Raw genomic sequence first — 140,651 nt, forward strand, 5'->3', positions numbered from 1 at the left:
TTGATTTCTTTTTATTTTTCTTATGATTTGGGGGTATGATTTTTCCTATATTATGGATATAAATTCCTTTGTCACTTAGGTGTGTGTTGCAATTATATTCTCTAAACTTGCGGCTTTTCTTCTCTTTCTCATTAGCACCATAAACAGTATCAAAGTCAACTATCTACAGTATATTAATGTATTCAAGCATATCCACCTTTCCTTTGGCTTGTGATTTATATCTTGTTACAAAATAAAATCCTTCTTTTCCTTGAAGTCATGATAGTTTTCTGCTATAGTCTTCTAAGTGTTTCATTAATTTGATGTTTTTGCATTTAAATTTTTAATCCATCTGGAATTTATTTTCGTATATGGTATAGTGGGTGAAACCAGGACTCCGAGATCATGACCCGAGTGGAAGGCAGATGCTCAACCGAATGAGCCACCCCAGTGCCCCTAAATTAATTAACTTTTTGTATATTGTATATTATTTATATTTTAATTTTAAATTAATATACAATTAATTCTTATTTGTTTATTAATTTTTGTATATTGATTTTAAACTTGGCAAGTTTGTTGGCCTGCCAATAATTCTGTTTTTAAAAAATATTTTATTTATTATGTATTTGACAGAGATCACAAGTAGGCAGAGAAGCAGGCGGAGAGAAGAGGAAGCAGGTTCCCTGCCGAGCAGAGAGCCTGATGCGGGGCTTTATCCCAGGACCCTGGGATCATGACCCAAGCCGAAGGCAGAGGCTTTTAACCCACTGAGCCACCCAGGCACCCCAACCTGCCCAAAATTCTAATAATAAATCTGTAGATTATTTAGAGTTTCCCATGGGAGTATTCATATCACTGGCAAATAATGAGAATCTTATTTCATCCTTCGTTACTTTCACTCTTTTTTTCTTGCCTTGTTGAGCCGGCTAAAATCTTTACTGCAATCTTAATTTTGTTTCTAAATTTAAAAGCACTACTTTTAATGTTTCACTAATGATTTATGATATTAATAATGTAGTTGATTCTTTTAAAATAGATTTCTTTGATCAGGTAAAGAAAATTACTGTTTCTAGTTTACTAAGAAGTTGGTTTTAATTTTTTTTTTTAATGAATAGATGTTGAATGTCATTTATATTTTTTTCTAGACCTATTGGGATGAATATCTCTTTAAATCTCTAATTGGATGAGTTGTATTAAGACATTTTCCAATATAACTTCTTGGAATATAATTATATGATTTGGGAAAAAGACATAGCTAGATATGTTTGGAATATTTAACTTAAGTTTTTAAAAAACTTGTATTCATAAATATGACTGATCTCTTTTTCTTACTTTTTCTGTACAGCTTGGGGATCCAGTTTCCATTAATCTCATAAAATAAATTTGGGGGTGATTTCCTCTCTCATTACCTTCTATAAGAGTTTCATTATCTTCTTTTAAGAGTAAATTTGGATTTTCTACCTCTATTTCTTGAATATATGACAGAACTCACCTTTGTAATTGTTTGGGCCAAGGGTTTCCTCTGAGATTCAATTTCTTCAGCATTTATAAATCTGTTAGAGGAGGCGGTTGGTACCAGTTATGCAGAGGTTACCAGTTATGTTTTTCTAGGAGTTTGTCCATTTTACCCACGAATACATGTTTATTGGCTTAAAGTGATCTATAACATTCCTCTATTATCTTTAATCTTGTTAGTTATTCTTTTCATTCCTGGCATTGATTGTGAGTGTCTTTGCTTGCCTTATTTGAATCATCTTTCCAGAACTTGGTTAATCACTTCAATCTTATTTTCTTTCTGTGTTTTACATTTCTATTTCAAGTGTTGCTCTTGTCTTACAGGTTCCCTCTTCACTTTTACTTAGTTTTCTTTTCTTTCTTTCTTTCTTTTTTTTTTAATTATTTGCCCCAGGGGTACAGGTCTGTGAATCATCAGTCTTACACAATTCACAGCACACACCATAGCACATGCCCTCCCCAGTGTCCATAACCCAACCACCCTCTCCATACTCCCCTCCCCCCAACCACCCTCAGTTTGTTTCGTGACATTAAGTGTGTCTTAACATTGGTCTCCCTCCCAATCCCATCTTGTTTCATTTTTTCCTTCCCTACCCCCCACAACTCCCCGCCCTGCCTCTCAAATTCCTCATATCAGAGAGATCGTATGATAATTGTCTTTCTCTGACTGACTTATTTCACTAGGCATAATACCCTCTAGTTTTTTCCACATCATTACAAATGGCAAGATTCTGTTTCTTTTGATGGCTGCATAGTATTCCATTATGTGTGTGCTCTATGTGTGTATTATATATAATATACTATATATATTATTTATATATTTGGTTTTCTTTATATATATAAATATTTTAAATATATATATATATATATATATATATATATATATATATATATATTTGGTTTTCTTTTGTGATTCTTTTCCTGACATCTCTAGTTGGATATTTAACCCAGTTTAATTATTTAGTGTTCATTTATTCTTCTCTCCTAATACAAATGAAGCTTATAAATTTCCCTCAAATGTTTATTTTAGGTTTGAAATTTAGTGTTTTTTATCATTTATATTGAAATATTTTTCTAATTCATATTATTTCTATTTTAAAACTTGCAATATTTAGAGGTCTGTTTTAAAATTTCCAAATACAGGGCTCTAAAAATATGGTATGTTATTGTTACTGAGTTTTAACATAATTCTTTTGTCATCAGATCTGTTTGATACTAACTCATTGAAATTTGTTTAAAACAGATTTATGAATTACCTTGGTGGTCAATTTTTGAAAATTATATAGATAAGTCTATATAAAATATAAGTCTATATAAAATATAGAAAAGTCTATATTTTATTTTTTTTATTTTTTTTAAGATTTTATTTATTTCTCAGAGAGAGAGAGGGGGAGAGAGCAAGCACAGGCAGACAGAATGGCAGGCAGAAGCAGAGGGAGAAGCAGGCTCCCCGCTGAGCAAGGAGCCCGATGTGGGACTCGATCCCAGGACACTGGGACCATGACCTGAGCTGAAGGTAGCTGCTTAACCAACTGAGCCACCCAGGCGTCCAGAAAAGTCTATATTTTAAAAGAGTATGTTTTCTTTCATTAGCACATTTAATATGTGTGCATTAGATCAACATCTTATTCATAATGTCTTATTATGTTGTCTTATTCATAATGATATTTTTAGAACTGCCAAGGCTGGAGAAATTTACCTGTTGAACTTCCTTTGTTAATAAATGATTAGCAACATGCTTCAGCAAATAAAGGAGTCAGCTAAGACCAAGGAAAACAAGGGATTCAAGAAACAGTGGCTCTCAGAAATGCAGAGACACCCTAGGATGCCAGCTATGCAGCAGTCTCTAAGCACTCTAGGAGGAAGGTGCTCTGCAAACAGAAACTTGTATCCCCTTCCTCCATTCCAAGGAAAGAATTGAGAGATTGTAAATATTTTGGGTGGCAGTTTTTCAATATGCCATCAATATCTTTAAAAGTTTCATTTGATAAAATCATTGGAAGGTGTACAAAGATGAATGAAAAAGGATATTCACTGAATCGTTATTTATGCTAAAAAAGTGATTATTAACCAATAAAGGATTGGTTGATGAACTTATAGTTTCTGTATATCAGGTAATGCTCTGGAACCATCCAAAATGATGTTATAGATGATGAAATGACATCAGTAAATAAGTCTAAGTATACTGGCAAATAAAAACATGACTTGGAAAAAAAAGCATTTACAGATAGTTTAGAAGTTGTTTTTTTTTTTTTTTTTTTTAAGATTTTATTTATTTATTTGAGAGAGCAAGTGAGAGAGTGAGAGAGAGAGAAAGCACGAGAGGAGAGAGGTCAGTGATCCCAGCAATCCAGGATCATGACCTGAGCCTAAAGCAGTCGCTTAACCAACTGAGCCACCCAGGTGTACCTACAGAAGAGTTTAATTTTGTGGGAAATTTAATTTTGTGGGAAACAACACATGAGAGATAAGCATTCAGATGTTAAAATTGAGTATCTTTATATGGTGGAGTTACGGGTAAATTTTAATTTTATTCTTTAGCTTCGTATAATTTTTCATATAAAACTATAAAACTGTATTATAACTTTTGTAATAAAATCCATTTTTTTAATAGATTTTATTTATTCATTTGACAGAAAGGGAGAACACAAGCAGGGGGAGTGGCAGGCAGAGGGAGACGGAGAAGTAGGCTCCAGGCCAAAGGCAGGCACTGAACCAACCGAGCCACCCAGGCACCTGTAAAATCCATTTTGAAAACAATAGATAGGGGGTGCCTGGGTGGCTCAGTGAGTTAAGCCTCTGCCTTTGGTTCAGGTCATGATGTCAGGGTCCTGCGATCGAGCTCCGCATGGGGCTCTCTGCTCAGTGGGGAGCCTGCTTCCTTCTCTCTCTCTGCCTGCCTCTTTGCCAAGTTGTGATCTCTCTCTCTATTAAATAAATAAATAAAAATACTAAACAACAACAACAACAACAAAAACAGTAAATAGTTTGTTCCTGTCTCCTCAGTACAACAGTCTTTGGGAATTGGTTTTGATGTAAGTTAAGCCTGTTGGGAGTGGTCCTGGGGAGCTTTCTTACTGTTAAAGGGGAGCAGAAACATGGAAAACCGACCAGCCAGGACAGGGTGACAGACTTCGCACATCAGGACCAGTAAGGGCGGGGAGAGCAGTGGGACCGGACAAGTTTCTACAGCCGGTGTCCTGTTAACCCCTGGTTCACCGGCCCCTCAGGGGGCCCCAGTCAGCAAACACTGGTTCTATGCCTTGAAGGAGAAAGAAATCTCTTTGAGCCTCAAAGGGCTGGTCAAAGCAGGAGGGCGAGGGGGAGTGAAACAACTACCAAGCTATGCAGTAGTCAGCTCAAAATAATCTAGTATTATTTTGATATATGGCTGGATTATCTAAGTGATAGTGGTATAGAGTAAATAATCAGAGTTCTGAGAATTTGTGGAGGAAAGGTAAGTGAAATGCATGGGATCTGGACGGGTTCTAGTCAAAAACTTCTTTTTTTAAAGAGTGTGTCTTTTTACTATGCCTACTATGCCTGTTTCTCATTGTTTGTGGAAGGAAAGAAGGTAGAAGGGAAGGAAGAAATAGAAGGCAAGGGAAGGAGGGAGGGATGAAAAAACAAGAGATATTTCAGGAGGTGGGTGTGGCTAAGACAATGTTTTTCAAAGTGTGGTTCCTGGGCACCTGGGTGGTTCAGTCAGTTAAACGTCAGCCTTCAGCTCAGGTCATGATCTCAGAGTCGTGGGGTCGAGTCCTAATCCTGGTTCCCTGATTCTCCCTCTCTCTCTGCCTGCTCCTCTCCCTACTTGTGTTCTCTCTCTCTCTCTCTCTGTGTCAAATAAATATATAAAATCTTTTTTTTTTTTTTTTTTTAAGTGTCTGACTCTTGGTTTCTGCTCAGGTCATGATCTCAGGGTCACGAGATCAAGCCCCCCATTGGGCTCCACACTGAGCATGGAGCCTACTTAAGATTCTCTCTCTCGGGGTACCTGGGTGGCTCAGTGGGTTAAAGCCTCTGCTTTCTGCTCAGGTCGTGATCCCAGGGTCCTGGGATCTAGCCCCACATCAGGCTTTCTGCTCAGCAGGGAGCCTGCTTCTCTTCCTCTCTCTCTGCTTGCCTCTCTGCCTACTTATGATCTCTGTCTTTCAAATAAATAAATAAATCTTAAAAAAAAAAAAAAAAGATTCTCTCCCTCACCCTCTGCCCCCCTCTCTGCTTGCAAGCCCTCTCTCTAAAATTAAAAAAAAAAAAATTAAAAAAATAAATAATAAAGTAAGTGGTCCCTAGACCACTGCCATCAACACCAACTGGGAACTTGTTAAAAATTCAAATTCTCAGGCTCTAGCCTAGCCCTGTTATGCTGAATCAGAAACCCTAGGGTGGGGCCTGGCAATGTGGGTTTTAACACACCTTCCAGGTGATTCTGATGTAGCTTAAGTTTGAGAACCACTGGGCTAAGCAAAGTCTTTGAAGCTGGCACCAGCAGGTTGCAGGTAAGGAGGTTCTCTTCGTTGGAGCAAAGAAGCCATATCAGGGGTTAATGGGAGACCTGCTGGGAAATATATAGGAAGTCCGTATTACTGGAGATAAAATAAATTGATTTTTTTCACAAACGACATAGCTGATATTTATATCCAACTAATATGAAGGACATGTGTCAAAGAAAAATAATCACTCCTACTCTCTCCTCACCAGCGTATCAATTAGCTTCATATTTTTGCTGTTCCTTTATAGTGTTTGCACATATTCATAGATGTTTCCACAATTATAATGAAGTCCTATGTGAAATTTGGGGATGTGTTTGCTTGTTTTAGTATTTTGTAGTGGACCGGCGTTTTGATGCATTAATCAAGGAGTTTAAACTTTGCTCTGGTGTATACTGTTGTATTTTCTAGGCTGTTTCTGGAGGGTTATTAGAATAAAAACAAATAATAAAATAACCAATTACTGAGTTTAAAATTTCAAAAGCTAAGTTCAAGGCCAAAGACAAGAGCTTTTGGAAGTACATAAACAGCCAGAATCAGTTTTTCTCACCTCAGAGACTTGATAATGTCCACTGGGCTAAGGCAGGGCTGTGGAGAATCTGGGGAAACATGTGTGTCTTGGGCCCATTCCCCACACTCTCTGCTCCCCCAGGACTTTGTGGATGAGACTGGAACATTGTAACAATAGTCATGAAATTGACTATGTCCTTATAGAGTAAATGTACTAGATTTTATTTAATCACTCCCCTATTATTGAAAAGTAAGATTGTTTCCATTTCTCATATGATACGAAAATAACAAAATAGTTATTCTGCACTATTTATTTGCCACCTACAAGGTGCTAGGCTCTGGTGTTCAGAGGGGTCTGGTGGGAGAGCCAGGTGTATAAAATGATGATCCCGGTACAACAAGAACAGGATTATAAAAAACGTGTGTAACTTGAGTTTTCTTTTCCTAAGGATGGATTCCGAGTAGTGAGATTCTTGGGTTATACAGTGCTGACAAGTTGCTTTCTAAAAGGCATCAGTTTTCACTACAATGAAATAGTCATGGTTCCTGTTATACTCCCCAGTGCTTTGATTCTTAAATATTTATTTATCTATCTATCTATCTATCTATTTATTTATTTATTTGACAGACAGAGATCACAAGCAGGCAGAGAGGCAGGCAGAGAGAGAGAGGAGGAAGCAGGCTCCCCGCTGAGCAGAGAGCCCGATGCGGGACTTGATCCCAGGACCCCGAGATCATGACCCGAGCTGAAGGCAGAGGCTTTAACCCACTGAGCCACCCAGGTGCCCCCAGTGCTTTGATTCTTATATGTTCTTGAAATGTTTTCCAAATTTTGTTTTCCTTTTGATTTATTTAAATTACTGTGGGGAGCAGGGCAGATTTTTTTTTTTAAGTATTTTAATTTCTCTTTTCTTATTTTATCTCTTCCACAACTTTAAAGCTTGTTTAGAAAATTACTCCTTAAGAGGTAAGTTAAATACTTGTTTCTATTTTCTGTTAGTTTTAAAACATGATTTGATTTTTCTTCTGTTGTTCAATTAATTAATCCATCTAGAATTAATTTCAGCAATTAATTGGAGCAATTTAAATTGCTAGCTAAGCCTCTTCTTCCTGTACTTATTATCTGAAGGTGCTTATCAAATGCAAAATCCTCACTGTTCCAGGATAATATAATATTATGCCTGGTACTGCCTAGAGTCTGATTAGCCCATGGCTCCCATATGTTGAATTAATGGCATCCACAACTTCCTGGGGAGGAGGGAAGAGCCGCCAAGAATGGGAGAGCTATTGTTTGGTGTTCCAGGCTATGTTGAGACAGTTTAAAAAAGAAAAGAAAAGAAAGCTGGAAGAGTTTCAGATAGCCTGAGTTTAGTGAGCTGATCACAGGACAGATCATTGATCAGAGAGGAACTCAGAAAAAGACAGTAGTGAAGTTCCCACCAGAGAGGAGTTCCCTGGTGCTGAGAGCGGGAGCTGGGTGTGAGGCGGGGACAGAGGGCGAAGGATCACCTGACATGTCTGACTCCCTTCCTCACCCCAGGATGGAGCTTTGACAAAAGGAGGGGCTGGCAGGAGGTGGGGAGAGAAAATGACCACAAGATAGATTTGGAGAATCTGAGAATTTCAGGAGGCTGGTGTTCTGTACAAGCTGGAAGGAGTTTGGGGAAACCACAGGCTGGGCAGAGAAAGGCTTCACCGGCGGGAAACCCACTGACGTGATCCAAGATGGGGGACATGGCAGTGACTGAGCCAACCCCCCTCCGTGCCAACAACCCCCCACCCCCTGTCTCCAGCCGGTCAAAGAGAAGATAATCTACAGATTTCTGGCCCTCATGAAGAGTGATAGCTGACAGACTGGAAGAAACCTAGGTTCTAAATAAGGAGACTCAGAGTGGGGTCCTTTTGTCACCAGAGGCATTTATAAGGGCCAGGGTGTGGCTGGCAGACGCCACTATGTGGCCCATGGACCAGATCAGACCAGTTGCACCTTCGTCATTAAACAGGATGGGGCTCAGTGGAAGCCACTGGGAACCAGGAGATAGCTGAGCAACATCACTGCACCCAATTTCATTTCCCAGCAGTCTGGGAAGGGGTGACCCTTCCAAGCTATTAGGACTTGACTGCTTTACCCACAGACGGTCTGAAGATGAGAGAGGTTAAATCACCATTAGTCATCAGTTGAAGTATCTTGCCAGGGTCACCTGGTCTCTGCCCCAGGGCAGAGAAAGGGGAGCCCTCCTACACTGTTGGTGGGAACGCAAACTGTGCAGCCCCTCTGGAAAACAGCATGGAGTTTCCTCAAAAAGTTAGAAATAGAGCTACCCTATGACCCAGCAATTGCACTGCTAGGTATTTATCCAAAGGATACAAACATAGTGATTCGAAGGGGCACCCGCACCCCCAATGTTTATAGCAGCAATGTCCACAACAGCCAAAATACGGAAAGAGCACAGATGCTCATCAACAGATGAATGGATAAAGATGTGGTGTATGTGTACAATGGAATTGTATTACTCGGGCATCAAAAGTCTGAAATCTTGCCATTTGCAATGATGGAACAAGAGGATATTATGTTAAGTGAAATAAGTCAGTCAGAGAAAGACAAATACCATAGGACTTCACTCATATGTGGAATTTAAGAAACAAAACAGATGAATATAGGGAAAGGGATGGAAAAATAAAATAGGATGAAAACAGAGAGGGAGACAAACCATAAGAGACTCTTAACAACAGGAAACAAACAGGATTGCGGGAGGGGAGGTGGGTAGAGGGATGAGGTAACTGGGTGCTGGGCCGTAAGAGGGCAGGATCCCCAGGTGTTACATGCAACTGGCGAATCGCTAAATTCTCCTCCTGAAACTAATAATACACTATATGTTAACTAAATTGAATTTAAATAAAAGTATTTTTTTAAAAGATTTTATTTATTTATTTGACAGAGAGAGTTCACAGTAGACAGAGAGGCAGGCAGAGAGAGAGAGAGGGAAGCAGGCTCCCTGCTGAGCAGAGATCCCGATGCGGGACTCGATGCCAGGATCCTGAGGTCATGACCTGAGCTGAAGGCAGCGGCTTAACCCACTGAGCCACTCAGGCGCCCTAAATAAAAGTATTTTTTTAAAAAAGAAGTTAGCATCCAGAATAGAACAGAATAGAATTATAAAACAAAATTTTTACTCTTATATTTTTGAACAATATATACATTTTGAAATTACCACCACCCCCCTACACATACATACACATGCACTCATAAATACACACAGGAGGCCCTTTCTGGGCTTTTTGTTCCTTTATTGACTTAAAACATCTGTAAAGTCAGAACAAAACTTTAAGTGTGTTTAGGGCATGTTGTGTCCATAGGCAATGGAGAAGGAGATCTCTTTTCTTTTTTTATTTCCCTTTTAATAGGTACAGTTGGGAATTCTTTATACCTTGTATCAGAGGAACTCAAAACTCTTTCTTTTTTTAAATTTTTTAAAAGATTTTGTTTATTTATTTATTTATTTGACAGAGAGAAATCACAAGTAGGCAGAGCGGGGGGGCGGGGAGCAGGCTCCCTGCTGAGCGGAGAGCCTGATGCAGGGCTCAATCCCAGGACCCTGAGATCATGACCTCAGCCGAAGGCAGAGGCTTAATCCACTGAGCCACCCAGGCGCCCTTCAAAGATCTTTCATGTATTGTCAGCCTTGTGTGCGGTGAGTGGCGGCCAGGTGGGAAGTAGGGGAAGCCTGGTGCTGGGAGTCAGTGTTGGAATGTGGGGCCGTTTGGGAAACACTGCGCCAGATTTGCCTTTAGAGAACCCCACATGGCCTCTCGTTCCCTCGCATTCCATGTGCCCCAGTTGCCTGGGACAGTCCCCAGTTACAGTGCTGTCCCAATCCAGTAACTAAAAATGCCCCCTTCCGGAACCCTCCTACACTATTGGTGGAAATGCGGGCTGGTGCAGCCACTCTGGAAAACAGCATGGAGGTTCCTAAAAAAGTTGAAAATAGAGCTACCCTATGACCTAGCAATCACACTACTGGGTATTTACCCTAAAGATACAAATGTAGTGATCCAAAGGGGCACATGCACCCAAATGTTTATAGCAGCAATGCCCACAATAGTCAAACTATGGAAAGAACCTAGATGCCCATCAACAGACGAATGGCTAAAGAAGATGTGGTATATATATACAATGGAATACTATGCAACCATCAAAACAAATGAAATCTTGCCATTTGCGATGATGTGGATGGAACTAGAGGGTATTACGATTAGCAAAATAAGTCAATTGGAGAAAGACAACAATCATATGATCTCCCTGATATGAGGAAAGGGAGATGCAACATGGGGGGGTTTGGGGGTAGGAAAAGAATAAATGAAACAAGATGGAATCGGGAGAGAGACAAATCATAAGAAGCTCCTTTTTTTTTTTTTTTAAGATTTTATTTATTTATTTGACAGAGGGAGATCACAAGTAGGCAGAGAAGCAGGCAGAGAGAGAGGAGGAAGCAGGCTCCCTGTTGAGCAGAGAACCTGATGCGGGGCTCGATCCCAGGACCGTGGGATCATGACCTGAGCCAAAGGCAGAGGCTTTAACCCACTGAGCCACCCAGGTGCCCCATAAGAGGCTCTTAATCTCTCAAAACAAACTGAGGGTTGCTGCAGGGAGGGGGTAGGGAGAGGGTGGCTGGGTTACAGACATTGAGGAGGGTATGTGCTATGGTGAGTGCTGTGAAGTGTGTAAACCTGGAGATTCACAGACCTATACCCCTGGGGCTAATAATATATTATATTTTAATAAAAAATTAAAAAAATAAAAATAAAAATGCCCCCTTTCACTTTCTTTTTTTTTTTTTTTTTTTGAGAGAGATCACAAGTAGGCAGAGAGGCAGGCAGAGAGAGAGAGAGGAGGAAGCAGACTCCCTGCTGAGCAGAGAGCCCGATGCAGGACTCGATCCAAGGATCCAAGGACCCTGAGATCATGACCCGAGCTGAAGGCAGTGGCTTAACCCACTGAGCCACCCAGGTGCCCCCCCTTTTACTTTCTTAAGTGTCCTTTTGGGTAATGAATTACACGGCCACCCTGGCCATGGAGCCTTTCTGCCACAAGGGGGCAGCAAGTTCCCAGACTTAGGGAAGTACTGCGGGTGGGCAGTTCCAGTGGCTGAGGCAAAGAAGGCCGCCCCTTCCTTCATCCAAGACAGGGCTGGAGATACAGCACCAGACCCTGACATGAGGGCACTGTAGGATGCAAGGACTTGTAAGTCCCTGTCCATCCCCTGCCATGGGGCAGGCGGCAGAGCCGTGGTGGGCAGCTGCAAGAGAAGCTGTCCTGGGGCCCCAGGTGCTCCGAGCATGTGGAATGCAACCTCGCTCCAAGCATGTCCCGTGTGATGCCCAGGGGAGGGTCCTCCCCACCAGCACTCTCTGAGACCCTCACCTACAGAGACACCAGTCTTTGCGTGGAAGGTGTAGATGCTTTGGTATGTCCAACAGGCTCAAGAAGATGTTGACATATTCATTCATTGTCAACCCTTTTTTTTTTTTCTTCCTGTGATTGGGAGGAATTTTGTCAGCAGAAAAAAGATAGGTTGAAGTCCTAACTCCTGGTCCCTCAGAATGGCCATACGTGAATATAGGATCATTAAAGAGGCAATTGGTTGAGATGAAACCATACGAGCAGAGGGAGCCCTCAGTCCAGCATGGCCGACCAAGAAGAGAAGAGGTATAGACTGGAGGCGTCCTGCCACAAGCCAGGGGATGCCTGGGGATAGCAGAAGCTGAGGAAGGCCAGGCTGAATTCTCTCTTAGAGGCTTCAGAGGCATCATGGCCCAGCCCACACCTGGATCTGGGATTTCCAGCCTCCAGGTTGTGAGACAATATATTTCTGCTGTTTTCAGCCACCCTGTCTGTGATCCTTTGCAACAGTAGCCCCAGCAAACTCGTGCTCTCCCTCTCACGCTTTTACTGATCCCAAAGCTGTATGAGCACTGCTGCTGCCTAGCGATCTTGTCATACACTTAGCAGCCTAAAACAACACCTGTTTATTATCTCATGGTTTCCTTGGGTCAAGAGTCCCAGCAGAACTCAGCGGAGTTCTTGCCAAGGCTGCAATGGTAGTGTTGGCCGTGGCTGAGTTCTCACTGAGAGCTCGCCTGGGGAAGCAGCCACTTTCAAGTTTACAGATTATGGGTAGGATTTGGGTCCTTGTGGGTTGCTGGACTGAGAGCCTCAGTTTTTTGCTGGCTGTAGGCCAAATGTCGCCTTCATGTCCTTGCCATACAGCTTTCTCCACAGAGCAGCTCCCAACATGGCATCAGGCCTCAGCAGAGCCAGCAAGGGCAAGAATCTGCTTGCAAGGAAGGGGTTACAACCTATGCATCATCATCATGGAAGGGACCCCTCATCACCTTTGCTGTGTTCTATGGGTTAAAAGTAGGTCACAGCTCACCTCACCCTTGAGGGAAAGACATGAACTTCCGGAGGTAGGGGCCTGGGTGCCACGTTCTATAAGGAGAGTGAACAACATGTTCCTGGGTTGGGTTTCCAGAGTGAAATTCCAGGGGCTCAAGTCTCTGCGGTTCTCGCTGGTCACTGTCGCCCCATATAGCCAAAAAATTAAAGAATATTTCTTTCCTCCCCATTCCCAAATGGGGAGGAATTTCCCACTAGGCTGTGGGGCGACCCCCTTCCCAATTTTCCCCATTTCTCTCTGTTGCTGGTTGGACCATGGCATAGAAGGAAGCTCTTCACCCCTGGGGCAGGAGCAGAGTGTGAAAGCTGAACACAGGCCGGTCCAAGGAAAGGACAAGCTGTGTTTGTCCAGAATTTGATGGATATTATCTTCCTGTGGGGATGAAATGAGCCATGGCTTATGCTCACCCACTTTTCCCTTGCTTCTGCTTCTGGGCTCAGGATCAGTACCACATTATGGCAGGAACAAGGGAAGTGTTGTCCTGATTTTCCATGTCTTCATATTTTCCCCATCCTCCTCTGTATTTAGGCCCGGGACACAGAGTAATTTAGGCCAAGTACATTTGGTGTGGTGTTTCTCGGACGACAACATGGAAAAACCGGTGTGTCTTACCCATTCCTTTCTCCCCTGAGTCAGTAATCATGGAGGTCAAGTGCTGAGCGGGCAGTGCTGTCAGATGGAGAGAGCGTGGTTCCTGAGAGGGGACTGTCCTGGAGAGAGAGCCCCCTGCCAACCCACAAGGATGTCACTTGCATGAGGAGTAAAGTTTGGGTTGCTTTATCAGCCCTCAGACGGATCATTGCAAAGAGCAGCTCAGCCTAGCACATGTGAAACATCCAGAACCTGCCCTGGGATCAAGAGCCCTGCTGGGGCTCCCCAGATAATGACATGAACTGTGGATTCTGCTCTATGTGATTCATTAGGCAAGTTATTTCACCTCTGTGTCTCAGCTGCCACTCCTGTAAAATTGGGTCCTCCCAGGACCTTCTCATATGGCTTTTGTGAAGCATAAATGAGTAAAACATGCAGAGCAGAGGAGCCTTTCCCTGCTCACTATCTGTGTTATCGGCTGGCACGTACATATGTACTCTGGACACCAAGGGGGTGCTCCCTTTAACCTTTTCCCCACCCCATCAGGACGGGTCCCTGGGGCCTTCTCCTTGGCCACCCACTTCCAAAACAAGTCCCCACTTACATTCTTCCTTCTTTAGGCAGGCATTCTGTTCTTAACACTAGAGGACACTTCATGCTTGGCACTTTCCAGCACTCCCGCTCAGGTTCTCACTCCCTCCAGATGGCAGCTGCAGGAGCCCAACAGGTGACTGAACTTGAACCTGGAGCATGTCTGAAGGAGATGGGTTTCTCACCCATCAGAACAGCCCACCAACCAGTTCATACACTATCTAGTCCTGGCCTTCACCAGTTTCATAGAACCCTGTTCTCTTCCTGCTGAATAGTTATGAACACTTGTAATTATGTACTTGTTTCTATGATGATCAGGTTCATGTCCTTCTCCTCAACCAGGCTGGACACTCCACGAAGGGGGGCACATACCCGTTTTGTTCCCTATCCATTCCTGACACCTAGCATTCTACCTGGTGTTTCTTCTCCCTCTTTCCCCTCCTCCTCCTCTTCCTTCTTTTTCTTCAGACTTAGTCATTGATTTGAGAGAGAGAGCAGAGGGAGGTGCTGAGGGAGAAGGAAAGAGAGAATCCTTGAGCAGACTCCCCACTGAGCAAGGAGCTTGATGGGGATTGATCCCAGGCCCCCAAAATCATGACCTGAGTTGACATCAAGAGTCAGTCACTCAACCAACTGAGCCACTCAACCAACTGAGCCAGCTGGGCACCCCTGGTGTATTTATTTTCGATGAACACTTGAGGACTCATGAAAGTCATCTCTCTTTGTCTTTGGCCCCTCCACTCACCTAGCCCATTCCCCCCAGATATCAGCCTGACTTTAGTGGACTAGTTTAGAGTCCAGTGAAAGAAGGAATAGATTTAATTTTATATTTTCCTTTCTAGAAGGCATAAGTATTACCAGTAGGTAGGTACTAAAAGAAGTTCAATTTTTCTCAGCTAGGATTTTCTAAAAATTGGAGATATTTGAAAATGGAATTGGCTTTGTGCGAGCTCCTCAGCCCTTGAGGTAATCAAACTATGGTGATATGCCTCTTTTTTAAAGATGTCTTTGGGGGCACCTGGGTGGCTCAGTGGGTTGGGCCTCTGTCTTTGGCTTGGGTCGTGGTCCCGGGGTCCAGGGATCAAGCCCCGTATCGGGCTCTCTGCTCAGCAGTGTGCCTGCTCACCCACCAATCCCGCCTGCCTCTCTGCCTACTTGTCAAATAAATAAGTAAAATCTTTAAAAAATAAAAAAATAAAAATGTCTTTGAAGATATCATGCATCAAGTAGAGACTTGACTTAGGTCACTTCTACGTTACCCTTACACTTTATAATCCTATGATGATCTATGATTCTATGAGAATCATTTCCTAACTTTTTTGGTCCACTGAATTCTCTCACTTTTTTGAGGTCTTTTTTTTTTTTTTTGAAATATATATTTGTATTGATATTTGAGTTTTCAAATTCCTTCTCATTGAGGTAGTAAATTTCACAAGTACAAGTAAATTGCACAAGTACAAGGATGTTCCTTGTACTTGTGCCTTACTGCTTTCTCCCTAATGCACCCAGCATTGTGTTGGATAGTCATTGGTTGCTCAATAAAGAAAAGTAAGAGGGGAAGGGGGCATCCAGACAGGTCTTGCCTTTAGAGAGAAGAGCTCCCATGCTGAAGTGGTTGGAGCTGCAGGATTCCATCCCCTTCTCTCCTTCAACATAAACCTCAGCTGCACAAACTGACACTTAGGAAGGAGAGAACCACAGGAACACTGGAGATCCTATGCATCACTGTTTGAAATATAAAGTGAAGCTCCATCATTTCTTAAGGTATCTTCCAGAGAAGTCATTAAAAACAAAACAAAACAAAACAAAAAACTCATGTGAATGAAAGATCAAGGTTAATGATCTCTGAAGAAAACTTACCTTCTCATATTAAGTAATTTTTTCACTGTAGAGCTTAAAAGGTGATAGTGTGGACAGACTGGTTTTATTTAGAATTTAAATAGGAATGAAATCCCCCATCATTGTGGAGCTTGTCCCACAGTTGTAAATCTGGAGGCTAAATACATCCGTTTGTTTGGATATAAATCACCCTTGAGAACCCCCTTGTTATCAATCCCTGTGGGTTTCAGGCAGGTTGGGCAAGTCCCATAACAGTCTCTATAAAGGAAAGCTGGAACTGCCCTTTCTATTTCATGCAAATGAACAGGCTTGAATCCAAGGGGAATGAAAACATTTGTGGAGGAGGTAGAGCCCCAGAACTTGGCATGGAACAGCTAGGTGGATGCCCCCCCACCAAATGTTTAACTCTCAGATTCTTCTAAACTCTCTAAGCTCGCAGAATTAGCCTCCCTCTCCCTATCAAGAGCTATCACTACTGTTTCTATTCCCACTCCCACCTTGCTTGAAGACAGTTCAAAGACCTCTCCCGTCCATCTCCCTTCCTAGTATCTAGGCTTAAAACTAGGGTTAAGTCATAGCATAACCCAGCTGGGATGTTCTGGTATTGGAAGAAGCGTGTTAAAAAGCAAAAATCAACTGAATAAGTGGAAAGATCTAATTGACTTTATATAATGATCTATGAACCATGCAGCATCTCATCCTAGCAGGTAGAAAGGAACCCTGAGGAGTTGTACAAAATGGAAAAATTTATAGGCAGGAGGCAGGGCAATGAAGTTATTCCAGTGAAGTTATTCCAATGAAGAGTGAACTGTTTCAGGCAAGGTCACCTTCCTTTGGGGGAAGGCAGGGGTCTATCGGGCAGGCTACCTCACTGATGCTGACCAATAATTCTAGACTGACTGATTGAAGGTCACATTCCTGGGAGAGACTGAAACTACAATTGTTAGGTAGTAAGTCTTAGTTTGTTGGTATGGGACTTAGCATAAGTAACTCCATGTTAAACCTTTGTTGTTGTTGTTAAATAAAAGAACTATACCTTAGATGAGCTGTTAAGTCCTACTCAGCAGGTACCAGCAAGAGTCAGAGGAGTTCATATGGTACTAGATTCTGAAAATGCTGGATCAAGGGAGGCTGAAGCACAAGACAAGATAAGGAAGAGTGTGTTGATTTGGGCACAAATCCAGGGATACAAGTTTTAGTGCCTGGCAGGGACTTCAGGAAGAGTATGACCAAGCTGTTCAAATGGCTCCTAGAAGTATGGAAAAAGTGATGACCCAAGCTATATGAAGTTGAAATGCCAGAACTGCCCTAGAAGGCAGTGGAGGAAGAAATGAAGAGGCTCAGGAAATGAGAGTGCTAGAGTGGATGTACAGGAAGACTGGAAGACCTACCAGATGATTCTGATCTATAGGAAGACCCGGGCAATACATCATTCACAAAGCTAAAAGAAATGGACTGGTGAGAAGGACACCAGCATCATCAAAAACTCAACCAAGACTCTCTTCTACAAGCCAGGGCTGAAAGTAGGAGAGGTAGGCAGAGAGTTTGGCTTAGTGATATCAATGGTGATGATAGGTCCAGATGGATGCAGTTATTATGATGAACAAGAGGGTCAGAGTGGCAGCCAAAGAGGCCTGACTCACAGACAGTAATGAGGATGATTAAAAGAACAGGGTATTCCTAGGGGCAAAATGGACACTTGGCCAGCAAAGCTGTTTCTTAGCTTGTACCTTTAGAAGAAGTTAATGACGGATGACAAGGAGTCTAAAGGCAGTGGCCCAATAACATGGCGTGATCTCTTGCCTATTTCCTGGACCTGAGCCAGTTTTCAGACTCAGCCTCAGCCAGATTCCCAGGAGACAAAATCCTGCAACACTACAGCAAGCAGACACAGTAATGATTCCATAAGTCCTTTCCAAAGGAACCCACAGTCATTTATTTGGGGAAATGTGTACTGGGGAAGAGGGACTGCCAAGTGTTTGATATTAGAACACAGAGTCCAAGCTGACATGATACCCAGAGAACCAAAGCATCATCATGGCCCCTTATTCTAACTAGCGGGATATGGGGGGGGGGGGCAGGTAATAAATAAAACCCTGGCCAAGGTCTGGCTTACAGTGTGCCCACTAGGTCTGCAGGTATTTCTAATGGCCTAATGGTAATTTCTCCAGTCCTTGAATGAATAACCGGGGTGGCCATGCTTGTTAGTTGGATTGCTGGGTCTTAGGCTTGGGAAATAAGAACTGTTGTACTGAGGAAGGTCAAGTGGCCCCACCCCTCAGCCAAGATAATAAATACGAAACAATACCACATGGCGGGGAGGATGACTGATTCTAGTATCCCACTTAAGGATCTAAAGGATACAGAGTAGTAGTTCCCATGATGTCTCATTCAGTTCAATAGTTGGTCTCTGCAGAAACCTAGCGGACCCTGGAGAATGACTATAAATTAATGCAAACCCAAACAAATACTGGCCCTAATTCCAGCCACTGTGTTCATTTATCTACTACAGCAGAATCAACATGGCCTTGGGCCCATAGTATGTAGCCTTGACTTGGTGAATGCATCTTTTGTTACTCCCTTCAGAGAAGAGGATGAGAGACCATTTGCATTTATATAGGAAAATCACACATAATTTACAATTTTCCAAGGCTATGTTAACCCCCTTGTTCTCTGACATAATATAGTCCAGAGGGATCTGGACCATCTGGGCATTCTGTAGGATGTCATTTCAATCCATTAATTACTGATGATCTTATGCTAATCAGGCCATGTGAACAAGAAGACACATGTTGGTGGCCTTAGGTGTGGATGTCTCAGGGGCTGGGAGGTGTAAAACCTAGGAAGATCAGGGGACTGAGCACATCACATCAGTAATATTTTTCGGGGTCGAGTGATCAGGGTCCTGCCAGGAAACCTCATCCCAAGTAAAAGACAAGATGCCATCTTGCACCTCCCACCACAAGGAAGGAAGCACATACCTGGTGGGCATCTTGGGTTCTGCCACACCCACAGACACTGCCCATACACTCAGTGGCGTGAACTGCTTGGTCAACCTTGAAAATAAAATGGCAGGTTATTTTACCAGCAAAATAAGCTTATTTGGAAATAAGAGAGAAATTGCAATTCAAGCAAACTCTGTTGAACCATAAGCAAGTTCAAACGGACAAAGGGAAGGAGGAAACTGGGGAGGGTTGTTTTCAACAAAAGTTCACTGGAGAAGAAGTGTTGGACCTCGTGGCAGGCTCTCATTGCCATATGGGGTGGCTGGTGCATTATTGCTAGGGCGGGGAGGGATCTTCCTTCTTTTTCTTAAAAGGAGGAGAGAAATTTCTATGTGAAACATGCCCTCCCTTGTCCAGATATTTCTTACCACCCCACCCCCAGGTAAAGCCCCCAGCAAGACAGCTTGTGCAGCAGAGCGCCCCCTTCAGGGCTTCCTGGCTCCACTTTAAATGAGTGTTTCACAGCTCCTTCCTTTGTTTTTGTTTTTGTTTTTATTAATACGTGTATTTTATTTTATTTTATTTTTTAACATTCTAATTTAATTTTATTTTTTTCAGTGTTCCAAGATTCATTGTTTATGCACCACACCCAGTGCTCCATGCAATACATGCCCTCCACAATACCTATCACCAGGCTCACCCAACCCACCACCCCCCTCCCTTCCAAAACCCTCAGTTTGTTTGAACAGGGCCCAGAGTAGGGAAAGGCTCTGTGGCAGGTCCAGCTACGTGTCATCAGCCCTGCATTTTCATTATCAGAGGTGTAGGTGTTGGGGAGAGATATGGTATGGAGCTTATGGCAAGTCCCTCAGAGAGAATCACTACGTAGTCACATAGTCCCCTGGGGTCCTTTGGCAAAGCCATGCTGTGTGCAAGGGAAATTAGTGTGTCTTTTGAAAAATGACTCCTGGTGTGATATTGGGTCCCGGCGTGTGATATTGGGTCCCGGCGGAGACCTAATCCCTGAACACAGAACCCCAGGGGAGTGTGCGTCTTTCAACTGCCCATTATGGGCTGAAAGCTATTATTACCTGCACGGAGTCATAAGGTCCGACCAACCAGCAGCGGTTGATGGTGAATTGGAAAGGGTACAGCTGGGTCTGAGATCGCAAAGGACATGAGGGCACAAGCAAACTGCGTGAGCGAGTAGCCCGGCCCCCTCACTTCAGCTACACCATTGCACGAGTGTCCCCCCCTCCCTCCGTTCATGAAGGGCCACATAGGAGCCTCCCTAATAAGCCACATGGCAGCGGAAGACACAACCCAAGCTTCACTTGTGGATCAGTTGGTCCGGTATGTGAACAGTAAGTGGATTACAAGGGCTGGTCTTGAAAAACAGTGGCAAGAGAAAGTCCTTCCAATAAGCAGACTTTGGGTTGATGTTCTGCTTTGTGTGGAAGGAAAAATGGCTTGACGTTAGGACAGATACAGAGGCCGGATGGAGAGAGTTGGAAAGAATGGGTGGGGACACATGGGTGGACGTGGGAGTGGCGTGAAGTGCAAAGCTCTTTAAGTCACAGGCTGATGCCCCACAGAGAGTACCCAGCGTGGAAGACGCAGCCAACCGCAGGCACTGGCAACCGAAGTGCTGGCCCAAGGGACACATGAGGGACGGGGCTGTCCCCGGGCTCCCACAGACAGCACAGGCTCCTATGAACCCCGCTGAGCTCAGCCTTGTTGCTGGTGACATCCGACTTGCCAGCAATAGAACAGAGCACCCGGCCCCCCATCTAACACCATTCCTCAGTGGCAAGTTAATTACTGGGGGTCCCTTCCATCCAGCAAGGACTCAGGACTCATTATCGCAGAACAATGTCTATTCCAAATAGCATCATCATGAAATAACTCCAACCGGTCAGAAATATGTGTGTTTCAGTCTCCAGACTTCATCACTCCAGAAAGATTATGCTAAAAGCTGTTGGTCATGATTGCCTGAGGCCATCTGTGCCAAGGTCTCAGGCGGTACTCCTATGAACTAGGAAATGATCTCCTGGGATTCTTTCGCCTGTGCTTTTACCAGCGGTCTCTCCATGAACTTAAACCATCACAGCACTTACCCGACTGCCTTTGAGAGGTCTTCTGGATTTGGAGGGCTGTGAATGTCGCTGGATTGCAATCTTTACTATCAGCTAAATGATGTGGAGGTTGTAAATGCCTACTAAATGTCATTATAAAATGATTATTCATGCTATCCAAATATTTTCTCCTCTTATCCTTTGGAGGAGTGACAAGTCTCATAGTTCACCGTCCTCTTATGAATTTCTAAGTGATCAAGGCCTTGTAGTGGCGATCCAGGTGTTTTTAAACAACGCTTTCATTGGCATCTGGTATTCTCACCAGGACTTGAGTTAGGGAAGGGGAGAAGGGCTGTGTCTCTCTGGCTAATAATGAGGATGGAATAAAGCTTCCAGGAGCACTTGGGGGGCTCAGTCAGTTAAGCGTCTGCCTCTTGGTTTCAGCTCAGATATGATCTCAGGGTTGTGAGATTGAGCCCCAGGTTGGGCTCTGTGCTCAGCATGGAGTCTGCTTAAGATTCTCTCTCTCCCTTTGCACCTCCTCCCACTTTCTCTCTCTCTCTCTATAAAATAAACTTTAAAAATATTTAAAAAAAAGAAAAAAGCTTGCACATGTAGGTATAGCAAGCAGAAAACTTTGCAGTGATGTGCAGTGCTCTTAATTTATTCATTAGAAAACATGTTTTGGAGAGGGAAGAGATCAATACACATTGTGTTATAGCACAAGTGGCTTTCCTTGCCTTGCTTAGCTGGTTTCTGATTTTTACTTCGGTGTGTCTGTTTAGTCAATAAAAGCCTTTGCTAAAATTGGGATTAGGGGATTGGAGGTAGGGGGCAGGGAGTGGGCAAAACTCTTCCCAGATCTCATATTTCGTCTCAGTACTATTATTATTTTTTTTTTCTGGAGTCTGGGACCTGGAATCAGAAGGTCAGCGTGTCGTAAACCTAGGTAAGGAGGCTTCCCATGGCTTTGTGCTAGGCAAAAGAATTCAGTTATACTCAAGAGGAGTAGCTAGTACAGAGTTTTCTCTCCCATAAAGCTTCAGAAAGGGAGCTACTCTGTGGCTCCCGGTCAGTCGTCTGAAAACTGGCCCAGTGCTTTACAGCTAATTGGACCTAACTATGGTTTATGTCTTTAGTATTCAGAAGTCTCCAAAATGTTCAAAAGGAGATAAACTAGAAAAAATATATGCTTAAGGATGAAAAATGATGGGGTGCCTGGGTGGCTCAGTGGGTTAGGGCCTCTGCCTTCGGCTCAGGTTATGATCTCAGGGTCCTGGGATCGAGCCCTGCATCGGGCTCTCTGCTCGGCAGGGAACCTGCTTCCCTTCCTCTCTCTCTGCATGCCTCTCTGCCTACTTGTGATCTTTGTCTGTCAAATAAATAAATAAAATTGAAAAAAAAAATGACTGCATGGTTTATAAAACAATGCAAATTGACAAATATTTGTTTTTAAATGTAAAACCAATCCAGACATGTTTTCAGACAAATTGATTTATTTCTAATCTTTCAAATGCCAAAATGATCAAATGCCCCCCCCCAAAGAAAGAAAGAAAGAAAGGAAAAGAGAAAGAAAGTAGCAAACCACTGAATAGATGACCTTCAAAAAGGACCTTTTCTGAAGCTTTGATCATTAAAAGATATCTGTTCTCTATTGCTGTGAGCTAAGCTATTAATATTAGGGGCTGAAACTTACTGAGAATTTGATACATGCAGGGAACTTTAAGTTACATGGACTGTCACACTTAATCCACAAAATAACTTTATGAGGTAGGTGCTATTATCTCCTGTTTTCAGATGAAGGAAACAAGGAGTAAAGCTATTAAGTAATCTGACCCATATCATTTTTCCAGTAAAAAGTAGGGCTGGGATATTAACTTGGAAGGAGTCTTAACTCCAAAGTCTATGTGATCAAAGCACTATGCTGTACTGCTCCCAAAGGAGCTAAGAATGGAGAATTTAGCCAGACCTTAATTGTTTCTACCACCATTCAGTTCTGGGGATAAGTAGGCCCACCATATACAGTTCTTCAGGTTGTGCTCTGCTTAAGCATGCCACAGCTAAGGGGATGCCATTTTCATCGTAGATGTCTTATAACTTATATGAGAGGCTGTTAGCGTTTGTGAAGATCTGGACCTTCTAACCAAGTCCTGGGATAGTGTCACATACCACTGTGCACTCAGAAACTGGCACACACACTTAAGATGACCTTGTCCCAGCCACACTCCAGACAGCTCATGGGATTGTTTCTTTTCCTCTCTTATTGCTTTCATTGACACAGTTCCTACCCATAATCTGTCTTCAAACCTGGAAGGAGGAATGCACGGACAATACACATTGCTATCCATGGTTATTGTGCAACAATCAGCCTTGATTTTTCTGAAGAAGAAGTACCCTTTCTAACTGGCCCAAGGGTGCTGCAGTGTCCAACAGGGGCCCTGGTGAGAGTCCTTCAATCGAGTCCGCAATACCTCCATCCCTTGGAGCTCCTTAGTTGTCATTCTGATGTCCATTTAAAACCAGCAGAGGTAGGAGTTACATCTTTTATGAGGAAGAGAACCCACCCATGGCTTATTTTCCAAAGCAAAATGTTGGAGTATTTCTAAGCATGTGGTTGTCCTCCAGGATGAGCCACGCTGGTCAGGGATCTTTTTCCATGGAAATTATCTCATTTCCTGTATTGTGCTTCATGCAGAGCATGAATTAGGGACTACCAGGCATGCAGTTGACCTGGAGTCTGTGCCCTACACTGGCTCTCCTGGGAGCTGGGAGAAGGCACTGGCTGCCCAGCCAGACTACAGGGGAATTCCTCCCCTGAATTTTCTCCCCTCTCCAGATTGTTGCACCACTTATCTGGACGGGGTCAGCTAAACTGGGGCATCCTGAGAAATCTGGGGCCCAGGACAGGAGGGGAAAAAAAAGATGGAAGAATGTGGATCCTTGACGTCACTGTCACCACCCCTGGAAAAGTTCTGTAAGAGTGTCAGTGAGGACCACAAGGAACCGGGACTGGCTCCTTCCTAGGACTAGCAGCCAGGGCCAGGGGTGCACTGACTTGCTGCAGGGCTGGAGAGGCGAGGGGCAGAGCTCCATCTTGCACTTGGAGCTTCTTGGGGGCTCCAGCTGCTTTTCAGCCCTCCAGGGCTGCCTTCTCAGTCTCAAGGTTAAAGAAAAGAAGGTAGAAGGTATTCAAACACCAGCATCGCAAAACGGGAGAGAATAAAAAGAAAAGTCCAGGTGGATATTATCTCTGGACTGAGATGGCTGGAGAAGCCTCGGCTAAGCCAGGAGAAAGACAGGTGAGACTCGGCTTTCTCCCCAGAAGCTGGGGTCTTGTCTCCCTCGGGATGGGGGGCAGGGGGTGGGGACTTGCAGCAGCAGCTCTCCAGTGTGCATTCAGGGGCCCTTCCCAGAGCAGGCTGGGCTCATGCCCAGGAGGCCAGGGAAGGACCATGGGGTTCAGGCCACAGCATTTCCCTCCTGCCTCCCCACGCTCCTGCTCCCCTGGACTCTCCCTCCCACCGGAGTGCATGATTCCTTTGAGGCCCTGAGTCATGTGAAACCAACAAATGTCAGAAAGAGAAGGAGACATGGAGATCACACAGCCAAAGCTCTTCTGCTGTAGTAGAGACAAGGCTGCCTTTGCTCAAGGTCATTCCATCAGCCACTGGTGAAGCGAAGTCCCCTGAGTCCTGGTTCTGAGCACTTCCTTCTACATCACGAAGGTTCCCTTGCTTTCGTGTCTGCTGTCGCTTGGTAGGAATAGGAGGGAAGTGGGCCTCAGGGGGGCTGTAGGGATTTGGGGAGTCATACACCAGCCTGTGCTGGAGATGAATAGATGCCCTTCCCAGCAGGATGGGGGGATGAGAGCAGCCCCCAAGTGGCCTCATCCCCTAAAATGGTGTGGATTATTACAGAGGCCTGTAGCCCCAGGCTGCTGAGCTGGGGCTCTCTGTATTCTGGAGGAAGGTTTTCTGAAGGTCACTTCAGATATTGTCCTTTCAGCCTCCAATCAAGGCTGATCACTCCCAGGAGACCTTTTATCTCATACCCTGTGCTTCCTCATTGCCTCTCTGGGGTGAGGCGGCTTTTGCTCCCGAGCCTAGAGATTGCTGCACCGGTAGACTTCCGAGGAACTGGGTGGTGTGGTGCTAAGACTTTGACCTCAGCGTGGGCCGTGTCAGCACCTAGTGCCCTAGAAAAACAAGCCCCGAGGAAGCTGGGCTTGGTGGACATTAAACAAACAGCAGATTAGGCGCAGGCACACCTGGGAGAGCCTCTGGGTAAAGGCAGACAGCCAGAACCCTGGACGGCAGGGGGGAGGCGGGCGGCGTAGGTGGCCATGGTGGCACCCAAGGCAGGGGCATCGCTAAGAGGGCACGAAGGAGGCATGAGGAGCCTAAGGACTCTTCCAACGTTCCCCACCCTCAGGGCTCCACCTGGTAGAGCAGGCCAAAGCTTTAGGGGCGACGGCTGGTGGAGCCAAGTTGAGGGGCCAGCTCGCAGCTATGGGGCCAAACCATGGCTTCAGTCATTCTCGGGTCCTCTACTCTCTCTTCCTTTGCCCTTCCTTTCCTCTCCCCCGTCTCCCTCTTGCCTCCCCCATTCCCTTTTCTCCTCCTTAAGCTTATGTCCCAGCCTGGCCAGCGGCCTTGCGTGGTTTAGTCTAGCTGGGCAAGGGTGGGGGGAGGAGGGGTTCTCCAGCCACTGGGTCAGACCATTGATGGTCTACACCTGTGCTCAGCACTAGTGAGGTCGGGATTGGAAGGAGAAGGAGACGCTGATAGCGAACTAATTTGCCCTTTCTCTCTCTCTCTCTCTCTTTCTTTCTTTCTTTGTTTCTCTTTCTTTTTTAAGTGTATAGGTCCTAAGAACCGCAGGCAGTAGACAGATTTAAAGCACAGATTTTTAATCAACCCAAAAGCATCCATGAAAACACGAAGGGGGACTACAACTGAAGTATAATGTACAGTCTCAGTCTTTATCATCAGCAAGCAGTAAAAGGCTAGTGAGTGGGGATCAGTATGGTGTCTCTTCCGAGAGTGGTCGGTCCTCGCTCCAGCACCGTGCTGCATCCTGTCCCAGAGCCTGGGGTTAGAGCAATGACACACAAAGTCCCACCAGGCCCACAGGAGAGACCAGAGTAGGGGGAGATCAGCATGCGCTGGAGGACAGGGAGCGCCTTCTACAAGCTATGGAGAAGAAAGAGAATAGAACTCTTGTGCCGGCAACTGCTTGTCCAGAGAGTCTGTGTCTAAGTCCTTGTTACTGCCGAGAGAAACCCCACCAGCTTCCCCTTGAAGGAATCAATTCTCTTTCTGCCAAAAAGAAGGGGTGAGGAGGGAAGGGGGAGGGAGCAGCTCTGTACCCAGCACACTGCCAGCACTTCTAACACAATCCAGTTTCAGTTGTGCAACAAGCCCCTGACGCATGTGCTCATTTCCCTGGGGAGGAAGCTGACCCCCCAAGGCCCCATAGCAACCGCCTACGTTTCAACTTCAAGCACATGGTCTTTCCATGACCCAAGGCTCCCCCAAATTCAGAGCTCCGGGGCTGGCAAGTGGCAGGGTGGGGGGGGGGGTGCTGGGATCCTACAGAGGGGGTTCCAACTCTTCTGAACACAGAAACCCCAAGGGTAGAAACCTTTTCGCCTTGGTGGTCGTGACCCGGGACAAACATGCGGGCTTGGGGGTGGGAGATGGAGTCATGTTTCTCTCAAGGAGGGCAGTTGCAGTCCTGCTCTGGGTGAGACACGGCCCATCAGCCACAACACTGAGCACACTGAGGTCCTCGAGTGAGAAAGGGCTCACCTCAGCCCAGGTCTCCCTGGGTTCCCCTCAGCTTCTCAGCTGCCCCCTCGGGTTTCCTCAAATACAGTGTTTTTTGCAGGTCGCCATCCAGAGGGCAGGATGGAAAATGCCCATTCTCCTCACATTGTTGCTCTTGCAAGGTGAGTCCCAAACACCGCCCGGATGTGGAGCTGGCAAAGCCGGCCCAGAGCCTCCCAGTCTGCGGGGTTTGCTGGTGGGCTGCTGAGCAGTGTTCAAGGCTGCCTCGACACTTCGGACTTTCTACCCCTGGCTTTCTCTCCCGGGATCCCGGGCCATGCAGTGCATCCAGGGAAGGGTCAGGTCTGCGTCCAGGGGGAAGGAGAGAGGCAAGAGCCCACAGGAGAGGGCCAATGCCGGCCATGCTCACTTCTAGAATATTCCCTGTTCTGATAGTCCCAGTGTCTCTGCTCTCTTCCCTTCCAGTTGACTGAAAGTCGTCTGCATTTGCAAGATGAGGGTTCCAGGGCACAGAAGGGGCACTGCTGATTCTCCCTCATTCCAAAAACACTCAGTGCCAGGACCAGGACTCGGGACGAGGGCAGACCTGCCCTCCTCAAGAGTGTCCAGAGTCTACAAAGAAACCGGCTGGGTAAATAAAATTTGCATTTCTGCATCTACTGATTTAGTGAACACACGTTTATGGAGGGCTGACCACGTGCCAGTCACAAGGGACGGGTGGATGGAGGACAGAGTCCTTGCCTCATAGGTCCTGGCAGGCTGGTGGTGAAGCTGGCCAGGTATAGATCGGGCTCAGATGACGCACGGCCCATCTCCAGGCTGCGGTGTCTAGATTTTATTTTGATGGTGATGGGGAATCATTGACAAATGTGATAAATATGTCCCCAGAGTGCCTGGTCCTAGAACCTGGTCCTGAGTAGAGACTGAGCAAATCATCATTGAATGAATGAAAATGCTCTGGTAACACCAAAAAAAAAAAAAAAAAAAAAAAAAGAAAGAAAGAAAGAAAAGGATGAATAATTGTATTTGGTATATAAACAAATCAGAATTTTAATGAACCAAAAGTCCATTTTGAGCAAGAACCCTCTGTCATATAATCATTCTACCTCTTTAATTGAAAATTTTAAAAATTTTCAGTAGAAGCGGGCATCCCCTGCCCCCAAGCAAAAACTCAGGCAGGCCCATGATTTTTCTGCTAACATATTAGTGTAGGTAAGAGTCCTAACTCAATTCCCTTAAGTTTTAAATGCTGAATGTATACTTTTAAGGGTGCAGTTAAAATACTTCAGTCTTCCTTCAAAGATGTGTCCCCTCATTCACCCAAGGCCTGTGGTCCGGAAGGCAGTACGGGGGATGGAGGCCCTCTCCTCTGTTCCTCCCTCTCCTCTCCTCTCCATGTCATGTGGGACCCCAGCAGGGTCATAGGGGCCGAAGGGAGGTGCGGTAGAAGGCAGGGAACACTTATTAGATGGGGTGGCAAGGAGTTGAGAGCTGGCTCTTCCTTTTGTGGTTGTATTTGTGAAATAAGATGGTCCCCTGATGGTCCATCTCCTCCCTTTGCCCAGGCTCTTCTTTGACCCCCCCCCCCCACAGAAGACCCCATCTCAGATGCCGGTGGAGTGGCCCTCTCCCCTCCAGGCCCCACCTCTAGGCCAGGGAAACACTCATTCCTTTCCCACTTCTCTGCCAGATGGAGGAGGCAGCCACTGCAGGTGCAACCGCTCCCCCTCTGTCCAGCTTCAGACCTCTTGTGCTCGCTCAGACCGAGTCGGTCTCCCATCCAAGAGCCCCCTCCTTCTGCAGGCCCCCCTTGCTCCTCCCCGGGGGAAGCCAGAGTCACAGACAACTGCAGGGAAATGATGGGGTCCTCGACTCCACTGTAGGGCTGAGAATATGCATCAGGGAACCGAGGAAGACACCCCCTTCATCCTAAAATGCTAGCCCATACCCAATAGATTCTCAATTATATATAATATAATCTATATACACCTTAAATATATGTAACTAAGAGCTACTGATCAGGTATTCACCAAATGAGTTCTCAAGGGCAAGCAAAATTTGGTATGTATGTAAGAAAAAAATGTTCATTGCAAGAGCGCATTCAGGATTCTTATCAGCCTTCTCCTGTGAGGTCAGACTGCCCCATCCTGCTGATGAACGGGGCAGAGAGCCTCTCGTATGTGCCACGTGTAGACTGCAAGAATTTCTGAGAACTAGGATATGAACACCTTATCAGGGCACCATCACTGTTGTCCCGAGATGGTCCTTGTTTAAAATTGTGAATATTCTTGACTTTTAAAGAAAAGCTGCCATTTAGCTTTATTAATAGCAACATAGCTAGTGGCATGTCATTTAATTAAACCTACAGTGAGTAGTGCTATAGTCACAGCATTTCCTATAATTAGACCTCAAGACATATGCAGCAGGCAGGCCAGCTTCATGAGCATGTGCCCTGGGCAAGCACAGGGCCCCATACTCAGAAGGGGCTCGGTTTAATGCTCCGCTAGCATCATAGAGAGCAGGGCTTACTGGCCTCTGAGTGGGGATGTTCTGGACTTCATTTTGCACCGGGCTTTGCAATTCTATAGCCAGTTCTGGCAATGGGATATTAAACCTGGATACTGAACTGAATCTTCTTGGGGCACCTGGGTGGCTCAGTCGGTTGAATGTCTGCCTTCAGCTCAGGTCATGATCTCTGGGGTCCTGAAATCGAGCCCTGCATCGGATTCCCTGCTCGGTGGGAAGTCTGTTTCTTTCTCTCCCTCTGCCCCTCTCCTGCTTGTGTGCACTCGCTCTCTCTCTCTCTGTCAAATAAATAAATAAAATCTTTAGAAACAAACGAGCAACAAAAACTAAACCTTCTCAGCTTCAGATGGCCCTAGAGACATAGAGCAAATCGATCGAGGCCAGGCAGCCACATCTGAAAGCCAGATGTTTAAGCACCTGGGCAGGACCGTGGAGAGACTGCCGAGCGGGCTGTGCCAGCGACAGCCCCCCAACATAGCCATCTGAGGAATCAGGGGAGGGTAGCAAGCTCACAGAAGAAGTGCTGTGGAGAGAGGTGTCAGTGTTGGGCTCGCCTCCACCTATCCCGGGGGGCAGGAGGGATCACTTCCCCCTCATGTTCTGTCAAATAAGAGAAGGAACTTCCAGAATGCCATTCGCCAAGCTTCCCCACATCCTAGCTTCTCTGGACAGTAGGACCAAAGCGTGCTTCCTGTGATCAAATATGGGACCTACAGAAGGGAGCTGGCCCTGGGGAACCCCGCCACAAAGGCCACCCAGAAAGGGCTGTGACTACAGAAAGAAGGGCAGGTGGCCCAAAGTCATAGGTGTGGTTTTGGAGGAGGCACAAGAGGCCCCAGGAGAGGCAGTTCTTACAAGGAAGGAACTGCAGCCAAAGGGCCTGGAACAGTCTGGGAGACCAAAGATCTAGGAAGAGCTCTGGATATCCCTTGTGCCCAGAGAGTGTGCGCACAGACCGCAGCTCTCCCGGTCACCTTCCCCTCTGCCCCGCCACAGGCAATCCCCGCGGGGCCTGACCTGCAGTTTTGAACAGAGGAAGGAGCAGAGCAAAGAGACTGGAGTTGCAGTCAGTCCCAGAACTGAGCTACATATATAGGTTTTGACCAGACTGGACTTTTTCCAGTCTCAGTGAGACTGTGAAAGTTCCCGCACCTGAAATCGTGCCTGAGATTTATCAAGGAGCAGAGCCGGTGTGAAGAGACAGCGCGAGAACAAGCTCTGTTTCTGCCCGCGTCGGGTCAAGTTCATGTCACTCAGTAAACAGGCTGCGGACGCGTTCAGACCTGAGGTTCGCCCCTTGCCAAAGCAGACCTGTTCACGGCGCTGCTCGTCTGTGCTCTGACGGTGGTACGCGGCTGTCTGTATTTCTGCAGAAAAATGTCAGGTGTGAATATTTTTCAGCTGCCTGGTCCACTACATGGACCGCGATTCTGGTGTTCAGGGCACCCTTCCCTCTCAGGGGAACGCACACTAACACACCCTCCCCTACTTACCTCCTCTCTTGTGTGTTCCATCAAACTGTAGCCCCTTCCGTCAGATGCTGACCCGGTTCTGGAAGGACTTGTCTGAGAACGCCGGGCACCGACGGGCGCTGGCTAGATAGCTGGTGGGAGCATTCTCGCATTTCTGTCTCTCCGATGGGGCCTTAGGTGAAGCTCCACCCACACCTGGGGGCACTCCTGAGCTCCCAAGTGTCCACGTGCATTCCTCTTCCCTTCACTTTCACGACGGCATTTTCTGACCTGTTCCCTGATTCCGGCAGAGTCTGGAGCTTGTAACCCGCAAACAGTGGCTATAGCCAGTGCTCCATTTCCTTTGACTTTTTTCTCCCCTGCTCTCTGCCCACAGCTGCAACTGCACTGAAAGGTCCGAGGCTGGTGTCTGGGGGGCCTGGGGGAGCTGTCACCATCCGCTGCCGCTACAGCCCCTTGTCCATCAACAAGCACGCGAGGAAGTACTGGTGCCGCATAAGCCCGGTGACACGGGTCTGCCACACCGTCGTGTCCACCACCAACTACACTCACCTCGGCTACCGCGGCCGCGTGGCCCTAGCAGACTACCCGCAGGGCGGCTTGTTTGTGGTGACGCTGTCCCAGCTGTCCCCGGAAGACGTGGGGCGCTATCGCTGTGGCATTGGCAACAGAAACAACATGTTCTTCTTCAGCATGAATCTGACCGTCTCCACAGGTACGGGCTGGTGGGTCAAGTTTGGCGAAGTGAATGCGGGGTGTAGGGGGGGAGGTGCGGGAGCAGATCGACAGGTCCAAGAGGGCTTTAAGCTTGGGGAGGGGCGGTGATGAGGAAAAGCTGGGGGTGAAGCAGGGACTTTAGGAAGTCGGCTTTCATTTCAGAAAGCAATCACTTTCAGAAGGAAAGCAGGTATTTGGAAAACTACCTTAAATGAATGCAAGCCAGCTGTCCTGCCCACATTCTACTAAATTCTGTGGCCTGGACGCTTGGAGTGGACTCCAAGAAGGGGGCAAATTGAAAAATGCAGCTTCTCAGGCTCACGAAGTCTCTTTGTTCAGACAAGCAGATGTGAGATACTCAGGAGAGAAGTGGTTTTTCCTGAGACCGAGCCCCTTGACAGACATCCCACAAGCTACCAAGACCATGCTCTGCCTGGCAGGTTCCAGAGACGTGACCTGGAGTTGGGCACCCGGAGTCCACGGAAGGGGGCCCAGGCGATGGCCGGCAGGGACAGGTGGCATGGCAGGGAGCAGGCAGAGCCTGGGTTTGCATGTGTCCGGTGAGATGTTGCTCACACATCTGCTGAGATGGCCTGCTGTGTCTGAGAAGCAGTACGGGGCGGGCTGCGGAAAAGGGGCCGCGTGGGAGTATGGGATGACTCAGTAGAGAGTATGTGGGCATAAAACAAGGAGAAAGGACCACGGAATGTCAATACGTGCAACAGGCTAGAGGACACGCCTGGTTTTCCCTAATTTTTATTTTTTCCAACATATTAACCAAAGACTGTGTGGCTTAGTGAGGACGCAGTCCTTGGAGCAGGCACACTAGCCTGGCATCCTTTGCTAAATCCTGCAGGCAACCAGGGTAGCCTTCCCATGTGGTCTCCCTCTGCCGTCCACAGATCCTTCCAGCACCAACCTCTTGGCCAGTCTGGCTACAGGTGAGCACATCACGAGATCCTCTGAAACAGCATCACCAGCGGCCAACAGACAGACCTCAGGAACCACCCAGACTGTAGAAAGACAGGGGACAGGATGGGACAGAATTGCTCTGCTTCCAGGAACCAACAAAACAGGAGCATCAGCTGAGGGAAGGCAGACCCCAGGGACAACTGTGGCCATAGCTGTAGGAACAGCCAGCCAGGGAGAGGGCTCTGTCTGGGCAACAACAGTCCCCATTCTAGAGAGTCTGGCTTCAACAATCCGAGGCGTGTCCAGAACGACAGAAGGTATTTGGGTGTGGGACACCAGAGGCTCAGTAGCAAATACAGGTAGGCCCAGTGAGGAAAGGAAGGAGACAGCTACTGAGGCCGATGGACCACCAGAAGAAACAGACTGGGTCAGAACAGCTCTGGATGTCACGGGGAAGGTCCCAGGGACCGGTAGGCCATCGACTCTGGTCTCAGGAAAATGGGTGCAGGAAATCCTGTCAGAAACAGCGACAACTGCTGCTCAGCCACAAGCCCTGGGCTCCAATGAAGGAAGCACCCCAGCTGCGAGTGTGTGGACCCCAGGACCCACCAGCATAGAGATGGCGTCTGAGCAGGAAGCCACCAAAGGGGACCTAGACATGCCTGTTGGAGACAACGATCCCCAAGCCACACCAAGCCAGGCCCCAGCTGCTGGGTCCGCGATGCCCATGGGCAAGAGGTCCTCCATGATGAGGTAAACTCCCAGACCCTCGTCTTGGCCGGGCTCCGTACCCCCCACTCCCGGCATGCTCCCCCGTGGGCTGATGTCTGTACCCCCCACTCTATGTGCTCACTTCTCTCTTTGTAACCCCGGGACAACAAAGGGCAAGAACCATAAAAATCACAGACCCTCCCTTGTTCAAGAGTCCTTGCTAAGAAACCCAGAGTATTTTCACATGGTTTTCAAGTAAAAATCTAAACATTACGAAAACAGAATATTTAGGTCGAACCTTTGGGACTTTTTTTTTTAAAAGATGAGGAACGAAAGCTTTAGAGAGGGGAGGTACTTGCTGAAGCCACAAGGAAAGATTGTGGCAGAGCCAAATGCCCAGGGCGGGTGACATGACTCACTCGGTCCTCTTTCCCACTGGCCCCCAGGGGGGACCCACACCTGGGCAGTGCAGTGGGGATCAGGATTCAGGGCTTGGAAACCTGAAGACAAGGGTTCTGGTCCCCTCCCCTGCTACTAACCTGCTGTGGGAATGAAGGCGGCCAACTTCCCCCACCTTAGCCTCTCACCTGTAAAGCGAGGGGCGAGGACCATATGCCCTTCAGTCTCCTGTCCAGCTCCAACCGTATCCCCCCTGTGCTCTTTCCCTCCCCACACCGGATACTTCCACTCCAGCACATCTCCAGGAGAGAAAAACATCTCTCGGATCCTGATTCCTGTCTCCACGGTGCTGTGCCCCCTGACCCTTGTGGCATTTGGCCTATTGCAAAAGAAGCTCTGGACAAAGAAGATGAGTGAGTGCAGTTGGAGTAGCCCCGAGGCTGGGGAGGGAGTGTTTGTTCTGCTCAGACACTCTCAGGACTGGGTCGGAGTCGGGGCCAAGACCTCTAGAGAGGGAAATGCTAAGTTCTAGCTTGAGCCATTTCACCGCTCCTGGCCTTGGTTTATCAATGAAATGGGGGAACCTTCTCTGTACTTATGCCTCAGTGATGTCCCAGAGCTGGAGGAGAGGCTGAGGAGAGAGGAGAGAGCTGAGGAGCCTCTCCTCGGAGGAAGGCAAGACAGACGTTCCCCACAGGCATGCGAACGGCAGGACCAGTCCCCCGTGGAGGTCCCAGATGTGGGAATGAACTAAGCTTGTGCCCTCTCCGCGGCCTGCCTGAAAGTCTCTTGAGCCCACGTTTAAATGCTCCCCGAATGAGTGCTCCACAGTGGTTAGCTCTGACGAAGAGAGGGTGAGATTTGTGGGAGCAGGTGGAAGAGACTATGGTGATCACAGCCAGGACCCCAAAGGCCCGGCCCCATCCTCTTCAGTCAAAGGGCTCCACTGCGTTCTTGTGTGTCAGGAAGTTCCCAGAAGGGGCAGGGGTTTGGGTTCTCAGGGAATCAAATTCAGTCCCCAGTCCCCTCACAGCCTGCTCTGTGTCTGTGCAGCTCAGGAGACAGAGAGGGCAGCAGCGGTCACCTTGATTCAGATGACATGTCTCCTGAATCCGAGCCTGCAGCCAGACCAGCTGTCCCACATGGAAAGGAGCATGCTCCGGGATGACTGTCCTCCCCAGGTCAGTCTGACTGTCCCAGAGACACACCCCGGACCCCGAGGAATGGAAGCATAAGCTCTCTTTCCATCACCAGGGAAAGAGAACCAGGATGAAGGACCATAGCTTCAGCCTTTCCTCTGCCTGTACAAAGCAGAGCGAATGGAGTGGGCACTCCTTCTGGGGAAGCAGAGGCTTCCCTTGGGCCACCCTTGGGCCCAGGAAGGTCAAGCATTTCCCCCAGCCAAAGGGGATGCATGACTCAGAGAAGGCTTCAAGAAAGGTTTGATTGAACCCTGGTGGAGGTCACCTAGGAAAGTGTGAAATTTCCTTTCCTGGGATTTTGAAAATATATGAGTCCTCTGACTGCTATAACTTCTTAGCCACCATCCTTCGCCCTTGCTAGCTACCTTCTTTTCTGAAGTCCGTTAGCGCTCAGCCTGCTGCACACATTTCATCAGATTCGCGTACATGACGCTTGCCTTCTCAAGTGCACTCTGAGCTCCTGTGGGGCAGTAATCATGTTAGACCCACCTCACTAAGTTCCCAGAGGACCTCCAGCTCTGTGGGGCCCCCAGTAAGTATTTGTGGTTGAAAGGCTGTACTGGAGGGCATGGGCTCAGTGGCCTCTGAGATGCTGAGTCCCCTTCATTTGGGAGTTCCCCTGGTTGACTCCAGTGGCAGGTGCCTTCTCCATAGAAACCAAAAAGAACAACAACCCCCATTCTTCAAATCACCCCTTCCCATTTGAGCCCATACTCATTATGCCACAGACATTTTGACCCAGGCAAGATTTTCTGGGATTTTCCTAAACGCATGGATGAGGAGGGAATTTTTCAGTAGATTCTCACCTTCTTCATAAAGCTCTTCTTGTTCTGCTGTTTATAAATCTTTACTATTGATGAAGCTGGGAAATGGTCATTTTAAGGGGAGGGTGGTGTTCACAGAGAAGGTGGCCAGAAGGAATTTTATGTGGATTCTGCTTCATAAACACTTCATTCCATGTCTATCAGAAAACTTTCACTCCACCCTTGGTCCCACTGCGTTTTCCGGGGTCACATCTGCTTTTTTATTCTGCCAGATCTGTTAGCCAGCTGTCTGAACTTTGCATCTGGGCAAAGCAGCCTTTGAACAATGGGAGAAAAAGAAAGGAAGGACTCCGGTGTCAAGTTGAGAACTGTCAGGTCGACATTTCCAGAAGGATCAACCCTGCCTCCATTGCTGGAGAAACCCTCCATTAATATTGCCTCACAGCTGATGCCCAGCACAGGCGCTGTCCCCCCAAAATCACAGAGATTTAGTCTTCCAAGTTGGTGAGAGAGACCCCATTGTTTTGGAGAAGTAGGGAAGTTGGATGTGTCTAGCCGAATGGAATCATAGGCTTTCAGAGCTAACAGAGCCTTACAGTCCTGGGTGAAGTAACTGAGGCCCTATGGGGAGAAGTAATCTGGTTGAAGCTAGTGAGTAATAGAGTAAGGATCCGAAAAGGGAACCCCTAACTTTGATCTAGTACTTTCTCCTCTTCGCCATTGCTAAACAATGTTTCAAAGCAAAAATAATACCATCAATGACGTTGCTGTTTCTTGCCCCAGATCATTTTTGTGAACACTCTCTCAGTTCTCAGTGACCCTCCTGCATGGTCTGTAAGAGGGACAGGGAAGCCAGAAGAGCCACATTACCCCATTCAACCAATGAGGAAGCAGGCGCGGGGGCAGAGGCTGTCCAGCCAAGGTCACTTGGCCCATTAGAGACAGGGTCAGGCTGAGAACTCAGGCGGTAAAGGATCATTCCACCTACCCAGTGTTTACCAGGGGCGTCCACAGAAGGCAAGCTTCTCAAGATCGTTAAGAGGTGTTCTGAAGGAAGAAAAAAAGTTGAGGTGGAAGATCAAACAAGTTTGGGAAATGATGGTTAAACAATAAATGGGTTCTTATGCATACGACTTTTTGGAGTCTTTGATACACTAAGATACCTTGTGAATAGCCCTGGGGTGTGGGGACATTAGGAGTGTTTCCCCAGCGTTTTGGACTCTGGTATCTTGGTGAGGCAATCTCCCTGGACTGGGTTCCTCAGATCACTGTTTGGGAAAGCTGGGTGCGCTAAAGTCGGGGTCTGCAAACCTTTTCCGTCAAGGGTCTGAGAGTAAATACTTCACACTTTGTAGGACACGTAGGCTCTGCTGCAACTAGGCAGCTCTGCTGTTGTGGCCCCAAAGCGACCAAGGACAATACTTAAAGGAATGACACTGGCTGTGAGCCAACACAATTTTATTTACAGAAACAGGTGTCAGGTTGGATCTGGCTCTAGAGCCAGGATTTGCCAACCCCTGAGCTAAGCCATACAAGCATACCAGACTGTCCTGTTCCCACTCTGATGTCAAGGATCAGACCCCACTCTTCATAAGCTTCCCTGCCTCCCCTCTGCTTCCCCCTGATAACCCTCTCAGGGACCTCTCCTTCCTCCAACCTCCTGTAACAGTGTCTGCTTGGGGTTCAGCAGGGAAGAAGCCCAGTCTGACAATGCCATCTTGGGGAAAGAGGGGAGCAGCCCGGCAAGGGTGCTCGCCAACTGGCTGGAGGCAGGGGTGACTTCCAGAAGTAGAACCGGTTGGCACGTCCGGGTGCATTAGGGGAAGCTGAGGTCTGCCAGGAGGAGGGCCAGCAATAGTTCAAAGTGTCAGAGCAGAGTCAAGATCAGAGTCTCAGGGCCTACCGTTTATTGCTGGGCAGAGATAAGATCAGAGGGAAACTCTCACCTGGAAAGAAATGGGGCAGCCCCAAGTCTCTATAGCTTTCGTCTATGGGCTAACTAATGCCTGCAGCGGGGCAGGAGTCAAACAGACAAAGTGGGCCAACTCCACCACGTGGCATGGTCAGTGGCTTGGCTTTTGTCTTCTATCCCCAGCTAGCGTGGTAGTCACATCACTGGGACGAGCGGCAGGGAAACATCCATCACTAGGCTAGAATCAGGGAAGTCTCCGTGGAGATTTAAATTCAACATGCAGGGAGTGCCGACTTTCCCGTAATCAAGCAGGTTCCCCCCCGAGAGGGCAGAGCTCTTGTTGTGGATGCTCCTTGCCTTGGTATCTCTACGTAGCAGGCACCACCCTTGGTTTTCACCTTGCATTTGATGCAACAGTTCTGTATAAGGCAGGCATGAGACTTCTCGCTTTCCAGATGCAAAAGCTGAGGCCAGAGAAATGAAGAAGTTAGACCCCTAGGGAAAGGGCAAGTGGAGAACTGAACACAAAGCAGTCTACCCTCATGGTTAAATCCTTGATCCATACCCCTCCATGACTTCCTCCTCACTTGGGTTTATGCCCTGGAATCTGTTCAGGTCCTTTCCTGTTTAACCTTCGAGAGCTTTCTTTGTTTTCCTGTCAGGCCCGTGTGTAGAAGGTTTTATAATCATTTCCAGTGATTTGTTTTCTTTGGTCACCCAGCAGTGGATTCCCAGCCTGGCTAAGCGAAGCGTACAAGTTCATGGAGCTGGAACAGAGAGCTGAAATTTCAGTCACTGCCCCGAGGTCCTTCCCGGCATTATAGAGCCCAGATTTTCACTCCCTGTGGGGATGTCCGTCCATCTTGGGTAACCCAGGGCAAATGCTTGACAACCCAGGAAACTTGTCACTGTTCTCCACTAAGGTTTTGGGGCTTTCTTCCCCTCCTCCAGTAGCCAGTGTGGTCTGGGAACTCCTGAATCAGCTTAAACACAGCTTTAATCAGACACAAAAAGGAAGGTATTTCCACGGAATGATCTCTAATGCACTTAAGCCGAGTGGACATGAATTGTGTGATTTTTTTCCAAGGGTACAGATACCCCAGGGCTAAGGGATTGACAAGTGTTCGATGAAAATGCAGATTCTACACAAAAGGCAACAGACCCTCTGGCAGGGTCCAGCCCACCAAGTTCTTCCCTTCCCATTAAGGGCTGCCACTTGGCTTGTGGGCTACTCCCCGCACCCCCGGGACCAGCCTGCTCCCTTCACTCTAAGCAGGAGGACAAATTGTCATCCCCCTGCCTGCTCCCCAAGGGGTCAGCAGAAACCCAGAAGGACAGCAGAGGGGTAGGGGAGGTCACTATCCCACACTTCTGGAGGCATGTAGAAATCATGAACACTGGGGCACTGTCCAGTCAGCCACTCTTTGTCCCCTGGTCCCATTTTGTTGAAGACACACATTCCCTGGTTAGCATCCAGAGCCTTCTCTGTTCCGCCTTTTCCAACCTCTGGCTGAATTCCCAACCTTTGCTTATTTGCTGACTTGGTCTAGATCTACCAGTTCTGCTCTGAGAGAAGAAGGTCAAAGAAAGGCCACTCTTTTCCCTAATGTTACAAATTCCTGACTCCCCCGAGGATCTTAGTTAAGAGAGGAAACGCCAAGACTATCATGACCAAAGGTGTTTTCCATGTTGCCCAGCAAGGTCAGTTGTTGCCCTTGAGACGAGAGTTCAGGAAAAGAGCATTGGGGAGTTTTGCTTCTGTAGAGCCTGGCATGGGAAAGGGCAGATGGTTAGTGAATGCAATGGCCTAAACTTCATTTTGCCAGCGCACGACTCCACCCGCACAGCACAGACAATTAAAAATTAATTACAGTACCTATCCCCAGAAAAAAGTGGATTGTATACCATTGCACAGATGAGAATGTTGAGGCTCAGAGGGGCGTGGGCCACAGGGGATCACAGAGGATGTTTTTTCCAGTGGCCGTCCGACAGGCAAACTGTGGGCTGAAGGCCAGGCTCAGATCAGGAACAAGGAAACAACACTTCTGCAGAAGGACCCCAGTGGCTTATGAGAGGGGCTGGGCCCTGTTACCTGACACTCTGCCTGTTGACTTTGGATGTCTACTCTGAAAATCTTCCTCCTTCCGCCCCTCCCTGTACAGGGTATGGAGGTGGGAGAGGGAAAGAGAGCAGTTTGGAAACTTCAGAAGAGGTGGTTCATTTGTTCCTGCCTCTCAAACCAAGAGACCAAAAGTCTCCGGGGCTCTGGGATTGGCCCAAGGAAACTGAGAGCGCCTCTGGACCAAGGCCAACTCTCCAGCCCAGCTTCACTCCTCCCTGCTCTGCACAACCAGCTCTTTGGGACAAGACCCCACCAGTCTCAGGAGGCTCCCACCGCGGTCTCAGCCTTCATCGCTCCGTCACCCAAATGACGAAGGCAACCCCCACCCCACCCCAGGACCCCCCCAAGGAATGTTGTTTTTCACTCTCTGATTCAGAGTGAACAGAGCTAGGAAAACAGGAGAGGAGTAGGACGTGTGGACAATGACATAGGGAGGCAGGTAATCAGGGGGAAGGAGGCGGCTCAGTGAGTTCATGGGGAAGAAGAGCGCCCAGCTCTCATACGTCCTTTGTCCAGCAAGCCGCCCTCCCCGACACTCTGCGGTGACCAGAACCACCTTCTATCCACTCTCCACGCATCCACCACCCAGCTGGCCATTGTCCGACTTTTCACTCATTCAGGTTGTTCTTGACATGGACGTCACACTGCCAGTCCCATTCCCAGATATCAGGCTCTGAGCTCCTTGAGAAGGGCCTGGAGAGCCTCTATGAAATCACTCCACAGCCAGGCAAATACAGACTATTAATAGCTCCCTAACAGGAAGGCTCACCTCAAAAAAGGCTCAGGCCTCCAAACATATGTGGGCTCTCAGGAGCTGCCCAAAGGCCTACCTGAGCTCAGCCAACTAGACTACGGCAGGGCCCGCTTTCACGGTGGGGTCCCAGGCGGCGAGCACGCTATGGCCTGCCTTCCCAGCCCGCAGCACTCAGCTGAGCACCAGCGGCGCTAGTCCCTGTCCCGTGGTTCTCTCCAGCCCAGAGCAGGAAGTGTCCTTGCTGTGTTCCTGCCAGTGCAAGACAGCTAGTGGCAGGGATGACTAGAGTATTACCTGCTGATGACCAGGGTAGGGCTGCTTGGACATGATAATCCCACATAGTCAATATCCTTAAAGGCGGTTGTTGGGGGGGGCGGAGGGGATTTGATATTTAGTTTTGGTAGATTCACAGTCATGATTCTACTTTCCCAGTGATGGACACTGACATGACTGTATGACCGGTTTGCTGAGGGATGCTGGGTTTGGGGGCCGGCTGGCCTGGGATTAAACATTGACTCTACATGAGGTTAAACATTGACTCAGCCCAAGATCTGCACTTGGGAGCAGAGAACTGGCAGTAAACAGCCGCGATAGGCTGTTTCATGTGTCCGCTCTTATCTCCCTCAGCTGGCGAAAGCCACACTCATAGGGGCCATCTGCGGGGAGGGATGCCAGGATACCAGAAGGACAGGGAGGTCTGGGAAAGGACCCTGCAGCTCAGGCCTCTCCTTCTCTCTCTGGGTGGCTGGGTCAACCCAAGGTCTTGGAGCGCCCAGCTGGTGATGCCTGCCTGCAGGGTCAGACCTGCACAGGCCTGTATGTTTGGTCCTCTCCAGTCTTCCCTGAATTGACAGAAAGTGCAGATTGAAGCCTGTTGCCGCCCATGCAAACATGATTCAAAAGACTCTTCTGGAGAGTGAAGGCTCTGGGAAGTAGAAGAAACTTCCTAATGCTAGAAAACCGTGGTTCTCGACCCATCTCTGCCATGACCTCATTGTGTGACCTTGGGCAAGTCATTCCACTTCTCTGCCCTTGGTTCCTCACTGATCAGTGGGAATCACTCCTGGTTCTGAAAGTCTGTAAGATGCCAGCCTCTGCACATATCATACTTAGTATCTGTAACAAACGCACAGGCTAAGTCTAATTAGGCCCATTTTGTAAAGGAGAATACTGAGGTCCAGAGACCCTGAGAAACTTATCAAGGGTCCCCTGGCCCAGCAGGTGGCAGGGCTTGGATGTGAACCCAGGCATTCTGGGTCTGGAGCCTGTGACCTTTCCCCAAGGCTGCCTCAGTCACTGGCTACTGCTCAGCTGGTGTTGCCCCTTGGCAGTGGTGTATGGGGTGACGGCTCCTCAGGTAGACCAGATGCTCTTGGGGAGCAGAGAGGCGCACAGCTAATGTCTGGACTTTCCCTGGATCTCACTCGGACTGGTCATGGGCATAGTAGATGCTTACAGTAGGCTACAAAATGTACCCCCAAAGACATGCTCACCTCCTGATCCCTGGGATCTGTAAATGTTACCTTACTTGGGAAAAGGGTCTTTGCAGATTTGATTCAGTCCAGGCACTTGAGATGAAGAGATCATCCTGGATTATCTGAATGGGCCCTAAATGCCTTGTAGGAGAGAGTGGAGAAACATTTGAGGCACACACGGAAGGCAACATGAGCACAGGGACAAGACGGGCATGATGAAGCCACAGGCAAAAAAAAAAAAAATGCCCAGGGATCCAGCAGCTGCTGGAAGCCAGGAAAGGCAAGGAAAAGATTCCCCCCTTGAGCCTCCAATGGGAGCACGGCTCTGTCCACTCCTGATTCAGACTCTCGGCCTCCAGAACTGAGAGCATGTTTCTGTTCTTTTAAGCCAGCAAAATTACAGTGATGTGTTACAGCAACCATAGGAGTCAAAGGCAGAGCTCACTCAAAACACGGAAGCCTAGGCCTGGAAAAGCCTTGGAGACCGCGTGGCCCAGGCCTCCCATTGAACAGAAGAATCAACCACAGCCCTAAAGGAGGAATCGATTTGGCAAAGGTCACTCAGCAAGTGAAAGGCAGAGCCAGGACAAGGACACGTGTTCCGAGTCCAGACTGGTGCTCGGAACCTGAGTCCCAGGGTCACGAAAGTCAAATGAGAAGCCCTAGTTCTTATTATTAGTATATTCTTCTCCTATTATTATTTCAAGATGGAGGGGAGAGCTTTAAAGCACATGATGGGATGTCAGTTTCAGAGGGTATGGTTACCGCTCTCATCATCGTTGTGGCTGTGCTGGGCAGTTGGACCCTCTTGGCCAGTCCCTCCCCCTCTCGGGACTGGGAGGCGGGGGCCATGCTTTAGGGCCACTAAGTTCCCTATAGGGAAGCCACAGTGAGAGAGGGGAAGTTGGGTGGCTTCAATCACACCACTAGCCTGTGGCTGAGCCCAAAATAAGATGCAGGGTTTTGACTTACCAACTCTTCCCTACGTCTTACTTCTTGTTTTCCCTTTCCCCTAAGCTGGATCAGTAGGCCCTATGGGTTGTGCTTATGTGCATATATGCTAAGACAGTTTGGGGGGTCCCTGGGAGCACACACCACAGGAAATTCTCCTCCATGCAGAATAAGGAAATGGAGTGGGAGATCTTGGGATCCCGAGACAGCCTGACCAGCAACCATTCTATGGGTGTTCTTCCCTCCCTCCCTGCAAACATTTATCAGGTTTCTGTCCTTGGACTCAGTGGGGCTCCCTTAACTCCTATTCTAGCCCAGCCCACTAGATCCAAGTTATCCCCTGCCTTGGGGAAAGTGAGTTAATGCAAAATAAGAGAAGAAAACCTACAGATATCTGACGATTGGGTTTGAAAAGAGAGAAGCATAAGAAGAAAACCTTTGAAAGGCGTTGTAACCTGGCAGAACCAGGCTTGTCCTATCCCCATCCGCACACCGTCTCCATCTCCCCTCCCACCCTCCCATGGATAGCCACCCTGGGCCAGGGCAGGAGAACGACTGCTTAGCTGTTGATGCACCTGTGTGCCCTTCCACTCACCACGGTGGAGCTTACTCCAGGTTACAGGTGGGAAGTGGAGATGGTAACGGTGGAGCTATCCAGAACAGTTTGGAGGTGCCAGACCTGGGGCAACCGTACCTTGCTTGTCCCGAATTGTACTTCAGTGGGCGATGGTCTTGCCGACACTCACTGCAACTCCAGTTACATGGGAACAATGGAGCTCAGAAGGCTACAAGGGGCCTTGTAAGGGAGAATGGGTTCTGTTGCCCAGGATCTCCCAAAGGCGTCGGGAGGAGGCAGATGAGCCCAGCTTAGCCTGCGTCCATAAGAAAGGCAATGAAAGGCTGAGAGATCACAAAAGTCCTAACTGAAGGAGCCCTGAAGTAGAGACAAGGAGAGCATAGAGTAGATCATACAGTCTCAGGATGGGCAGAGACAAGGGCCACTGACTGGCCACTGACCAGCAGAACAAGTCACATCTCAGAAGACAAAGCTATTTCCTGCCCCAGGATGAAGCCAACATAGAACGATGACAAAGCAAGGTCAAAATAATAGGGCATTCCTTCTTACTGCCTCCATAGTAATGTTGACATAAGCCACCCCTTTGTGCAGGCCCCGTTCCCCCAGACTTAATATAAAAGCAGAAGGGAGAAGAGAGACAAAAAGGAAAGTAAGTCCTGAATGAGACTGAGTTTTAAGTCGGGAGCGAGGTGCCGGAGAGCTCGTTGAATGGCACCGAGGTTGCCCGGAAGTAGCTAGGTAATTTTATTTTCTAACATTAGTCAAATTGTGCTTTTGGCGTCTGAAATGAAGTTCCATGCTAGAAAATGCAATTTCTTTTCATGCCATGCAAACCTATAGCTGCAGGTTGATACTCACTCCTCAGTGAGTGGTGAGCTAAAATAAGACTCAGGGCTCTGACCATCTTGCGCTTTCCAGGGCTCTATTTCTCCTTTTCTCCTTCCCCTTCTGGGCTTGGCCTGAAGGACGCTGTAAGGGAGAGCTTGGATCTGTCCCGCACAGGTAGGTTGGGGCAGGATTCTGTGGGAGCGGGTGTGTGGTGAGGGGTGGGGGATCATACGAGTGTGTGTTGAGGAGTAGGCTTCACTTGTGTGACACGGGACTGCTGAGAGCATTTGGGGCACCTCTGGGAGTCCTAACCGGATCATGGCCGGGAGACCACCAACGACCTCCTGAGAAAGGGAAGGAGGTCCCCCACCCCGCTCGGCAGATAAGCGCCGACTTTGCTATGGTGTCGAGCCCAGGTCCCAACATGGCTCTCAGGTCCGCCATTTTCAGGAGAGCCCGGAAGAAGCCCTTCTTTAATCCCAGGAGGGAGTAAAATAGGAGAGCGACAGTTCCCCTAAGTTCCTGGAAGCCCCGGGGCTGGTGAAAGGGGGGCTCCTCAGAAGATGTGTAAAGAGCAGACTTTATCCAGGTTAAGTTTCCTAGAAAGTAGCGGGTTCCCGAGTGAGTGGGGAAGATGAGACCAAGGACTGAGAGCTCCTCCTGCCACCTGTGTTCCATCAAACGCATATGAACCTCATACCATACCTGGACCAGGGTTTTATATCTAATAACTGGCTCTACCCTCAACCTGTAGGTTTGGGATTACTATCCCTATCTGTCCGATGAAAAGAAATATAAAGAAGACTTGCCTAGGATCTTGTAGCTAGAAAAAGTCAGAGTAGGTTCTTCGTGCTTTACTCTCTCATCCTGCAGCTGAAATGATGGAGGGTCACAGTCTCCCCAAGGTCAAGGGGAGCAAATGGAACCAGTCAGAAAAACGGAAAGGAAAGGAAAGCAAGGGATCCGTGAGAGTCACGTGCCCCTGGCCGGCCGCCAGGCCTACGGGAGAGTGTCCCTTTAAGAGCCCAGGTGTGGGTCAAGCATTGCACAGTTTCAGTTTTGGCAGCAACATCCAGTGTCCTGCTGGCAACTTTTGGAAAACCCCAGGCTGTGGACCAGCCAGCAGGCTGTGCCCCCGAATCTGAGTTGCTGGGAGAGAAGAAAGTGGCTTAAAGTAAGTGTGGCTACTCTGGGATCTGCAACAGGATGCCGTCTGGGAAGGGCCTGGGATGGGGGCTCAGGCAACCTTCCACATTCACAGCTCGCAGCCTGCAGATGGCGGGCTGAGGAGGACAGGGGCCGCAGCGTGGGCAGCTGAGTATGTGGCCGGAGAGCAGATGTCCATGGCCCAGAGATGAGCAAGGGTGCATGTGGGTGGGGGACGCCTTGCCTCTTTTCTGAGAAATATCAGCTGGGGGGGTGGGGAGGAGAAGGAATGTCTGCGGTCAGCATGTGCAGGTTTTCTCTAAGTTCATCCCATGAATTCCCAACTAAGGCCTCCATAGTTTAACTGCGTGACCTTAGGCAAGTCACCTCATGGCTCTCCAAGCCTCCATTTCTTAATCTGTAAAATGGAGATCCAAATCATGCCTATCGCTCAGGTATGTGGGGTTCCAATGGAAAAATATGTGTGAAGTTTCTTTGTAACCTTCAGAGCAAAATAGCAATGGTTTGGTGTTTTTCAAATGGGTTCAGTTACTCGAGGACTTAACTGAGCACCAGACTGACCTGGATAAGATCATGCATAGCAGTCCTCCAGTCTTGGAAGCTTTCCAGCTCCAGCTTGCTGGGGAGGGCACCTGCAGCCCCCTTTTCCGGGTCTTGGAGAGGCTCTGGGATCCTTTCCTGTTCGAACCTCGTTTTGATCCCGTTGATTCCTGCCGTACGGAGGCATGATCTATATGGTCATATCACCCTGCCCTTGCTACAGTGGGGAAAAGGACATCTTCCCCGGGTGAGTAAGGTGGGAAGAGCCCCCTCCCGGGCGTAGACAGCATTCCAAGTCCCGGTTCTCCCCCTGGCTCTGCAGCCAGGACTCCCCTTTCCCTCCGTGTTCTCGCCTTGCCCACCCTGACAGCACCCCCAGCCAGCCACGGGACCCTCGTCCATAAGCACAGTGGCTGCACTGGCTCCATTCCCAGGGTCCCCAGCGCCACTTGTGCAACTGTCCTCTGCCTAGGGCCAACCGAGCTGCTGGTGGTTTTGCACCAAAACCCGCACCATTACTACCCCCCTTCACTAGAGGAATTACAGGTTCTCAAACATCTGGAGTGGGGATGCGCCCGTTCATGGGTTATGGTGGAAGGCAGCAGTCTGCCCACCCAGAGCCAGCTCTGGAAGTATTCATCCATCCATCCTTTACCTCGGTCCAGGATGTGGGGATGTAGCCGAAAGAGCGATGAGCCAGGAGTCAGGAGAGCCACTAGCTCTGGAGTCGTTCCTGTCTCTCGGCGCCTCTAGACCTCGGCAGCTTTATTTTATCACTAGTGTGAAGACAGCAAAGTCCATGTCAAGAATTCACTTACCCCAGGCTTTCAGAGCATCATCTCACTCCCGCCAGAACTAAATCTAGCAGGCAGGCATGGTAGGTACAGAATCCCGCCTGTCGGTGAGGAAGCTAGTTCTCCACGAGTAACATAAAGTCACCCAGCAAGTATGGGCAAGGACGGTTTGGTACCAACATTTTGACAGGGTCATGGGGACCTTTTGACATCACCTATAAAACAAAATACCCAACTTTTTAAAAACTGAGATTATCCATGCAAAATTGAGATTATCCATATGTTGTTTTATTTAATCCTTAGAGCGATCTCTCTACTAAATGCTCGGCTGAGGCCCTCCTCAGCGACGTCTTGCCCTCACTCTGTGTGGGCCAGGGCTCGGATCCCAAAGTCCCTGGCACTGACCATGTGGAAAAAGGCTTTGGAGGCAATGTGTCCAGTTACAGGAAACAAACCTAACGTGCCTAACACGTGGTAGGGGCTACATCAATAGCAGCTATTATTATTTTTCAGGAAGAAATTTCTCTGCTGGCACCTACCTCTGGGTTCAGGCATCTCTTTACAGGAACTATCTTTCCTGTGAATAGTCAAGAGGAGAGAACTGGACTGACTTCTCTAAAAGTGGCTTTCCTGCTCCCTCCTCTCCTGACTGCTTCCTGTAAATTTCAAGACCCGCCTAGGACAGCTTAGCCTCTGTTCTTGGTCCAAAGCACCTGAACTTGAATCCCATGGCAGTCACTTACCAGCTTTGTAACCCCGGGCAGATTTCTTACTTCTCTGTACCTCGGTTTTCTCATCGGTGAAATGGGTTTGCCCATTTTATTCTCCCTCCTAGGGTCGCTGCGAAGATTAAGTGAGATAAACACATGGAAAGCCCTTGAGAAAAACTCCCTATGTGCTAGCTATAATTCTATGTCCCACTTCTAACCTACTCTCCTCCTTCAGACCATGCGGGTCCAATCTGAGTAGCTCACTCCTGGTCTCCAAGGGATGCCTAGTGAACAGACTTCTATTCTCCTCTCACTCTAGGACAGGAAAAAGAGAGGACTGCTGACTTGAGAGAGGAGATAGGAAAGGAACTAACACTTTTTAAGCTGACACCATACTAAGGACTTCACATATGTTGTTTTATTTAATCCTTAGAGCGATTCTCTCTACTACATGCAATTGTCTCTAGTTTATAAGTGAGGACTCGAGGCTCGAAGAGTTTAAATATCCTTCCCCCAAATTACACAGCCCCCAAGTGAGAGAGCTGAAAACCAAGCGGTGGAGCCCATACTCTGTGCCACTCTCCAAGTGCTCAGCAATCATGAAAGTCAAGTGTACAGACCCTCACTACCTTGTGCTTGAGAGTGACTGTAAGCTCCTACTTTGGAAGGGCACTTTATACTGTTTAAAGGACTTCCATATGCATATCTCGTTATCCCATCCCACAGAAGTGTGTCTCTCTAGAAGACTCAGGGACTATGATGCTCATTTTACAGGTGAAGGAGTTGGGCCAGCGTATTTTGCCCAAGTGCTAGAGCTCTTCCACTAGCCTGTGACACAGAAGGACTTGGGACCTCTGGGTTCTCTTCCATCCGCTAGGCTCCTCTTCACGCAACTGTCCCTTGCGTGCCCCAAACTAAGAAGGCATTTGGCAAAATGTAAGAAATCAGCCCTGACTTGGCCCTTCCCATACAGAGGATAGAGATGGAACCCTTTCCAATCCCATTCAACTTCGCTGAGCAGCTGGTCCTCGCCAGATGTTCTCACGCAAGCCCCTCTGGGTTGTAGAGACTGATCTCAGTTGGCCCCTGCCTTCCAGGAGCAAGCCATTTGGTTGAGTGGACGAGATAAGTATCTACACATTAAGGCAGAATGTGGTGGAATTAATAACAAGGTTCTAAGTTTTTACAGAAAGGTCTTCTAGACATCCACGAAGCTTATTCCCAGAGTTTCATGGAGCTGGTATTTCAAATGTTTAATTCTGCTTAAATTTTGCATTCATGCGGGCCACTTTTGACAGAGATGGGATTAGAAAGTCTTCAGTATTTCTAGGTCATACGTTCTTCAGACCCCTTTGTTCTCTCTCCATCTTCTTGTCCTCTAGAATTCTTATTCCCTTCCCCCAAATGTTGCCTTTACATGGAGACTGTCCCACACGCCAGGACTTATATAAACTATATAAACTCTCCTAAGCTCCTACTTGTCATTTCATGTCTGAGGCCCTTCCAAACCACACAGTGATCATGCAGTTTCCGGGATCACTCTAGTATGCGCTCTGCTCCTGCACCCAAGGGAGACAGAAGGGATAGCCCCACATGGACTCAGGCGGTGCCTCTTCTAGAAGTAGGGGAAAGAGCTGCTCAGGTCTGGCCAAGGAAAGCCCCGTCCCCAGCCAGGCCAGCTGCTCCAACCTCCTTGCTCCTCCAAGTTTACACTCACAGGAAGATGTCAGAAACTGCCAACTTGGCTTCGAGTCCCTGTCGTGCACACTCTTCCTCCTCTCTGAAGCCCCTGGGGCTGAGAGCCCTGACTGGCCCTGAGCGATGTACCAAACAGAGGAAGAGCTCAGAGAGGCTGAAGGTCAAATGGTGCACCAGCAGCTGTGCTAGGACCTGGTCTGTCTGGGAGATCCCTCTCCCTCTGAATAAAAAAAAAAAAAGGAAACTATAGATTTGGTGGACAAAGGTTTGGATTCCAACCTAGAAGAGCTGAAGTTCAGTCACTCTAACCAAAGGGGAGCTGGGTAGGTTAATTTTACAAGGTAATAAACTTTATTCTCCAGCACAGCCGACAACCCTGCCCCAATCCACAATGTGTAGACATGTTATAAATGTGTCAGGGGTAGTAATTTGGTAACACGAGAGTGATTGAGAATACCCCAACCTAGCTGGGGAAAAGAACAAGTCCTGTTCTAAGGACAAGAAAAAGTGCCTTCATGCTGGGTATCCCAGCCTATGTAGATTCCAAAAGGACAGGTCCTTCTGCTCATGTAAGGAATGATAATCCGGTAGTGATCTAATTCTGCTGTGGGTCTTAGAGCCAAGAATCTTGCTAACCTTTTGCTCTCTCATCCACAACATGAAGGTAATTTTATCTGTCTCTTGGGTTCCGGTGATGATGGAAGGGTTTACGTAAGGAAAGCAAAGCATCTGCTGCCCTAGTAAGTGCCCAGTAAATACTATGCTCTTTCCTTAAGCAAATTGTTGAAGCCAGTTCTAACCACCATGGCCTGGGGCCTCCCAGACACCTGAATTTCCCAGGTTTGGGAAAAAAGTCTGGTTTGGAGAAGAAGGGATCTCTAACGATTGTCAAAGCCCAGGGTCACGTCAGCAGCTAGCAGAGAAACGGTGCTTCAAGTTTATCTTTGGACAAAGATTTCCTGCCTCCGAGAGTGGGGGTGCCTTTGCCCTCGCGTCATCTCCCCTGTGGTTCTCACCAAGGTCACTCTCTGCCAAGTTTGCCCTTCCAGCTGTGCACACCTGATGCTCTCATCCCTGCCCCAAAGCTGTGCAAAGGCTGGTGGGTCCATGTGCATGTCGTCTCCCCAGGTGGAGAGTCACAGCGACTTAAGCATGTCACAAACGAGAGGAAGCCTGAGCCCAAAATTGGGACTTCCACTTGGGAAGAGCAGGCACTTGTCTCTCTGTAACCCAGAGCAAGTCCCTTTTAGCCGTCCAGGGAGGTACCCATTCCTGGCATACAGAAATGTTAGAGAGCTTGCTTGTCTGAAGGTGAGCGTAGGAACCAGCACCTAGGGAAGCACGGCTGGTTTGGTGCTTCAAAGCACACGTGGCATTTTGTCACTGCACCCAAGGCCCGATTTACCCAAGGTCATTTCCCTGGGGCTCTGCACCCAGTCCACGCTAAGTCTTCCAGAAGAGAGAGACTTGCCAGTCTTCTGAGGCCTGGTCCCCCCTGGAAGTCTGTCTTATGGTGACCTATAGTGCCCACTCAGACAGTTCCTCAAGCCAGCATCCCCCAAATGCATCCAGTTTGGGGCTGACCCTGGCATTCGGCTGAGAACCCACCCCAGGAGTTAATCATTGGCCTGGCGTGAAAAGTCTGGGGCAATTATCTGGCATCAAGAGAACCTCAAGCTGCCACCTGGCATCATATCTGTCCCCTCCTTCCCGAACCCACTCCCCTGACTCTCCCAAAGAACTGGAGAAACAGAATACCTTTATCTGCACAAGGAAATAAAAAGGTTCCTTGCTGGGGAATTCCCCTCCCCCCGCCCGCCCCCGGAAAAGAAATAACCAAGACAAACAGCTCTATTGCCTTTGGCTCAAGCTAATGAAGGGAGTCTCTGAGGGCAAGACCAGGGACCTGAGTGGTAAGGGGAGCCTGGGACTTCACTCTCTGGGCTCCCGAGTGCTTAGGGCTTCCTAATCTTTATAGGTGCTCATTATTGCACCGGGCTTCTTGACAAGGTTTTCTCCCTTAAAGCTCTCATCCATCGTCAAATCCACTCCAAAGGCTAAAGCCTACTGAAGTTCATGGGAAAGTGGGGCTCCTCTGTCCACCTCTCTCCTCCTCTGGGCTCGGTTTGGGATCCTAAGGATAGCGGTGGTAAGGCTGAGCCCTGGGACCCTCAAGCTGCACCCACCCCACCCCAGCCCAAAACTACATCTACAGACATGGCAAGATTTACCCACACCAGACCCTCCAAGGGGCCTTATTTTGGATTCTCCAGCTTCCTCTGCCCTGAATGACGAGGCAAGGTAATAAGCCACAATACCTACGCTTGAAACTCTGACCCCATAACCGAATCTCTGGGAAATCTTGGGCCTATCCCTCAGCATCTCAAGATCTTGATTTTCTTATCCATAAAACAGTTGTAATTATATCCATTCTGTCTTAGCTAAAAGGAAGTGATGAAGCTCCAGGAAGGCATGAATGACAATACTTTGATAAGCAACTGGGGCTCTACAACGGACAAAGATGAGCACAGGGCTAAGCCTCCTCCTGTGTTTGAGGTGTGACCCAGTGCATCGGGAGAAGGCAAAGAGCTTGGACTGTGGAGTCAGACAAGTTTGGGTTCAAATCTTGCCCATCTCCCCCACTCCCAGCCTGCCCACCCATACACTTAAGTCTTATACAACCTTGAGGGAAGCACTTAGTTTTAAGCTTCCGTTTCTTCCTATGTAAAATGTGGGGAAGAACAACCACTTCTGAGGGTGATATTAAGTTTAAATGAGATAATACATGTACATTATTTAACACAGTGCCTGGAAGGAGCTAATGTAAGAGACCATCATTGTGACATTTAAACTTTAATCCCTATCTGGCCTTCTCGAGGGGTCCCAGTTTGCTCATATGAACACACCATAAAGTATTCCAGGGCTGTACGGAGGGCAGCCGAAACAGAGAGACAGGACCACTGGTCAGTATAACCCACGATCCAGTGAGCTGTTCTGAGACCTAGGACCATGCCACCCAGACAGGGACACAGGAAAAAATGGCACCTGTGTCCCTACTCCGAAGGAACATGCAGTTTAGTTGAGAAGACAAGTAGCTACTTAGAACTATTAAGGGACAAAAAGCTCTGTGGAATAATGGGACTTTGAAATATAATGGGAAAGGCGGAGCCATTCATTCTTTCAACAGGCTTTCTGTCTGTTACTGAACTACAAAACCAAATAGGTGTTACAGGAACTGTAAAGCCAACTGGCCTTGGAAAACACAAGAGCTTCATTTTTTCTGCTACTCTCTTTCAGCTTCCCACAAAGAAGTCGGCCTGGGTGGCACAGCCCCTTGAGAACCACAAGCCATGGGGCTCCTCTTCCTCGCCTGCCTGCTGGCTGTCTTCCCAGGTGTGTCTGTCAGACCCCAGTCCATCCCTCCAGGACCCAGGGTGCTGGGAACACGGAAACCTGGCCTGTCCCCAGGGATGCCACTCTCAAAACTTGTACTGACTCAAGGAGGAGTCACACAGACGGTGCTGAAAGGTCACGTCTGAAAAAAAGATATGGTGACCAGTGTAGGGGATCCGGAACAGGAGTGGCAATTACTTGTTTCAAGGCCAGGAGTCTGGTTAAGATTCTTTACCAGGAAAAAAAAAAAAAAAAAAAAAAAAGACCTAGACCTCAAATCAGACCTCTCAGGAGTTGCTATGGGATTTGGAGAAAATGACTTTTCCTTCTTGGCTCCCAATATTTTTATCTGGAAAAAAAGGAGAAAAGAATCCACCAAGTGTTTCTAGAAATATAAGAAAGTAATAGATAACAAATGCAATGGTGTTGCACCCCACAAAGTGGCTTTTTATTAATGGAAAGGGATATGAAGTAAGTTTGCTGTTCCATTGTCCTTAAAATGGCGATCCTTAGTGAGATACAGTTAGAATGTAATAATGATTAATCAATCATTTTACCCAGTCACAGCAAGTCATGTAGAATTGTCCAGCAGCAGTTGTCCTGCTGTCATGCATAGCAAATAATCTACAGGAGGCACATGTGTCGGGGGACAATTCCATCTCCTCAGGGAGGCTGTTGGGATCATTTGAGCAGGCTTTACCTGCCAGGACCTCGGAAAACCTCTGCCTTTTGTCCCCACAGTGATCTCCATGAAGAGTCCCATATTCGGTCCCCAGGAAGTGAGCAGTGTGGAAGGGCGCTCAGTATCTATCACGTGCTACTACCCAGACTCCTCCGTCAACCGGCATACCCGGAAATACTGGTGCCGACAGGGGGCCCAGGGCCGCTGCATAACACTCCTCTCTTCAGAAGGCTACATCTCCAGGGACTATGAGGGCAGAGCCAACCTTATCAACTTCCCAGAGAACAACACATTTGTGGTGAACATTGACCATCTCACTCCGGGCGACTCTGGGCGCTACAAGTGTGGTCTGGGCATTAGCAGCCGAGGCCTGTCCTTTGATGTGAACCTGGAGGTCCTCCGGGGTAAGAACCCAGGCTCCTTGGGTTGTGAGAGTGGACAAGTGAGAGGGACTCATCTCAGTTGCTGTGGGAGGGCTGGAGGAAGCATTTCCTGAGACGAAAGAGGTACTGCATGGGGCGGGGAAGACTGTGAGTTCTCTTTCCAGAGGCAAGGACTTTTCATAATAGAATATGGAAATGAGACAGATGGCACACTCTTGGGGATGGTGAGTACAACTATCTAGGTCTTCAGGGCCTATGACATTTGAGGGTTTTACTAAAGCGGTAGCTTAGAAGAGCATCAGGAGGACAAGTTCTCTTACTGTGTTTGTTCCAGGGCGGGGCAAGAAGTCTTTGAACTGAGGGAGACAGAAAAAGCAGGGAGAGGTTTCTAGGGATCCTTAAACTCCTGCCATTAGTGCACTCTACAGATCAGGACCTTAAGGTCACCAGAAGGCTTCTTTCAAAATGCATTTTTGATCTGGGATCCGTTAGTCCATCAACAACCTTAGCATAAATGAAATGATCAGTCGTTGCCCAAAGACCAGGGCCCTGCAAGAGTGGGCCACTGAATAAGGCTGTTCTAGTTAAGAGAAGAGAAAAATAGGAAAGATCTTTCTGACAACGGTTCAACAACAAAGGGCATTTCAGATAATCAAGGGAAATTAAGAGAGAAAGAAGTCTTAGGGGTGAAAAATTGGAGGGGTTCTCAAAGATAGGTCTCAAAGATATTCCCCTGGGATGTGCCTGGGGGTTATCTGTGAACTGAATAAAGAGTTCATTCAGGTGGTCATGGAGAGTCATAAAATGGAAGAATTTTAAGAGCTGAGGAGAACTTGGAGTTGACAGGTTTCAGGATGTCTGAAAGAATCCTGGAGACAATGGGTATACAGCCTCTGATTAAACACTTGAAATGGCAGACATTCACTACTTTACAAAGCAGATCCTTCCATATTTGGACTGCTGTAAGTTTTAGAAACTTCCATCACATGCACTGAAATCCATCACCCTATCCTTACATTCATTCTGTTTATTTCGACACACGTTACTTTGGGTTCCTACCACGTATAGTCATCGTGGTGGGCACGGCGGGGGGCAGTCACAAATGGGTAAAGTATGTCTTTGCTCTCAAGGGACTTCCAGGCTATGGAGAACATAATTAGCTCTAGGCAAGATCAGATGTAATAAGAGATAACAGATGTAAGTGTCAAGAGCACGGAGGAGGAAAAGATTAGCGCCAGCTTGGGGAGGGCTTCATGGAGGAGACAGCAGTAAGGCTGGTCCTTGGAAGACATTCTGGTAGAGTCCTCCTTGGAAGGAAGGCAGTGAAGGTGATAGGTATACCCAGACCCTCACTGGGAATACTAAACAGCCCTCAATTGCAAGAAAGTGAAATCGCAACTGGCCACCTTCCCGTTATCCTGCAGGTCCTGGGTTTCAAAATGACGTTGAGGTCTATGTTGCTGACTTGCATGGAACAGTGACCATCAATTGCTCTTTCAAGCATGTGAATTCTGAGAGGAAGTCTGTGTGCAAGATGAGAGGTCAGGCCTGTCTTACAGTCATTGACTCCAATGGCTATGTGAGCTCTAACTATGCAGACAGAGCAGAGATCAATATTGCGGGTACCAGCCAATTAATGTTCAGTTTCATTATCAAGCAAGTCCAGCTCGATGATGCTGGGACATACGTCTGCCAGGTTGGGAATGGCCCCAGTGCTGAGAAGAGTAAGGCTGACCTCCAGGTGCTGAAGCCTAAGACTGAACTGCTTTATGGAGATCTGAGAGGCTCTGTGACCTTTGACTGTGCCCTGGGCTCTGAGGTGAAAGATACAGCCAGATTTCTGTGCCGAAAACGCAACGGGAAAGACTGCGACGTGGTCATCAACACCCTGGGGCAGAAGGCTCAGGCTTTTGAGGGCAGGACCCTGCTTATTCCCAAGGAGAAGGGCTCTTTCAGTGTGCATATCACCAACCTAAAGAAAGAAGATGCCGGAAACTACCTGTGTGGAACCCATTCTGATGGTCAGCTTCACGAAGGCTACCCCACCCAGCCCTGGCAACTCTTTGTCAATGAAGGTGAGACCTGAGATGGGGAAGGGAAGAAGAGTGTCAGCGCAGCAGGTGGGCACCTGTCTCGTGCCCTGGGAGTCTATCTATTATCCATCAGTCAGTCAATGTCGTCCTCTCCCCATTGAGCCCTGAACTATGTGCTATGTAGGCAGCTGGACAGGAGTGTTAGAAAACACAGCCTCAGCCTTGCATTATCTACCAATTTTTCTCTGTCAAAGGCCTTCTGATGGCTGTCCCTGATTAACAAGGAGAGCGAAGCTCCTCATTGAGTCAAGACCCTCCGAATGTCTGGGTCTCAGAGAGCCATGGTGAGGACCTAGCATGGAACTCCAGTGCCATGGCAAGGCTTACAAGGTCCACCTGCCCCTTCTCCCTAGTCTTTCAAGCAGGATAGCATCTCATCCCTTAATCTGTAATGGGAGGTTTATCTTGGTCTTTTCTTGGTCTTATCTCGGCCTCAGTGCTGTGCCAGGAAAACAATACCCCAGCCTCTGAGTTTCCCCCTCAACATCTCATAAGGGTATTTGTGATTCCACCACCTGGCCTGCAATAGCTCTAGTTTGGCAGGCCAGCAAGGTGGTGAAATCATTAAATTCCTGCTCCCCCTCACCCAGGAGCACTGCAGAGAGTTACCCTCCTGAGAAACAGCAAACCAGTACTTGCCATTCAATGTCACCTGTGGCTTTTCCTTAAGGGGCTCACATTCCCTGGGTAGTACTTTTATATCCAGCTTGGCCCTCACTACATTCCTCAGCATCTTCATATGATGTCCATCTTCGCACTGGACATCAGCTTTAGTTTTTGGAGAATGGCCATCTTTTTTTTCCTGAGATGGCCCTCAGAGTCATCAACTAGTAAACCTTCTGTGCTACGTAGCTTATATTTTAAAGCACACCATCCTAAATATATTTTCTTAATTTGGAGAAAAACCATCTGGCCATTTGAAAGGGATGAGTTAATAAACAGACAAAAACTTGTATATAGCGAGATTTTATAAGAAGCCCAAGGAGAACTGAGAGTCGTTCCTTAAACTCCTTCCATTCTCTGCCAAGAATAAAGTGGGGAAAGGAAACAAAATGCCCAGACTAGTGGTGAAGGTCACTGGAGTCTGGCTGGACGTCTTCAGCTACAGGCTCTGTATATTAGGAAAGTCTCATTTTCTGAGGAGAGTGAGGTAAATGATCTAAACATCACTCTCTACCCTAGCAGAGACCGTGGGGAAGATCTACCCAGACCGTGTTGCTGATGTTCTGTTCCATTTCTGTACTTCCAGAGACCGTAATGCCCCAGATTCCCTCTGTGGTGAAAGGTGTGGTTGGTGGCTCTGTGGCAGTGCTCTGCCCCTACAACCCCAAGGAAGCAGACAGACTGAAGTACTGGTGTCGCTGGGAAGACACTCAAAATGGCCACTGTCAGCCGCTGGTGGAGAGTGCGGGGCTGGTTGAGGAGCAGTACAATGGCAGGCTCACACTGCACAGAGAGCCAGGCAATGGCACCTACACGGTTATACTCAACCAGCTCACGCCCGAGGATGCTGGCTTCTACTGGTGTTTGACCAATGGCGATAATCGCTGGATGTACACGGTGGAGCTCAACATTGTCGAAGGTAAGAGCTGAACGGGGACAAGAGGGAGAGGAGGCAGCCCCAGGACCCTTCAGTCAGCAGTGACATCCCCCTCAACCACTCTTCCTCTTATCTCATCCCGTGCTGATGGGACAAACCTCAGGAGAGAGCCCAAGGATCGAGACATCATGTTTTCATAACTCTAACAAGCACCCTTTCCTGCACATACTCCACACTCTCCAAACCACCACGTGTAGCCCCTTTTAGTATCAAAAGCAGTGGCCTCTTTTACAGTATATATGCCAACAGCTGAAGTAGAGTGCAGCTCTTTGTATTTAGTCTAGAAGAGAAGATCAAGGAAAGCAAACTGAGGCCAATGGGTAAGACCCTGTGTTTAATGATAGACTAGATTAATGCATGAGGGTCATCAATAGTAATTCTTATATAGGCACATAATCACATTCCTTATGTGCTCAGTATAATGTATTTATTTATAATGCTCTCCAGAGAGGAAATGGGCCGTGGACAAAGGTCCGCACCACAGTTACTTCCCTGCAGTCTCACCAATGCCAACCTGCATGCCTATCTCTCCTTCCTGCCCTGCTCCAGGAGAACCAGGCCTCAAGGCACCCAAGAATGCCGTTGCTCAGGTGGGGGAGACCTTCAAGCTCTCCTGTCACTTCCCATGCAAATACTACTCCTTCCAGAAATACTGGTGCAAGTGGAGTAAGAAAGGCTGCAAAACTCTGCCCAGCCAAGATGAAGGGCCCAGCCAGGCCTTCGTGAACTGTGACCAGAAGAGCCAGATCATTTCCATGACCCTGAACCCAGTCTCCGAGGCAGATGAAGGCTGGTACTGGTGCGGGGTGAAGGATGGGCCCCGATACGGAGAGACTGTGGCTGTCTATTTGTCAGTCGAGGAGAGGGTAAAGGGTAAGTCTCTGAGGTCAAGGTCTATGTCCCCGGGGGTTACCAGAGAAGGTTCCTGCCTACCAGCTCGTCCATCAGAGGTGGCCCCCAGTCTGGCTATAAGCAACTAGAGGCAGGGGGAGAGTAAGCCTCTGTTGAGTCTCATTTAGCCCTCTACAAGGAGCATCTGAAAAAAGCATACAAACCGGAAAAAAAAAAGTAGGTTTGCCATATAACCACAGGTTCAAGACAAGCCCTATAGTTGCCTCTTCAGGGTATTTTGAAGCCCTTTCTATAAGAGAGATCGTCCACATCATGAAATTTCAAAGTCTCTATCACATGTGATACATTCTGCCAAAGCCTGCTCTCGAAAGAGGCCAGATATCTTCATGTGTAAGATATAACAAAGAAAATTAAGGCAAATTATTTGAGCATGTTTGCATTTTAAGGCTCTTTTTTAAAATGTCACATGAAGTGTTTTGTCCCTAGTGAGGGTATTATAAGAATCTCTAGAAATCCTACTATACCTGGGTCCCACTGGTCTCGTTCACTAAGGGAACCATTGCCAAGCTACCACCAGGGGGCAGCACAACCGAACCCAGCAGACCTGGGGCAGTGTTTCAAAAAGCTGAGAAAAATGTTAGTCTCCAAATGATCCGCCAGCTCCTATGCAGAGCTGGAGTTATGCCATGGAGCCTTGGAGATGGAAATGAGTTTGGTATAATGGGACAGAGATCATCTATTTCTAGTGTTATTCTGGACTCGACTCTAATAGCCTTGAGATCTCACCCTGACCCCGTGATTACTACTGAAGTCCCACTCTTGCATTCCCTGATATGAAGGAGGGAAAATAGAGAAAGAACAAATAATCCAGCCATACCTGTCTTTCTCCAGAGTCCCAAGACATCAGCCAAGTGAATTCAGCTCCCGGTGAAGAAGTGGTAGAGTCGAGCGTCAGGGAGGTTGAGAGCAAAGTCATTCAGAATCCCAGGCTTTTTGTGGATGACAAAACAGTGAAGGACGTCGGAGACCCTGCAGATGGGAGCAGAGGGTCCGCAGATGCCAGCAGGTAAGGGAGAATATCCCAGAGGATGAGGACCTGATCTTGGGCTGTGGGGAGCATAGAGGAGGGCATGTCCTCCTCTTGCTGGTGGGGCAGCCCTCTCTGCCTTGGTTTGTGCTCAGGAGGGGCCCGTGGTTCTCTTTGCCTTTCTCCTGAGGCCCGGGGTGGTGGTGGGGGGGCGTGTCCACCATTCAGTTCAATTTCCTAGACCTGGGATGCAGAGAAGGTTCTGTCCTTGCCTTTGCCATGTCTGGGGAGTCTCCCTAGGAGAGCTAAGGGGCTGTACCAAGAGGAGGAAAAGAAACAGCTGGGGGGACCCAAACTGCTGGGATGTCCTGGAACCCCAGGCTTCCCTTCCGGCGACTAACTCAGCCCTTCTTCCAGCTCTGCAGGACAAAGCGGGAGCTCCACAGTGCTTGTCTCCACCCTGGTGCCCCTGGGCCTGGTGCTGGCAGCGGGGGCTGTCGCCGTGGCAGTGCTCAGGGCACGGCATAGGAAGAACGTTGGTGAGTGCCCGGGAGACCCCTGCCCCGCATCTCCAGTCCTGAGCCCTTGGACCTCAGTCGGGGGGCTTAGCTGCCCTTAGTATGGGGCTGCCACGGTCTCTTCTCTTTCACAGGCTCTGAGAAAGGGTTCTGGGAAAGCAGGGTGGGGAAAGATAAACTCATACCCAAAACTCACATTGAGTGCTGCTGTCCCAGGAAGGTCACCTGTAATGGCTCTGGGTCCAAGTTCACAGGCAGGACCTGCAGGATGAGGAGCTCAGGAGGCAAGAGGAGCTACACTTCCGGCCTACTTTGAGAACTGGCTGGCTGTGTGACTTTGGGTGTCCCCATTTCATGCCTCCATTTCCTCAGGGTTCGAGGTGGGGATAATAATAAATGCCTCACAGGGCTGATGTAAGGACAGAACGAGGCACTGTGCCTTGAAAGGTCAGGGGTTCTTGGAGTGCCTGGGAGGCTCAGTCGGTTGAGCCTCTGACTCTTGGTTTTGGCTCAGGTCATGATCTCAGGGTAGTGAGATCGAGCCCCGCATCAGACTCTGCGCTCAGTGGGGAATCTGCTTCTTTCCCATTCTCTCCCTCACCCTGTGTCCCTTCCCCTGCTCCCTCTCTCTCTCACACACACAAATAAATAATCTTTAAAAAAAAAAAAAAGGTGGGGGGTCAGGGGTTATTGGGTCTTGATTCTCCTTGAGAAGGGACGGGGAAGGAGCCTCTGACCATCTCCATTCTGCTCTGGGTCAGAGTCAGAGATGAGCAACGTGCCACACTGTCCTCTCCAGCTATCCTGTGGGGCTCCCTCAGAGGCAGCATGTCCTGCTCACACATGTCCTCTGTCCCTACACCAACTCCTCTTTCTCCTGGACAGACCGGGTTTCAATTAGAAGCTATAGGACAGACATCAGCATGTCGGACTTTGAGAACTCCAAGGATTTTGGTGCCAATGACAACATGGGAGCCTCGCCAGTCATTCAGGAGACAACGCTCGGAGGAAAAGATGGTACGCCCCTCACTCAAAGGGAATGCCCAGCCCCCTGGGGGAGCGAGAATGAGACCTGACCCTGCCTCTGGGGTGGTGATATAAGGCCAGTGAAGGCTAAGACCCACCCCCCCTCGCTCCTCACACAGAGTGCGGCACCACCACCGAGGGCACCGCCACCGAGAACATCGCAGAGACCGAAGAACCCAAGAAGGCAAAACGGGTGAGAATGAGGAGGGAGAGGGAGGCCTCACTTTTGTGACAAGGAAAGGCAGCATGGGGGGGGGGGGGGACAGCAGTTAGACCTCAGGAGAAGCTACCTCAGTGTTGGGGCTGATGTCAGAAGAGGGAAGGCAATGAAAATAGTTTTCAGGAGAACTTTCTGAGGGCAAGGTCTGCTTTCCTGGCTGTGCTGTTGATGTGACTGAGGCAGAGGCAGGAGGTCAGCGGACGGGCTGTGAACATGTCAGAGGCAGGGAGAGCGAGGGATGAGAAGGAAGGACAACGAAACTGCAGACACAGGGTAGGGAAGGTCAAATGTCAAATGCCGGTGATTAGGTGGATCCCCTTCGTGGGCTGGGGAACCTATAGGCTTCAGGCCACCCAGCCTCCCTTGAGAGTTTGCTCAGGACCAGCCTTCCAGTTGGGTCTGAAAGACATCTGCTGGCCACGGGCACTTTGGTAGTCACCAGAAGCCCTTCCCCACCCCAGTCAGGTGCCATGTTGCTTACAACCCTACCAGAGGTGATTCCTGGCTTTGAGTCACGTATTACCCTCCTCCCATCCCCTGGGCCTCCTAGTCCAGGGTTTTAATGCTTGCTTTCATATCTACTCTCCCTGGAAGCAGCAGAGACCCCGAATCTGGAACAAGTAGGGGAGGAAGCTCGTCTGGAGACAGCCTTCCCCTCTAGCCCTGTGTTGTTGCTGAGCTCCATCTCTGAGCAGGTAGTGAAAGAAAAACGTGAAGCACTGTGGCTGACATCAGTCTAGACCACCTTGCCCATGGACTGTGTGGGCAGAGCTTCCTGGGACAGGCCCAAGCAACAGAGGTGGTTCCACTCCACGTGTTAGAAGGAGGTAGTGAGACAGAGGGAGGCATTTTTAGAAACTGCAACTTTCCGTTTCTCAAAATTAGTCCTTGGTGAGCCTGAGGAGCTAGAATAAGAGCAGCAGGTCAACACAGGCTTGGGTTGCTTAGGCCAAGATTATGAAGTGCCGACACTCCCTCTGATCCCCACCTGCTGAGCCAGTGCCCCAAACACTGACTCCTGTCCTCTTGCCCCCTTAGTCCTCCAAGGAGGAAGCTGACATGGCCTACACCGCCTTCTTGCTCCAGACCAACAACATGGCTGCCAAAGTCCAGGAGGACCCTGAGAAAGTCTAGGCACCAGTGCCTCTCTCCGCTCCCACCACTCATGACAATCGCCTTCAAAATCATGTTGATCCTCAGGGGACCTCGGCTCCAGGGGGCTTCGATGCGTGCACTCACATCCCACTTTCCCTTCCTCAGAGGGTTTGCTGGTCCCTCCTCAGTGGTATCCCAGCCTGGCCTAACTATTGGGGTGGAGGGACCAAGAGGGGTCCCCTCTACAGCTTATTTTAATGAAGGAACCCAAGACGGTGAAGGAGAATTAAGATCTCAGAGGCATCTGTCAGAAAGAAGAGAGATCCCGTGGGTGGGAAGATCGTTTCAAAATGGCAGCTTTTCCGCATCCTTCTCATGGTATCCTCCATGGAATTCTCCTCTCCCCTTAACCCTTCCTTCTCTTCATCTCCCCTCCCTTCCATCTTCTCTTCTTTCCTTCATTGAAAATACATATTTGGATACTCACTAGAATCCAGGCTCTTCTAGACGCTGGGACAGAGAGGCCACAGACCTAGCCAATAGCCTTTTTTGTAAACCTCCCTAAATTCTTGGAACCTGCAGCTCCTCTCAGTGCAGTGACCCTCACGGAGACCTGAAATCCTCACCAGGAACACTCATCTCCACCCACAGTAGGACAAATCATAACCTGCCTGGAGTCCTGGGCCTGAACGATCAGGTTACATGGGCATACATACAAGGAATCGTAAACACACATGCTAACCATTTCACAGGAGATAAAACTGAGATCCCAAGAGGTGATGAGGTTTGCTCAAGGGGACCACGTAGCATAAACTAGTATCAAAACCAGAGGATGCATCTCCTGTCCTCCTGACTAGGTGTCTCTCTATAAGAGCCCCTGCACTCCTGATGGAGGCAGACTTCTAGAATAAAGAGGAGGTAAAGGAGGAGAAAAAACTAATGGAGACTGATCTTCCATAAACCCCACCTCAGGGAATAGGACTCTTTCCCTTTCTGCCACTCAGATGGACCCAAGAGGATAAACGCGTGGTCAAACCCTCATACACCACTTATGTGAAGAGTTCCCAACCAAAGGAAAGTTAAGAAGGTGTCTGAGGATGCCAGAGAGGGGCTGATCTTCCAAGAGCTAAGGTTTAAGGTCTTTTTCCCTCTGAGCTCTGTACTTCAACCAGCACCTACCAGCTGACACTCGCTTACAAATCAAAAATGCGACTTCATTAATAATTAAAGACCATGATTGCCACCAAGGAGGCTCAGGCTGCATTTGTCCCCATACCTTCTATTTCCCAGACAGCCCTTTTTGATTTGGTCCCACTCTTAGGCACTCCAGCCTCTGGGCCCAAGCCAAAGTTCCCTCTCCCTCCAAGACTGGGCTGGGAGTGGGGGTGGAATACTGCCTACAAGTGGGACCAAGATGATCTGCAGAAGAAGAATAGTTTGGGGTCTACACCAATGGTCAAGATCTCAAAGCTCTGTGTTATAGAATGTGATTAGGACATTTGTAATGGAACAAACTGAAAGCAAGTATAACCACACTTCTCTTTGGCATTGAAAAAATATCTTGGGTAGGCATCCATGGAACACTTGAACTTGAATCTCATACCTTTCTGGGATATCGTCCCAGATGGAGAGGCTATTAATAAAAAATCAAATAACCAAATGAGTAAACTCCCTCCACAGAAATATCAACCAGAATCCAGGTAATTGATAACGTAGCTTTTAGAGTAGTTAACCCAGAGTGTCTTGGGGTACAGCAATTAGATAAAGGACCCCTTTGTCTGCCAAGGCCATTCCTAGGTTCTGGCACTAAACCTTGTCATGTCCTATCAGCCCCCAGTACATGCTGGACTCATCCCCAGGGCCTCTGTGTATGAGAGTTCTCTCTAGGAGAAAGTTCTTTCCAGGCTTCCATCCTGCCTGATGTGGGGTAGAACCTTTGCTTCCACATCGACCTTGAACATACTGTTTCTGATACTTCACGCTTTGAAGCCTGCCCTTGACAAGACTCAGACTTCAGTCCTCCTTGGTCTCCTCTCCTGCTTTACCAGCTTCAGTGCCCAAGCTTGATTGCCAGGCCATGACCTAGGTCAGAGCCTGGGGCTCCACCCTGGCCTGGAGAGGTGGTCATCAGGAATGTTTATTTCTCTGTTCTCTATAATGGAGTGGTATATCTAGCTTCTTCTGGCATGATGGCCCATCTTTCCAGAAGAACCAAAACTACAAAGTCCATCAGAACCTATCAATCTTTTCCCCCTGGAAGGGGCTCCCTGACCTCCAGAGCATCATCCTAGGGCAGAAGGACTAAGACACAGCTTCCATATTAATACCAATAACCCACAAGCCAATCCTGACCTCAGATAGCCTATCCTGGTCCTTAGAATCAAAGGCCAAGAAATGCCACTAAAGCCACAGACAACCTTACATTATTTTTAACTGATAGTATAAATAGGTGATAGCCGATATAAAAATGAACTCCCCAAAGTCCACTTTAAATCTTTCCATGAATAAGGAAGTTGGTCTGTAGCCGAAATGGGATATCTAATTAAGTTAAAAATTCACCAGTTTGGTGGAGTATGTTAATTTCCCAGGGCCACTGTAACAAAGTACCATAAACTGGGTGGCTTAAAATAACAATAATTTAATCTCTCACCATTCTAGAGGTTTGAAGTCTGAAATCAAGGTGTCCACAGGGTTGGTTCCTTCAGGACGCTGTGAGGGGAGATCTGTGAAGGGGGTTGTGCCTTTCTCCTTGCTGTCAGGGGCTGCCAGGCACCTCCAGCAATGCTCAGGGATCCTCGGCCCACAGCTGCATGGCTCCGACCTCTGCCCATCCTCCCCTGACCTTCTCCCACTGTGTCTCTCTGTGTCTTCACAGGGCCTTCCTACAAGGACACTTGTCATTGGGTTTAGGGCCTACATTGATCCAGTGTGGCCTCACATTAATGAATTGCATCAGCAAAGTGCCCATTTCTAAGTAAGGTCATACTCCGAGGTTCCAGGTGGACATAAATTTTGGAAGGACATTATTCAGCCCAGGACTAGGGAGTAACAATCAACTGTGGGGTTAATGATAAACCAAATGCAACGATAAGTGTCCAGCGATCACTCAAAGAACTATTTAAATATTTCTAATGACAAAAGAATCTTCCTCAAGTCCTTGAATTACCTTGATTTTATTTCTTTTAAAAAAATCTATTACATAATAGTGATTACATATTACTGAGGTCCAATAGTGCCTATGAATCTGCTTATAGCAGTTGATTTTAATGTGTGAAGATATATTTATATATCTCGTTTGTCCAAGACTTTCCCAAGAGTCAGGACAGAACATGTCTCCCAAGAACAGTAGACAGCAGAGAGAAGCTGACTGGCATAAGGTCTTGAAACTGGTCCCCAAGGCAGGGAAACAAGGACTGTCCCTTGACCCCACAAGCTTCTCTGAAATGATGAACTCTACCAAGGAGTCTATACGATAAAAATAATAAGAGATCACCTCAGAAAGACCACATATCTAAGTAGACAGGGGACACACCATGAGAGGAGATGGTGAGACCATTGGCCCCCAGCTGGCTAGGGAGCTGAAAGGGGGAAGGAAGAGGGAGGGGAAGGAAAATGGCCCTGTAAGGCTCCAGGAATTTCTCGGGCTTGGTAAGCCCCTCCTAAGGCTGACAAGGAAATGGGCAGCCAATCTGCGCTTACTAGAGTCAACGTCTTTGACTAAATGTGTGGAGGTGATTACTCTAAATTTCAGATTTTTGCTCTTAAGTCACATTAAAATTCATGCAAAGTTCTATGTATACAGGTTCTAACCTTAGAGTACTACCTGAAGTATAGCCATATTCAGCTAAGAAGTCTTAACCATTTCTTGTAGCAGGAAGCCATGAGTAGGCTTAGAGTAAAGGTTAACCCTCCCAAAGCCCCGTTCCTGTGGACTGGCTCACTCTGGTCTAGGTTGTTAGAAGGTGGAAACTACAGGAGGCCTGAGGCAGGTACCTCTACCTGAGTGGGACCCCCACTGAATCCAGCAGGTGGGGGGATTCTCAGGGTCTGTCTTTGGGGAGAACAGTGCTGGGTCATGGCAAGGACCACCTAGGATCTCAGCTCTTGGTCTGGAAAGGCCCAGGAGATGGCTCTTCGGAGACTGGCGACATGGGAGGTCAAAGTGGGATGATGCTATGACAGAGCCGAACCCATAAGGACAACTTCCACCTCAGTGACAAGGGCTGACCGCCATGGCACTTACACTGTACTTCAGGCATCGTGCTAAACCCTCTGTAATGCTCTCCTCAGGCAATCCTCACAGCAACCTGATGAGAATTATCTTTCTTACCCCATCTATAACATTGGTTGCTCAGACTCCCAGCATTCCCTTCCTGCCTGTCATGGCAGTCCCATTCCTTCCTGGCAATCGTGAGACCCCTAATTCTTGCTCTTAACCCCAGTGTGAGATCTCTAAGGGTTTTATCTGGGCCACACATCTCCAGGAACTGCCTAGCAGGAGGCCACCATAGTGCATCCAACCTGCATCTTCATACACACACATGTTCACACACGTAACCTGTTCACACACACACCCCATACATTCTGCACACATTTGCACATTCACAGACGTATGCCACATGTTCACACATCACATCACACATGTTCACACATGCAACCTGTTAACACCCACCTTCCACACACCCACACTTCCTGCACACATTCACACACTCACAACCACACATTCACACATCACACATGTTCACATACACGTGTTCACACCCACACATCACACTCAGACACCCCACACATATTTGCATACTCACAACCACACATCACTTATGCCACACACACAACACATACATTCACATACTCACAACCATATGCTACACATTCATACATCACATCACACACATTTACACACTCAGTCATGCATCTCATAATCACACCTCACATGCCACACACACATTTTACGCCACACATCATATACTCACACACTAACCTGTCACACATGACATGTTCCCATGCCATTCCTCCCACTGTCCCACATGGTGTGTATGTCACACACAGTCACACATCAGTCATAGAGCACTCATTGCTCACATACCACACACCCACATCTACACACAATCACACAGCACACAAACACTACACATTCACACACACACACACACACACACACACACAAACACACACACAAACCCTGTTAGGCCCACTGACATACACATGTCACATTCTTTCTCTCCAAGGCAGTCCCAGGCCTTGAGCCCAGTGAATGGCAGAGCCCAGGAGTGGGACAGCTGTGGGATACTGGGAAGAGTCCTCTGAGTAGGCTAGGGTGGAGGCCAACCCGAACCAAGACCTCTGGTGGTCACTCACTGACTAGAGTCCTTAGGCCTGCCCTCTGCCACCTTGGCCCAGTTCGTGGTTGGAGGAAATCAGAACCACAGTAGCTCTGTGCTGGTGGAAATCCACGTAGGGGCGGAGAGGGCAGGCTGCCCGCCCACACACCCATTTCCTCTGCACCTGCTCTGGGCCTCCCATGCAAATTCTACCGAGGATGTTTTCTTTTTGTGTTTTGGAGAGCATGTGACAAATAGGGGGTGTGGGTCCAGGGAAGAGCAGTGTGCACAGGACCACTGAGAAGCCTTTCCAGAAAAGAGGTGGGAAGCCTCAGTCCTCCATGGGCTCTAGAAGCTGTAGCACCTGGAAGTGGGAATGTTGGGAAGCCACCTAAAATGTCACCACCAGGAATGAAGCCCTGGGGATACCCTCTTAAGGATCAGTCCCATGCATCTCCACAACAAAAGATTCTTCAACCACCCCTATGACCATGGCTCCTGCTGGGCCTTGTGAAAGCCCTGTGATATACACAGGGCAGGGACCATCCCTATTTATCAATGAGAAAACTGAGGCCAGATGCTAGTAAGCACCAAGCCAGGACCAGAAACCACATCTTCTGACTGGAATCCAAGGCTCTGTCTGTGACACCTTGTGACCAAGGGCCTCAACATTTTATTCTTCTCCATCAGTCACTGGGCCTCCCCCGATGGTCTGTTGGGTGCTTGAAGGACAGCTCTGCTAGGCTGTGTGACTTTCGGTACTGTCACATCATCTCCTGGCAGTCCCACCTTCATTTTCTAGATAAAGAGATCAAGGCTTAGAGAAAGGGAGTGAATTCCTCAAAACCCATGGTTAGGAGTCCCACATAGTAGGTGCTCAAAATTATTTCTCATATAAGTTCAAGGTCTACAACCAGAATCTTCTGACTTCAGGCCGAAGCTTCTATCCATATGGTCTTCTCCAGGTGGAAAAAATTGGTGATAAGCCTCTTTTGTCCCAAAGGCAGGGATAAAGCAAGTGACTGTGGTTCCGAAGTTAACAAACAGACATAAAGCGTGAGAACCTCCAAGAGAAAGTCCCCAAGGCAAAGAAATAGTATACCTGAGCATTTCTAGTAGCATTCAGGAGCTGCCTCGAAGCTCTTTGAACCCTGGTGACCCATTCACCCTCAACATAACATGTTTTCTTAATTCCTAACTTCCGCTGTGGTTTGCTGGTATTTTCTTTTTTAGTCTAAGACTAGTTAGCAAACAAGACAAGTTGTCATTTCCTCATTTTCAAGCCTTGCTCCTCGTGGGGCCAGAAATCTATTTCAAGCTCCAGATTGTAAAGGTTTCCTGGGTGAGCAGTGGGTCTCTGCTCTGGCCTTCAAGGGCTCTTGGATGGGACCTTTCTCTGGAAGGAGCCATGGACCTCTGGCTTTGGTCACTTTGCTTCCTACCAGGTAAGTGCCATGGGAAAACACCTCGCATATCTTAGGAGGTTCAAATTGGCCACAGGTAGGGGAGTTGTGGGCCATCTCGAGCTCTGCTATTCCTGGATGGGTTTAGTTGCAGACCAGTACCTAGGGCAGAATAAGGATGGAAACCATGTGAGGGCCTCTTGGGAGGCCCTCCCCACTCTCTGCTAGTGCTCCTCTCTCCACTCCAGACACAACTCTTGTGGGGCTCAGGTGTTGACTCATGAGAGCTGAAGGTGTCACCCCTCCTAGACACATTAGCCTGATAATGGGAGATTTTAAAGCAAGTGCCTCCAAATTCCTTTCTTCCTATCTCTACATTCTCTTTCTTTGGGTCTCTTTCACTGCTCATTTTCAACTTCAACTTTAAATGAAGCCTCCCTGATCCATTCAGTAACCCTAGTCCATTGCCCAAGTTCCATGTATTAATTTACAGCTACCTTCTAGGAACCCCCAATTCAATATCCCACGAAGATCTGAAATGCAACATGCCTAATACCTTACTTCAAGTTCCTCATTGGTCTCCAACAAACCGACCACTCTATCCATCTTAACTATCTCTGATATCAGCTACAGAATGCAGAATGGTTTTTTTGCCACCTCTTCCCATTTATCCCGACGCAGACTTTGACTCAGTCAATGGCCAATTCATGTAGTTTCTGGATTAGTATTACCAGAAGGAGCATCAGTGGCAGTCTCTATAAAAAGGTAACAGAGGGAATGGGAAAGAGGAGAACACACAGTCATCCCGTAACTGTCTTTCCCACTTCTTTCAACCTGGCTCGCCCACAGTACCAGATTCCTCTTCCTAATGCTTGACTCTAATTATAGGAGTGCCCTTCCTAGCAACCTTCAATGGTTCCCACCTCCGACAAAATCATCCCTTGCACTCCCCTTTTACTCTCTGAGCTTACCACAATCCCCTGAACTTTCTAACCTCCAGCCAAAGAGGAGTCCTCCTTGAACATGTGCTAGACATTCTTGCCACCATGTTCTTCCTCATGCCATTCCTTCTGCTGGGAACACCCCTCCTCTCAGCTTCAAAGTCTACCTCATCCTCCACTTCCTTTTAATAACACTTTTCAGAACCCATCTTCTGAATCTCCATAACTGACCTCATTCTGTTTTATATTGTGACTTGGCATATATTCACTTCATTTTGTTGATGAAACAGTAGACTCCTGGAGGTTCAACATTATTTTCTTATTCATATTTTCTTCCTTCCTGATAGCTTGAATATGGAAGAAAGTCAAATATTTGTTGAGCTGAAGATTAAAAACCCCTAAAAATCTAAGGAAATGCAACTTTAATGAAATGTCAGACTCTGTACGTGGTAAGCAAAATGTCAGACTCTGTGGGAGATAGTAGGACTTAGGTGAACCAGTTGATGGTTAACTAAACTTAGGCCTGAGAGGAGAGAGGGGTTGGATGGAAGTAGAAGATCTCTAACAGTGAAGGGTACTTAAATTGTACCACTGCAGTCTGCCCCAAGAAATACCACCATTCTAGCTGGGCCAGAGTGATCCCTGCTCTGGGTCCAGAACATCTTTCTTTTGTGCCCTTCCCCAAAGGGTGAGGAGTTCACAGACCCAAGGAGATTGTCCACCTCAAGCCCCATTCATGTCCCCTCTTCTAAACCTCAAGTTTCCTGTCCAAATGACTCTGGGCCCACTTTTAATGACTGTGTGAGCCTCTATCCTGGGTCTTCTATCCTAGTATTCTAATTCTATAGAAGAGTCACCACAGGTGGCCATTCGGAATGAGATGGGTGGAACTAATACATATAAGCTGGGTTATCCGTCATGTCCATACCAGGACCTTTGTGGTGTGAACAGGAGCCAGGCATGAGAAAAGAAGGGAGATGGGACAGAGGTTAGGAATGTGGGGAACATTATTCCCAAACAGAAGTGGTTTAGAATGGACATCTAAGGAGCATGTAAATTTGCCAAGATGAGGTATAGAACACACTTTTTTCAACAGTTCATTAGCTTTATTTATAACTCTAAAATACTTAGACATTATTTGCACTTCTGTCCCAGGTTGTATAAATGTTGGGGTGGTCCTGGTTCCCAGGAACCAGGTCTAGGTCCCAAGCCATAGGCCATCGTGCCTGGAGCCCTAAATGAATTTCTGTAATAAAGCAAGGCAGTATTACATGTTGGAGGCGTTCAAATCGTTTTTTACCTTGACCCCAAAAATAATACATACACTTGATGTTGTGGCTGGGCCCATGCTTGTGCACACACACATGCACACGCACGCACACACACACACACACACACACACCCTTAAATTTATTCTTGATTTTTTAATATAGTATGGGAATGAGTTTTGGACTTCTGCTGCTGGATAGATGCTGGTGTATCTTCTGAAACAGGAAGAGCTTAGAAGAAATAGGTTTTGAAAGAGAAATCAAGAATTATTTTTGTTGTTGTTGTTTGTTTTGCCATTGTAAGTTTGAAATACATCTCAGATATTCGAGTAGTTCCAAGTGGAGATATCAGAAAGGTGAGTCTAGGGAAGACAAGCCTGGAGATCAAGGTTCTGGAGAAATCTACAGAGAGCTGGCATTATAAGCCATGGGCCTAAATGAGCTTGTGGGGTGGGGGGAGTAAGGAAAGACCAAGTAAAGAACCGGCCCAAGTTCCAGGCCCTGGGGGAACCCAACCCTGAGAGGTGGATAGAGATGGAGAAGAATGTAGGGAAATTGGAAAGGAGCAGTCATTCAGAACGTGGTGTCAGGGAAGCCACAAGACATAAGTGTTTCAAAGTAGAAGGGCTTAGTTCCCTCAAATGCTACCAAGAGGCAAGTAAAACAAAAACACCAAATGTAAGGAAAACTTGGGGAAAAAAGGAAACTTTTGCTGAACTTGACCAGCAGTTCTAGTGGAATCTTGGAGACAAACTCTGACAGGTGTGGGTGGAAGAGGAAGTAAGAGGCGTGGAGATGGAGTCCGTGAGTGTGACGACTCGTCTGAGGAAGAGAACAGAAGAGGGCTAGCAAACAAGTAAACGGAGGGTTTTTTCAGCACAGACATTATCAGAGCAGGTGTGGAAGCCACGGCAGTGAGGGAGGAGAAGAGACCAACGGTAGCGGGAGGAGAGAGGGACAGCAGCCCCGGACAAGTTCTAAAGAAAGTGAGCAGGACAGACTCAGGACTGGCTCGTGGGAGGAGAGAGAGCACTCCATTCCTCGTGACAGGACAAAGAGCAGACCGCCGGCCTGGACACACATGTTGGGTATGCAGGGACGGGAAACTGTCAGACATTTCTCATTCTTTTTTAAAAATTCACACCCCATCTGACAAACATAAAAATCTCAGGCCAGCTTCCTTCTTCCAGACGTAATTCTGCTGTGACTTGAGTTGACAGGGTTCTCATCACCTGCAAAACCGTGGCTACAGAACCCGAAGTCTACCTCCAGAGCACCACCCCAGCCAAGGCCCTGTGGGCATTCACTGTGTTTCTCATCATGGAAATAATGTGTTTTTCCCCATACTCCAAATACACACACACACACACACACACAAATATGTACAAATACACACACACACACACACTTATATCCAATTATATGTTGAGAGGGACTTTTCAAAGCACGTATATCCCTGTCCCCTACCATCACCATGAAAACCAAGTCACCAACTTAGAGATCAATGCCGCTGACTGAGGAGTCTCTCTAAAATACCAATATTTTGCAGGGTGGGTCCTTAGGCACCTCTTCCACCCCTCCCATTAGTCCCCAGAATCTGTACTTGGAAATAGAGCTATATAGTTTGGAATTGCAAAATTCAAGGGCACCTAGGATGCTTATTTTAAAATGCAGGTGCACAGGCCCCGCTGTAGATAAACGTAACCACCGCGCTGAAGGGGGGGATCAGGTCGTCTGTAGCCCTAGTAAGTTTCTCCAACACGAATCTGATGCACATGGAGCATAAGTTCTATTTTTTAAAAAAATATTTTATCTCTTTATTAGAAAGAGAGAGAAAGAATAAGCAGGGGATGGGTAGGGGCAGAGGGAGAAGCAGACTCCCGGCTAAGCAGGCAGCCCGACGTAGGACCCCATCCCAGGACCCTGCGATCATGACCCAAGCCAAAGGCAGATGCTTAACCAACTGAGCCATCCAGGCGCCCCTTTGCATAAGTTCAAAGCCAGGAGGTTCTATCTGTCTTTTCTCTCTTTGGGAAATCTGCTTTACTAAGCCTTGGGTGTGGGCTAGGAGCTCCTATGAACTCCACAGAGATCTGGGGTCTGGCCATTTCACATGTCACTGACTCGTGCTTCCTTGGGACCAGAGATCATTGTAGCCAGCAGCTTTTCCTGTGTTTCATCCATTCGGAGTTCACACAGTAAGGATGCCTTAGTCTGTTCTGGCCGATTCAATAAAATACCATAGACCGTGCGACTTTAACAACAGATATTTATTTCTCGCAGTCCTGGAAACTAGAAGCCCAAGATCAAGGTGCCGGCAAATATTGTCCTTGGTGACGGCCGTCTCCCTGGCTTACAGACCGCCCCCAAATCTTGGATATCCACATGGCCTCTTCTGGTGTCCTTGGAGGGAATGAGAACACTAATCCCAGTATGAGGGCTTCACTAACCTCCTCTAACTCTGATTACTTCCCAAAGGCCCCACCTCCTAGGACCGTCACATTGAAGGTTAGGGCTTCAAACCGTGAATTCTAAAGGGACATAAGCATGCAGCCCCTAACCGAGGATCTGGGTAAGCCAAGGCTTTACCCGAAGCTCATCCCTGAGCAGAGGGAGGCCACTGGAAGTGTCTGCGTGGGTGGAGGTCCCCCTCTGGTCTGTCTTGCCCCTGCCCACCCTACAGCATCTTGCTCTTAGGAAAGCAGCATTCTCTCCTTTCTGGTTGGGTTGGTCCAAAAATACATGTTCACCCGCAGGTGCTGAACCTCACACACAGGTGCAGGCTGTCTGGTCACACAGGGTAATTCCCCCACCCCTTGACTGGGTCTTTGTCTTTTGAATGGGTCACCCTTCCATCGCCATGTTCCAGTCATGAGGCTGCCTCACACACCTTCGTTTCCGGCAGGCTAGAAGCAGGGTTGGATTACTTGTGTGAGGGCCACGGCCGATATCACGTGTCTGGCTGGCCCCTGTGCTTCTCCCTGCCCCGTGGGCACCAGCTATGCCGCTCTCAGACTTGAACAGGCTCCTGTCAATAGTCCCCGCCCAGCACCTCGCCCCCACTCACACTCCCATGCTGGTTTCAACCTCTTCACTGTTATCCACGCCCTCCCGTCTCTCCAGAACGTCCTCCTCGGCTCTCTCTCCGCCCACCCGGAAACCTCAAGCCCTGCTTCTTTCCTTGACTTCCCTTCTTGCCTTTCCTCGCCTTACTAAACTCATCGGAGCTATTCTTAATGGGGTCGGCGGATGAATTTCCAGAAATTCGTCCACTCCTCTCTGCCCCCACGAACACGCCATGTTCTCTCTGCGACCCTCGCCGCTTTGGGGGCCGCACTCACTGCCTGGAAGAGTCTCTCCTCCTCCACGCAAGACCCCTGCCCCTCCACCCCGCACATTCCTATTCCTACTCCTATTCCCTCTTCCCAGAAATATGTGGACATTCATTGGTTGCTAATTAATCATACTTGGACTTAGCCTCCTCTCCAGCTGACCCAACAGCATGAGGCCTGCCTTCTCTCACCCAGAGCATAAGCGCTTTGATTTCAGGGACTCGTGAGCCATGATGTATCCCTCCCTGCGTCACCCCCTCCCTGCACGCACAAGGCGCATACGCCTGGGCGCATATGCACGCACACTGACACACTCCCTTGTGCTCTGCCCGTGTTCCCTGCTTCAGGGAAGGTGCTCATCCCTCTCTCGGCCATCCTTCATGCCCAGTCTTCCAGGTCACCATGGAGACATCACTTCTTTTTTTTTTTTTTTTTTTTTGAGGAATAAAAACATTTTATCTTGTGTATTCAGAATCACACACAAATTACCTTTACAGTTCAATTTACTATGTAGAAGTCATTCAGGTTTTATATTTTCAGTTAAATTCTGAACTGAGATTACAATATTATAAAAAAAAAAGAAAAGGATTATTACATTAATTCAGTACTTTTTAGCATACCAAATTGAAATACATAAGTTCAAACTTCAGATTTATGTGAACAGTCTTCAAATACAATACAGACATTTCTTAAGGTTACCATCTCATTCACATGTGAAATTTACAACTCTGAGCTGTTAGACATAGAACAACTCTCCTATGAATATGGCAGAGCTGACATGCCATGAAGCCCAAAGCTGTATAGACAAGCCAAGGACTCAAAGTCGTACCATCTTCTAAAAGGTCTGCCATGTCTGGACCACAAAACACAACATGTAAAGAAGGCTGGGAATAATTCCTCCTCTTTATTACGGTTAAAAAAAGTTCCATGTAGCTTGTAACTTTGCATAAAACCCCATATTATACCTTGGTAAAGTCCAAGGGTAATTATAGATGACAATGGATTAGGGTCTTAAATTTAATTATTAGAACCCATGAAATTCAAATGGGCATCAATCAAATAAAAAAATATTAAGCACCTACTGGTTTAGATTGAAATTTATTAGAGACTCATGATCAATTACTTTCCACCTTGAAATCAAGGTATAAAAACCAGCTATTAAGTGCATTCCAAACTTCTCCTTGTGATTTCAGACTTTAGTAGGAGTTTGTTTTGTTTTAGTTACGCTTAGTTTCTTGTTTCCCATTTGTTCAGCTTAGTAATTTTAATTCTTTTCATACTAAAATTTTGTGACTGGGGGAAGGGAGTTAGTGTTACTGACCTGACGGTTGTCACCAGGAGTTTGCGTTGTTCACTGCTAGTGTATTAGTAATCCTAGATCTCAGAATCACAATAGTAATAAAATAAACAACAGGGGTCATTTTTTCCTAACTTACTCTATGTTCACATGTGGAATTTCTGTCTCCCAAGAGGAAATGTGACTTCACTTTGGTGCCAATGGACAGAAAATTCTACCTGTGGAGACATCACTTCTTCCAGAATCCCTCCCTCATGCTACACCAGCCCTTTGCATGCCCTCACTGCTTCCTTCCTCACAGGGCACGCTGCGTATTTCTGGCGTGGGCTTTACCCCGCTGTGCTGGTGCTATAGTGACTGGCCGTTTGTATCGCCCACCAAAGGAGTCACTCTGTGCATGGAGGGAGGCCAGCAGCCTTCCTGCCACATGAAAGGCATTCAGTAAATGTTCTGGTTTTGTTTTGTTTTGCTTTTTAATGATTTAACAAGTGAAACTGAGGGTGAACAGTTCTTTTGGCTGAGTGGATCTGAGCAAAACAGAATTGTCAGGAAAGCTCCTGCAGCAAAATCGCACTGTGCCTCCCAGCTCCACATGAAGTCACTGCAGCACTATGGGCTGTGTAGGGTCGCTGTGGGAGATCCTCTCTCCTGGGAGTAGGGCAGTACTTTAACTATATTCTTAGGGGGTTGGTGTCTGGGAACTTATGGGTTTGGGTTTGAATGAGGTTGAAGGTTATGTTAAGGCTTAGGCTGGGAGAGATCTGCCTGGAAGCCAGGCTTGGGTCAAACGGACCAGGGCATAGAGCCAGGCTGAGGACATACATAGGGTTAGGGATGAGGCCAGGGCTAGAGATCAGAAGAGGGCTGGGGCTAAGGACCAGCTGAGGCTTGGGCTGATGATGAGATGTGGCTGGAGCGAGGGATGAGTGTGAGGCTGGGCAGGGGCCTGGTTTGGAAATAGGGATGGGGTTGGAGTTGTGGTTGGGAACGGGGCTTCCTCTACGTTAACTCTCTCTCCCTGCAGTGGCTGGGGCTCTGAAGATCCTCCCGGAAGTAAAGATGGAGGGAGTGCTGGGTGGATCCATTACCATCGAGTGCCCGCTTCCCCAGATGCATCTAAGGCTCTATCTGTGCCGGGAAATGACCAAGACTAGAGGCTGTGCCACCGTGGTGTCCAGCAAGAACTTTGTCAAGGAAGAATACAAGGAACGAGTCACCCTGAAGCCTTGTCCAGATAAGAACCTGTTCCTCGTAGAGGTGACAGAGCTGACCAAGAGCGATAGTGGGGTCTATGCCTGTGGGACAGGCATGAACACAGACCAAGGCAAGACCCAGCTAGTCACCCTGACTGTCTTCAGTGGTAGGTGTCCCAGGCTCAGTGCACCCAGCAAATGTCTTCACATGTGACGGCTGAGACAGCCACCGGTCCCCCAGACTCTCCTGCTATTGCCATGTTAGCCAATCCAAAGATACCGGTTGAAACCCCACAGTCCCCCCAATTTCTGGTCCAAACCATATGAAAGGAACAAGACCAGCACTCTTCTTACAACACTTACTGTGCTGTACTGTATCCATCCCACCCAAGGCCTAAGAGGAGTGGGGATTTAAGATTGAGGAGGGGCTCTGAGATAGGAAGAAGTTAGAAGCGAAAGGACATAATTGTCCTACACAGTTGCCCCATAAGAAATATCAGGGACAACTATTAAGGAAAGACAGTCATTTTTCAAGCCACATTTGTAAGCCAAACTTGGTACTTTATAATCAGAACCTTTCCATATGTCTTCTGAATCCCACGTTCTTCCATTCCTCCACTGATTTCCTAATCAAATGCAGCCTCAAATCCCAGTGGTGGTTAGTGCAAAAGTTGGCTGAGTGAAGGTGAAAGAGAATTTCTTTTGGGGAAGTCTCTAGTCCGCTTCTTTTTGTGCTCTTCTTGGTGGAGTCTGCTGTCCTCTGCTTCCTGCTATCCATTCTGGCTCGGTCAGCTTCAACTCCTACTGACATCCCTTCCCCAGGTCTCAGTCTGGTCTTAGAGCCCACAGGTGTGTTCCGCTTGCCTCCATAGAGTATGAGCCATTCTGGGAAGAGGAGCTGATGCCTGAGCCCCCACCTTGGCTTCACAGATTTCCACACATGCCGGTGCCCCCTTGGCTCCAGATGCCTGCACGTGACAATTCTTTTGAATTTGTACCTAAAGGTCAGTTCATCAAAGCTAAGGTGGGAGAGGAGGTGGGAGAGATGATGTGGCATTGTGACAGTGGAGGAGGGGGGATGCGTTCAGTTCATCGAATGGTTGGCAGAGTACAGCTGAGTCTCAGATGTGTATTTCCCTGTCTTGGGAGAGGGTACCTCCCTAAGATCAGCATCCTATGTCCTTCAAGCCCAACCTAAAGCCTTGTCCACTTGGCACTAATTGCAGGACTTAAACATCACCACCAGGTGGCACCACAAGTAATGAAGTCTGTGCCCCATTCACAAAATCTTCATTCTTTTATGAATGACTTACAGAAGCCAAGACTGGGCAGAACTTTTCCAGCCAGAGGTCCTGCTGCCTCCTGTTCCCCAAAGGGCCATCTACATTTGCTGGAATACAGTGATTTTAACGATTCCATTTTGCAATAAAAGACTGATGATTATACTAATTATACTATAATTAGATACTGATGATTATACTAATGATATCTTACATTCCTATATCCTTTTCCTGTTTTAAATGCATTTTGACATGCAATATTTCCACCACATCTTCACATATATCTTGTGAGGTAGATACATTAATTGAACAATTGATACCCTGGAGGACTTTGCTAGAGAGATAATATAATTGAGTGTACCACATACCCAAGGTTGTGACTGATAGGTGTAGGATGGAGAACAGGCAAGCACACAAATACAGCATAGGGTAGAGTGGGGATGGAACTACAAACAGGATTTTCCCCATGCTCAGAGGAGAGCAAGCTCTTCTGCCTGGGAACTCCAAGAAGTCTTCCTGGAGGAAATGGCATTTGAAGCAAATATATTTAGAAAAATATATAGAATAGCAAATATACTAGGTGTAGAGGACATGCTAAGAAGGCATTTTAGCCATGAAGACTTCAAGTACAGAGTCTAAGTAAAGAGAAGGAGTGTGTTCAGGAAAGAGAGGGTGACCTAATCCTGCTGGAGACTAGAGTGTGTATAGGGAAAATCACTTATTTCTGCTATCTCCTGCAGTTACCACACCAGCTGAAGGGACAGAGGCCCCTCCAGAAATCCACTCCTCCCCCACCACCCCAACCTCTCAATACCTTCGAGTTTCCAGAGCGTCTTCAGTAGCAGCTGCCAATCCACCAACCTTCCTGCCATCTACCAGAGCCTCAGAGACCTCAGCTCCGGAGGGGCTGCTTAAGCCCCAGACAGCCAGCTACAATTACCACACCAGGCTTCACAGGCACAGGTAAGAGGTCTCCACCACCCAGAATGGGCTAGAGGTCGGGCAACGTAGTCAAGAGGTAGGAGACCCACTGAACTCTTCTCACAACATCTGCCAACAGAGACCCTTCTTGTCTTTAGGCCCCTGTGGGCCATACTACCTATGAGTGTAGCACATTAGCTCATTAGTCCAATGACAAGAATACACTTGGCAGTGCCCCAGCAGGAGATCCTGTAGGAAGGAGACCCAAATCTTTAAGTTGCTCAGCATTCATTCAGATCTGCTTTGATGGGGAACTGAATAAGAAAAAAAAAAAAAAACTAATGATGAAACTATTAACTATTCAATTGATTTCATCTGTTTTCTTTTGCTTTTTCAGTGTGGCTAGGATATTTAAAATTACATGTGTAATTTTAACGTAGTATTTCTACTGGAGGGCACTGGTCTAAAGACTGGGGCACACCCAGGAAAGTACTGCAATGGATCACTAGGGGGCAGCATTAGAGCAGCCTCCAAAGAAAACCTGTAAGAATTGGAATTATTTTTGCCTAAGCAAAGACAAGCATGTTGGTGAGGAAAGGGACCTCCAGCATCATTTGTGTTTTATAGATGAGGAACTGAGGTCATCAGAACTACGTGTTTTCAAATAGAACCAGGACTCCTGATTCCTAGTTCAGTAGACTCCACCAGCCGGCCAGTGGAGAACTCAAGTCAGTTCAACCAACATTTTCTTTCTTTATTTCCTTTTTTTTTTTTAAGATTTATTTATTTGAGAGAGAGAGAGAAAGCACAAATGGGAGGGGAAGAGAGAGAGGGAGAGACAATCTCAAGCAGACTCTGTGCTCAACACTGAGCCATCTGGGGGCTCACTCTCACAACCCTGAGGTCATGACCTGAGCTGAAACCAAGAGTCAGAAGCTCAACTGACTGCACCACCCAGGTGTCCCTCAACCAACATTTTCTCAGTTCCTACTATCTGCCAGGAATTGTGCTCTGTCCTGAAAAATGTAAGAAAGATGAAAACATGAAATATCCAGGTCTTCTCTTACTAACACCAGTCTGATTGTAATAAGTGTTGTAATCCGTACAAACACAAGAACTGAGGACAGTGAGAAAAAAATAATTCTAGTTTTCCATGGTTGCAAGAGAAAATAGAACTGATGCTGATGTACTCACGCTTTAAGGAAAGTAAAATTTCAATCTGTAAACAACACGGAGGGAAGACCTTTTAAGCAGAGGGCACCCCATGTGAGAAACATCTTTTCCACTGTTATAAGAAACTTAATTTGCTTAGTATTTGCACTAATCTTGTAAAGAATCCGAGATGCAAACAGTCAGAGGGGAACTGACATTTACTGATTGCTGCTTGGACCAGGTGCTTTCCCTTCTTTATACCTACAATTTTGTTTCATCCTTGAACAGTTCCGTGAAATAGGCTTTACTCTACCCATTTCTCCGGAAATGAGGCTCAGCGAGGTTCGGAGACTGATTCAAGATCACACGGCCAGTAGAAAGCTGAACCTGAATTTATATCCGGGTTTCATGACTCCAATAGACAAGGCTCTTTGAGGGTGGGGTGGGGAGAAGGCTTTTTTTTAAGAAAGGGGCCATTTCCCAAAAAGTTGGCTATTTGGGGATGCTGCCTTAAACCTCCCTCCCTCCCAGACGTCTTCCTTCCCTCTCCCTCTTCTTTCTTCCTCAGAGCCTTCCACCAGGACCCCTTGCCTGGGTTGGAAAGCCAAGGATTTCACATCCTGGTCCCCACCACCCTGGCCCTCATCCTGGCGGCACTGCTGGGGCTGTTGATGAAAAGGGTCATCCAAAGGAGAAAAGGTGAGCGGCTGGGGGCTCAGTTGGAACAAGGCGAGTTGTGAGAAAGGCCCATTCAGACTCCGCTGGAAGCCACCCCCGACCCCCAGCTTCCCCAAGGGAAAACTCAGGAGCTTCAGATGGGCAACCTGGGGCACGAGAAACGTGGCAGGGGGTCTATGGTCTGGAAAGGGGGATGGGGACGTGGAGGGCGGCCTGGGGCCTTTGGTCTTTCGTGTTGGGCCAGGCTGTGGCTCATACATTCAGAGCATCTCCACGGCAGACCCGGCCAAGCGCCCCGGAGAGGGAGACAGCCCCGTAGTTTCCTGGGACCCGAGTGAGGGGGACGGTGGCTCAGGGCCCCTGACACCTTTCTCCTCTTCCCGGGCAGCCCTCTCCAGGCGCGTCCGCCGAGCGGCCGTGAGGATGCGCGCCCTGGAAGCGTCCCAGCGGCCCCCGACGCAGCGGCCCCGCGCCTCGCAGCCGCCGCGCTCCCAGAACATCTACACCGCGTGCCCGCGGCGCGCCAGGGCGGCGGACGCTGAGGGTGAGCCGGGGGCCGGGCGCCGCGGGGACAGACGGCCGGGCCGGGCGGGGGCCACGCGGAGCGAGCCCCTTGAGCACCAAGCGGCCGCAGAAATTGCGCGGACACCGAGGCTGCGCCCGAACCCCTTGCCTCCGGGAACGCCCGCACCTCCGCTCGGGCTCCGCCTCCCCAGGGCTTCCGGCGGGCCGGGGGCGGGGCCAGGGCGGGCCAGGGGCGGGCCAGGGGCGGGCCAGGGGCGGGGCAGAGGCGGGCCAGGGGCGGGCAGGGCCGCGGCCACGCCCTCACCTTCGTCTCCTGGTCTCCGTAGGTGAGGGGGAGGTACCTCTCCCAGGCCTCCGAGCGCCGGCGCCCCCTGCCGCTCCGCAGGTAAGCTCTGCCCCGCCCCTGCTTGGCATCTGCGGCCCGAAGCCGGCCCTAGACCTGGGCTTGGCCCTGGGGGGAGGCGGCTCCCGAAGCTGCGCGTTAGCCGGAGGGCACGGCTTTCCCAGCAGCTCCTGGGCCCCGAGTCTGGGAAGAAGTTGTGTCAGTTTCCTCCTTTGAGGGTGTCGGTGGACTGAGAGTCCAACGATCGTGGTAGACTCCGTTACCTGGCTTCTAGCCATGGGGTAAATTGGGGGTTAGTAGAGGCGAGGGATGGCAATTCTACACACGAAGGGCTTTCATGTGAAAGAGCTGCGATTTCCAGGAGGTCTTAGGGATTGGAATCTACCCAGTTTTACTTCAATATGAGGGAGAACTTTCTAGTAAACTCTTGTCGATGAGAGGAGGCACTTTGCCCATCACTAGAGGTACTAAGCCTGGCCTAGAGGATGACTTGGCGGACAGATGTCAAGACGTAGAGGATTTAACCCTTGGCTGAGGCGGAGTCCTCTGGAAATCTATGAATGGCCATAGAGAACTCCTGTTGTCTGTGGATAGACATTGGCAGACGGGTAACAAGTATTTGAACTGTCCATTCATTTTTGTTTATCCAAATTAAGAAGAGAAACTATTTTATTCTCTGAAGTAGCCCAGAGTAGTTAAAAACTACTACTACCATTGCCCCAGGAGCCAGGAAAAAACTAAGCTTGGTGAATGTCCTAGTTTTAATTGGGGTGTTGACAAAGCTAATGCAACCACAAAGGCTCACCACAGGGCTCACGAGATGGAAGCCTGTTTTCCTCCCAAGTTAAGGCAGGGGACCAGGAAGAGGTGACCAAAGCCACCAGGTCATCCAGGGACTCAAACAACTTCTGTCTTGTTGCTCGACTATCCTCTGGAGTCTCGTCTGGTCCACCATCAATGCTCAGTCACAGCCTCATGTCTCCATTCCAGCCCCTTAGAGACAGCAAAAGGTGTTTCTTTAAGACCATGACCCTGAGGTTTCATGCATCCCATCCAGGCACATCCCATTGTCCATAGCCTAGTCATGTAGCCACACCTATCTTCCAGGGAGACTGAGACATGGACTCCCTAACTGGACAGTTGTGTGCCTTGCTAAAAAGGTACAGTGATGCCCAGTAACCAGTAACAGCTCTGCCATAGTCACCTCCAGCTTCCTGACCTTGCCCTTACCCACCCCTGCTGGAGAAGGCTCGTAGTAGCATAGGTATGGCCCAGCAGCACCATCTACCATTACACCAGCCCTTTCCTCTTGAACTTCCCCGCTGCCACACACACCCTCACCCAAGCCTGTACTTTGCTCCCATCTTACACTTCCTCCCTGCTTGAAACTCTCATTCCCACTATCAGGGACAAAACTCTTGACCAAACCAGTCCACCACAAGGTGTGTATGGTTAATGGCTCAATATTTTAGCTTTCATAGGGAGCGTCTTGATTTTTCAAGCAGAATAAATTAATCTTAGGTGAAGGACGGTGACAAGCAGTGGGAGATATATCTTTGAAACACATTGCAGCTCATTCTCTCTCTGCTGACGTTCACAAAGTAGTAGTTGCTTTCCATGACTGAGCACCTCCTGAGTGCCACCATGCTCATGGGCCCGAACTTGCAGTTCTCAGCACTTGTATTTCAATACATGACTCTCCCTCCTGAAGCCTTGTTGGGTGAATGTTATAACAATTGTGCAGTGTTGGAATCAATGCACAGTGCTATCCTCCCCCAAGCTGACCCATCCTGAAAGCAGATGACCCTGAAGTTTCTTTCCGAGGAAGAGGAGTACCACTGTGCCCAAGCAGCCTACGGCCTTCCTCCTCTTCCCTACCCAGCCCCTTCCTGGAATGTACTGTTATGCCACATCACAGCCTCTCTTAGTCCTTACAGAGGTGCAAGGAATGACTCACCGTGCTTCTGAATAACTCCCTAAGAAGATGCATATTTATTCCACAAGTCACACTGTCTAATCCCAGAGGGGAAACTCCTCTGGCAGCTGAGTCTCCTTCAGACCCATGCTTAGCCAGGTGACTTGAGCCCAAACCCCATTTAAGGCATTTCCTGCCCACATTAGATTTAAGTGGTTTCCAGTTATCTGCGTTGAGACGCCACCCTGAAACTGCCCAAGGCAGAGCCACCTCTGTGTCTTTGCCTTCTAGAAATCGGCAACCATGCACATGCCCCCCATTGCCCACTGTGAAAATCTATCTGGAGAGATACTAAAATCACCCTACTCAGATCCAATGATGCTTGTATGCTGGTTCCCAGGTATCTGAAGCTCTCTGGCTCCATGCCCCGTCTCTGAAGACCAGCTGTGAATACATGAGCCTCTACTTCAAGCCTGCTGCCAAAGCGGAGGACATGGATGCTGATGATTATGTCAATATCCCCTGTCTGACTCACCTAGCCAGCTGTCCCCCTGGGCCCAGACCCTGGTGCCAATGAGTCCTGTTGAGCTGCTGGATTCCAATACTTGCTCTGTTTCCAGAGCCCTCATCACCTCCCATGCCAACCTTGAGTCTCATTCCTGTGTCTCCTGAGAATAGCTCAGTAACCTCTCCCAACTCTTCTCGCACCCCTCTGGAGCCCCCTGTGGTTTTCAAGTGGGCCCTGGGCACATGGAGCATTTGTCCCAGTGCCAACTGCTTCCTCTCCAAGCCATGGGGTTCAAAGAGTATCTTCAATCACAGGGTCTTCGCTGCCCTGGCTCTAGACTCATGGCATCTGGCTGGAGATAGGCATAGGTGTTGCTTCAGGAGACTTTCTCGGGCTTGGGTGTCACACCAGTAGAAGGCTCCTGGACCTTCTAGTGAGACCATGCCTCAGTCCTGTGAGTTGGTTGATATGATGAAAGGTTGTAAATTTTCAGAGCATAGGCATGTTAGTGTCAGTGCTCCTAAATCCTTTATACTGTCTCCCTCCCTTGATGTACATAAGTGCTGAGACCCCAGTGTCTCCCCTCTTTTAAAAATAGGATAGCTTGTGTTATCTCTTTATTTTCCTTCCATGGCTTAGCAATGATATTTGTGCACTTTGTGTTGGTCTGTTTTGGCCATCCCAAACCGTTAACATCTCTCTGCATTCAGAAATGCCGCCTCATCTCTTTGCCAGGTAACTTCTGGCAAGGTAGGGAGGAAAGTGGCTTCTTGGAGGGCCTACCACTCCGCAAAAGCACTTATGTCATGAAGGGAGAGATCGCCCACCTCCTGCATAGACCTTCTCTTGAGTTTTCCAGGCAAGGGCATAGGCAGACTGAAGTCAACTACAAAGTTCAGCCAGAGCTCGGGACTAGGGATCACCCCAGTCTTGCTGTTAGGAAAAAGACCTTTTCTGGAGGCATATCTCTGCCTTACCGGCACTTGCCCACACTTAGGAAGAAGAGGCTGTCAGAACTGGGTTTCCTGCTTCTTATTAGCAGAGAGTGGCATCAAAGATTGGACGGTCATGTGATGACACCATTAGCAGTGTCAGCTTGATGATGGCACCCTCTCCAGCAGCAAGTAAGAATAAGTAGTATAAGAAAGGAGGGCCCCCAAGGAGAAGGGATAGGGAGAAGGGGGTGGGGAGAAGTGAAATGTTTAGTGAGCCTGCTTCATGCCTGGCCCTTAGCCTGTATCTTGTATCTTCCATCATTTACATTCCAAACGGATGCCCCTCACCTCCTCCCTGCTGTGTTCCTGCAGATCTCATGGCAATATGGTTTCTATGTCCTGAAGTGCAACTTCAGCACTTCATTGTTCCTCAATCATTCAAAGACAGACAAAAAAATCCAGTTTATTAAGCATTTACTTAGCACTTATCCACTGCCCCCCATTGTGTAAAGCATCATGGAGGATAAAAAAAGAAGCATGGGGAACAGTCCTTGCTGCCAACACAGAACTTACAGTCTGATGAATAAATACGGCATCGATTAAAACACTGATAGAAATTAAATAGAGTTGTAATAAATATAGAAATCTACTTTGTAGATTATTCACAGCATCCAAGAGAACCTTCCATGACTGTCTTTGGGGCCACTTCAAGAAAGAAGTCTTTGAGGATAAGCCTGGCCAAGAATGATATCCATGGTCAAAGGGGTGAAGTGTTCAGAGAACATCACTGGAAGGGATATGGCACATTAAAAATGACATGGAGAACAAGGAGGGTATCCTGGTGTTGGCATTCAGAACTGGTAGAATTTCTCCATCCACGTCAAGAGGGTATCCTGGTGTTGGCATTCAGGAGGGTATCCTGGTGTTGGCATTCAGAACTGGTAGAATTTCTCCATCCAGGTCAAGAGAATGTCCACTTCTCCAAAGGCTTTGGTCTGGGCTGATTGGATGTCCAACTAAAGAGAAAAGAGAGTTGAGGGTCTACCGTATTAGCCACAGGAATAAGTTTCCTTGCCTTCCTGTACTCCTGGAGCTCGCTGTGTCAGCTCTGGGATGGCCTCTGATGAGGGCACCCACCCATCACTTGTTCCTCCGCAAGGGTGTGGGAGGCAGTGAGGACCAAGGGACCAGTGAGTAGCAGTGGGCAAGGAGCAAGGGAAAGGCACCTGGAGCTCCTAATAACAAGAACTATGGAATCCTAGTGTGAGGTGGATTTTGCCACCTCCCGAGTTTACTATGCAGATGAAGAAACTGAAGTCCAGTTGCCCCCCTTCCTGTGTATAAGATTCCTCTTCACCACTTATTTTTACACTGATTGCTCTGTTCCTTAAAAAAGTGATCAAAATCATTTATTTTTTGGAGGGGTCTGCAGATGAAATTTGGATTTTCTTTGTTATCTTTATTTGGGAGATGGTAATATATTCTCCCTTTTTTTCTCACAAACTAGACCATTTGAGCATTATGGAAAATACTGCAGATACGTAGCACGTGGTTGGGTTTGGGGCGCCCCCTTCAGCCTCCAGTTGCCCAGCTCAAGTGATCATAAAACTTTCCCAGGGAAAAGTCCTTCATAAGGAAATCATCTCGTAGGGAAATAGAAATGCACTTCAATAGGAAAACTGGCACAAATATGGATCGTGTCGTTTGTGGAGCTTGTGCAAAGTAGATGATAATTGATGCAAATATCCCTGTGGGTGTGCAAAATTAGGTGGCTTTGGGGTATGCCTGGTGGGGTCACCTGCAGTGAGTTCTGCATGAGACACCCACGTGTGATGGTTCAGGCTAGTCTACTGGTGGATAGGCAGGTTCTCAAATCCTGGCCATTACCTGTTTAAATGCTCTCTGGAACAGTAGAAACCGCCGGCGTGCACTCTCACTGATAGAAAACGTGTCGTTTTCCTGCTGAATAATAGGGCGGTAAAATTATGCCAAGTGTTGGGTAGCAGCAGAAGCAAGCCCCCTCCCTCTCCTTCCTAGTGATGCCAGCGCAGTTCCCCAGACCAACTCTGAATCCCACATTCTCAAGGTAGCCCTTGCCGAACTCCCACCGTGGTGGGGACTGACTCCTTTCATTTTCAGAGCAATCTGGTCACGTAGCATGATTATCTACATTTTATACATAAGGAAAATGAAGCTCAGAGATGTAGACTGCTATGTAAAGGGTTTTCCAGCTGGTTAGAAGCAGACCTGAACTTGAATCCAGAACTACTCATTTCAGAATCCAGAGCCCGTGCTCTCTCCCGTGATACCATCGAATCCCTGTCATGCAATAAAAGCCAGGATTTTGAGGATGTCTTCTCAAAATACGTCATTTCCCATGGGCTCTGGTCACAGCATTGTTCTACTCACACTGGGTTGCAGTTTTGAGGCGATGACAAAAAAGTTGTTGGCCAGAGTTGAGAATGACTTCCGGATCCTGGAGTCAGCTGCCTTACCCAGATAGCCTTTGAAAATGGTATTCAGGTAAAACTTCAGCAGGGCACGGATGAGGTAACAGCTCTCGACGTCCTGGGGAGGATCTGGGTTACTGCGGAGCCGAGCCTTCCCCCCACCATAGCCCTAGGTGAACAACCCATGTGCCACACGAGGCAAGATAAGCACACAGAGAAAGAGATCTTCTAGAAGAGGCTGACCAACATTAAATCTGAAGGGGCACGCAGAGAGGCGCCCTTGGTTGATGGGAGGAACCGCAGACCCAGAGAGGACAGACCCACAGCCAGTCAGTGGCAGACACAGACCTAGGTCCCAGAAGTCCTGATTCCCCATCTGTTTAATGTCCTTTCCTCTACACTACATGGCCTCTCTAATAGCTGTGTTTGTGTAGGGTTGGGTGCTAGACCGTAGAAAGCACCCGGCACTTGGTGGTTCAGAGTTGAGATTCCAGGGAAAGAACTGGAAAGAGAAATGAAGAAAGAAAACTAACAACTTGGAACACAGGGATTGCACTCAAGCCCCCTTGAGTGCCAGATGAAAGCTCAGTGCCTTGCGGGGACCAGGGCTCAGTACATGCACTCGCTGACTGCCTAGCTGGGTGTGGGGGTGACGGTAATGAGTGAGAAAGAAGGATGGGAACCAATGAGACCAAAGCAGGTGTGGAATCCTGGTGGCTCTGGCTAAATGGAGAAAGATGCTTATGAGCCTCAATCCGTACCACCCTCCATGTCCCCATACACACATACCCACGTAACCCAGACACGGGGGTCATGACTCAGACGTTTACTTCTCCGGCTCCCTGCCCAGCCCTGTCCTGTGTAGGCTCAGTCCAGGCAGAAGTGGTCTCTATCAGCCTCCCCTCGACCACCCATAGGAGACAAGCCACCAGACACAGAGGCATTGTCTTTCCCCAGTGTCTGATTACCGAAACGTTCTGCAGAATCTCCTTCCGTAGCAGCCGGACACTCGTGATGTTATCCTTAGCTTGCTTTGGGAATAGAAAGAGAAGATGCATCCAAGTTGAGGGACAACACAGAAACCAACCATGCAAATACATGCGGGTCCCCAGATCTATCCAGTCTGAGATCTCAAAGGCCAGAAAAGCCAAGGGAGGACCCAGGAAGGGCTGAGCTGAGGTAGGCCCCCAGGGGGTGAGGGTACAAGTTTCCAGCCACAGAAATCACTAAGCTTAACCCCCAGAGGCAGATGGAATCCCAGGAGTTCTCAGAGCCTTCGTGGGGGACCTGTTGTTTCCCTCGGTCAGCAGGAAATAAGCCTATTTGGTTTAAGAATGAGTAGGGGCAGGGTTTTACCCCCATTTTCTGTGGGGGTTGGCATGGAGTGGTGGTTGCACGTTTGAGCTGCCTCTTGCCCTTGGAACTTCCCCTCAAGCAGCCGTATCCTCCAACTCTGTTTATAGCCAAAGTGTCCCTGTGAGAAAGGCGCTTTAGAGCCAGTATGAGCACCGATCACCTTCAGCACCCGGAGAAATTCTCAGTCATGTTTCACCAGCGGCCCCTCCCAAAAAGAGCATCAACCACTCTTTTTACCATTAGCTAAAGCCTTGTTTCCTCATGTGCAAGAAGGAACGCATGCTGTGATGCCTCTGATTTCAAAAACTTATTATATAGGAAAATAATCAGCGAGTGCAAAGGGCTCTGTAATCACAAAATAGCCTGCTGCACTCACGGGAACCCCTGCAGCCGTGTCCAGAGTCACACCTCACTCACCACAATGTCCTTCACGGCCCAGAAGGCCTCCCAGAGTTCCTGGAGGACTACACCCTCCACTCGGCAAGGTCCGAACTGGAATTCTTGGCCCTGGACCCCTGGACCCTGGCTGCAGAGAAGCAGGGTCAGACTCAGGCCAAGGAGGGCAGTTGTCCGCCCTGGAAAGCCCATCTGCCGCGAAGGAGGGAGCAGGAGGAACCTGCTGGAAGAAAAGGAGGCGTCACAAGGTACGTCGCAAGGTAGGACTTCTGCCCCGGCCATAGCACACCCAGATCAGTGCTCCTTGGCTCTCCCTGGGCCACCTACGGGGACACATGGATGTGAAATCTGAGACCAGAGTAAGTTCCCAGTGGCAAACGTGTGGCCTTTCTGGGGTGTGCTTGGGTGGGGCGTGGGTCTTTCTGCCCCTCCATCTCATACAGCTGGTCTCGCTGTCTCTCTGCCGTTCCCCACCATGCCCACCCACGTCCCCAGCACCCAACGCCTCCCTCTTTGCTCCATGACCGTTCTCTCCAGCCAGGAATTGGCCAGTCAGAATTGAACCAAGAAGAGTGAAGAAATGGGGGGCAGGAGGCTTATAGAGCTAAAGAACATGTGTAGAGCATTCTCCAAACTCGGGAGCATGGGGACCTTAACTAGGCATTCGCATGTCTGAGCTCTGCCCTGGATCCCCAGGCCCCCTCCGGCAGGTCTTTTCTCCTCCCCAGGAGAGGACCATCCCGATGCCTCATCACCAGGGAGCCAGGGGATTAGTCCTGGCCCACAGGGAGGGGCTCAGACAGCAGGTTAGGGTCACACACTCGCTGGGCCACCTCAATTGATCGACTCACCCCTGACTCGAAGAGTTAAGTTTTCAGGTAACCGCACAAACGGGAGGAATCAGATTTCCAAGTGAATCACCTTGAAAACCTCCCACTGAAGCACCAGTGGGATGACTGTCTCGAAGAGGCCCCAAGCTAGGGGACGGCCACCCACTCTCTGTCTGTCACAGCCGCGTGCAGACAGTTTCCTCTCCCTGCTTTCCTTGCCCTTTTCTTCCTTCCTTCTTTCCTCTCTGCTTTCTCCCTCCCTCCCTCTCTTCCTTCCACAAACATTTAAGGACCTGTCTTACTCGGGGCACTGGTTTCACACCTGCAGCCCCTCGATTCCAGCCCAGATGGGCAGGGAGGTGGGAAAAGACCTGCATCTGGAGTGGCTGACGACACGTGGGCCAGAGGGGCACAGGATGAGCGCCCAGTCAGATGAGCCTCTTTCCTGGAGCTCATGCCCCGGTGTCTCTCTCGGAGCCTTCTCGTTCTGTTTCTTCCGATGCCACAGCCTTTGCAGCCTCTCTTGAAGATTCATTTCTGGGCCTCATGATCCTGCCCACCTTCCTTCCATTCAACCCGGACCCTTCTTGGTGTTAAAGCAGAGACCGCAGCTCCGCATCCGTTCCCCTGGCCCCGTTTCCCGACGAGGCAGCCGTCGGGTGCTTGGAAGCAAAGTACTCCCTCGACCCCCAGCACTCACCACAGTCCCCGAAGGGGTGCTTGAGGGCTGGCTGTTCAAGGGTGGCTGGGTCCTGTTGAGGGAGGGGCAAGTCGGACAGGCACCTTCCCCATTCACTGATCAAGGGTGTAGCCACAGGTGGAAGGTTCTTCTCCCAGCAGTGAAAGCCGTTTTCAAAGATAAAGATGTGCAGGCTCTCAAGGCTCTGTGGAGATCCTATATATGGGGGCTGGGGGAGGGGCGGAGGGAGGGGGGAGGTGGAGAAAGGGAAATTGGTCATGCTTTCCTAGAGAATTACTTCACTGCCTACTCACCCCTCACCTGAAGACAATGGGACGATGCTGAGCGAGGTGAGCTGAGGCCTGAAGCTGACTTCTGGCTGTGCCACCAGCTCTGTGACCAGAGACAAGTCTCCTGGCTACCCTGAGCCTCAGTTTCTGCATCTATAAAATTAAAACAAACCAACAGACTCCCCCACCCCACCACACAGGTGCAAGGAGCAAATGGGAAAATGACACAGGGTGCTTTGCAAACTGTACACATATGGGAATACATTATTGCTGTGCAGAGCAATCCGGTCTCCTTACTCCAAGATCATTCAATAATGGTGCTCTGCTAATGACGGGACAGTGGCCTGAAGGCTGAGGATTGCCCATGCGTACTTCTGTGATGGTTCAGAGCCTGGAAGTTTAGAGTTTCCTCACATGCAGCCCCCGATGGCCCCGTCTCAAGTTCAAGAAGAAGAAGGCTGAGTGCATGGCCAGACCTGGAAAGCTGAGGTATTCTGGTGTCCTGGTGGGCGGGCCTCAGCCTGCACTGCTTGGCCAGGGTTTGCCCATGGGACTCGGCATGTCAGGAGCCAAGGTGAAGACACCCAACCATATGTTTGGGTGTCAGACTTCGGTTGCCCTGTGGGTGAAGTGAAGGGTAGACCTGAGCCATGCTCCTACAGCATGTTGCCCAGAACATGGTTCTGAGGGACAAGAGACTGCCTCGTCAGTAGATTCCAGAAGGCTGGCGTGTGCCAGCCCCTCTAGGGAACATATAATGCTCCTGAGAATAATGCAGACTGAGAAGTCTCAAGAGGACTGGGGGGCAGGGACATGTATTTGACTTTGTTTCATGCAGCCCATCCCATGAGTATTTGACCATGTCTCTGGGACACATTGTGGGAAACACCAGACCCTGGATTAGGGACTGCCGAACTATGGACCAAGAATAAGCTGAGAATGGCTTACCCTGTGATCTAAGAATGGTTTTACATTTGTTAGTGACTAAAACAAACAAACAAACAAACAAAAAATCAAAAAATAAGAAGTACGTGAAATTCAAATTTCGGTGTTTACGAGTAAAGTTTTACTGGGACACAGCCACACCCCATCTGTTACATATTGTCTATGGCTGCTTTTGTGCTCCAGTGATGGAGACTAGTAGTCATGGCTGAGACCATATGGCCCACAAAGCCCCAAATATTTACTCTCTGCCCTTTGCAGGGAGACTGCTGAGCCCTGCTCTGAATTACCTTCCTGGTAATTCATCTGGGACTGGGGATCATTTGGAATCAGGCAAGACACATGGGAGTAGAACGTGATGCGAGGCGTGGGATCATTTCCCCAGCTCAGTGGAGGACAAACAGGGGATCCTGAAAGGAACTGGCCCTTCCCAGTCTCTCTGGCGGGCAGACCCTTCTCAGTCTCTCTGGCACCAACACCCTTTCCCTTCATCACACATTCAGTGGTGTTTGTTTCCTTAAGCAGACGAAATACTTGCTGCCGTCCCCAGCCAGCAGCCTGGTCTGTATGAGGACCAAACTTGAATTCTTCCCTCCTTTCGCTTCTAGAGGACCTGCATCCAGTCTTTGGCAGGAGCTCACACCACACCCTTTCCTCCCCTGCGAGGATCCAGAGCATTACTAAAATCCCTAACCACTACGGGAAGAAGATGCCCAGAGGCATTCCTGAGATAAAAAAAGAACACAAAGTACAAATGTAGCAGCAGCAGACAAGGGGGAGACAGGAGAGGACAGGAGAGACAGACAGCTGAGGCAGGAAGCTGAGAGAGAAAGTGAGCCCCAGGGCGGCTGCAGTGCTAGACGAGGACGGATGGCAGGAGGGATGAGCTGTTAGCAGGGCAGGCTAGAACAGAGGCATGAGGTCATGGGTATAGCTCAGTGGATTCCAGAATCTCTACCTGAGGTCACAGGTAGCTCATTCTGTCGAAGGAAGGCGTGGCGTAAGAGCGATATCCAGGCAAACATGTGCCTGAGCTTAACCTAGCACGATTACCTGGGAAGAGAGGGCCAAGAGAGAACTCAAGGACCTTGGCCCAAAGTCAACTGAGGTTGCCCCTTATGAGTATAAGATTTACACACAAGCAGGCTTGGGTTCAAAATGTGATTGAGTGGCCTATGAGCTGTCTGCGTCTCAGTTTTCTTAATTATAAAGTCAAGTCCTATAGGATCACAAGGACACAACAATGGAGAGCCTGTTCCTCCAAGTGTGGTCTGTGGACCAGCAGCAACAGCAATATCTGGGAGCTCATTAGAAATGCAGAGTCTCAAACCCTTCCCCCAAAACTACGCAACCAGAATGTGCATTTTAAGAAACGCCAAGGTGATTCTTAAGCATATGAAAATTTGCGAGGCACTACGTAAAACACACGAAGGACAACCCAGTGTCTTAACAAGTAAGCACTTCAAGTGAACTTGGAAGGACTAGAGCAGTGATTCCAGGGGCACAATTTTGTCCCCTAGGGACATTGGACAATGTCTGGAGATGTTTTGGGGCATCCTAACTGGGGAGTGTGGGAGATGGAGATGCTACAGACATGGAGTAGAATGGGCTAGGGCTGCGGCTGGACACTCTACAGTGCACAGGACAGCCCCTCACCACAAAGAATGATGCCAACAGTGCTGAGGCTAAGAAATCCTGGGCTAGAGGAAAGAAGTGGTTGTGAGGGAAAAAGCTGAAGTAGCACCAAAGATGGATAAGAAGGGGGCCATTGGGGCGCCTGGGTGGCTCAGTGGGTTAAGCCGCTGCCTTCGGCTCAGGTCATGATCTCAGGGTCCTGGGATCGAGCCCTGCATCGGGCTCTCTGCTCAGCAGGGAGCCTGCTTCCCTTCCTCTCTCTCTCTGCCTGCCTCTCTGCGTACTTGTGATCTCTCTCTGTCAAATAAATAAATAAAATCTTAAAAAAAAAAAAAAAAAGAAGGGGGCCATTACTGGGGAGGTGGCTGTGGACAGATCACATGGTCAGGGAAGTGGACAAAGCAAGATGGTGATGGTAACTTGGAAGGCAGAGCCCAAAGACTCCTGGGAGGGAGCAGATGGCGCAGCCCACCCCACTAGCTCACCCCTGGGAAAGCTCTGAGTCTCTGACTTGGAAATGTTGGAGAAATTGGGGCTGGTCCTTTGGGCTATATGCCTATATTTTTAACCCAAACTCCATCCTAGACCAGACTGAGACCAGAGGCTCTTCTAATCTCTCTCATCCAGAATTTGGGGAATTTCCCTTACAAAAATATTGGGTGGGAGAAAATCTCTGAGAATAAGCTTTGATTTACAAGGCTACTTTCCCCCCCAAAATATTCTTAGATCTGGGGGGTTACTCAGTTAATCTCATACCATCTGCCATCTGTATCTTTCTACAGAGTGTCAGTGTCATGTTTGAGAAGTAAATCCACTCCTACCCCACATCTACTTAAGTCTCCCTAAATCTATAGGGAGAGAAAGGGACTGAATCAGGATGGAGCAGGGTCCCATCTGCACTAAAGGTGAGGTGAAGCACTAAAGGGCTCACTCTTAGAGCTGAATAACCTGTCTTTCTGAGACATGGAAATGCCCTGCAGGAGAGAAGCAATAAGCCCATTAATGAGGATTTCCTGATAGCCAGAAGAGAAAAGAAAGTTACATCATCATATTTTCTTCCAATGAATTGACTTTAATCTTCACCCTAAGAATGATCATTATCTCCCTATTTGGCTAAGAGACTTAAGCGCTAATAGATGTGGGTTACCTGGGCATTTTGTCAGTCTTTTCCCTGTCTTAGCTGCTGTCATTTCAGGAGCAGAAATGAAATGTGCGTGTCTACTCGTCAGCCCCCTTAGACTGGCACGCTGCCATCCTACCTTCTTTTCTGTTGTTGATGTAACAAACAATTTATTATCACAGGCATTCCAAAAGATGAAAGTAAAAACCAATTCTTTTTACATTTCTACAGCATGCTTAGCTATACAAAACACGTCCAAATAAATGTTCTCATTTGATATACACCGTAATCTTTTGAGATAAGGAGGACAGATAATATTTCTTTGCAGATTAGAAAGCTGAGAGTCAGAAGAGTCCAGTGATTTTCCCTCCGACACATAAATAATCGACAGAACTGGAAGTGGAGTGCTGGTCTTCTGGTTTTAATCTAGTACTCTGCCTTGTACTACCCTTTCAAGCCACTTCTCAATCGTGCTTCTTCTTCTCTCATCCCTCTTTAAAGCAAAATGCTCAATACTCTGGAAGAAACTTCCCAATGCACAGCTTGATTGTCTTACTCCTCAGCCACCAAACCGTCTTTGGTTTCTGGTGAGAACGCTCCCCCTTCCCGACTCCCACCCATCGCTCTTCTTTTCCGTGTCTGTATCCCAGCCTGGCTTTAGCACAGAGGCTTCCACTTATCGGGTGTTCAGTCATCGTGGTTCTTCTCTAATCAATGGTTAATTTCAAAATTGGGTAACTGGAATGCACTAAGGGGGAGATAAGGTAAATTGAACTGATTTTTATTGTTGTGTGATTCTTCATTGATTATTCATGGATAAAATCTGCATAATGGAATGCTATCGGCCACTAAAAATTTATATTTAGATTCTTAAAAAATTATAACATTTTAGGTTTAAAAAGCAGATGATGGAATGATATATGCAGTATGATCTGGGTTTTATACAAAAAAGAGTGGGCATATATCTTGAAAATGATCAAGAACTATAAATACCAAGATTTTAACAGAATTATCTTGGAGCGGTAAGATAATGGATGTTTTCCTCCTCTGTACCTATTCTTCATTTTCTAAGTTTATACAAGTTGAATATAAATGCAAGTTTCTTTACAAGTCATTTTTAATTTGGGGCATCTAGGTGGCTCAGTCAGTTAAGCGTCCGATTCTTGGTTTTGGCTCAGGTCGTGACCTCTCAGTCCTGGGATCAAGCCCACATCAGGCTCTCCCCTCAGTGTGGAGTCTACTTTGGATTCTCTCTCCCTCTCCCTCCTGTTCACTCTCTCTCTCTCTTTCTCTCTCTCAATTTTTCTCAAATAAAAAAAAAATAAAATCTTTTTAAAAGTTATTTTTAATTTAAGTAAATCATTAGTTTCACTATTGCTCACTGAAAACTGTTGAAATTCCCTGGCTGGAAATGCATAGCCTCTGAGACTTGGTCCATTCATTTTCCCAGTTTTATCTCTTCTCCAAACCTCTGCACATTGTGCTTCCCAACCCAACTGAGCTGCTCATCTCCACCTCCTGCCTCTGCCCCTCTGTTCACAATCTAAGATTTCTTTACCACCTGCCAAACACTAACCACCACCTTTACCACCTGTTGCCTTGACATAGAAAGATGGTCATGATACAGTGTTGATTGTCAAAAGCAGATTGCATATATATGCATATACATGTACACACACACACACACACACACACACACTGTTAAGGATACTTATTTTGAAGAAGTAAAAGTACAGGCTGAGTATAATTTTCTTTTTATCTTTCAACTATTTGGTATAATTGGCATAAACAACAAACACCTACTACTTTTGCATTAAAAATTTTGCCTGCTCATCAAGTTCTCTTCCTTGAAACCTTTTCCAAAAGCTGCAAAGAATTTCTATCACCTTTGATCACTGTTGCAATTTGAATCTTTTTTTGTGGTACTGAATCCTTTTCCCTTTCCTTGCTTTCCCTTCCCTTCCCGTCCATCGCCCTCTCTCTCCTGGGAGGGCAAAGGGATGGATACTGTTATCAGATATTGTATCCTTCTCCTTTCCTTACACTGTTCAGATTAGAGGAATAGGTTATTGAATAAATAAATAATAAGATACTCAATATGTAAGTATTCAGAATGATTTGAAAACTACATTTTGTTGGGTTAATCTCAGCACACAAATTAAGATTTTGAATCTCTGAATGTGCTCTTGGTTGGATACTCACTTTGATGTATGGCAGACGTTTCAGTTGCTCCTCATGTTTACAGCTTCCCTCTTCCCACAACTTGGGAAAACCACACTTCCCTGCCCCACTGAAGTTCAGTGGGCCATGTGACTATTTGGGGTGGAAGAATTAGAATCTTGGGCATACTTCTCCATGCTCTCTCATGTCCCACTCCTGTTGTGATGGCAACATCCCAGGAGAGAAGCAGTTCCTTCAGCCTGGGCCCCTGAGTATCCATAATGGGCACAGTCTCTTGTTAATGTGTCTTGGATGTGTGAAATTAGGGAGAAATCACTTCTGTTGTATTAAACCACTGAGAGAGATGAAGGTCTTGTTTATTACTGCAGCATAACTTCGCCTAACCTGGCTAATGTTAGAGGGGAGGAGACTTTAGATGTCCCTAAAGATCCTTTAAACTCTCAGGAAATGAATTTAGACCCCAATTTAGAAGAACTGTTGGTCTAGATGCTATTTAGAGGACTCATTATAAGTCAGAGATTCTCAAAAATCCTTCCTTGATGGAAAGCACTGCTTCCTCCTGAAGCACAGTGCAAGCAAGGCACTCAGCAGGTTCTGGCATGAGGCTCACCACATTGGGATCCAGCAACTGGCTGCTCAGTCATTGTCACACAATGGGGCAGCAGCTCCAGAACGTAAGATGGATGGAGTCCAAAAGCTTGCCTGCAAGAGAGAGTCTTGTGCTCCTGGCTGGAGTGATGGAGAGGACCCTTCTCCTGGTAGGTGCCAATAAAAAGCTTTGGACAAGCCAACAATAACAACAAAACACACACACACTTCTCCCACATACTTACTTACTACATGGATTTTTTAAAAAATATTTTACTTATTTTTTTGACAGTCAGAGATCACAAGCAGGCAGAGAGGCAGCTGGGGGTGTGGGGTGGGCAAGCAGACTCCCTGCTGAGTGGAAAGCCTGATGCGGGGCTGGGTCCCAGGACTCTGAGATTATGACCTGAGCTGAAGGCAGTGGCTTAACCCACTGAGCCACCCAGGCACCCCTACTACATGGATTTTAAAACTGGCAATGAAAGGCAGGTCTGAGCTTGCCCCAGAATATGAGAAACTGCAGATTGTGTCTCTGAAAAGCCTTGCATATGATGCTTGATATACAAAATAATTTGGGCGCCTTAAACCAAAATTTTTGTGTGTGTAGTTCCTTACCTCCAGCCTTTACCACAGATAAATGATCAAATCCAGAGAATCATCAAAAGTCAAAGGACTGATGAAGAGTGTCACTGCTTCCAGCAAGTGGGTGGGGCTTATCCATTCTGCCTTCAGCTTCCGAAAAATATCCTCTTGGAAAATGTATTACTCATGGAAATGAAGAGAGGGTATTTCCCTCTGTGGAGTATTTCCTGCCTTGAAAAGTCACCATGCCTTTTCCCAGCCCCGAGAGATGGACCTCCAAGGATGGAGATGTAATGGATCTAATTGCTTAATCCTGGTTGAGTGAATTCCTCTTTCCCACAATAAAATAGTAATAAAAATGACTGGGAATAGGATAACCTTAATGTTCATGTTTCATTAACCTATGATTAAAAGTTAGAAATTAAATATCTCAAAGTGCTGTAGTCCCAAATACTCATATAAACATACCAGGCTCTCACAGAGTCCCACTCTCCAAAGTGTTTTGAGAATTCTCAAAGGAATGTCTCTCATAGGCATATCCATGCACCAGTCTATACCATCAGGGCTGGCCAAGCCAGCTATTGTCAGCTCCAGTGGCTGCCCCAGTGATGGTGAGAATGGAATTCTCCTTACCAAGTTCTCAGCACCATTTGCTCCAGCCAAAAAAATGTTGCAAAGTCTCATTCACCCTCATAGGATGTTGGACCACTGCTGGACTTGTGAAACAGCTTTCCCAATTTATATCGCAAGTCCTTGGGATATATCCTTGGCCACATACTGGGATACCTACCAGGAAGATTGGTTTGGGGACAGCTTCTGGTAGCATGGCACTGTAATTCATCATTTCTTCGGTGAAGTGGGGGTTGGAGGTAGGTCTCAGCTGTAGTCCAATAAGCCAGCTTGTTGTGTTATATCTTACAAAGTACTTCCACAGTTTGGTATTCCCATAAACCATGTAGTGCAGAACAGAAATCATTTCCATCTTAGAAAGCCAAGGCAAAGAGAAGTTTTGTTATTTGCCCAAGCTCATAGGGCTAGCAAATGGAGCTGCTTAGACTTGAACCTGGGATTCTGGCTCTAAACCTGAGTGCACGAAAGGCAGTAAGCATGCAGCCTTGGAGTCACACTTTGTGTTTGGGTTCCTGACTCTGCAATTTACTAGCTGTGTGACCTTGGATAAGTCTCTTGATTCCTCTGTTCTTCAATTTCCTACTCTATGAAGTAAGAATAACAATGCATCTCATAGGTATTGTTAAACGAGGAAGTACACGCAACACTCATAGAAGAGAGAACCTGACACATTAGTAGGCACAGGAAAGAGTTAGATGTTATTAAAATATTACTAATATTATTTTTATCTATTACTGTGACCCACTTAATGCCTTTTATTAATAAAAAGAACTTGAGATGGCTACAAATAACTTCTTCCCTTTATCTATATGCTCTTCCATTTAGGAAGAATAAAATTAGTGCTTATAAAAGTACTCCACAGAGAAATGACAGAATGGACTGTAGTTAATGCCAGTTTCTATCGTCTGCTTAGGATGTCTGCAAAGTTGCTTTAAAACGATAATCGTTCAGCCCCGAGAGAAGTGATATAAGAATATTACATGAGGGCCCTGGGTGGCTCAGTGGGTTGAGCCTCTGCCTTCCGCTCGGGTCATGATCTCAGGGTCCTGGGATCAAGCCCCGCATCAGGTTCTCTGCTCGGCGGGCAAACTGCTTACTCCCCTCTCTCTCTGCCTGCCTCTCTGCCTACTTGTGATCTCTCCCTTTCTCTCTCTGTCAAATAAATAAATAAAATCTTTAAAAAAAAAAAAAGAATATTACATGAAAACCTCAAGACCATGATTTGTGGAGTGGGCTCTTTTTTGATTAACATTTATAAAGAAAACAAAGATAACTAAGTCATTTCCTAATAAGCCAGATCATCTTGTCCTAAAATCGTTATGCCTTAAATAACTATTCGTACTTTCTGCTAAAGTTTGTTGATCTGAAAATGTTTTTATTTCATGTTTATTTTTAAAACAATAGCTTTATTGAGCTATAATTCACATACCGTAAAGTTCACCCTTTAAAAGTGGTTTTGGGTATATTCCCAGAGTTGTGCAACCAGCATCGTTATCTAATTCCAGAACATTTTCATCACCCCAAAAGCAACCTCCTACCCATTCTCAATCACTCCCCATTTCTCCTGCCTCTAGCCTCTGGAAACCACTGGTGTATTTTCTGTCTCTATGCCTTTGCCTATTCTGAACATTTCCAGACATTGTATTTGAAAAACTATAATTTCAAGCTTAGAATATCATTTTCCTCTGAGGTGGATTTATATTTGCTTCTCAAAGGAGAGTAGAGGATTAGTTATCTCCGATTACTTTAATTACTCAGATGACTTTAGTAGACTGATATGATTCAAAGCTGATTTTCCTGTTCCTCTTAAGGCCAGTCTAGGGAATACCATGACTCCTCGGGGTAGCTCTTTGGGGTCTCAAACCCAAGCTTAACAGGAAATTAGTAGGGCCCCTCTTCAGGAGGCTCTGAACTCTTATTTGTGTTGCCCCAATCTTGTAAATTTGTGTTAAATTCTACACATCTTCTCAGTTTCCCAACCTTTCCTTAACTTTTCTCAATTTAGATGGCTTCCCTGAGGGAAAAGGCATCCCCAGGGCCCAGCCCAGCTCTGACTGTATTTCCATTGCCCACTTCTTGACTCTGTATTTCTGCTTGTCTTGTTACCTCTCCAATTATCTTCAGTTTTTATTTCCCTATTTCCTGATTTTTCCAATTTTTTTGAGATTCTTCTCAGTGAGAAGTTTCATTTAAAATCCAACAGCTATTTCCTCCTTCATGCAAAACAGACAAAGAGGAAAATACTTCCACATATTCAACAGCTTCAGAAAAATCTCTGTGCCCTGCCATTGGGAGGACAGACACCCCTACTGTGTGGGGTCTGTGAGGATTCAGAGATAAACTTCACCAAGTGCTTAGTGAGTTTGTAGCAATCATTTCCCAATCTGTTCCAGCCTGTAGAAAGCATACAGCCAAATTTTGATCCTTCTAGCAATTTATGATTCAGAATCTTATGATACATCCTTTGTGGAAAAAATCCTAGCTCAACTTCATTGTATTGTCTGCATTCCAATTGTTTTATCCATTTTCCTTAAATCTTGGATTGCATGTATTTTTATAAGCCACCCTGAATCACTTAAGTAGGAGGTGGGACATAAATAAGTAAATAAAATAAGTTAAATAAAGGTTTTTTAAATTGCATTATGCTAAACACACAGAAGGAGATATTGATATTAGCACAAGATTGAACCAGTTGCCTGAGGTAGAAGAACTTTGAGGTCCTTTGTCTTCTCGTGCCACTTGCTGACATCCTTGCTCCCCCTTCAAGGCCTAGTCCAAGGATCTCTCCTTTGGAAAGACTTCTCTGGTCTCACCTCCACACAAGCTTCTTTCTTTAATCATATTGGACCATCTATTGCTGGACAGTGACTTGCCCTGCCAACTTCACTCTCTTTATATGTCTTTAACCTCCACAATGCCTAGAAAGAGAAACATTTAAAAAACATTTAGAAACTCTCAGAAAAATTTAAGGCATTGGGGCGCTTGGGTGGCTCAGTCGTTAAGCATCTGCCTGCAGCTCAGGTCATGATCCTGGGGTCCTGGGATCAAGTTCCGCATTGTTGGGAAGCCTGCTTCTTTCTCTCTGGCTCCCCCTGCTTGTGTTCCCTCTCTCGTTGTGTCTCTCCCTGTCAAATAAATAAATAAGATCTTTTAAAAAAAATTTAAGGCATTAAATTGAATTATTTTACAACAGCTTTACTGATATGTTATTGTCATGCAGTAAGCTGTGCATATTTAAAATGTGCCATTTGATACTTTTTGGCATATGCAAACCTCTGTAAAATCATCATCACCATCAAGATGATATATCCACCACATTAACCATTCAATTATTGGTGGACATTCAGGTTATTTCAAAATTTTATTTAAAAGAAAGCTGCTCTAAGCATTCATGTACAAGTCTTTATATGGGCCTATGCTTTCTTTTCTCTTGGATAAATACATAAGAACGGAATGTCTAAGTCATTTGGCAGAGGTTTGCTTATGTTTTTATAAACCACTAAGCTGTTTTCAACATGGTTTTACCATTTTACATCCCCAGTAGCAGTATATGAGAATTTCAGTTCTCCCACATTCTCCCCACACCTGGTATGGTCAATCTTTTTACTTGTAGCCATTTTAGTTTGTATGATGTGGTATCTCATTATGGCTGTAATTTGCACTTAATCAATGCAACTTAATGTTGACTGTCTTTTCATGTGCTTTTGTTTGGTTTTATCTTCTTTGGTGTCTGCTCAAGTCTTTCATGTATTTTTTAATACATTTTATGCTTGGATCTATGGTCCATTTTGAGTTAAAATTTTTTAAATGAGTTAAAATTATCTTGAGTTAATTTTTGAATTACCTCTATAACTTTGTTAAAAATCGATTGTCCATGAATGTGTGGGCCTTTTTCTAGATTTTCTCTTCTGTTCCATTGATCTATTTTTATACTAATACCACACTGTCTTAATTGCTATTGTTTTATATAACTCTTGAGACTAGAATATTAATTCTCCAATTTTGTTCTTCTCTTTCAGAAGGCTATTTTTGGTCTGTTGTATTTTAGTTGGAATTTTTAAATGACTTCATCTATTTCTACCTTTTAAAAAAGGCTGCTGAAAATTTTATAGTGATTGCATTGAATTTATGGATCAATTTGGGGAGACTTAACATTTTAATAATGAGACTTCTAATTCTTGAATATGATATATCTTCCCATTATTTAGATCATCTTTTAATTCTCCCAGCAATGGTTTGTAGTCTGTAATGCAGAAATCTTTTTTTAAAGATATATTTATTTGACAGAGAAAATAAGCAAGTGTGAGTGAGGGAAAGGGCAGAGGGAGAGACTCTTCAAGCAGACCCCCTGCTGAATGTAGATCCTGATGCAGGTCTCCATCTAACAACCCTGAGATCATGTCCTGAGTCAAAACCTCTTGTTAAGTCAAGAGGCTTAACAAACTGAGCCACCCAGGACCCGCACTAAAGAAATCATTTACATCTTTAGCCTGATTTGTTCCCAAGCATTTCAAAACATTTTATGCTATTGTCAACAGTGTGTGTGTATATATACATGTGTGTGTATCAAATACACACATATATTGTTTATGTATATTATTTATTTATATTATTGTTTGTACCATAATAATATGTATATTATTATTTCAACTTCCAATTGTGTGTTACTGGTATATGGAAATACAGTTGATCTTTGTATATTGATCTTATACTCTGCTTCCAAATGAAACTTTCTTCTTAGTTCTAGGAGCTTTTTGTAGATTCCATCAGATATTTCTACCCAAATAAGCGTGTCGTCTATGTATAAGAAGAGTTTTGCTTCATTCTACTATGGATGACTTATTTCTTCTTGAATTGAGTTGAGGTTTAATAATGTTGGAAGTCCAGGGACCTGAGTTTTAATGCCAGCTCTGCCATAACTATTGTGCAACCTTTGGCAAATTGCTTTCCCTCGCTGAACCCCAGTCACCCTGTAAAATGATCCATGTTGTCTCCTACTTCTAACATTCAGTAAGACAAAGAATGCTTTCTGAAAGGTATTAGTACTCTAATTGTAATCCACGGCTTCCTGCCTCGAGGCCTCTGAGTTCTACGTTCTTCCCGTTAAGCAGTTGACTCATCCTGCTAGGGACAGTTGAGTTGAACCAAAGGGTGTCAACCTTTTCTCCTCCCAACCTTCCAGTGAAATAGGGGAGTGCCTGTATTCAGTCATCCTTTTACTGTTTGCTCTGCTGCCTCCTATTGGCAAAGCCCAGTCTTCAGGGTGGGTTGTCTGTGTTCTGGCAAAAGCCAGAGCATTTAACTCAGGAAAAGAATCAGTTGCTTTCTTACACACTAACAATGAAAATACAGAAAGGGAAATTAGAGAATCAGTTCCATTTACTATAGCAGCAAGAACCATAAGATACCTGGGAATAAACCTAACCAAAGACATAAAGGATCTGTACTTGAGGAACTACAGAACACTCATGAAAGAAATTGAAGAAGATACAAAAAGATGGAAGACCATTCCATGCTCCTGGATCATAAAAATAAACATTGTTAAGATGTCTATACTGCCTAGAGCAATCTATACTTTCAATGTCATTTCAATCAAAATTCCACTGGCATTTTTCAAAGAACTGGATCAAACAATTCTAAAATTTGTATGGAACCAGAAGAGACCCCGAATCGCTAAGAAAATGTTGAAAATGAAAAACAAAACTGGGGGCACCTTGTTGCCTGATTTTAAGTTTTACTACAAAGCTGTGATCACCAAGACAGCATGCTACTGGCACAAAAACAAATACATAGACCAGTGGAACAGAGTAGAGAGCCCAGATATCGACCCTCAACTTTATGGTCAAATAATCTTCAATGAAGCAGGAAATAATATACAGTGGAAAATAGACGGTCTCTTCAATAAATGATGCTGGGAAAATTGGACAGCTATGTGTAGAAGAATGAAACTCGAACATCCTCTTACATCATACAAAAAGATAAACTCAAAATGGATAAAAGACCTCAACATGAGGCAGGAATCCATTAGAACCCTAGAGGAGAACATAGGCAGTGACCTCTTCGACATCAGCCACAGCAACTCTTTCAAGATATGTCTCCAGGGGTGCCTGGGTGGCTCAGTGGGTTAAAGCCTCTGCCTTCCGCTCAGGTCATGATACCAGAGTCCTGGATAGAGCCCCACATTCTCAGCAGGGAGCCTGCTTCCTCCTCTCTTTCTGCCTGCCTCTCTGCCTACTTGTGATCTCAGTCTGTCAAGTAAATAAAATCTTAAAAAAAAAAATATGTCTCCAAAGGCAAAGGAAACAAAAGTGAAAATGAACTCTTTTGGGATTTCATCAAGATCAAAAGCTTCTGCACAGCAAAGGAAACAGTCAACAAAACAAAGAATGGGAGAAGATATTCACAAATGACACTATAGGCAAAAGGCTGGTATCCAGGGTCTATAAAGAACTCTTCAAACTCAACACACACAAAACAGATAATCATGTCAAAAAATGGGCAGAAGACATGAACAGACACTTCTCTAAGGAAGACATACAAATGGCTAACAGACACATGAAAAAATGTTCATCATCATTAGCCATCAGGGAGATTTAAATCAAAACCTCATTGGGATACCACCTTATACCAGTTAGAATGGCCAAAATTAACAAGACAGTAAATAACATGTGTTGGAGAGGTTGTGGAGAAAGGGTAACCCTCTTACACTGTTGGTGGGAATGCAAGTTGGTAGTCACTTTTGAAAACAGTGTGGATATTCCTTAAGAAATTAAAAATAGAGCTTCCCTATGACCCTGCAATTGCACTATTAGGTATTTACCCCAAAGATACAGATGTAGTGAAAAGAAGGGCTATCTGTACCCCAATGTTCATAGCAGCAATGGCCACAGTCACCAAACTGGAAAGAACCAAGATGTCCTTAGAGAGATGAATGGAGAAAGAAGATATGGTACATATATACAATGGAGTATTATGCCTCCATCAGAAAGGATGAATACCCAACTTTTGTATCAATATGGATGGGACTGGAAGAGATTATGCTGAGTGAAATAAGTCAAGCAGAGAGAGTCAATTATCATATGGTTTTGCTCATTTGTGGAGCATAAGGAATAACACAGAAGACATTGGGAAATGAAGAAGAGAAGTGAGTTGGGGGAAATTGGAAGGGGAGATGAACCATGAGAGACTATGGACTCTGAGAAACAAACTGAGGGTTTTGGAGGGGAGGGCAGTGGGAGGTTGGGTGAGCCTGGTGGTGGGTATTACGGAGGGCACATATTGCATGGAGCACTAAGTGTGGTGCATAAACAATGAATTCTGGAACACTGGAAAGAAATTAAATAAGTAAATTTTAAAAATAAAATTAAATAAATCAACACAAATCTGGTTGAACTGAAAAAAAAATCAGGTGAAAGCAACATATCTAGAAAGAGCACTTTCATTTGGTATTTTTAAAAATGTTGTCATTACACATATTCCATTCTTTTGCTTTTGAATTAAGTCCTTATCAATAATGTAATGTTCTACTAAGACAAGATAGGCTAAAAAGCGGAAAAGACGGGACGCCTGGGTGGCTCAGTGAGTTAAGCCGCCGCCTTTGGCTCAGGTCATGATCCAAGGGTCCTGGGATCGAGTCCCGCATTGGGCTCCTTGCTCAGCGAGGAGCCTGCTTCTCTCTCTGCCTCTGCCTGCCTCTCTGCCTGCTTGTGTGTACTCGCTTGTGCTCTCGCTCTCTCTCTCTCTCTCTCTGGCAAATAAATAAAAAATCTTAAAAAAAAAAAAAAAGCTGAAAAGACACAGTCCTGTCCTTCAGGAACTTGAGGCCACAAAAGAATGGTCTATTCTGTCTTTTTGAGAGAGGGATGGGCAGACAAAGCTATGCTGGACTATGTTGGAGAAGGCCTGGATCCTTAAAAATAAGGAATTTGGGCAACCCCAAGCTATGATGGCAATGAGAGGTAGAGTGGACATTTTTATTCTTTTGTGTTACCTGCATCTAGATCTCATTTCTGGGTTTGGGAACCGTCTCTCACTCTGAGAAGGAGTCCACGTCCCATCAGAGGGAAGGTGCTCCAGGATTCCCAGCATCCAGGGCACCCTCTAGGATTGACCAATCAGATATGCTCACCCCAAATTCTGAATCCAAACCTGGTGATACAGGAACCACGCAAACTCATCCCAGCAATGAAGAAAACAGCAGCTACATCTGATCCCCTGCGTCTGTTGTAGTACACCTCATTTCCAGAATTCAGAATCACCTGTTTCAACTTTTTTATTTTACAAATGTAGTGTGGAATACATTAAGACCAACCAAATGAGAACAGGCAAGGGGTATTATTTATTCAGAGCTTATTATAGCAAAGAAGTCATCTGCTATTACTTGTGTTTTAGCACAGACTTAAAGGCTTGCAGGGGTGGGAAAGCTTTACAGCAGAAAACAAGAAAGCCTTTGGGGACACTTTGATTGGCATGAGGAAGATGTCAGTGGAATAACAAGAAGCAGGGCATCCTATGTGATTGGTTAGGAGTCCCAATTCAACTTTCCTGGTTCCTGCAAAGTTGGGAGTGGGAACAAAATATAAGGAATCTGTCAGTTACCATTCAAATCATGGCCATCAAGGGACCAATTGCTACAGGGGTTATAGTTTGGCTTCCTGGGATGGTTGCTAGATAGTGGTCTGACTTCATACAAATCCAACTTACAGATAGCAGACTGGCTTCCCAGGCGTGGCACTGTAGACAATGAGTTGGTTTCCCAAGCTGCAGATTGTAGATCAGAATTCTACTTTCACATTGGTCTAGCCACTGTACATCTGTATATTCAATCTCTCAGCAGAAACTGAGACCTGGAGAGGTAGAGTGACCAGAACTGATAGGTCAACGTGAGGTATGGCACATGTATCTTGTGACCTCCAAATGAATTTATATTCAGCTTGTTGAGGAGACAAGGTCTAGACCATGGAAAAAGGAAGGTCAACATAGATGTCGTAGAGAGTAGTTGTACCAGGAAGTTAACACTACAGCTTGGTGGAAAGGCTCATCACCTTCTTCTCAAGGCAGGACTGCTATAATAACCAGAGCTTCTATTGATCCAGTGCTCTCTATAGACTGGATATTCTGCCCAGCCAGTGAGGTGAAGTGGTCAGATGCATGGTTCTCCAGTCTTCTTACTGTATTCCTATTTCACCTCCACCATTGTAAGTTGTGTGAACTTAAACAAAGTACTTTACCTTTCTGGTCTTCTGCTTCATCATATGGAAAATGGGAATAATCAGAGCTATCTTATCACGCTTTTATACAAATTAAGTGAGTGAGCACTTATGACACACTTAGAACCATACTTAGTATATAATAAGTGCTTGTTAATGTTAGCTATGATGATCTCATTTAGTGTTCACGTGTGGTAACTAATATAACCTGCACTTTGCAGGTAAAGAAACTAAGACTACCTATGTCACTTGCCCAAGATCATGGTTGTCAAAGTCAGGATTTTTATTCATGTCTCTATGAAGTCATCACACATTTTTCCTTCCTACTATACCTCTGAACCCAAGATGTCATTGTTGGAAAAGTGAACAGTAGAGGGGGAGACAAACCATGAGAGACTATGGACTCCAGGAAACAAACTGAAGGTTTCAGAGGGGAGGGGTGTGGGGGGGATGGGTTAGTCTGGTGATGGGTATTAAGGAGGGCATGGATTGCATGGAGCACTGGGTGTTATAGGCAAACAATGGATCATAGAACATTACATCAAAAACTAATGATGTACTGTATGGTGTCTAACATAAAATAATAAAATAAGATAAAAGAAGGAAAAGTAAACCATGGAGTGGGAAGCATATAGGGCTGTGGTATCAGTGTGCCCACATTCAACCCTTGGTTCTGTTCCCTTGCACAAATTACTTACCATCTCTGAGCACTTTGTCCTTTGCAAACTGGTAACAATACTATCTACCTTGCAGGCTTGTCTTAAGGATTGCATAATATGATGTATGTGTAATTCCCAATAGAGTGCCTGAGACATGATGAGTACTTCATAAATGACAATAATCATTTTAATTGTTGGAGTTGGAAGTGACAATCATAAACCGTTCTTTAGAGTCTGTCCCTCACTGGCCCCACAGCCCCTTAGTACCATGTTGTTGGGACTATAATAGGTCAAGCAGTGACTTGGAGGAAGAGATGGGTCCTGCTGGGGCAAGGAATAGATAAGCGAAGAGGTAAAGAGGCATTGCTAACATGGTCATGTATAGTCTCAAAAGACCTAGACTTCCCATGGCCCAGACTTTTGAAAGAATCAGAAATGTTTCCCAAGAAACAAATGGGGGAATTTCCTCCTTAGCTATGTGGCCAATCTGTGGCACATTCTTCCGGAAGTCTCATACCTTTGGCAGGTAAAACCAGCTTCCTCCTTGCTATCTCCAATGTCTCTTGGAGGTGATTGTTCCAACTTTAACAGTAATTTCAGTGAAGTTGCCTCCTCAACGACTCCTTGAGGGCTGAAGCTAAGTTGTTTGTCAGATTGGTCATAGAAAACCAAGATACATGCAACTGAAAAGTATGACAGAAGACAGGTGAGATGGAGTAAAATTCTGATAGCAAATAGGTGATAGTTACATGGAGTATGAAAGCAGAAGGTGTCTTGTTTTCAGAGGAACATAAAAAACCATGTCTTCCATCACCCCAAAATATAGATATTATCATCCTGTGTCCCAGAGGGAGAAACTGAATTCCAAGAAGGTTAAGTTTTACAGCCCAAATCACTCAGGTAATGAGAGTTGAGTCATTATTTGGATGCAAAAAAAAAAAAAAAAAAAAGAGAGATCCAGGAAAAATACACCTATATGTTTAAGTGGATAATAGGTGATCTAAATTTTCTTCTTTATGTTTTTCTGTATTTTCCAAATTTTCTCTCTTGGGTAGTTGTTATTTTATAATGAAAAGAGAAGTTAACACTGTTATTTAAACTTCTTCAAGGCCCAATCTGATGGCTGAGAGCAGAAACCAGAGGCCGTAAGGGGCGCCAGCTTTGGGAGCCAAGACATCAACATTTGTCTGCTAGTCATGAAAAAACTGAATTGCTCAGCAGGGTTGCAGTTCAGAGTGAGGTGGGGAGGAAGGAGACAAACAGCCAGTGCCAGAAAAGCCCAGGGAAGCTCACCATGAAAGGAGCCGGAAGAGAGAACACTGACTTAGCAGTTGGTCACAAAGACAAAGACTTGATCCAGAAACAATCTAAACCCTGGGGCTGGCCAGAATACAAAGTAGAAGAACCTCAAGAGAGTGTTCATGCACCAATCTAGGCAAGGCTCAGTACCTACACTTTACATCTATTTTCTTTCTTTCTTTCTTTCTTTCTTTCTTTCTTTCTTTCTTTCTTTGACAGACAGAGATCACAAGTAGGCAGATAGGCAGGCAGAGAGAGGAGGGGAAGCAGGCTCTCCGCTGAGCAGAGAGCCCGATGTGGGGCTCAATCCCAGGACCATTGGGATCATGACCTGAGCCGAACGTAGAGGCTTTAAACCACTGAGCCACACAGGCGCCCCTACATCTGTTTTCTTAACCTTTATAACTGAGCCTTCTGCCTATTGTAATTTGTGTTGAAATCAAGACTCTTGATTGCTTAAAGTGTGAGAACACAAAGCGAGAAAGAAAACCAGGTGCAGAGAGGACAGTGCTCAAAGCCAACAAGGTGAAAACAGACTGAAGCCCTTCGCTCAGTCATAGACCCTTTATGTAGAGGGCAGAGTTGTGGGATCAGAGCTATGAGTCAATGAAGACATAGAGCTGGGAATGCATTCAATAGGAGAAAGAAAGCCAGGTTCCCATTGGCATCTTTCTTTCCCAAAAGAGCAAGAAGTAATAAGGTAATAAAAGATTCATGTTACCCCACCATTATTTTTGCTCCTGAAGCATTTCCAAACTCCACGAAGATATTACGCAAGGAAAACTTTATTTGTAGAAATACATTTTGGCCATACAGGATTCCATAGCATGTTTGAGGTTGGAGAGCTGAGTGGGGGCGGTCCGTAAATATAAGAGAAGTCTACAATTTCACATCAGAACTTCTTCCACAACCCACACTTAGTAGCCATTAGTTCACTTTTAAATATCTCACAGAGTCTTGGCAGTCAGTAAACATGTCCTTAATTTAATAAAATGGACAACACCCCCAGCCACCCCTTTAGTATTTAGAGGGTTTATTTCCTGTATAAAAACCTGTATGAAAACCTATCATCAGGTTATACATATAATCTGTGAATTTTTAATGAGTCTTATCTTTACAAATAAAAATAAATAAGTTAAATAGCAAAAATAAATAAATACATTAACTAATAAATACACCTAGTGGTAGAAAAAATATTATCAAAAATCTTATAAAACCATGGGCTAGATTAAGAGTAGGAAAACATGGAGACAAACACAATAAGGAAGCAAATAATAAATAAATAAATAATATATACATGGTGACCAGCACTAGATTCTGCAGCAGCGAGATGATGGTTTGGGACCATGCTTCTGCCGGTACCAAGGACTGGGATGCTTGGCCAGCACCACTGTCAGTAAGGTCATCGCTCTCCTCCTATTTCATCTCCTCCATCCATTGCAGGAGAATGTCCAGCTCTCCCAAAGCCTTCACCGCTGCGGCCTGAGGCGTAAGCTGAAAGACACACACTTCTGTGGTGAGCATCTCCTAAACAGACAATACATGCTCCCAGGTTAATCCTCTCCTTTCCTTGGTAGGTCTGCAGGGGATTGTAAGCACAGTATCCTTTTCAAGATGGAGACCTTGAAAGAAGTTATGGGATCTTGGGATCTCACAAGAGGAAGGAAAATCATGGGGTCCATTACATAGGGAAAGTGAAGCCTAGGGGGTGAGCAGAACTCAGACTACAACTCAGGCCTCTTGAATCAGAAATCAAAGTAATTAGGCTGTTTGTTTTTTTAAAGAAAGGGGTGTGTGTGTGTGTGTGTGTGTCTGCGCGCGTGCACGCATGTGCGTGTAATGGTTGCTACCGTGCAACTTCAGATGAACAAATTTTTGTTGTGTTAAGCATTGGGCTGCCCAGGGATTCAGAGATGAATGGCACAAGGCCCACTGACAGGGAATTCAGGCAAGCGAGGGAGACAGAAGCAGACAACCAAAGTGTAGTGGGGTGGGTAGAGGATGGCGCTCCCACGGGATGACAGGAGACATAAGAAATTTTGGGAGACGTAGTCAGTACCTTCCTGGAGGTGATGCCTAGGATGAGTCTTAAAGGATGAGTCGGAATTAGTCAATGAGGAGTAGACTCCAGTCTTCCCTGGCAGATGTGCAAAGGCACCAAGATGAGAAATAATACGGCATGGACATGTGTGAGTTTGAGATTGAGTGTTTTTGAGGGTATGTGTGAGTGTGTGAATGTTGGGAAACTATTGCCCTTTGTACAGCTGGAAGATCCAGATGTCCCTGGAGTGACTTGATGGAATTAGGGCCCTTCCCTCTTGAATCCCAGAGCGGCTTCTAGAGACCGCATCCTTCTAGCGCCTGGATGGGTATCCCCTGGGTTAAAGCAGAGGGGTGGTCCACATGACCTCAGAGGGTTACTGAGGGCCATAGGATTTCTACCAGTACGACTGTCCATTCCACCCATCTGTGATCTCAGTCCCAGAAAACACACCCATCCCAACCAAGGCCAAAATTGCATATACCTCTTCGAAGTGACTCAGAATCTGGCTGTATTTCTCTGTTGCTTCCTCTCCACAAGGGCATGTCATATGGGCATGCTGAAAAGAATGCCACAGAATAATAGGTTTTATTAAAGACTCTGATTTTCTGCTCTTGCCACTACCGTGAAGTAAGGGGAGTTCTGTTCTTTCATCTGCATTCTTGCTCATACTCCATTCTTATAGAAAAGTCTTTTCAGACCTCATCATTGGGGATCAGAAAACTAATCATCAGCTAGAAGAGGCCAGCTTTGTAGTCTCAAATATGGAGCTCTTTGTTGGATCTCCATGTCCTATTCAGATGCTATCTTGATATTGAGTTCAATGGCTTTGCTGAGTGGCTTCCAGGACACAGGATACACTAATATATTGTAGGATCTTTCACCTACAGGAAAAGTGTTATTTCATGGATAGTAGATAATTATCCTAGATATTCAATAGCATTTTGTAGTTATTTGGGCTTTTGGCATGGAGCATATACCCAAAAGTGAGTAAAACTGAGTTCTTATTACTTAGTCACATGGCACAACACAGATTATGAGAACTTTTGGACTCAGTATTTCTATCTGTTAAATGGGTGTAAGAAAGAACTTAGTTGCCAAGCCACTGAAGTTGTGTGCAGTGATGAACTCTTTTTACCCAAGACTTTTACTCACACAGAGCCGGAGTTCCTTCTTAACGGTGAGAAAAGAGTTAGCAAGACTGCTGGTCTTCCGGAGGATACGGTGGTCAGGAGTCTTAAAGTTTTTGAATACCCTGTCCAGGTAGAGTCTCAGTACGTGGCGGAGGAGGCAGCACTGATCTGTAGGCTACAAAGAAGACCAGTATGTTGGTGGAGGCAGAGCATCCAGGAATGAGACCTAGTGATGCAGATGCCTCTAATTCATATTTCCTCCCAAAACTTTATGGACCAAGCACATACCTTTGTGTCTTGCAAAGACTCAGTCTTCCTCAAGATTCTGGTATCAATGATTTCATCTTTGGCTTGCTAAATGAAAGAAAGCAAGACAAGAAAGGACGGGTCAGTGACGACTGCCAGGTCTTAGACATCAAGACCTCTCATCTTCTCCCTGCCACACAGCTCAGCAGACAGCGTCCCTTTCCAAAACACTCTTGAATTATGAACTACAGCTGTTTTTTGGGAACACATCCTCCTGGTAAGGAGTTCCCCAGCCTATCTCTTTTTGTGATCACACTGTTGGGCTGCCAGAGGACAGAGAAAGTTAAGTAGAGAAGAAGAGAGACAGCCACTGGAACAGGAAAGGGTTGCCACCCTCACTTACCACACTGTCTCGTATCTCAGAAAATCCATTTCGCATTTCCTGAAGGTTTGTGGTGATCACACAGCTTCCCAAATGGAGTGTCTTTAGCCCAGCAGAAGGTGTCCAGAAGAGATAAAATGCAGCAGAGAGAAGGCAGATGGGAAGACCAGAAGCTTTCATCTTGTGCCAGAATCTGAAGACCGAATGAGCTAGGAATTCAAAGGAAAGAGAATGACTTACTAATTTTCCCAACATCATGTCTTAAGAAGCCAATTCAGTCACCAGGGACATGCCCTCTCAAGGTGTCCCCTGGTGAAAGTCAATAGCTTTGTCTGGCTTTGGACAGTCTGGCCCTTTCCTCTGACTTACTAAGAAAAGCAGCTGAGCCTCCTGGAAGAAAAGACTCTGGGTCTTTGTTCAAGGTCTCAGTGTGAGTTGGTGTTTCAGGTCCTGGCTCCTTTATTCTGCCCCCATCCCAGCCCCATCATCATTGCCCAGCACGTAAGTCCTGGAACAGGAGGCACTTGCAGTGAGTAGAGGATTACATTTCAGGGAAAATGTTAAAACTTGTTTTGGCGAATTGACGTATACTGTCTTTCCTTCCAGAGTGCCAAGTGTAGCTCACTCTTCTGGTCCCCTTGAGCCCGGAGGGGAACTGCAGGAAAACAGAATCTCACAGAAGCTGTTGCTGAGCCACCAAAAACACTTGGGGGAAACTGTCTATGGATTTTATGGTTGCCCCCCAGGGGCAGAAGAGCTTAGCTGTTTGGTATTTGTCTGGGATCAGGTTGGTTATTTGGGGATCATAGATTTACTTCAGCCCCAAAGGCAAATAGAAAGTCAGTGATTTCATAATAGTCCTGTTGCCAGGGAAAGTCAAGATCTGATGGGCAATTAGCCCAGTTACACCTAACACTTCTCCTTCCTGAGGTGGCTGAGCTCCACAGCACCCTCTACAGGAAGACACAGGCACATCTGAGAGGAATGCAAGAGGGGGGCTCTTTCCTCATTCTGCAACGCTTGGCTCTGCCCAGGCCCCTCCAAAAGAAGAAGAAAGGCAAGAAGGGAATTCATTTCTTCTTGGAATAGGATGCTCCTATCCCCAAACTGCTGAGTTGTAAGAGAAATTATAGGGGGCTGAGATTAGGGTGAGGAGAACAAAGTGCTCACGTCAAGCACAAAATTTAAGGGCACACCAAAAGTCTCCGTGATCCAGATAAGTAATATGTTAATGCAACATCAGAATTAATGAAAAAAATCCACGATGAACAACAGATCAACATTTTAAACAAAGACAGAATCTGACAGTGGCGTGCTGAGACATACTGGTTACAAATTCCAGTCAAGGTAGGTTGCTCCCAGTGTGCTCAGCACTGAGGGGGATCCCCAGACCCAAGACTTTCAGTTTGAAAACTGTTAAAGTCACAGGTAAACCTGAATGCTTTAGACACCCTATATCTACGGGATCCTGGACAAGTAAACTCACCTTTTCGAGTTTTGTTTTCTTAGCCCCCAGAAGGGTAGTATAATAACCACTTACCCCAGAAACTTGTTTTAACATTTTAAAGAAAATGAAGCATGATTTATACATCTAAAATATAGCGAGTAATCAATTCATTTAAAAAAGAAAATGATGTTCGTTGCCTTGAGCATAGAGGGTGTATAGTAAATATAGTTTAAAATCAATGATTTGATTAGTATTTACTGAACACTACCTTAAATATTGCATTAGGTACTGGTGTGAGAAAAGAAACATGACAATTCTCTATCCTTAAGGTATTTTTGTCCTCCTGGAAAAGGCTCCTTTAGATGTTGCCCTGAACACACTTGGGTGAATGATTGGGAGAACCACCCTGATCCCCAGAACTGTGTGAATAGTGTAGATAAAGGGAGCTCTCTTACCGGAGTTCAGGAAAGGCTGCTGCTTCTGGTCTCCTAGGAGTCTGTCTCAAGCCAGGAGGCTTCCAGGGATTTATATATGTCACATAAAGGAAGTGAGCTCCCAAAGGTGAGGTCTGAAACTCCCCTGGGATTTCTCTGGTAGGACTTCACTTCCTCCCATCCCAAGGCAGATTAATTGCAGGCTGTGTTACCTCAACACCTTCCTCCTTAGAAGACTACTGGCTATAGTTTTTAGATCAAAGATGCGCTTCTTTCTTCCCGGGTCCCTTCCAGGAGGAAGGTGAGACGGTAATCAGGGCCAGAAAGATCCCTGAAGGACAGAACTGGAAGAGAATTCCAAGAGGTGCTTTTGTCCCCTCCTTGATTCTTCAAATTTTTATTTTTTAAGATTTTGTTCTTAAATAATCTGCACATCCAGCGTGGTGCTGGTGAAGTGGGAGAGCAAGGTTCTTGTCTCCCAGAGTGGAAGAATGACCCTCTCGGACAAAGGAGAGGGAGTAAAGCGATGGAGTTTTATTAAGTGAAGACACACTACTCACCCAGTTCCTGAAGATACAGGAAAAGCAATCAAGCGTGAGAGGGGTTCCAACGGGGCTGCCAACAAGGGCCTCCACTGACAGTCTTTAATTTAGAACTGACCGGAGAGCTTGTGGCCTTACCATTCTTGTGATGTTTTGGCTTGAGTAAGGACTGATGATAACATTTTTAATGGCTCACTTCTTTTTAGGGTCTGGTTATTCTTTGTTGATCACAGGAGGCTATTATAAAACAAGACTCCCACCCCATATGCCTAGGGCAGGGTGGCCCGGTTTGCTCCCTTATCTCTGGTTTCCCCAAATTCCCCCCTTTTGGGGATTTCTGAAAGCCTGATCACATAGCACCCTATCTACCTCTCCCTACCTAGCCCCGCCTGTCCCTTATTCACTGGAATTCACAGCCCTAAGATAAAGCTTCTCATCACTACCAGCTGAGCCAGCCACGCACCCCAACCCCCTCCTTTGAATCCAGTTCCCTTTAACCCAGTTTCTTCAGGGCTAGGCAAATCCCTTCCTTCTCTGACTTCCAATTTCAGGCCTTTCTTTGGAATGTAAGAGAGTCTGATGTTGCCCTCTGTTTCATAAGCCTTAGACTTTCCTCCCCAATGATCCTGAAAAATTATCTTAGGGACTAATCCATCAAGTGGGACCATACCTCCAGGTAATATTAAATCAAAGCACCTGGGATTAACTATATACAATGTTTTGACAACTGTCAAGATGGTAGAGATGGTAATATGTTCCTTTTTGGCTCTTTTCTTAATACCTAAGTTTTCGGGGTCCTGTATTTGAGTTCAGGGATCCCAAAGGTTTACAGGATGACTTTCCCATATGATTTCATTTTTCTGGATTTGTTTACACATCTGTTTATGTACAAATGAGAGCAGCGTAATAGGTAACGGATAAGATCCATCCCAATTCTGACATTCAACGCCACTATGCTTCCTTGCTCTTCTACCTTTTGGCTCAGAGCACTCTTTTTAAAATGTCTTTTAATGTCTCCCTAAAGTTCCTTGAAAATGAAGACCATAACTTTTCATTGTAATGCTTGATAAATACTGGAAATATGTGTGAATATCCGATCTAAATATCTTTTGAGCTCATGCCTGGTTTGTTTGTTTTTGTTTTCGTTTTTGTTTTTAAGATTTTATATATTTATTTGACAGAGCAATAGAGAGAGAGCACAAGTAAGCAGAACAGCAGGCAGAGGGAGAGGGAGAAGCAGGCTCTCTGTTGAGCAGGAAGCCCGATTCGGGACTCGATCCCAGGACCCCGAGATCATAACCTGAGCTGAAGGCAGCCGCTTAACTGACTGAGCCACCCAGGTGCCCCTCATGCCTGTTTTTTTAATCATTGCTGCTAGGTAGACCATTTCTCATGATCATCCAGAACGGTGACTAAAGTAATGAGAACCATGGTTTGACAAGAATACTTGAAGCCCAAAGCTTCAGAAAATAAGCTGTTCTCATGCCTGTGAACTCCTTTCCTTTAAGCAAGAACACAATTGTTTCGTTTGAAGTTACCTGTAATGATTAACTAAACTTATTCCTATTCAATCCTGATTCTAATTTAATAATTGAGTCTTTTATTTTCCTACACTGAAGTACTTTCTTCTCTTAAAATCCATCCAACAGATTGCATTCCATTCTCTGAACAGACACCAATTCAACTCTCCTCTATAAAACTGCCCTTGCCTCAACCTAACCTCTCTCTCTCTCTCACTTTCTCCCCCCACCCCCATTTCCCAGGGCAAAATTGGTCCCTCCCACCTGTGAACCTCCACTCTGCCTTGCATATTCCTTCTTTTGTACCTCTCACAGCAAATTGCAGGTTTTTTGGTTGCATATCTGGATCTCTCACCAGCCTGAGAGCTCCGTATTCATCTTTGTGGTCCCAGCACTCAATGACCTCCTGGTAGGAGGTGCTCAGTTAATACCTTAGACCTAGTATATGAACAGACTGATTTAAAATCATGTCCTCTTTTTTTTTTTTTTAAGATTTTATTTATTTATTTGACAGACAGAGATCACAAGTAGGCAGAGAGGCAGGCAGAGAGAGAGAGAGAGAGAGAGGAGGAAGTAGAATCCCCTACTGAGCAGAGAGCCTGATGCGGGGTTCTATCCCAGGACCCTGGGATCATGACCCGAGCAGAAGGCAGAGGCTTTAATCCACTGAGCCACCCAGGTGCCCCTCATGTCCTCTTTATGTTAAACCCTGCCACAGGCTCTCAGGCTTGGCTGAACCTAAAATTAGAGACACAGAGAATAAATAGTTATTACCAAATGGTCTGAAATCAGACAGGGATAAGAGGATGGCGAGATGAGGGTAAAAGATGAGCTGGTCTGAGGTCAGAAGTAATATTGGCCATATTAAGAAATTTGGATTTTACCGAAAAGCAAGGAGTTATGAAGACTTGCAGCAAGGAGCAACGTGATTGGATAAGCCAACTAGAAAAACTAGGGTCCCACAAAGGGCTTTCAGGACAGAGATGACTAGAGCAGCAAAGCTCACAATATATTTGAGGACTAGCAAACGGCCTAGCTGGCTGGAGCTGGATTTCGTGTAGAGGGGCGATGGGAGACCAAGCTGGAAAACGGCTTTATCATCACGGTTATCATGCCAAGGAGTGTGAACTTGGACTAGGAATCTAGAGAGAGATTGTCTGGCTCTGGCTTTACCTGCAGCCCACAGCGTGGTCTTGGATCTTCTCTGGATCTCGGTTTCCTCATCTGTAAATGATGGAGAAATTAATTAAAGGATTTAAGTCCTTTTCATTTCTGCCTTTTGTTTCTGTGACTCTTTGTCCTCACCACCCCCCTCCGTGAAGCAATAAGGGGCCATGTAGGGTCTCAGAGTCAGGGAGGAAGTGTGGTCGTGACTGTACTGGCCGTGAGGTCCTCCTGCGCAGTAAAGTGCTCGGCACGCTGTGAGTGATCAGATAAAATACTTGCAGGTGATGTGGCTGTGGTGACGAAGTGGGGGGCACATTCATGAGCTCAGCCAGCTAGCTCTAGGAAATAGGGTTTTAAAACTGGGTGTCAGCATATACTCCGTCAACCAGTGTAATTGTAAAGATAAGCCTGGCAGAGGAGAGAAAAGAAAAATCCCTTCTTATGACATAAGTTCAGCTTCCTAACCAAGCCATTTTTGGGCAGGAAACAATTTTCTAGAAACCAAGAACTAAACCCAGCCACTCCTTTTTTCCCAAGGCACGTCCTGCGTTTGTAGCTCAGGGTTTTCCGTGTCTACACCAGCGTCACAGCTGCTGGCACGTGGCTTCCAGCCCAGTTGCATCACCTTGGAGGGAAACGCTTGGGTGTTCAGGTTCTGCTGAAGGAAGAAGTTCAGCTCCCTGGATGGGCACGTAGAGACCGTTCTCACTCGCAGGCCTGCAGCCTCTGGTCCCTTCCCCGCTACCCACTTGCTCGGTGAGGATGGGCGGAGCAGCTGACGCTATCCGAAGCGCACATTTTCAGTTCCCTGTCCTCAAAGCCTGTAAAACGGGTGACGTCATTTCCTTTTCCTGTGTCTTTCCATCTTGCTCTTTTTAACCAGCTTGACTTGCTGCCGCCCTTTCTCTTGAGATTTCCTCTGACATAGCCTACCCCAGAGTTGGCTAATTCCTCCAGCCTCTGCCTGCAAGTGAGAATCACTGGGAAAACCCTCCCCTGGACATGGACTCTGGGAACAAAAGTCCAGACGTGGCCTTGAATTAAGTTTCCTCATCTAGAAGAACAGGGATGAATGTAATTCTTTGCCTTTTAGTTCCACCAACAAGCATGGAGACTCCCAGGTGTGGGCTCTCAGGTGTGGGCACTGAGCTGGATGACCCCAGAGCACCCAAGTGAAAAGACCTGTGTCTCGGGACCTCTTGTGGGACTCAGAGCATTGTAGGGGAACAGAGCCTTTAATATGGGAGATCATAGCCTGGGAGAAGTTGGATGAAAAAAACCCCAGATCTTTTCTTTTCCCTAACCTCTAATCAAAATTTAGCATTTTCTTTGATTATGAGAATAGGGAATAAATACAAACCAGAAGAGTATTAGCAGTACTTGTGACTTTGTCACTTAACAGAAACCACAAATATTTTTGTATCATATTACAGTTATTTCAGACACTTCAAAATATCATTTTTACTCATCTCTACTTAGAAATGCCAATAGTTTTTAGGCCTGCCTGTCTGCACTCTCTTGTTAATGCATTAATAAAAAAGGATATTCATTTTATATTACCTGTTGTCATTCTGTATTTTGATAGCTGTATTTTAATATAATTGATTTCTTTTATAATCCTATGTATTATTTTATGCATTTAAAAACATTATTCTGAGTAGGGTCCATAGGCTTTGCTGTGTGCCAAGGAGGTCCAGAGCACACAGAAGTTTGAGATCCCTGGATCTAATGGCAGGTGCAAAGACCCACTGGTATATTAATCACACATTCCCAATTGTGACATGAAGTGGGAGAAGGAGGAGGTTATTTATGGAGATGATGGGAGAGGTTGTTATCAGGACATTCCTAGAAAATGCAGAGTCTGTGCTCATCATAGCCACTGGAGGCTGGGGAGGGGGGGGGTATGGAAATTACTTCTTATCTGAGTTGGTTTCTTAGAGAGAGCCCGGTTTGAGAAAGGCTTTGAAGAACTAATGATTTTGTGAGGTTTGGGGATGGAGAGGCTGTGGCAGGAGCAGAAGGACCCTTGCTCCTTGCAGTGGGATAGTTAGAACAAAGTTTCTGAAGCAGAAGGTGCTTCTGTACCTGAGGGAGGGTCCTCCTGGGGGTGTTGGGTGGGGTAGGGAGGTATCGCAGAACGTTGAAAAGGGTCAATGCCATGAACGGTGAACATCAGTCTAAAGAAGCGGCTCTTTGAGATCTTCCATTTCTAAGAACCAAGGACCAGTTTCCTTTGGTGATGCTGAGGTCAACACTGCACAGTTCAGAGCAGCTCAGCTGTCTTGCTTACTGATCCATTTCCCTAACTAGATTCAAAGCCCTTTTTCAGGCACTGGTTCTCCACAGAGACTAAGCTCTCTGCCATCCCAACACTGTCCACTCAGACCTCATTTCTAGCTCCGCAGGCATAACCCCATTGCCTCAGCGCTGTCCTCCCGAGGTCTCTACCGGTGGGCGTCATCTGCACTCAGAACACCCCCTCCGGAGTTCCACTGCACCCTTCCTGGGCTGGGTGTGGATCTGTTCAAGACACTGAGGAGGTGAGGAAGAGGTGAAGTCGGTACTTCTTAAGTCCTTTCTCCTGGCTCCCAGGGCTGCTGGTCCAAAAAACTGAGAACTCCCTGCCCAAGAGTGAAGGTGCTGGGGCTGGTCTGTCAGAGCAGACAGCATGCTGTGGCCGGGACCCTCGGGACTGTGCTGCTCCCAGGGAAGCAGGGATCTAGATGAGCAAGATACCTGAGGGGCTGGCTGGCCCCGGAGAGGGATGGGAGGCGCTGACCTGAAGGCTTCAGGATATGGACTTGAAGACCAGAAGACAACAATCAGAGGCAAAATCAAACCCAAAGCTAGGGAAGCTAGACAGAGTGGAAAACGGACTCCTTGTTCTAGGCTAAAACAAGGGTACCAAACAGATGTATCCGTGGAGGACAAGGCATGTCTTAGGCAGCCGAAAAGCAAAGCCACGGGTTTCCTGAGAGAGGGAGCTGCCTAGACAGCTGGGATTGGCTTGTCTTCAGGCACGCATTAATCTGTTCCTATACTGAGAGCAGCCATTCACCCTGCAGCCGTCCCCCGGGAGCACAGTCTGTAAAGAGGAGATGGACACTAACGGATCTCTGACTTGTCAAACACTGGAAAACCGCTCTGGGCCCCAGAGAACCCAAAGGGGGGTGGCTTGGGGGTGGAGAGGAAGGAGCGAGAGGAAGACGACTTTCTGTCCCTGGAATGGAACTATGGTTCTTAGGAAGCTCATCCCAGGTTAGGGCAGAGATAGGACAGCAACAGAATGTGACCAGAGGCTCTTTTGTTGTTTGTAGCACTTACTGAATTCCAGGCACTGAATCCTTCATAATATATTAACTCATTTTATCCTCAGGCAACCCATAAGGTGGGTATGATTATTCTTTTCATTTTCCAAGTAAGGAAACTGAGGCACAGAGTCTTCTTAGTACCTAAGAAAGTGATCAGACAGAGATATCCAGACTCGGGGCATGCTGGGGCAAACGTCCCTCGTGGTAAATGCTGGCTTCTGAGCCCTCTGCCTGGATCAAGCCATATTCCTGCATAGAGAAGGTCTCTTCTATGACACCCTAGTCTACAGATGGTGGCTCATGGCCGAGTTCTGAGACTGGGCTAACCAAGTGGCTCTCCGAAACAGGACTGGAAGTAGATACTCTCTCTAGAATGTCCTAGAGCTCCTTCACAACAGCTTTTTAAGAAGTTATCCTCCCCGAAACTCCTTGGCCAAATGCAATATGCTGGTCCCCAAACCTCCCTCCAGGAATGAGTCTGTGTCTGCCCCTGGTCGGGCATTCAGTCCCATCTGCCTCAGAGATCGCCCGTGATCTGTAGGCACCAGGGATTGTGCTGGGCATGAATGAGGCAAGGTCCAGCCAGGGCAAGGGAGGTGTTCCGCACTGGGATAAGTCTGTGACTGAGGCAGAATGAGTTCATGAGGGTGTCTGAGGAGTAGAGAGATTCAGAAAGACAGCTGGAGCCTGGCTGTCTGCACAGAAATGCACATTCCCTCTCAGGGACTCAGCTGACCGCCTTGCGGAGTGCAGATCCAGAGGCCAGTACCTTTACTCTGGTCTCACTTGCTAGTTTAAAAAACCTGTAAGAGTAAGGCTTTCCCAAAACAACAGTGTTTTATGGGAAATAAAATTAGAAAAGGTAAGAAATCATTAGGAACAACCATCATCTTTAATGAGCACCTACTACACATCTACTATACATATCTACTATAGATGATGTCCTGAGCCTCATAATCTGGGAGTCGGCTCTCTCCTACATTTGTACTGAGAAGGAAACAGGCTCAGATTAAGTAGATTGCCCGAGGTCATACAGTAAGGGCAGGGGCAGGATTTCACACAAAAGCCTATCTTCTTACTCTCTTGGCCCATCTTTCCGACAAGGCCACAGCTCTAAAAGACAGTCGCCCTGCGCATGCCTGCCTCTGGAAGATGGAAAGAGAAGACAGTGTCCTCCAGGAGTCCAGACTCTCAGCTGGACCAGGAACATCATGTGACACATTCAGAACTTGGCCTCTGCTTCTTTGCTCTGTGTTGGCCCATGAATTAGTGTGCAGCTTTACAGAATTGCTGCTAGTAAGTCCAGGTCCTTTTTTGTACGTCTGGGGTTAAGGATCTGCGTTGCTTGCATCCGGCATAGTAATCTAGGTCCCAGATTATATAGTCTTGCCCAAGATAAAGTGAACTCTCCTAGCAGCAAGGGGAGAGAGTCCTGGAGCCAGGAAGATGGAACCTGGATTTACTGTCTCCATCTGCCGTCCCTTAGCCATGCGATTTCCCACCTTCCTGAGCCTCAGCCTCTTTCACTGCTCACTTGAGGGTAAGACCTCTGACCGCCTCTGCTCCTCTGGGACTCGAGAGAGATCCTGTATGTAAGGCACCTGCCGTGGTCCTGCCACCTGCTGTGGGGTGCCTCCCTTGGCACCTTAGCAGTGAAAGCTGAGCCCTGAGTTTGCAAGGGTGCCTAGCATCTCATAAAGGACTCAGAACGGATGGTTTAGGGGAGAATTTTATACTTGGTTCCTCGGCACCCAAGTATTAAACACCAGCTCTGTGAAAACAGAAAACAAACAAACCAACAAAAAACAACAATATCAAAACCCAAAACACAATTCTGTTCCAGACCCCCTGTGGCCTACGAAAGAGTCAGGAGACATTCTTTAAGTCAGGAAGGAAGGAAAGGACAGATGCACCAGCAAAGGGGACAAAGTGAAACCCACAAACAAGAGATACAGAAGGAAAGAGAGTGGGAGAGAGATCTTCTCCTTCCCTAGTCCTTCCTCCCCCTCCTGCCCCGGCTCTCCTCCTCCTCTTTTACTGCTTCTGCAACCTGGCAGGTGCAGCCCACGATGCCGGGAAAGGGTTTTCTCTCCATGCTTGCCCAAGATGACATTCCATCATGACCGAGGGCTCTGGTTTTGGAGTAGGATCCCAAATTTGAATCCCAGTTCCACAACCACCTGTATGACTGTAGGTGTGAATGAAACTCCCCAAGCTTTAGCTCTCTTCATCTGTAGAATTGGGTTGGTCAATCATCTTTACCTTACAGAGCATCATGAGGAATGAAGGAGAAATGGTACCTCAAGTTTTCACCTCAGCGCCTGGCACAGAGTGAGCACTCAGCATGTGGCCATCATTGCTAACATTGTAGCTCATCCTGAAACCAGGTTCCCTGGCTCTGCTGCTTGGGAGCTATGTGACTTCGGGTCTCTTACTTAACTTCTCTGTGCCCCAGTTTCCTCCTTGGAGTTTAATTACCTGTGTTGCTAGGATTCAAAGCAGTGGCCTCCCTCCCCCCCCATTTTATTTCATTCTCAGAACTGCTAGAGGATGGTTGGGAGAATTAAATAAAATAAATATATTTATTATAGTACATTATGTGTATTTTTTAGACCATAGCCTGCCACATAGAAAGCCCTATATAAGTGTTTGCTCTTATCATCATTTAAGTTCATCCAGGTCATTTACTCAAGAAATGTGAATTTAACACCTAGTAAGTGCCAGGCAGTGAAAAAAACCAAACTATCCTCGCCCTCATGGAGCTTACACCTGAGTAGGGAAACAGGTAACAAAGTAGGATGCTGGGGAAGCAGGAAAGGGGTCTCAGATGTGCTAAAGGTGGAAATGAGGGGTTTGTTCATCCATAAGATACCTTTGAATAAAGGCCTAAAGGGGAAGATGTCTGGGTTCAAGTGGGCCTCAAGGCAGCCATAAAATATCAGAAATGTTCTGATGAAGCTGGTCCTGCCCTCCTCCAGGCGCCTCAGGATGGATACCTACCCAAGGTCACCTTGCAAAGGTGGAATCCTCAACGAACAGTTCCGCTTCCTCTTCATAACTTATTCATCCCATCAGAACGTGATGCTGGATCTTTTTTTTTTTTTTAACCCGACCTCTGATGACCCATACATGTGCCCACAACGTGCGAAGGCCCTAAGATGAGAGCTTGACCGGGGTGTTTGAGGAACACAGATCACAGGCCAGGATGGCAGGGTCGGAGGGAGCCCCACACGCCGGCAGTCAGGGCATCGTTAGAGAAACAAAGCTGGGGAGGCCTTGGGGACAGATCACAGGGCTCTCTAGGCTGTGTTGATGACTCTGGCTTTTAAATGAAAAGCGGTAATTTTCCACATTCCAGAGGACTAAGGACCAAAGAAAGACAGTTTCTTGCCCCAGGCAGTTCACGTCTAGAGAAGCCTCGACACCAGCCCTTGGCTCCTGGTTGGCACTTTCTTCCCCCTCCACCAACCCCAAGGTGCAGCTAGAACCTTGCTGGGTTCGCCAGGGCGGGCGGGGGGGGGGGGGGCGCGCGGGAAGGGCAGGGTGTAGGCAGTGAGGGGGCTGGGGTGCTTCACCACACCTGATGCTCACAGCAACAATTTGACATTGGTGGCATTGCCCCCACCTTTACAGAAGAGGGCGCTGAGACAGAGACATCAAGTAGTTTATGCCAAGTCACAAGGGCTTGGAGCCAGCGCGTCTGACTTCAGAGATCCTGTTCTGTCCATGGAAGCAAGCCCTGTGGGATCTCTTGCTTGGGTAGCAGTGAAGAGAGGACGCTTCGGGCAGCCACTCACAGCACAGATGATGACCCGGGGAGGTGACGAGAAAGGGCTCGGCACAGCACCCAGCACATGGCAGGTACTTAGGGTCAGCTGTTACGGCTGCTAACCGCATGAGGAATGTCCTTCTAGAAGATGGTGCCCATTTGGGCCTCTCTCCGCTGTAGCCCGGGCTACTGCTCTACCCAGCATAGTCCATGCCTTGGGCTGCCCCTGCCCCGCGTTGTCAGCAGGACAACCACCCCTGTGTCAGAAACACCTTCTCTCTAGCACAACCTCTAGCCCATGGAGGACGAATGTAGGGTCGGAGATGTATCTAGGTTGGGAGCAGTAAGAAAGAAATGACATTCAAAGACAGAAAGGCACAGAGACAGAGAGAGGCGGAGTGATATCAAGAGGCCGGCGGTCAGGGGCCCCGCGTCCACCTTCTAGATCATTAGATGGAGGGCTTTAGAGACCCAATGCCAAGCCCTGCTCTGCTCTGACTCGCCTTGGGACTCAGTGATTCTTACCCCTTTCGAGCCTCGGTTTCCCTACCTATGTGCATTTTTTTTTTCTTTAAAGATTTTATTTATTTATTTATTTATTTATTTATTTGACAGGCAGACATCACAAGTAGGCAGAGAGGCAGGCAGAAAGAGAGTGGGGTAAGCAAGCTCCCTGCTGAGCAGAGAGCCCAAGGCAAGGCTCGATCCCAGAACCCTGGGATCATGACCTGAGACGAAGGCAGAGGCTTTAACCCACTGAGCCACCCAGGCGCCCCCCTATGTGCGTTCTTTAAGGCACCTTTCACTTCTAATCACCACCACTTAGGAGTCCTTGGCTGGCCCTTGCTGAATGAGAAGACAGTTCCACTGACTGGCAGAGAGTTGAGTTTATTCAGGAAAATCAGTCCGTACAATATGCACTACAGGACATCGCTCGGCTCGCATCACAGACACGGGATAAACAAGCGCACAATAAATTAGGGGGAAGCCCACCCGTTCCCGCCGCGATGGCCCGCGGGGCCTTCCCACAGGTCGGTTTATTATAAATACGACAGCACACTATTTGGCTGCTTTCAGGCAGCCTGGGCCCAGCCAGGGCGGCTTGCAGCCCCACTGGGAGATATCTGTCCAAACCTAAATTTTCCCCTGCAATACCCCAGCCTCACAGGAAAGAATTCCAAAGCGGAAAGAGGTTTCTGCGGAATTCCCTCATCTGCATAAAACGGGGTCTTCCCCATCTCCCTCCCCTCCGGCAGCCTTACAGGCTTACAGGGGCTGTCCCAACCCACACCCCTCCCACACCCCCTCATCCCCGGTGTTAGCTTCCTGGTCTTCAGGCCCCAGAAGGTCCTTGATGATTCTTGTCAATCCAGGCTAGAAAGACGTCAAGCTCTCCCAGCGACTTAATGGCGGCAGACCGGACCTCCAGCTGAAACCAGGCAAATCATCACAAGAACCTGCCTTTCTGGACCGTGTGATTGTTTTCAAATCTTTCCCCATGTTCCAGTCATCAGGAGGTTTTCCTTTTACCCATCCATTATATTGGCGGAGCCTAGGTACCCTAGATTATTTTTCTAACAGGAAACCCAAATTGTTGTCCCTCGTTTCTTAGTTTGTCAAATGCAGATACTGGCTCGTAGCATCGTTGTGAGGATCACGTGTGCTGATATGTGCAGCGCGCTTGGGAGAACAGCTGGTCCATGGCAAGAACAGTACGAGTCTTAGCCAGTTATAACTGATGCTGGGCAGCCTCTCCAAACACAGCATGGCCGTGACCAGACTCCCACCTCCTGCCTTCTTAAAGCACTGACATCAGTTGGGAGTGTGGTTGAAATGCAGACTCTCGGGCCTCGTTCTATACCTACTACGTCAGAACCTGCATTTTATTTTGGCCAAGTCTCCAAAGGACGCATGTGTGAAGCACCAGTTCTGCTCTACCTCTAGATGAGGTGTGCGTTCTCTCTTGCATGTGCGGGAGAAGCACTGTTCTCCATCAGCCCACAGAATGCTGGTGGCGGTTACCGACCACAGTGACGCCTAGCAGGTAATGTGTTCATTGAGGATCTTGGCTCCCTCTTTGTCACCCCCATCTGAAATGGTGTGCGTGCTTTCCCTCAATATTTAGTTCTGATTCATTAGGTCTGATATGTAAAGGCAGAAGAAATAGTGGGGGTTGAGAAGGGGAGCCCAGGAAATTAGTCAAGGGGCTAAGACCAACACATTCCTTGCGGACACACAGAATTGGGAAGACCAGCAATGAACACTTGACAAGGGAACAAGCAACTCTGCATGGAGAGGAGGCAAAAGGGTTGGCACACTCTCCATCAGGGTCCCACGGCCCGTCTCCGTCTTCCGCATCTCCCCCTGCCTACCCTTACCTGATCATAGTTGTCATGGATGATTCTGGTGGCATTGGTGGCTTCATCCCTGCAGTGACACTGCCTCTGCTCCTGCTGAGATCCAGTGGAGGAAGGAGCCATCAGAGGACCTTCCCACCCGGCCCGCCTTTTCTGCCCCAGGTGGCTCAGGAGGGTCAGCTCGGGTTGGAGCAGCGAGCAGGACAAGAGTCTGTTGACAGAGTCACCCTGTGTTTGACCAGGGCTTTTCTGGGTTTGCAGCTCACCCGACTGGAAGGGCCAGGAAAGTGGGGGACAAATCTGCCTCGTCACCACCTGGTGAATGCAGCACCCCATTAGGCACTAAGTATTTACTGGATTAGTGAATTAAATAACTGATTAAATGAATCTTAAGGTAAGTACGGCAGGGGTCATGACTTCTTCTGACAACTTTAGAATCCAAGGCACAGAAAGGGGAGAGAATTCGCCACAAAGTCACACTGTGGCAGGGTCGGGGCTGGAACCCAGGGTTTCTCCTGGTCTAAGTTCTTGTGGGTTTGTTTGGGTTTGGTTTCATTTCTGGTGTTTGTTTCTAATAGAGCACAATGAATTTATAGACAACCCTCAGGGACAGATTATAGGATGGAGCAACCCAGAGGTCCATGGGTATGGAAACCCCAAAGGGCCACGGACAAAGAAACTAGAGAGAGTCGTATGATAAGCCTGGGCGCCTGGGCGTGCCTCTGTCACAGGCCAGCACTGAGGTTGCTGAAGGAATACTTTGACAGAAGGTCACCCCAGGAGGATTATCCATGAGGAAATGGGATCTGCTGAAGAATCAGCCGGAAGGAAGCCCTAAGGAGGAGGTTCTGGATGGTTCTCCCCTGGATGATAGGGCAGGGGATTTCCCTTGAGTCTAGGAACTACTACAACAAGCCAAGCGGGATCAGCATGTCCTGGACCCTCCCTGGGGCCGTGGGGGAACAGAGAGTCCTGAGGTGGTCACTCACACATCGTTGCAGAGCCTTCTTCATATAGAGGAAAGAGTTGGCAATGCTGCTGATTTTTCTCAAGATCTGAGGGTTCAGCTCCTGATGGTCCTTGAATACCTTGTCCACGTAAAATGCCAGGAGGTTCTTGGTCATACAGCATACATCTAAGGGCTACAGACACAGGTTAGAGAAAGCCCCAGCGACTATCTTCTCTTACCATCTCAGAGACCAAAGCAGCCTATCTGAGTAAGGGCATCAAGGAACAAAATAGCTAAAGGTCAGTTTTATAAATTCATGTTGGTCTCAGAGTATCCGTGTCCTCTCACCACATCAAAGCTACTTATGATGAAAGCACCAAGGAGAGATTGCCCTTTCTTTCTTTCTTTTTTTGTTTTTTTGTTTTTGTTTTTGTTTTTATGGCCAGGAAATATAACAGCAAGCAATGAGCCCAGTCACAGACTAGAACCCTCTCTACAGCATCCCCACACGCCATCACTCACTTCAGCTTAAACCCTTGCAGGAATTTGGTGTCTCCCTTTTGAAAGGATCCACATCTGAGCAGCTTTCTGGAAAAGTACTTCCTTCTGCTGTGCTGTGGTCCGCCCCTCCGTACCCGCTCCCACCCATCAACATTGCACAAATTCCCGTGTATAGGTATCAGGAGCTCTTGCACACCCGGTGTGTGCTGGGCACAATTGCTTGCATCGTAATGACATCGCATTTATCCTGCCCTCTCTGCTCTGCTCCCCCCACCACCCCGATCTGTCCTGTTTAAACTGCAGGGATCCTTTGAATGGAGCAAAGATTTGCAAGAATGGAAACTGACAGCTGTAGGAACGTGTACTTCTGGGTGGGTCTGCAGCTGGCAGGGTGTCTGTGTCTCTAAGGGGCGGCCGGGGAGGGGGGCGTGCTTGAATTCCCAGGATACAGCTCAGCAGTTGGCAGGGCTGAATTTCCTTCTAGCAATTTACACCCTGCGCTGAGAGCCAATGAGTTGCCTGGCAGGAGGTTTATAGCGCAGGCTGAGAAGGAGGGGTATAAAGTATGAAGCATGAGTGGGACAGGGCATCCATCTTCATTAACATTAAAGCAGCAAAGCCTCCTTGACCCCACAGGCAGCTTTTCCTCAATGGCAAAACCCTTCTCCTTGTTCTCTCCTGCTGGTTCCCTTAACCAAAGGAGCAAAAAAGCGAAACACCTTTGTTTTATCAGGGAGCAGGGGAGGGGAGGGAGAAATGGATAAAAACCTGCCTCCTCATTGACTCTCCTGCCCCATCAGCTATTTCTGGATCTAGAGAGGAGAAAGAATCTGGAGACAGAGGGAGCTTGGGATCAGCCACTGGCTCAACCATTGACTGGTCATTTTCTCTCCCAAGCTAGCGATTTGCTCATTTGAAAATGATGGCTTTGGAATAGGTAGCCCCCTGGGTCCCTTCCCACTGTGCTATCCTGTGAGTCTCTCATACAGCGGGCTGGAATAGTATTTAGTAAGTGGCTACATCTATTTCCTACGAATAGATCAGGCCCAATACTGCCTAGAAGAATTATCTCGCTCAGAGAAGCCAAAAGAAAAAGAAAGAGTAACTCATTGCAACTATCTTGCACACTCTGGCAGATAAATATCTGGAAAAACAAACAAACAAACAACAACAAAAAAAAACAACCTGAATCTTTCTACAATGCTTGCAAGGACTGGAGGAGCTCATTTTTAAGGGTGCTTCTCAGTGACTGCATTCTATAAAGTGAATTCTCGCCTTGTAAGCCTAACTGCTTCGTAACACACCCAGCACCTCTCATTTGGAGAGTTGGAATATCTCTTTACTGCCTTTTGGCCTCACATTTTCTATTGTAAGGAACATCACCAGACAGTCTTTCTGAAAGATGCTGTGGGTCATACCGTCTTTGGCTCGAGAAACTGCAGGACCCCTTATTGCTGTATTACAAGGTCAAGGCTCAGCCTGGCTTTGAAGCTCTTAGTAAAATGACTTCAGTGTATTTTTCTACTTCCTCCTCTTACCCTCACCTCACTCACCTGCCCGACCCTCATGCCACAAGCCTGGTCTGGTTGCCTCACTGTCCCCTAATACACATTCACTGATCTCACACACATTCTCCCTGATCTCCAGACTCCTTCCTCCTTTATCCACTGACCCAGAGCCAACTCAGTTTTTAAGTCACTGTTCATTTTCTTGGCTCCCCCGTGAAAACTTCCAGAATCATCCTGAGCCACAGACAACCTGTCCCATTTGAGCATGTGGCACCCCAAAATCCCTCTATAGATAAGTGGCACTTCTCGGGTCCATCCTAGGGGTTTCCAAGTCCCTGAGACGCAAGTGTGCATGAACACATCAGCTGGCAAATAAGAAACCGGGCATATTTAGAAAGTAGAGATTGGAGAAGGAGAAGAAGACAGAGTGGAGATTTTTCTCTCAGCCCAGGGACATTTCACCATAAAAATAAAAATACAGAAAGAGCAGATCCAAGCCAATACCTTGATGCTATGCAGGGTCTCTGGTGTGGACAGGATGGTGACATTTTGGAAGGTGTCCTTAGCTTGCTATGGAGGGAAACATAAGGACAGACACAAGCCATGAGTACTCCGTGTCTCCCTGAGAATCAAAGGATAATGAAAAGGAACTTGCTCTTCAAGTGAAGATGGAAGGTAAGACATGCTCCCTTGCCCACACCTTCACCCTGAACCCATACTCACGATGGTTTTTTTGATTTCCTGGAAAGTCTCTTCTATATGGTGTATGTCCATGGAGATCAGACACCTTCTCAGACCTCGGGTGTGCACTGAGCACAGGAAGAACATAGCAGCCACGAGCCAGAGGAAAACACGCTGTGCCTTCATGTCCTGCAGGAAGGGGGGAGGTCAGCTGCCCAGTTGAGAGGGGAAAGCAATGGGGACCCCTGGCCAAGCTCTCCTCTGTACCTCACAAGGCACGCTAGACAGCAGCCAAGAAAACGAGACTCAGTACCTCAGCCTTGTGGAGTTCATGGTCATGTGTTTCCTCCTCTGTTTTTCTTGAATCAACTGAATGAGCGCTCTCCCTCCCCCGGTGCCCCCACCTTCACCCCAGAAAGCACAATACAGGGCTCTCTCAAGTCCCAGGGAGTCTATTTGTGTGGATATCACTCCATTATGACTCAACAGGCTCATTTTTGTCAACAGGGATGAAAAGCATTGTTTTTAATAACTTAAATAGGAAAAACAGGGTTGGTAATACGCCCTGGGAATTAGGCAACAGATCTGAAAAACCCTAAAAGCACATTTTTTAAATGTTTGCTCCTGAAATAGGCGACACCCTTTTGTTATAAACCCCCAATGTGTATCTGCTTAAAATCATCTGTCTGAAGCCAACTATGAAGATGTCACCTTCCGGAGAAGATGGGAAAGGGAAGCACAAGACACCTCCAATCAACGAATGAGCCGCAGTGAAGTGAGAGAAGTGGGCAAGTTGTCAGCTCCCAATCTGTCACTCACTGAGCCCAGGGGCTGTGAGAGACCTGTGTGCAGCTCACTTGTCCTAGGGGGGGCCAGACTCTTCTAATCCCATCACCCTCCCTGCCTCCGTCCTCTCTATCCCTCCCATGTTACCACTCTATGGTTTCATGCAGACGCACGGAGAAAAGTCTCTTCCCCTGACTTGCCCCAGCACTAGCCCAGGGCTTAGCCTTCAAGAGAAGGCTTAGGACAGCGTGTGTGATGAGATCAGCCCTCTGCCCAGCATCCTCCATGGTGCCCGCCCAGAGTTCTGGCTTCCAGCTGTGTGTGTGTGTGTGTGTGTGTGTGAGAGAGAGAGAGAGAGAGAGAGAGAGAGAGAGAAGGGGAGAGACCGGTGGCTGTGAACAAGCTAGGAAGCCAGCTGCAGGAACTGAGGAGCCCTCCACCCACTCCTCACCATCGCTTCCCATGCCAGAGCTGCAAAGACATGTGTGAGACTGTGAGCCTTGGCAGACCCCACTCCCCACCACCATTCCCCAGTCTTCCCCGGAATTCCCAGGCTCTTCTCCAGAAAGCCAAGAAAGAGCAAATCCTGTTTCGAAAACCATTTTGCCTTGTGTCTTAGTAACTCGGCATCATCCCCACGAGGGCACAGCTGTAGAGCGAGACCTCACCGTGGCGCAGGCATCGTGTCAAAGGGCTTCTTCATTCCTCTTTCTTCCAAAGCGGGAAAACAGACTCCCATTGGCAGGGAAGACTGTAAAGTCTCCCACAGCTCTATCCCCACCTCGAGGCAACTAGGACACTTCTAGAAAGTCAAGTGACTGGGAAGAGAGCACAGTTTTTCCTCTGACAAGACGACTCTAAGAAGCAGTGGGACATCCTCTGATCACCCCCATGCCAGGAGCCTAGGACCTCATGCAGAGGACCTTAGCTCGGGTAGGTGAGCCCAGACATCTCAGCCGATTCAGAGACAATAATAGCTAATGTTTATCATACATGCCACGTGGGGGGGGGCATTGTGCCTAGAATTTCTAACAATTTTCTTAGCCACCTTGTGAGGTGAGTGGTTTCTGTCCCCATTTTACTCAAGAGGAAACTGACACAGGAAGCGACGACACCTGCCCACGGTAGGAAGCCAGTAAGCCGCAGAGCCAGCGTCGGGAGACAGACAGGCTGGCGCTCAAGCCGGCTGTGTTTGCCGCCGCAGTGTCCATGGACAGTAGCAGCTGGATATCCGGGGCCTCCGCTGGATATCCCAGCAGCTTCCCTCCCACTAGACAGACAGGAGCGCCTTTCGGATCCAGTCCCACTGAACCAACCGTGCTCCTTCTATTTAATATAGCAAAGCCTTATTTTAAAAAAGAAAAGATATCAAATGCCCAGCACAGCTCCTAGAACAAAAAGCTTGTAGTCAATCGTAGCTTCCTTCCTCTTCCCTTCCTCCCGCCCTCCTTCTTCCCCATTCTCCATCCTTGCTCATCGAGAACAAGGTACGAGGAGGCTCGTCCTCTCCATGGCATACCCTTCCCCGTCCTACAAACTCCCCAGGCCATACACGATGTCCACAGGTCACATCTCTGCAGCAGTGAGGGCCGAGGGCTAGGACGGTGTGCGGCCCGGGGAGCGCCTCACCTCTCACCAGGTGCTTCCAGCCACCCCTGTGTCTTCTCTGTCTGCCCTTCGTCCCTCAAAAAGGGCTGGTCACTTTTATGCAGGTGGATAGGAGGAAATGCTGTCAAGGTTTACTGGGTGGGTCCACCTTTGGGAGATTATTTTTCTCCTTGTTTCCTTAGTATCTCATTTCCCTAATTGTTTTCTTGCTTCTTTGAGATACAGCTGATTAATCATTATTAAGAAATGCCTCTTTCTTCTGGGTTTTGACATGCAGCTTCTAGGAAGAATAAACTCCCCATCTCCATGCAAATGAGAATTTCTTGCAATTCTGTGTCCATACAGAAAAATCCAAGTTAGGTCACTTTCCTGAGAGCTATGGCAAGCCACCAACTGTACCCTGCAGGCAAACTCAGCAAAATACTCTCCTGCCGGCCCCACCCTGACAGCAGCCAGCCCCAGGAAACCGTGCAGGTGTCCTTGGTCCCGGCACCCTTCCTCTGCCCGAAGCTTCATACAGCTGTTGAACACCTTTTGGTGCCAGGTGCTAGCGAAATGCTCTACATGCATTATTTTGTTTAACCTTATGGGAAACCTCTTTCCCCCCTCTCAGAAATGTACCTACTAGGCCACCATCTCTTTCCTCTTCCTCATGTCGCTTGGAGGACCCTTTCATCTCGATCAGTGCAGGGAGAGAAAATGAGAAGTAGAAAGTGGGAAAATGAGGAAGTGGAAGAGCTTAGCAGCCGGTGGCAGACTCAGGAACTGAGCCTAGAGTCCTTGCTCTTGGAACAGAAGACCCTCCATCCTAATTACTCTTCGTATACAAACTCTACATCGTGACTTCTCCGAGGAGCAGGGTTTGGGGTGATGTCGAGGGAAGCGTAGGTTGTAAAAAGTTTCCTCCCCGAGCATGACATCCCCAAATAAGCAGAGCTTGTTTTTACCAAATGAAGCACTCTCAATGAAGATGGGCTACAATTACAAGAGACCCACTGGCCCTTTGGACAACAGGCTGGGGTGGACCTTCTATGCAGCGAGATGGGGGAGGGGTGGGCAGGACACCGGCAGAGAAGAAAGAGGAACAGGGAAGTCTGAGGACTTTTTATGGGGTAAGTGTGAGGGCAAGAAGCTATGAGGGCTACAAACCTTGTCCAGCATCTTGGACTTAATGATTTAATACATGTCCTAAAAATACAATACATGATTATAATGACCACAGTATACCTCTAGATTTATACCCTGCCTTCCTCTCTTCTCTGTGAGACCTTAGACAAGCTGTTTATGACTTCTCTGAAGCCCAATAAAATAAGCAAAATAAACTATGAGGGTCGGAATGAGCTAATGGACTTGATTCATGATAAGTACCCCATAAATATTCTTTATTCCAATGCCGTGTGCCAGGCACCTGAAGAAGGAGAAGGCACCTTTGTTAGGAGCTAATAGGTGTCTCTCTGTTCCTTCTGGCAGGGAGAAAGGAGCTCTCTTGGTTCCAGAGATTTCCCCGCCGCCCCCCCCCCCCCCAGCCAGCCCTGTTTCTCCACAGAGGGGCTGGACAGGAAGGTTGCTGCTGGGTTCCCAGCCTGGCCTGAGCCTCCTGGCTCATAGCTCCCAGATGGTGGCCCAGCCCCACGTGCTACGTGATTGCAAAACTGTCCCTTCTGGCTCTCACCCTGTATTCAACCCCTCATGTGTTTAGACTGTATGTTCCAACCCAGCTTTCATTTCAGGGCAAGGATGTCATATCAAGGAACTTGCAGCAGAAGGAAAAATATGTGATGTGTTTATAGCTTCTTTCCAACACACAGAACATCCCAGTGGTTGGGACTCTAGCTGCCCACCTCTGCTCCCCGTGGCTGGCAGACTGGAGGGGAGACAGTTCATCTCTGAGCCTTTATTTCTTCCTTTGCAAAATGGTGCTGATTGTGCCTACTGAATATGTGTTGTGTGGGCAGCATGTGCACATAATAGGGGGTTCAAAAATGGTAACCTTTGGGGCAGCTGGATGGCTCAGATGGTTAAGCATCAGACTCTCGATCTCAGCTGAGGTCATGATCTCAGGGTCGTGAGTTCAAGCATGCTTGGCTTCATGCTGGCTGTGGAGCTTACTTAAATTTTTTTTTTAATTTAAAAAATGGTAACCCTTGTTATTAATTTGACAGTCCCCTTTTGAGGCCTTCAGTTGGGAGCAGGGAGAGACAACGATGATTTCCCTCCATCCTAAGCCTTGCTGCCTAACAATATAATACTTAAAGTGAGAATATAGATTACGATGGAACGGCATCCCTTCCAGGATTGCAGTCAAACCATGGATTTGATCCATAAATGTGGGGCTATGTCTAACCTTAGTGTTGGATCTTCTAAAACCAGTTGGTATTCCACAGCTGGAATACCAGAGTTCAATTTCCCATCTGGTACATGCGGAAGCAGAAAGAATGTGAAGGAAGACTTCCAGGAGAATGCTCTGAGCTTGATGTGTCCTGGACACAGCTCCCTCACGCCTTCCAATCCCCCGTCCTCACCCCCTATCCTCTCCAACTTCATGAACGGCTCATGGTGGTGCCAAGGTAATTTCCTCTTCATAAAAGAGTGCAGCTGGCCCACTCCTCTAAGTGCTAAATCCTGGACAACAGACAAGAAGTGAGCCAGGCCTTGCACAACTCCAGAGGGCACCATGCCCACTGTCTTTTATGGGAATGAAGCCCCATTCAGTTGAGTGGTGGGACCCTACTGAGTGATCTGAACAACATGGGTAGGGCTTATATGAATGATTTCAGCATATCATTGTGAGAATGATAGAGAAAGGGTCTGTAAAAGAAAGAAATGTTGGTACTAGAAAGAATGATAGGGAAAGGGTCTGTAAAGGAAAGAAATGTTGGTACTGATGAATGGATATTCTATCTGGGAAGTAAATAGGAACATAAAAAGAATATAAATGTTGAACGGTCTTGATAAATAGATTTGGATTATAAAGATATATTTGGAGTTTGTATATAGCTGTGAAAATAAAGCAAAAAAATAAAGGATCAATTTCTCAGTCCTTGGGGACTTTGAACTTAAAAACTTTCTCCTTTGTTTGGGATTTATAAGTGAGGGTCAGAAAGGATAGCAGAGAGCGCTCATCTCAGCATTCCCATTACAGCAATGAGCAGAGGAAGACGTGAACCAGCCCACACAGTGAAGAAGTGGCGCCCTGCTCTCAAACCTCCATCTCTTGATTTCTAGCTCAGTGCCCTTCCTAACCCCATGCTGCTTTCTTATCTTAGGATCATGTGGAGTGGAACAGAACACAAAGCTCTGGGGAACCGCAAGCCTGTTTAGCAGGAGAGGTGATGTAACTCTCCCAAGTGAAGATGTTCTGACTTGCCTTCACCCAGGAAGTCCATGACCTAAGGAAATCTGAACTGGCTGATCCTGCCTTGTGGGAGAGAGGAGGACAAGTTGGGCACCTCTACTACAAACACCTGGCTGTGCCTTCTTCTTTCTCAACCACAGGGCTCCAGTCAAGGGTAGATCTGCTGATCTAGAGCCTCAGATCCTGTTTGACACCTTATGCTAATGGATTCTACAGGTCAAATGGCGTGAACTATAACCCCTATGGGGACTGGGGAGGGGGAGCCAGGGATGGGTAATGGAAAGAGTCCAAGCATGGCCTCCGCATTCCTTTCCTGGATCACTGACCTGGTCTCATTCCCAACAACCCATCTTCTCCTAGGGAAGCCAGACTTTCAAAAGTGCAAACCCAGTCTTGGTTCTTCCCAGCCTAAAACTCCCAGCATGGCTCCCAGGGGCTACTAGCATAAAGGGCTAGTCTGTCCCCACAGAACTTCAGAACCATCACAGAGTGTCCACATCTTCAACTTCATCTCTCTTGATGAGCTCCAAACACTTCATTGCCCCTCCTCACCTAGAAAGCCCTCTTCTTGCGGTTTCTGCTATGCAAATGCTCTCCAGCTTTCAAGACTCAGCTCTGGTGTGACTTCCTGTGTGAAATCGCTCCCCTCTTCTTTTCCCTCTGCCCTCTCCTTCCTCCTCCCTACCTTTACCCTAGCTGACTTGACTCCTCTTTCTTTTGTATTCCCACTGGATGGATACCAGATTTCCAGGTAACTGTGAATTTCGGATAAGCACATGTAAGTGCTCATGCATCTAAAAGTTAACTGGGCTTCTGTGTTTTCATCAGTTGAATCTGGCAACCTTATACCCAACAGTCTATCGAATTCAACCCCAGCCAGGGGCAGACCCAGGTTGTATGAGGCCTGTAGCTCATATACTCAGGGAAGGAGGGTACTTTTTAAGAAAATAAATTTTAAAATAAAAGTAAAAAATAAGAGACTAAAGTGAACTGAGGGTTTTGGAGGGGGGAGAAGGGTGGGTGGTTGGGTGAGCCTGGTGGTGGGTATTAACAAGGGCATGTATTGCATGGAGCACTGGGTGTGGTGCATAAACAATGAATCTTGGAACACTGTAAAAAAATTAAATTACATTTTAAAAATATATAAATATATGGGTGATAGAAGAGTAATATATATATTGAATATATATTTATATACTTTTAATCATTCTAAATAAAGATTCATTTTATATATATATATAAAGATTCATTATATATAATGAATCTTTATTTAGAATTGTTTAAAAAATCATAACAAATTACAAATTTTAAAAGCTGACAAATACCACACACCACAAAATCCAGGAAGATCACTGAATACTTTTATCAATTAACTACACAACATCTCTTTGTTTCGTCACTGATGATGAATTTTAAATGTTATTTCCTATGAAGAGAATAAAAAGAACAGTCTGTGTTTCCTCTAGTATGGTTGTCCAGATTTGGGTTTTTGTTGTTGATAGTTGGAACACATGCATGGCGTATGTGACTGGTTTGCACCCTACAGACACGGAAATTTCTGCTTCACGAAGTTCCCAACAGAAGAGAAAAAAGTATCTGATTCATTTCTAATTATATATATTGCTTTATTGAATAAATGTTTCTATGTTGACTAGATTTTAATGAAAACCAAATCTTTGGCTTACAGTTTTATATGCCTGGAAGAATTTTCAACACATTTCCTTCTGTCTCCATACATTTCAAACTTTGCTTCTCTTCTGCTCACACACTTCCAGTAACAAGAATCAGCACCATGGCTGGAAGGAGTGTTCCCAGTGCTAGTCTCACACCAGGATGGTGTGAGATAGCTCACACACAATCCACTAATGATATCTTAACCACATGCAGATATGATTATAAGCCATGGAAATATATCTCAATAAGGGCCAAATGCATCCCCAAGTCAACCAACTACTCCTTAGCCAGATTGCCCAGGTATTGTGGCTTCTCTAATATCACCCCCCATGAGGAAAAGTCAGAGTGAAAAAGGACACTGATCTTAACTGATTAGGCTACCATACCTTCGTCTCTTGGATTTTACAAGACGTATGAACATTGCTAAGACCCCTCCACAGACCCATGCAAGTGAGAGTCCTGAAGCTTAAACTTAGTCAAACAGTAAATCCCTACCGACCACAGACTCCAGGATAGTTACATTGCATTTCTTTGTATTTTGTAATTTAATTTTTATTTTTAATCAAGGATGACCATGTGCACAATTTTAGAGGCGTATATATGAGGAAAACTGCAGCCCTCCCTACTCCCTATTCCTATGCCCTGTAGGCAACAGCTGACAACATTCAGGTTCTTAGCTCCATCATTCTGAAGAACGCACATTTGTTGCTATCTCATACTCTTCGTTTTAGAAGTGATCTATTGGCTTACTACAATGGGAGATGAAAATTTAGCTCTTGTATACAACATCCCATGCCAAGATGCTCACTTCCCTCCCCTGTCCTGCCAGCATAAACGTATCACAGTTGCACTTCTTTCCAGGCAGCATGTCATGAAAGTCCACCCAAGGAGGCATGAGCCATGGGGAGAAGGTGAAATCCTGCTCTTGGGCCCTTGTGTCTCTACTTGCTCCAAGAAGAACCAGAAGAAGAGTATCAAATCCAAATGTTCCATGTGCTTTTCATTCCATTAGCTTACGTTTGTCATGGCCACGAACTCAGAATTCACAGACCGAAGGAGCTAGATTAACAGGGCTAGCTAACAACTGTTAAGCATGTTTATTAGCCCAGGCACAGTATTAAGCACCTATATACATTATCTCTTTTGATCCTCCTACCTGCTCCAGGAGGTAGATGCTATGTTTGTGTCTATTGTTTTAGCTATGGAAGCTGACACCTGTCAAAAGCTTCACCCCGGGGCACCGCGGACCAGGTGGCAGGGCAATCTAGGCATCCTGGCGAGGCACCCTCACTCTTAACCACTTCATTCTACCAGACATGAAGAAGCATCTGGTTCAGGCTTCTCATTTACAGATGAGGAAGCAGCAGAGGCTGTGAGAAGGGAGAAGTGTCTTGTTCAAAGCCACCCAGCTGAATAGTGCTGGACCCGTATCCCTGAACTTTCAATCCAGTGTCCTTTTCATTCACTTGGCCATTGT

The 140,651-nt window shown here is 47.2% G+C and overlaps 6 protein-coding genes and 2 long non-coding RNA genes across 10 annotated transcripts; 3 read left to right on the plus strand and 5 right to left on the minus strand.

The window, feature by feature from the left end:
• Positions 1–23,912: 23,912 nt before the first annotated feature.
• Positions 23,913–36,616, plus strand: FCAMR (Fc alpha and mu receptor). The gene is made up of 7 exons (XM_059146602.1): positions 23,913–24,295; positions 26,886–26,946; positions 31,160–31,498; positions 32,403–33,165; positions 33,817–33,935; positions 34,576–34,703; positions 35,761–36,616. The coding sequence occupies exons 1-7, from the start codon at positions 24,257–24,259 to the stop codon at positions 35,767–35,769; spliced, it is 1,458 nt and encodes a 485-aa protein (XP_059002585.1). The 5' UTR covers positions 23,913–24,256; the 3' UTR covers positions 35,770–36,616.
• Positions 36,617–36,929: 313 nt separating this feature from the next.
• LOC131815066 (uncharacterized) lies at positions 36,930–39,812 on the minus strand. The gene is made up of 2 exons (XR_009347547.1): positions 39,306–39,812; positions 36,930–39,167 (listed from the first exon to the last, which is right to left on the minus strand). It is a non-coding gene; the product is annotated as an uncharacterized LOC131815066 (long non-coding RNA).
• A 5,310-nt stretch (positions 39,813–45,122) lies between these two features.
• PIGR (polymeric immunoglobulin receptor) lies at positions 45,123–63,152 on the plus strand. The gene is made up of 11 exons (XM_059145287.1): positions 45,123–45,281; positions 52,314–52,409; positions 53,151–53,495; positions 54,899–55,549; positions 56,817–57,149; positions 57,717–58,040; positions 58,911–59,085; positions 59,464–59,585; positions 60,450–60,581; positions 60,710–60,783; positions 61,849–63,152. Exons 2-11 carry the CDS (start codon positions 52,367–52,369, stop codon positions 61,942–61,944), a joined length of 2,295 nt encoding a protein of 764 aa, XP_059001270.1. The 5' UTR covers positions 45,123–45,281; positions 52,314–52,366; the 3' UTR covers positions 61,945–63,152.
• A 5,339-nt stretch (positions 63,153–68,491) lies between these two features.
• Positions 68,492–85,485, plus strand: FCMR (Fc mu receptor). Of its 2 annotated transcripts, XM_059145290.1 has the most exons (9): positions 68,527–68,671; positions 69,918–70,019; positions 76,492–76,827; positions 77,533–77,664; positions 78,681–78,903; positions 80,582–80,712; positions 81,080–81,235; positions 81,543–81,601; positions 83,875–85,485. In XM_059145290.1, the coding sequence occupies exons 2-9, from the start codon at positions 70,001–70,003 to the stop codon at positions 84,049–84,051; spliced, it is 1,233 nt and encodes a 410-aa protein (XP_059001273.1). In that variant the 5' UTR covers positions 68,527–68,671; positions 69,918–70,000; the 3' UTR covers positions 84,052–85,485. The 2 variants fall into 2 exon arrangements, with proteins under 2 accessions (XP_059001271.1, XP_059001273.1); XM_059145288.1 differs by lacking the exon at positions 69,918–70,019 and having other exon boundaries at positions 68,492–68,671.
• Positions 85,486–85,725: 240 nt separating this feature from the next.
• Positions 85,726–89,324, minus strand: IL24 (interleukin 24). Its single transcript, XM_059145291.1, has 5 exons — positions 89,141–89,324; positions 88,336–88,398; positions 87,327–87,485; positions 86,805–86,879; positions 85,726–85,933 (listed from the first exon to the last, which is right to left on the minus strand). The coding sequence occupies exons 1-5, from the start codon at positions 89,309–89,311 to the stop codon at positions 85,850–85,852; spliced, it is 552 nt and encodes a 183-aa protein (XP_059001274.1). The 5' UTR covers positions 89,312–89,324; the 3' UTR covers positions 85,726–85,849.
• Positions 89,325–111,108: 21,784 nt separating this feature from the next.
• On the minus strand, positions 111,109–113,775 carry IL20 (interleukin 20). Of its 2 annotated transcripts, XM_059146575.1 has the most exons (5): positions 113,587–113,775; positions 113,226–113,291; positions 112,960–113,112; positions 112,289–112,363; positions 111,109–111,257 (listed from the first exon to the last, which is right to left on the minus strand). In XM_059146575.1, exons 1-5 carry the CDS (start codon positions 113,743–113,745, stop codon positions 111,180–111,182), a joined length of 531 nt encoding a protein of 176 aa, XP_059002558.1. In that variant the 5' UTR covers positions 113,746–113,775; the 3' UTR covers positions 111,109–111,179. The 2 variants fall into 2 exon arrangements, with proteins under 2 accessions (XP_059002558.1, XP_059002559.1); XM_059146576.1 differs by lacking the exon at positions 112,289–112,363.
• A 4,335-nt stretch (positions 113,776–118,110) lies between these two features.
• LOC131815277 (uncharacterized) lies at positions 118,111–119,437 on the minus strand. Its single transcript, XR_009347635.1, has 3 exons — positions 119,301–119,437; positions 118,682–118,732; positions 118,111–118,246 (listed from the first exon to the last, which is right to left on the minus strand). It is a non-coding gene; the product is annotated as an uncharacterized LOC131815277 (long non-coding RNA).
• A 7,648-nt stretch (positions 119,438–127,085) lies between these two features.
• On the minus strand, positions 127,086–131,937 carry IL19 (interleukin 19). The gene is made up of 5 exons (XM_059146964.1): positions 131,794–131,937; positions 131,575–131,640; positions 129,102–129,254; positions 128,134–128,208; positions 127,086–127,184 (listed from the first exon to the last, which is right to left on the minus strand). Exons 1-5 carry the CDS (start codon positions 131,935–131,937, stop codon positions 127,089–127,091), a joined length of 534 nt encoding a protein of 177 aa, XP_059002947.1. The 3' UTR covers positions 127,086–127,088.
• Positions 131,938–140,651: the final 8,714 nt, after the last annotated feature.

Source organism: Mustela lutreola, chromosome 14, assembly GCF_030435805.1.
Source record: "Mustela lutreola isolate mMusLut2 chromosome 14, mMusLut2.pri, whole genome shotgun sequence".
Lineage (NCBI taxonomy): Eukaryota > Metazoa > Chordata > Mammalia > Carnivora > Mustelidae > Mustela > Mustela lutreola.

Excerpts from the sequence above, each read along its gene's own strand:
- IL19 (XM_059146964.1), bottom strand. The coding sequence starts at position 131,937 with ATGAAGGCACAGCGTGTTTTCCTCTGGCTCGTGGCTGCTATGTTCTTC. Across the intron at positions 131,641-131,793 it reads AGGAAATCAAAAAAACCATC|CAAGCTAAGGACACCTTCCA; the intron begins GTGAGTATGGGT and ends TTCCCTCCATAG. Across the intron at positions 129,255-131,574 it reads AGACCCTGCATAGCATCAAG|CCCTTAGATGTATGCTGTAT; the intron begins GTATTGGCTTGG and ends CTGTGTCTGTAG.
- PIGR (XM_059145287.1), top strand. The coding sequence starts at position 52,367 with ATGGGGCTCCTCTTCCTCGCCTGCCTGCTGGCTGTCTTCCCAG. Across the intron at positions 58,041-58,910 it reads AGTCGAGGAGAGGGTAAAGG|AGTCCCAAGACATCAGCCAA; the intron begins GTAAGTCTCTGA and ends GTCTTTCTCCAG. Across the intron at positions 60,784-61,848 it reads AACCCAAGAAGGCAAAACGG|TCCTCCAAGGAGGAAGCTGA; the intron begins GTGAGAATGAGG and ends TTGCCCCCTTAG.
- FCMR (XM_059145288.1), top strand. The coding sequence starts at position 68,635 with ATGGACCTCTGGCTTTGGTCACTTTGCTTCCTACCAG. Across the intron at positions 80,713-81,079 it reads GGTCATCCAAAGGAGAAAAG|CCCTCTCCAGGCGCGTCCGC; the intron begins GTGAGCGGCTGG and ends CTTCCCGGGCAG. Across the intron at positions 81,602-83,874 it reads CGCCCCCTGCCGCTCCGCAG|GTATCTGAAGCTCTCTGGCT; the intron begins GTAAGCTCTGCC and ends GCTGGTTCCCAG.
- IL24 (XM_059145291.1), bottom strand. The coding sequence starts at position 89,311 with ATGGGCTTTCCAGGGCGGACAACTGCCCTCCTTGGCCTGAGTCTGACC. Across the intron at positions 87,486-88,335 it reads AGATTCTGCAGAACGTTTCG|GACGTCGAGAGCTGTTACCT; the intron begins GTAATCAGACAC and ends GATCCTCCCCAG. Across the intron at positions 85,934-86,804 it reads TCCAGAGAGCATTTAAACAG|TTGGACATCCAATCAGCCCA; the intron begins GTAATGGCCAGG and ends TTTTCTCTTTAG.
- FCAMR (XM_059146602.1), top strand. The coding sequence starts at position 24,257 with ATGGCTGGAGAAGCCTCGGCTAAGCCAGGAGAAAGACAG. Across the intron at positions 24,296-26,885 it reads CTAAGCCAGGAGAAAGACAG|GTCGCCATCCAGAGGGCAGG; the intron begins GTGAGACTCGGC and ends TGTTTTTTGCAG. Across the intron at positions 31,499-32,402 it reads GAATCTGACCGTCTCCACAG|ATCCTTCCAGCACCAACCTC; the intron begins GTACGGGCTGGT and ends TGCCGTCCACAG.
- IL20 (XM_059146575.1), bottom strand. The coding sequence starts at position 113,745 with ATGAAAGCTTCTGGTCTTCCCATCTGCCTTCTCTCTGCTGCATTTTAT. Across the intron at positions 113,113-113,225 it reads AGTCTTTGCAAGACACAAAG|CCTACAGATCAGTGCTGCCT; the intron begins GTATGTGCTTGG and ends TCTTCTTTGTAG. Across the intron at positions 112,364-112,959 it reads AGAAGGAACTCCGGCTCTGT|CATGCCCATATGACATGCCC; the intron begins GTGAGTAAAAGT and ends CATTCTTTTCAG.